General features: G+C 44.0%; 2 long non-coding RNA genes across 3 annotated transcripts; both read left to right on the forward strand.

Moving 5' to 3' along the window:
• The first annotated feature begins 44,425 nt into the window (after nucleotides 1–44,425).
• Nucleotides 44,426–107,429, forward strand: LOC114817015. Of its 2 annotated transcripts, XR_003764850.1 has the most exons (6): nucleotides 44,426–44,575; nucleotides 56,811–56,873; nucleotides 71,738–71,791; nucleotides 86,693–86,815; nucleotides 97,662–97,878; nucleotides 98,035–98,152. It is a non-coding gene; the product is annotated as an uncharacterized LOC114817015 (long non-coding RNA). The 2 variants fall into 2 exon arrangements; XR_003764851.2 differs by lacking the exons at nucleotides 97,662–97,878; nucleotides 98,035–98,152 and adding an exon at nucleotides 106,977–107,429.
• LOC120638837 lies at nucleotides 45,942–46,747 on the forward strand. Its single transcript, XR_005660821.1, has 2 exons — nucleotides 45,942–46,047; nucleotides 46,347–46,747. It is a non-coding gene; the product is annotated as an uncharacterized LOC120638837 (long non-coding RNA).
• Nucleotides 107,430–144,179: the final 36,750 nt, after the last annotated feature.

Raw genomic sequence — 144,179 nt, forward strand, 5'->3', positions numbered from 1 at the left:
TTTACTCCCCCGTCAGCCCCACGGCACTGCGGTCCCTGGCCGTCATTTATTTTAATGTCTGTCTCTCCCTCTAGACTCTCAGTTCCTTTATTGGCGGGACACGTGTCTACCAACTCTGTTGTCCTGCAGTCTCCCAAGCGCTTACTACGGGGTTTTCCATGCAGTGAGGACTCAATAAATACCCCTGACTGATTGATTATTAACACTCTGAGAAATGGGCACTGTCTCAGGAACTATTTTATACTCAAGTCAATTCATAGGTTTTTTGACAAATGAATTCAGTACGTAGAAGAATACATCTGTCCCTTTCTTAATACATTCCAGGGGTTGATGCTTCTGTTAAAATACCAGGCATTTTTAAGGATATTTTATCAGAACATGAGAATGTTGACACTTCAGAATCAAAAAAGCCTTCATATATTAAGTAGTGATCATGGTATGTGTTAAACACTTACTATATATCGAGCACTTTTCTAAGCAGTGGGGTATACACAAGGTAATCAGGTTGGACCCAGTCCAAGTCCCATGTGGGGCTCACAGTGTTAATCCCCATTTTACCGATGAGGTAACTGAGGTGATGAGAAGCCAAGTGACTTGCCCAAGATCATAGAGCAGACAAGTGGAGGAGCCAGGATAAGAACCGAGGTCCTCTGACTCCAAAGCCTGCACTCTTGCCCTTGGCCATGCTAATTCCCTTCTTGTCTGTTCACTCCTTGTGTCCAGGGATTACGTATGCTTACTCTGTACCTACTCTCATGTACCATATGCTCCCAAGCACTTGGTAAAGTGCTCTGTATACAGTAAACGCTCATTAAAAAAAAGTGACAATCACATCACATACTTGAATATAAAAGGTGAGAACAGGTCCCCAATTCTTATTTTTTATTTTTTTTTTAGAAAAAGCAGTTTGCTAGCTGGATCCTCTCTCTTTGTTGAATAATAATATAGGGCATAGTGTTGTTTTGGGGGTGTTTTTTTCCTAAAGCGTTCTCTATTCAAATTTATGCAGAGCGTTCCATTCATTGGATTGTCACTAATTAGAAAGTAATTTTTCTTCTCTTCAGAAACTAAAGCTTACTTTCCTTGGAGACATAAATAGATGGGCTATGACTCCATATGTAAATCAGTATTTTGCTCAAAACAAGGTTATAGTTTCTCAAAATAAAGTGTTCTTTGTTGAGCTAAAAAGTCTCCCTCCTTAGTTCTCCCTGTTGACTATTCTTCCCTGGCCTTGCCTTACAGCAGTTTAGCTTCCAGTAAGATGTTAGAAAAGACTTCAATTTTAGGGAGAGATTTGGCCCAATGAGATGAACAATCATTTGTCTAGAACAACTGAAGGCTTTTGGTCAGGCTGAATACAACAGTGTGGATTTAAGCTAGATGTTAGAAAAGACTTCCTTATTATTACATCTGGCAGACTCCAAAATGCCCGGTTGAGGGAGAAATTTTGACAAACGAAATGGGACGATAATTGTCTAGAACCACTTTAGGAGTTGCTAGCTCTGAAAGCTTGAAGTCAGGCTAAATATAACAGGATGGATTTAAGATAGATGTTAGAAAAGACTTCCTTACTAGATGTGGGAGACTCTGAAATGTCCATTTTAGGGAGAAACATTGGCAAGTGAGATGGGATGATCATTTGTCCAGAATCACTTAAGGAGTAGCTAGCTCTAAAGCTTAAAGTCAGGCTGAACGAGCCTGTCACGTCACTCCCTTCTAGGGTGAATTCTAAGGTTACAGCAGAGACCTATTTTACAGTTCTACTTTGCCCGTGAGAAGCAGTGTGGTCTAGTGGACAGCGCATGGGCCTGAAAGTCAAAGAGTTCTCACCCCAGCTCCGCCCCGTATCTGCTGGGTGAACTTGGACAAGTCGCTTCACTTCTCTATGCCTCAGTTCCCTCATCTGTAAAATGGGGATTAAGCCTGTGAGACTCGTGTGGGACATGGGCTGTGTCCAAACTGATTAGCTTCTATCTACCGCACCGTTTACAACAGTGCCCAGCACATAGAACGTGTTACACAAACACTAAAACAAAAAAAAAAGTTTTCTTGACAAGACTGATGCCTCTGGGAACCCAAACCAACACAAGTAACAAGCCACGGGAATCTGTCAGGGACCTACCTTCAAGACTCATAACCTGGAGGGGATAATCATCAGTGGTATTTATTGAGCACCTACAGTGACCAGAGCAGTGGACTAAGAGGTTGAGAAAGTACGCCAAATCCACGGTACCTCCTCCAGTGGGGAAGACAGGCCAACGGAAATACTTTCAGCAGCAGGAAGGAGCACCACCTAGTGGAAAGAGCACGGGCCTGGCAATCACAGGACCTGGGTTCTAATCCTGACTCTGCTATTTGCTGTGTGATCTTGGGCATGTCACAACTTCTCTGGGCCTCAGCTTCCATCCTGCTGAAACGTAAGATGGGGATCCAATTCCACTCCCTCCTGTTCAGACTGAGCCACAAGTGGGACAGAGACTGTGTCCAACCTGGTAAACTTGTATTTACCCCAGTGCTTAGAACAGTGCTTGGTATATAGTAAGTGCTTAACAAACCCCATAAAACAAACTAACTAAAAACAAGGAAGATAGGGTGCTATAGCTGGTAATGGTCAGACTATGGAGAGATATATAATGGGACTGGGTAATTCACACCGCTCTGCTCCTTGGTAGGTTGGGGGATAATGTATGTTGGAAATGTGGCTGGATCACATTACTGAAAATGGTGGTGTCGGGGGTACTGTAACGATGATAAATTAACATCTCTTCCAGAATTTCAGAAAAAAACAAACAAACCCAATATATGCAATACCTTTCCTTTACAAAGTTTATACTGTAATGCTAATTGTCAAATTCATATTAAAACTTTTTTAAATGGTGTGCTTAGTGTGCATCAAGGGCTGCTATAAGTGCTGGGGTAGAAACCAGTTAAACGGGTGGGACACAGTCCCTGTCCAACAGGGGCTCGCAGTCCAGCTAGAAGGGAGAACAGGTATTCAATCCCCATCTTACAGAGGAGACAACCGGGGCACTGAGAAGTTAAGTGACTTGCCCGAGTTCACCCAGCACATAAGCAACAGAGTGGGGATTAGAACCCAGGCCCCCCGACTCCCAGGCCCGTGCTTTTTCCACCAGGCTGAGCTGCTTCTTCCTGGCCATAATGTCACAATATCAAATAACCAAACAGCCAATCAACAGTATTGACTGATTACCATCTGTTTGCACAGAGCTGTTCTAAATGTTTGGGAGAAAACGATAAAATTAGTAGCCATAATCTTTGCCTTCTAGAAACTTACAATCAAGTAAGAACTAAAATAAGAGATGGAAAGCATTGGAGTATGAAGATCTATGTATAAGTACTGGGGGGGGTGTGGAGGGGAGGTGGAGGCGTGGGGTGTGTGTGTGTCTCCCAGTGTTTAGGTGGCATGGAAGTGCTGAAATGGCAGTAAAGGGAGATAGAGAGTGGGGAGATGAGAGATTAACCAAGGAAGGCCTCCTAGAGGTGGTGTGATTTCAAAAGGTCGTTGAAGATAGGGAAGAGCAGGGGTCGGTCAGATGTGAAAGGGCCTGGAGTTCCCAGGGCTAACTGGATTGTTTAAGATTTCCTCATCACATCACGTCTGATCCAGGAGAAAAATAGGAAACATTTGTTCAGAGGAAAATGATCGATATTCTGACCCTGGCAACCCTGAACGCTCCGAACCCTGCTCCTGGAATATTGACTTGGTTGAAAATCCTCTCCCCGGATGGGTTGACAGGCTGATGATCATGCTGGCATTTTCAGTGGATATTACTGTTTTCAGTAACCCTTTTGGAATATTTACTGTATTCCAGAAAAACTAACCATTTTTCCCCTTCCTCAAACACTTTAGTAATTTCCTATTTGTGATTCATGCTTGCTGGCGCTTTCATTTATGCATGCACAAGGGTTACCTTTCTTTCTCTTCCCTCTTATTTACGCATTTTTTATGATATTTATTATGTGGTTACTACATTCCAGCCACTGTACTAAGCAATGGGATAGATACAGGCTAATCGGGTTGGACACAGTCCCTGTGCCCCACAGCGCTTACTACAGTCAGAAGTTAGTTAATAGACACTATCCCAGTCCACGAGGATCATACAAACTTGGTTTACCTGGCACTACTAGAGACGTCGTTACTTGGACACACTAGTATATAGACACAACAAGACTGAAGGATCAGTCAAACAACGGCAGTTACTCTGCAGAGCGTGCAGAGCACTGGACGAAGCACTTGGGAGAGTACGACAGCAAAGAGGTGGCAGATACGGTTCCCGCCTGCCCACGAGGAGCTTTCAAAGCCACCAATGCTATTTTTTGAATAATGACTGTGGTCGGAGCACCGCACCCTTCTAGACCGTGAGCCCGTCATTGGGCAGGGATTGTCTCTAACTGTTGCCGAACTGTACATTCCAAGCACTTAGTTCAGTGCTCTGCGCACAGTAAGCGCTCCATAAATATGATTGAATGGATGAATGAAGGAATACTAAGAGCCTGATAGCATTCAGTACGACCGAGTTGGAAGACACATTCACCAAATAGAAAATACCAATCAGCAGAAAGACAGGCAGTTCGAAATGAGAAGAGCCGGCTACCCTTCAGGTGATGGAGGAAGATGCGCTAAGTAGCAGCCGCCACAAGACTATTTATTAAAGCCCTACTGGGTGCAAAGCTCCACACAAGGCACTGGAAAGGAAGAATGCGTGTGAGATCTAGACATCTCCTCTGGTTGTCAGGGCCATCTTAAGCTAAGACACGTAAAGCAAGATGAAAGAAAAATACCACACACAAAGTGTTCACGGGTTAGGCTCTGTATCGTTTAAACACCTGACGTTCACCCCACCCTCAGCAACACGGCACTTATGTCCATACCGTAATGTATTCTTTTTTATGTCTGCCTCCGCCTCTAGACTGTCAACTCCTCGTGGGCAGCGAACGTGCCTACCGACTGTTGTATTGTGCTCTGCACACAGTAAGTGCTAAATAAATATGATGGATTGAAGGACGAAGATAAATACAGTCGAAGCGGCAGGGTTTCTGGTTCCTCGCAGTGCCATGAAAATAATAATAATAATAATAATTGTGGTATTTCTTAAGTGCTTAACTATGCGCCCAGGTAAATGGCAATGGAAAGTTGAGCCATCGGACCCATGTACCCACACTGGGTCATTGTTTGACTTTACTTCCTTTCACTGTAGAGGCAGGAGAGACTATTTTCTACCTAATTTGAATGTGGATTTGCCAAGTAATATTCTGCAAGTCCACACCTGTAATATAAAATGAATGGAGTACAGATATCCTCAATATGCTAAATAACATAATTGTGTATGATGCATACGGCCTAACATGAAAAAGCATTTCAGGCAGAGAAATTGGCAGATTCAATCTCCCCATTCCCCTATGGCAAGCCACGATCAGACTTTTCAATTCACACTTTACTAGCTTCTTCTATTTTGTCCAAGCAAAAGTAAAGATAGAGCTCTCATGTTTTTATTTGGTTTTTTTTTTAAATCACAAAGTCGGTAAAACCACTTGTCTAAGTATGTCATTTATGTGGAGGAATCTGGGACTTGTGAAACATGTATTATATGTTGTCAAAGCATTAACAATCTCTCTCTAACTGATTCAGGGCAATCAAAGGACTGGTTTAGACCTGTCAGAGCAGAAAGGGGAGGAGGAAAAAAATATCAGTATTTGCAAGGGCCTAGTGGAGGTTTGTACAATAACAGAGTAGAGACAACTTGTTCAGTAGACAGCAAAAAAAAGCTCTGGTTAAATCATTGTGGGCAGGAAACATGTCTACTACATCTTACTCTCCCAAGCGCTTAGTACAGTACAGAGCAAAGAGTAAATGCTCAATAAATATGACCGACTGATTTAAAAAAAATTAGAGAGAGGCAGCGTGGCCTAGTGGATAGAGCCCGGGCCTTTGAGTCCGGGGAGGGGCAGGGCCGGGGCGTGCCGACCAAAAGCCCCATTAGCACCTCTTCTTATTTTCCCCACTAGAAACCCTTGGATTGGGGACAGTTGTGTTTACCAGAAATGCTGAGAAAAGACAGGTTTTCCTCACTCGACTTTCCCAGCAGAGGTGGAGGCAGAAAGTGGCTACAACTAAAAATCAAAGAATCCAGAAAACGGGGAGGATGAGTCTCTTGGCTGAAATGGAAACTCCACTCAAGCGCTTAGTACAGCACTCTGCACTTGGGCAGAGCTCAGTAAATATCAACGATTGATTACAAACACATTGTGGGCAGGGACCAGGTCTGCTAATTCTGTTGTATAGTGCTCTCCCAAGTGCTTAGTACAGTGCTCTGAACACAGTAAGCGTTCAATAAATACCACCGATTGATTGAGGATTGATTCTTCGGTGACTGAGATTTGTCCTGGATGAATCCAGGTGTCCACGGTGCTTCTTCCTCATTTCAACCAGAGGAGGGGTTTCCCACCAGATAAACCAACACGAAATGGCAAAAGTCATTCAAAACCCTCCACTGAAGCAAAACTTCGATGGATCAGCTACAGCACTGGCCGAACTGGGGGTGTCTTTTCTAGGGATCCTTCAGTCCTGAATTCTGACCTTGACCGGGACAAGTGATGCGCTTTTAAACAGCCGCAACTTTGTCCTCGTTGGGGAGCAATACTGGATCACAGGAATATGGGATTTTCGGATAAATAGGGGTCCAAAGTTCTCACGTCCACTACAGGGCTTAAAAAAAAGCCCTTCTATCTCTATTCTGGAAGGTAATTTCCATTAGGAGAGGCCATCTGTTTTCCCTGGAGAATATTACCTGTCCCGAGAGGCACGAATATTGTATCGATAGCCAAAATGCCCCTGAAATTAAAAATGTCAGGGCTTAAGGGCCTTTTCTGCTATTTATCAAAGTTATTATTAATGAAATGAATCGGGAGAACTGCTTCTAAAATGTTATTAATGAAGAAGGGTCATAATTACACAGCACACTCTGCGACGCTCCAAAGAGGTCAGGCTCTATTTTGCAGGATTGATTTTTCCTGACAGAATTTCAATTCTGATTTATAGGGAGAAAAACTGGAGAGTAAACACAAAGTACATTCCCTTAAAGAACAAAAAAGACAAGAGGTCACCACTTCCAAATCCTTCTACCGCTGAATTATAATTCCAAGATATGCTGATGGGAAAACCCAGAATTTTGCATTTTATTAATAAAGTTGGTATTTACTTGGTACTTTCGCCTTCGCCAACAGGCGGGGGTTGGAGTTGAAACAGGATAATCAGATCAGCTCAGCCAATTTCCCTGTCCCACATGGGGCTCAATATTACCCGCAGGGCTTATTTTGACTAGCGTTGACTACCTGACCTCACTCCCTGCAGTCTGGGGTCTATGAAGACCCAATGCTTTAAAAATGGGACTGTTGTGGGTTTTTTTTGGCTGGTATTGGGTCCACCTGACACTCTCGTAACAGCACACAAAGGGATGGATATGGTATCCCTGGTACTCACTGATCGGTACGTGACAGCAACTCAGTGGAAAGAGCATGGGCTTAGGAGGCAGAGGTCATGAGTTCGAATCCCAGCTCTGCCACGTGTCAGCTGTGTGACTGTGGGCAAGTCACTTAACTTCTCTGTGCCTCAGTTACCTCATCTGTCAAATAGGGATTAACTGTGAGCCTCACGTGGGACAACTTGATTACCCTGTATCTCCCCCAGCGCTTAGAACAGTGCTCTGCACATAGTAAGCACTTAACAAATACCAAATACCAAACTCTAACCTACCTTCACATAGTCTGGAACCGGACTGTGATCCTAGAAGGAGCTCACATCTCAAAACACTGCCACGCATTCATTCTGACACAAGCTAACAAGATCTTCCCTTTGTGTTTTTCTGAGCACCCTTTTCCTCCCCAGTTTTCTGTTTTTAATGGTATCTTTTAAGCACTTTACTATGTGCCAGGCACCGGACTGGGCACTGGGGCAGTTACGAGCTAATCAGGTTGGGCACAGTCCTTGTAGCACCGGAGGCTCACGGTCTTCATCCCCATTTTACAGATGAGGTAACTGAGGCCCAAAGAAGTGAAGCTACTAGCCCCAAGAGACACGGCGGACAAGTGGCAAAGCCGGGTTAGAATCCGGGTCCCTCTGACTCCCAGGCCCGGGCTCTAGCCACGCTGTTTCTCTGAACTGCTCATGACCTAAAAGTATCAACGAAAAATGGAGACACTAGAGAAGCAAAATGCCCCTGTGGAAGGGACACAGGACTTGGAGTGAGGAAACATGCGTTCGAATCCCGAATTGACCATTTACATGCTGTGAGACCTTGTATCAGTCAACTTCTCTGTGCCCCAATTTCCTCGCTCTTATATTGGAGATTAAAGGCCCATTCCCACAAAGACTGTGAGCCCCCCAGGTGAGATAAGGGACCGTGTCTGATATGACTGCTTTATACTGATCCCAGCACTTAGCAGAGTGTTTGGTACATGGTAAGCAGAGTAGGGAAGCAGCATGGTTTAGTGGACAGAGCACGGACCTGGGAGTCAGAAGGACCTGGGTTCTAATCCCGACTCTGCCACATGTCTGCTGTGTGACCGTAGGCAAGTCATTTAACTTCTCTGGGCCTCTGTGACCTCATCTGTAAAATGGGGATTAAGAGCTGAGCCCCACTTGGTCCAATCTGATTACCTTGTACCTACCCCAAGTCTTGACCGGTGCTTGGTACATAGTAAGAGCTTCAGAGCTACGTCAGCAGTATTATTATTGTGATTACTTAACAAAAACCGCCATGACTCCCGCCATCTTTCCCTTCGAGTATCCGCTGATGCTGCCCACCTCGAATATCAATTCCCTTGTTTTTCCAATTCCTAGGACATTCATAATTAATTGTTCATTATCCTCACAGAGAGAGAGAGAGCTTTGCTTACAGGACAATTAGCGAGTTTGTTAATAGCACTGAAAAGGACCCAGCTTGATGGTGGCAGTTTCTCAGTTTTGAAATCAAGGGCACTTTGATTGAATTGGGCAGATAATTAGTCGAAAATAAATGGCCCAGAATGGGAGATTGGAAAGTTGCCTTCATTAATAATAGATCTCATCCTAGACTCAGATGTCTTTTAGAATGTCAAGGTCTCTGTCCAGTTGCAAATATTTTGGCCTTGATCCCGTGCTAGCCCTTGTGAAAATTTGGGTCAGAGCCGTGCGCCATAAATACTGGGCTTACATCGACACCCTGAGACCCCTCTATGAAGAATCGATTAACTTGCGAAAACTGAGTGGTCTACTAGAAAGAGAACAGGCCTGGAAGCCAGAAGGCCTGGGTCCTAATCCAGATTTCGCCCCCTGCTTGCTGTGTGATCTCGGGCAAGTCAGTTAACTTCTCTGTGCCTCAGTTTTCTCATCTTAATCATGGGATTTACGACGGAGAGCTCCATGTAGGACAGGGACTGTGTCCAATCTGATTAGCTTGTATTTAGCCCAGCACTTACAATAATGCTTAGCCCATGGTAAGTGTTTAACAAATACCATAAAAAAAAAAAAAGGCTGTGAGCTTAAGGTAGGACGAAGTAACTGAGTCCCAGAGAGGTGAAGTGACTTGCCCAAGGTCAAAGCAGACAAGTGGAGGACCCGGGATTAGAACCTAGATCCTTCTACCACCCAGACCCATGCTCTATCCACTAGACCATCCTGCTTCTCACGCTTCTCGTTTCCCTCATCGTGAAATTCCGGGTGGTCTGTTCCAACCGGGGAGCATCCCACCTAGCCCCGGTGAGCCCATCGCTTGATTTTTATTCTTCTAGAAATTAGTGTCCACTCTCTGATATTTCCCCGCTTAGAATTAACGGGCTCCTTTTCTGTGCTTGCTTCCTGGGGTGATTTCTGCAGTGGATGCAATTTTTCAAATCAACTAAATCCATTATTATCCAACGTCTACGAGGCGGAATGGGAGGTGCCATTTCAGGAACGGAGGAAAGGAGGCGTGCGGCTACTGGTTCGGGAATGCAAGCCTCTTTCTGAATGGACAATCTTTGGGTTGGAGGAAACGCCTAAGATTGGGGGGTGGGGAGGAAGGGGAGGGCAATGGATTTGTATTCTCCTCCAGTAATAAATGATCTGTCATCATTAATAGCCACAGGAAAGGGTTGGCAGCTCAAGCAGAATAAGTAAGAGGAGTTCATGGCAACCTGTCACTACCTAATGCAGCTGAGAGATTAAAGGTATTCCATCATAGCATTTTCCCACCAAACCTGGATTCTCTTTATTAAAAAGGCATTTGTCTATTGATGCATTGCTAGGAATTACCGATAATTGGCGATAGCTCTTCTGATGGAAAGGGGATTGGAAAGGTACTATGGACAAATATTGCCAGATTGGAATAGAGCTCCCCTCCCTGCCCGCCCCCACCCCCCCTCAAAAAAATATTGATTCCCCAAAGAAAAACTATTGGTTTTTCATTTTGCCCGGCTCTGTCAAGGGTAGCGATGTTGCGGGGGATTTGCTTGTTTTCAAAATTTATAATGGAAACCGAGGATCAGAGTTATTAAGTTGACATTTTGGAAGTTAAATAGACTTTCGGACTACAACATAAAGCCAGTGACAAAATATTGAAAAGAAAAAGGTCAAGTAATTAGAAATATTGGGAAAACCACTCTCTATCAATAAATTTCACACCAGGCGATAGGAAGTTGGCTCTTGGCTTTTATCATAATCGGCACTATTCATGTGAGCAGGAAAAATATCAACAGATTATATTTAATAATAATAATAATAATAATGTTGGTATTTGTTAAGCGCTTACTATGTGCCGAGCACTGTTCTAAGCGCCGGGGTAGACACAGGGGAATCAGGTTGTCCCACGTGGGGCTCACAGTCTTCATCCCCATTTTACAGATGAGGGAACTGAGGCACAGAGAAGTTGGGTGACTTGCCCACAGTCACACAGCCGACAAGTGGCAGAGCTGGGATTCGAACTCATGAGCCCTGACTTCAAAGCCCGTGCTCTTTCCACTGAGCTAAGCAGAGCACTGTACTAAGCGCTTCGGAGAGTACAATAGAGTTGGTAGACCATGTTCCCTGCCCACAAGGAAAATGTCATTGATTGTAATTTTTTTTTCTTTTGGGCATTTAATGGGAGAAAAATTATACTCCACATACTATGCTCCTATTCTGAATGGGTTGCAAAAGGGAATCATTGTGTTTCTATTTGCCTCTAAGTAACAGAGACTCCAGACAAGTAGGAATAATATGATTCTCTTCGTGCTTATTCATGTGTTGAGTAACAGGAAAAAAAAAGTTTAGAAAAAGAAACCTAAACTTCTCAAAGTCAATTAACAGCTTTGAAATTATAATAATGTTTTTTTTTTTTTTAAAGGCTTTCTATGTGCCAAGCACTGTACTGACTGATGAGGTAGAAACAAGAGCATCAGGTTGGACACAGTCCCTGTTCCACATAGGGCTCCCGACCTACATGAGAGGGGGAAGAGGAATCCGATCCCCACTTTATAACTGAGGAAACTGAGACCCAAACAAGTTAAGTGACTTGTCCAAGGTCACTAGGTGGGCAAGCCCCAGAGCCACATCGTCCCTTGACTCGCGGGACCATGCTCTTTCCACTAGGCCGTGTTGTTTCTCAATTATGGGTTTATGATCGACTCTCATTAGTGATCCTAACTGGTTCCAAGAACATTGAGTGCTAAATGAAAATAGTTTATCCCAAACAATAAAAAAAAGCACATTTAAGAGTTCCCAAGATCTTTGGTACTGATCTAGGGAACAGAATTATGTTTAAAACATTTAAAGAGGAGATAACCCTTTAGTTTTCATTAAATTCATGATCCTTGTGGGCAGAGAATGTGTATATCAACTCTACTGTAGTGTACTTCCCCACGCGCTAGGTACAATGTGCTGCACACAGTAAGTGCTCAATAAGAACCACTGATCGATCGATTGATGGATGGAATAATGAAACAGCATGGCCTAGTGGAAAGTGTCCGGGCCTGGGAGTCAGGAGACCTGGGTTCTAATCCTCACTCTGCCAACTGCTTGTTGTGTGATCTTGAGCAAGTCACTCAACTTCTCTGAGCCTCAGCTTCCTCAACTGTAAAATGGGAACTTGATCCTACTCCTACTTGGACTGTGAGCCCCAAGTGAGACAGGGACTGTGTCCAACCTGATAAACTTGTATTTATCCCAGCGCTTAGAAAAGTGCTTGACCATATAGTAAGCAGTAAGCGCTCAATAAGTACCACTGATTGCTTGACCGATTGATGGGGTAATGAAGCAGCATGGCCTAGTGAAAAGAGCAAAGGGCTGGGAATCAGAGGAGCTGGGTTCTAACCCTGGCCCTGCCACTTGTCTCCTGTGTGACCCTGGGCAAGTCACTTCACTGTTTGATGCCTCAGTTTCCTCATCTGTAAAATGGGGCTCCAACACCTGCTCTCTCTCCTACTTAGACTGTGAGCCCCAGGTGGAAAAGAGACTGAGGCCAAACTAATTATCTTGCATCTACACCATACTTAGAACAGTCCTAGGCACATAGTAAGTGCTTAGCAAGTACCGTTGTTATTAATGGTAAACAGCAGCAGCAGCACCATCTTCAATGGTATTTATTGAGCTGTACGTGCAAAACAATGAACTAAGCACTTGGAAGAATACAACACAGTTAGCCAATGTGTTCCCCACCCACAATGAGCTTCTGGTCTAGAGGGGAAGACAGTTATATCAAGATTTTATGATATATATAATTTAAAGACGCATACATAATTGCTGTGCAGTTCAAGGTGGTATGAATATAATATAAATTACTCTAAAGGCTGAAATCGGGCCTGGTACATTGTGGATAAGGGAAGAAAGCTTATCATGGGTTCAAATCCCAGCTCTGTCACTTGTCAGCTGTGTGACTGTAGGCAAGTCACTTAACTTCTCTGTGCCTCAGTTACCTCATCTGTAAAATGGGGATTAAGACTGTGAGCCCCACGTGGGACAACCTGATTCTACCCTGTGTCTACCCCAGTGCTTAGAACAGTGCTCGGCACATAGTAAGCGCTTAACAAATACCAACATTATCATTATTATTATCTTTCTTTGCAGGGAATAACCAGAAAGAGATTTTGGCAACATTTTTTCCCCTTTACAAATGTTTGGATTGGTTTGGGCCACACAAACACACCTTCAGGATAGAGTTCCATTTGCCTGTCTCTCGAGTAATTAATTGGTCCCGTCAACACTATTCAGCAACATGCCTGGAAATCAAGAAATGTGATTCTTTTTCATGTCTCAATTCCTCTCCTTTGATCTCGCCTGCTTTAAATTCAGTCTGAAACCTTGTTCTTGCTATGAACATTACCCAGAAACATTTCTAATGAGCAAAATCTCGAAGACAGTCATGTAATGTGATGCTATTGGAGGCTGAAATACAAGCACGACTTGTGTTCCTTCTATCTCCTGCTTCCTCGGGTCCAACCTTTTAAAAGCTTTTTTGTAAAACGTTCTCTTCCGATTTAGTAAAAATGCCAACTTGAAATACTTATTAGTTACTGGCACCAAGAGAAGCAGCTTGGTCTAGTGGACAGAGCCCGGGTTTAAGACGCAGAAGGACCTGAGCCCTAAGAGAAATAGCGTGGCTCAGTGGAAAGACCCCGGGCTTGGGAGTCAGAAGTCATGGGTTCGAATCCCAGCTCTGCCACTTGTCAGCTGTGTGACTGTGGGCAAGTCACTTAACTTCTCTGGGCTTCAGTTCCCTCATCCGTAAAATGGGGATTGACTGTGAGCCTCACGTGGGACAACCTCATTACCCTGTACCTACCCCAGCGCTTAGAACAGCGCTCTGCACATAGTAAGCGCTTAACAAATACCAACATTATTAATCTCAGCTCTGCCACTTGTCTGTTCTGTGACCTTGGCCAAGTCCCTTCACTTCTCTGGGCCTCAGTTACCTCATCTGTAAAAGGAGGATAAAGACTGTGAGCACCACGTGGGATGTGTCCAACCTGAGTATCTTGTACATAACCCAGTGCTCGGTCCAGTGCCTGGCACTTAGTAGGTGCTTAACAAATAGCAGAGGAAAACAAACCAACAAAAAACCCCCCAAAACCAAGAGGATGGGCGCATTGTGTGTATGTGTTTGTGTATAAGAAAGTATAGAGTGTAATATTCTGGTGAGCAGAGAGTTATATTTTCCCATGCACTTAATAGAGCCCATTGCATCTAGTAAAACTCTGGTGCTGCTGCTTTCTTTTCAGAGGCAATGATACTGATGATGAGATCCTAACCACTCATGTGCAAGTATGGCCCGAAATGGCTGATACGTGATTGACAAAGCCTTCCAAATCACACACAGAAAAGGACAAATATCTCTTGCGACACACATCTGAGCAACGAATCTGGACACAGAGCTAAACCTGCCACGGACAGCGGAGAAACTAAACAGCACGGACAACTCTCCAGGATTCCACATTTGCAAGTCCCAGGTCGCTGAACACGAAACCCTAACCGTTCTCTTTCTCCGACTCACACCCTCCCCCCCGGTTAAAAAAGGGAGGTACTCTGCATTTTGATCTGGAATTCACAGGAACAATTCCATTTCTGGAAAGAACATTTGTTATTCTGAAGAAAGGAAGAGCCTCTAGAATCAAAGGAAAGAAGTATTCCCATCTTCCTCCAACCATGACAGGGTCGGGCCTGAGAATTTTTAAGAGCACAGCACATCCCTTTCTTTGTCAACTACCACAGAGGTGTCTTCTAGTTGGCCTTCAAAATTTTGTTTTGGGTAGGGGGTGGGTGCTGTCGGGCACGGACATCTAAAATGTAGTTGCTTGTAAATATTTAATAGCAAGCCGGGCTGCTCCACTGCATCAAAACCTCCTGAGTCAGATCCTGGCTGCAGGTCACTGTTTAAAAAAAAAGGCGTGAAATTAGAGGAAATTGGAGTCCGGTCATTTCCAATCTGCTGTTTTAATCATATTCTACACAGAGTGCCTATTCACACATCTGCCTGTATGGGATGTATATCGGAATCTTTCTGTAAAAATTGCCAGAACCGAAGGGAAGATTTGACAGATAAACTAGTTGGCTGAATTTTTTAAATTGTATTTTGTTAAGCACTTACTATGTGCCAGGCACAGGACTAAGCAGTGGAGTAGATACAAGCTAATCAAGTTAAACGCAGTTCGTGTCCCCACATAGGGCTCACGGTTTTAATCCCTATTTACAGATGAGGCAACTGAGGCCCAGATAAATGAAGTGACTTGCTCAAGGTCACACAGCAGACAAGTAGAGGAGCCAGGAATTAGAACCCGGGTCCTTCTGACTCCCAGGTCCAGGCTCTCTCCACTAGGCCCACTGCTTCTCAGTACTGAGCCACTGTCAACCATCTGTCTGGACTAGACACACACACAATCGTTCTTGGTTCTGCTGATATTTTTCAATTTGCTTGCTCTCCCCATCATCCCAAAGCTTCTGCTCAAAAGCAGCCCTCCATCCCTCTAGACTGTAAGCTTGCTTAGTACAATGCTCTGCACATAGTAAGCGCTCAATAAATACTCTTGAATGAATAAGCTTGTGTGGGCAGGGAAAATGTGTCTGTTTATTGTTATACTGTACTCTCCCATGTGCTTAGCACAGTGCTCTCGCATAGTAAGCGCTCAATAAATACAACTAAATTCCTCAGCGCATCACACCCCAGAGATCTGCTGCTCCCCATCTTTCCCACAAACCTTCTATGCCACTCGACATAAGGCAAATCAGGCCCAGCATTTTGCCATTCTCAGATTTATCAAAGGGTGGCCAAAAAAGGAATCCTCATGAAAAACCATCCAAGGGCCATCGGAACAACCTGCTTTTTTAATGATACTTAAGTGCTTCCTAGGTGTCAGGCACTGTACTGTTGGGGTAGATACAAGTTAATCAAGGTTGAATACAATCTTTGTCCCATGTAGGACTCTTAGTCTTCCTCTGCATTTTACAAATGAGGAACCAAAGGCCCAGAGAAGTGAAGTGACTTGCTCAAGGTCATAGAGTAGACAGACTGGTGGCAGAACTGGTATTAGAACGCAGGTCCTTCTGACTCCCAGGGTCTACACTCTATTCACTAGGCAATGCCGCTTTTGATTGGACCATCATCTTCTCATAGAGAAACTATCGAAAGAGAAGCCTCCTTGAGTTGGGACCGATCCTTGGACTGGTAGTCAAATAAAACACATGCCACGGTCCAAGACGCAGATGTTTAAAAAGCGTCAATTTCCCAGAGTAAACTTGTAAATAATTCAAAACAGGGAGGTATTCCTTTTCTCATCAGGCAATTATACACATACAGAGATGGCTCGGAATAGGCCGTCATAAAAACTTCCAGGGGGAATGATGGCTCACTTTAGCTATTACCTCTCCGGAGAGATTCAGCTGCACGGTTGCAATCGCCGACATTTGATGCGGAAGGCTGTATTTGCTTCAGCACCCGCTCTCGCGCTCTGCAATTTGCATGTTGAAAGTGTTCATCTTCACACAGGAATCCAAGCCATTTTTCACTGTCAGTCCCTCCACACCGGGCCTCTAACCGCAGCGAGCCTTTCCCCTCAGTCCAGCCCCAGCCCGACTCACGTTGTAATTACCTCAATGGCCCAACTCCCCGTGATTTATTGGCTTTATTCTGGCCGGGCTCAAATGTAAATCTGGATAATAGCTGTCATTTTCAGGTTCAGAGCAAGGGATGTAAGATCTAGATGGATTTCTAATTGGCCACTTCCTTAGCTTGGGACATTCTGCGGGGTTTTATTTCACCACAGAAGCTGCCCGTGGCCTAGTGGAAAGAGCCGGGCCTAAGAGTCAGAGGAACTTGGGCTCCTGGGCTCTCCACTTGTCTGCTGTGGGACCCTGGCCTAGTCACTTCACTTTTTCAGGCTTCAGTTCCTTCACCTGTAAGATGGGGGTTAAGTCCATGAGCTGCAGGTGAGACATGGACTGTGTCCAACTTGATTAGCTTGTATCTATACCAGCGATCAGTCCAGTACCTGGCACGGGGTAAGTGTGTAGCAAATACCAGAAATGACAACAAGAACAAAATGTCCGGTTGTCTATTTCTACTGCCACTTCAGCATCCGACCAAACCAAGGTGCCTAAAACTTTGGAAAATGGTTTGTGAGCCACCTTTTGGAGTTTTTCAGGCATTTTTCTTTTCTATGCCATTCAGGATTCTAGAGTCAGCTTCGGGGTTGCATTTCGAGTGTCTAATTTTCCCGGCCTCATTGAGAAATAAGAGGGGTGACTGTTAGGCAAATCACCTAATTATAGAGAAATGTTGAGAGGATGATGGCAGTTGCTCTTTCATCTCTCATCTCTATCTCCCTCCTGAGGGTCGGTGAAGCCCTTCCCGGCACTTGATTGCATATGAAAGAGACAGACTCTGCCACTGGCATTCGCTTAAAGTTTGAAAAATCCTTGTTGAACAGGGGAGGACTTGGCAGACATAGATTATTTCTTCCTTTTTTTTTTTTTGCAGTGACCTTATTTTAAAAGGATGTGGGGTGAAACGCCCAGCAACAAGATGAACAAAAAGAAAATGTCTGTGACGGTGCTTTCTTTCCCCCTGAAATCTCAGCTGGCACCTGGTGAACTTGCTCATGCTTTAGTTTAAGCTGGCTTTGCTTCTCCGGAGCACTGATCGCCAAGGGCAAAGATTTCAGCGAAAATGAATATGGAATCTACAAACAGCCTTCTTTCTGGTTACAGGAACCATTCACAAAAGCGGTTCAGGGTTACATCAAGTTTGTTGCAAGGTATATCTTTCAATGTTATATGCACAGATTTATATGCATAAAGATATGTGTTCATCTTTGTACTCTTCTGCTGCTTCTTAACTAGAATGACTGACTCCCTGGTTAGATTACAAGCTCTTCAAGGGGAGGGATCATGCCTCCTAATTCTCTTGTATTTTCTTTACTGGTATTTGTTCATTCAATCATATTTGACTGCTTACTGTGTGTGGAGCACTGTATTAAGCTAGGTGCCAAGGCTAAAGAATATCAAATATAACTAAATAATAGACAGTCCCTGTCCCAAAGAGGGTGTACAATCCAAAGAGCAAAGGGAATATGCATTTAAATCCCCATTTTATAGGTGAGGACACTGAGGCACAGAGAAGTGAAGTGACTTGTCCAAGATCACAGAGCAGACAAGTGGCAGATCTGGGATTAGAATCCAGGTCCTTCTGACTCCCGGGCCCATGCGCACTAGGCTAAGCTGCTTCTCCTTCTCTTTCTCCCCTCTTCTCCTCCTCTTCTACCTCCTAACCTCCTTGTGGGCAGGGAACACATCTACCAACTCTGTTCTACTATACTCTCCCAAATGCTTAAAATATTATGCTCTGCTCACAGCAAGCACTCAATAAATGCCACTGACTGGCTGATTTCATTTCCACATCTCTGGGGGGCTTGAATAATTTAGAAATACTTAGAAACCAGGCATGGCTTGATGATTCTCTGCATTCTACACATGTCTCATCGTTACCACTAAATTCAATTGCCACGATTCTCTGTACAAGTAACAAAATCTTCTTATTCAAACTTAAGGCCTATCGAAATCTTTCAATGCAGTTCAGTGAATTAACCTTTAAGTATACCTCATGGTGCTGTTCTGGATACCAATATTCCCCACAACCTGAAGGTAAAAATGCTCTGGAAACCAATGGGACAGAAGAACATTACAAAACAGAGGAAGATTATGGAAGACTGAAAATAGGGATTTTAGTAATTAGAAAGACTCAGCTCAATCCTTCTCTTTGATCCTGGGAGGGCCTAGGTAACTTTTCCTGATGTTTGAAGAAGAGTGTACCTCAGCCCTTCTGCATATCTGCCCTGCAAGCTGACTGAGAAATTGCATAAAGGGAAACTTAGAAAAGTTAAAAGAGTCTTCCCATTATAATTGCTGACATATTCAACGAGGGTGCATCATCAGCTTTTCAAATCTAGGTCATCTCATCCTTGGACCACACAAAGCCTATTTCTGGCTATTCTGATGCAAGGTAAGAACTCTCCCCTTTCAGTATTCTCCAATCAGGCAGAGTTATTAGAATAACAATATGATTCCTAATTTCCCTCCTTCCCTCAAACTGTGAACCCCAAGTGGGAGAGGGATTATGTCCAATCATCTTCAGTAGCATTTGAGTGCTTACTATATGCAGATGACTGAACTATGTGCTTGGGAGAGTACAAAAGAGTCAGCAGACCCATCCCCTGACTACAGCGAGCTGTGGCCTAATTAGTAATTAATCTAATTACTTGGTATCAACCCCAACTCCTGGCACGAGCCCTTGATTTATGTTGTCGGTGTTGTTATTACTATTATTATTGAAGATAGGGCACAATAAAACCTCCAATGTCCACCACTTTATAAACAAGCAAATACTAATCTCTCTCTTTAGAGATGGGGTGAAAACCTTTTCCTCTGGATTCCAAACCATTCTCCCTCCCAAGCAGAAAATTTGGTTGACAAGAAGTGTTGCCTCTGTATAAATCCCACATTTCCAGGATGGTTTTTTAATGGAGGAAAAATGGCGGCAAGACTTTTTCTGACACAGCAGAGTGCTAGGGGTAACCACGACCAAAAGAAGGTCAGAACAAGGGCAGGAAAGCAGTGAACGATACACCGGGTGGAGGCCATTTAAATCCCACTTGGCTGATACTCAAGTTGGACAAGTGAAGGAGATCGAATTCCTGGGACCAAGGCAGCAGCCGGCTGGCAGCTGGAAAATGAGGTTCTCTGATGAAAAGGTAGAAAATTAGACAAATACATCATTGAAGATACTGAAGAGAGTGAAGAGTGAGTAATGGGTTACAGTGGATGCTGAAGGGCTGATAAATTGGTTTACTGAAGCCAAGAATTGAAGGATGAGGGAAAATAGGCACCAGCTCTTGGGACGAAAGCAGCAGGAATCATTTTTACTACTCTAAATGAGTTAGAAATAATAATAATAATAATGATAATTAATAATAATAATAATGATGACATTTGTTAAGCGCTCACTATGTGCAAAGCACTATTCTAAGCACTGGGGGGATACAAGGTGATCGGGTTGTCCCACGTGTGGCTCACAGTTTTAATCCCCATTTTACAGATGAGGTAACAGACGCAGAGAAGTTAAGTGACTTGTCCAAAGTCACACGGCTGACTAGCGGCGGAGCAGGGATTAGAACCCATGACCTCTGACTCCCAAGCCCGGGCTCTTTCCACGGAGCCAGGCTGCTTCTCTAATGAACCCCATCTAACTCAGGTCAGATCTTTTTTTTGGTTTCTTGGACCCTTCTGCATCGACTGTCATTTTGTGACTTTGTTCCCAATTCTATGTTAAGGTGCTTTTGTTTGATTACAGTCACAAATAGGTCAGGCATAACAATCTGCCTGGACTCATTCTCTGGAACTATCCAGAGCAATCAATTCAGTGCTCTGCATATTGTGACCCCCAGGGACAAACTGGATGAAGCTGGGGTCCAGGTTGGACAGTTTTATGGTATTTAAGCGCTTGCTAGGTGCCAAGCGCTGATGGTGAAATGATGCACAGAGAGGCTGAGTGAGTTGCCGAAGGTCACACTGCAGGCCAGGGGTTGAGCTGGGACTAGAACTGAGATTTCCCAGTTCCCAGACTTCCCTTCTTTTGCCACAAAGCCGTGCCGTCTCCCTTTCTCAACAAGCGGGAAGCAGTGTGGCCTTGTGGAACTAACACGGACCTTGCAGTCTGAGAACCTGGGTTCTAATCCAGACTCTGCCACTCAATGGCTGTGTGTCCTCGGACAAGTCACCTCGCTTCTCTGGGCCTCGGTTCCCTCAACCGTAAAATGATTAAGACAAGGAGCCCCATGTGGGACATAGACTGTCTCCAACCTGATTATCTTTGTTTCCACCCCAGCGCTTAGTACAGTGCCTAGAATATAGTAAGTGAAGGATGAATACCATTAAAAAAAAAGGATCCCCATTTCTCTACTTAAAGCCCACCATTGTTTTAGTGATGACTTCAAGGGAAATATTCTCTTTCAGAAACTCTTCTCATGTAAATACAGCTTCTTATCTAGTCTTCAATTAGAAATGGCAAAAATAAGAATTAAGAATTCCCTGTGTAACCCTCGAGGCTCTTCTATTTGGAAATCGGAACTTCAAAAGAAACAAACACTTTTCCAGCCCTACAAGGTCTCACCTTGGAAAATGAAATTTGCTTTTCGTGTACCATACACTGTATCAATAATTACATCTTTCACAACCCCATTGTGTTTTTAATTAGAGCCAATTAATCTGCTGAATTATTTAGTAAAAAAAACCAGTCAGCCATATAGAGGAGACAAAAGAAATAGACCCCTACACTGCTGAAGGCCCTTTTTAACTTACATCCCCTTCCTCTCTGTGATCTTTGAATACTACAGGGCATATGATGTGCCGGGTATGGAATGCTATCATCAAGGTCAGAAGACAGCTGAAGAAATTTATCATGATTCTACAGAGCCGCTCCGAATCGTGGCGAGACATTTTTTTCTATCCTCCCCCCCACCCCACCATTGTCGAAAAACCAATTTGCATGCTTGAAACGTAATTCAGAAAAGATAATCCTGCCCCGGTGAAGTTTAAAAATGAGTGTGAGAAACCAGGAAAGAGACAAATGAGCAGCAGCCCAGAGAGGCACTTGACAACAAATTTACTTTCTTCCAAGAGCAAATAAAATCCTAAATGTCTTTCGGTGTGTTGGCTGGAGCCACTCAGGGTCATTCAAGACCCTCCAGTGGTTGCCCCCCACCTCCGCAACGAACAGAAACTCCTCACCATCAGCTTGAAAGCGCTCAATCAGCCTGCCCCTTCCTACCTCACTCATCTCCTACTCCAGCCCAGCCTGCACACTCCATTCCTCTACTACTCGCTTCTTCACTGGGCCATCTGGTCTCTCTCGTCACCGACCCCTTTCGGACATCCTTCTCCCAGCTTGGAATTTCCTCTCCTCCCATTACACCAGACCACCATTCTCTCCACCTTCAACACATTAATAAGGACATATCTCCTCCAAGAGGCCTTTCCCAATAAGGGCCTCTTTTCTGTGGCTCGCTCTCCCTCCTGTGTCATCTATGCACTTGGATCTGGGAACTTTGGACATTTGATATTCACCCTACCCCAAACCCCAGGGCACTTGTGTGCTTATTTGTCAATTATATATTGAAAATTACTTGTTCATTTATTCCATCCTATTTATTGAGTGCTTACTGTGTGCAGAGCACTGTACTAAGCGCTTAGCACTCTGTCTCCTTTAGACCGCAAGCTGGTTATGGGCAGGGAATGTGCTAATTCTGTTGCACTGGACTCTTCTAAGTACTTAGTAAAGTACTCTGCAAGTAATAAGTGCTCAGGAAACACCTTTGATTGATTGATTGATGGGGCTCACAGTCTAAGTAGGAGGGAGTAGAATGTAAACCCCATTTGACAGATGAGGAAACAGGCACAGAGAAGCTAAGGAACTTGCCCAAAGTTACAGAGCAGACAACAGGTGGAATTGGGAATAGAACCCCGGTCTTCTGACTCTCCGGCCTGTGCTCGATCCACTGGCCAATGCTTCCACCCTGCTAACAGAACCTATGAAGACTGAGCTCTCTAAATATTAAATATTATCTTCTGTCATGTGCCTTCTGAATACCTGCTTCTATGGCCTCTAATAAGGTTTCTCTAGTCAGAGAATTGGATTTTCCTTCCCAGCTAGTGGAAGTTTTACTGTCATTGAAACTACTGTTTTCTAGTGCATCGCCTATTCCGTTAACCTGCCCTAGACCTTAATGAGCTCAAAAAATGTCACCCTATGGCAAAAATGAAATTGAATTGCTTAAAGGGTACTGTCCATCTGCACTTTCGTCCACATATATGCCACACTGGCTATACTGTGATCTGCTTCAGAAAACTGAGAGATTGATGGTTCATACATAGAAGATCCACTTGGGACTTTATTACAGCAGATGGATAGAGAAAATGACCGTTATTGCAAAGGGTTTTTTTTTTTAACCATTTCATTATTTATAGTTTCATATTCAGATAACCTCCTTATTATTTTATATCATTTTGAATGAGACCCTGGTCATTTGTTAAGAGTGAGGTGCGTGACAGACTAAACTGATCGGTTTATTCAGCCGAAAGTGTACTATCATGTGTGGGTGTTTGACTTTTTAATAGCCAGGAGATTTTGCTGTCTCTCTGACGTGTCCCCCTTATCTTCTCCTTTTCACCCTCTCTTGCTATAGCTATTCTGCAAGCATTTGCATATTGAATCCCATTGTAATTTCCCCACACTATTGAAGATATGTATGGACTCTGTTATAGTGTACTCTCCCAAGCGCTTAGTACAGTGCTCTGCACACAGTAAGCATCCGATCAATACGATGGACTGATTGATCGGTGAGTACACCAGAGTGCATCTACAAGGTCAAAGGACAGGGGACATTAGATTCATGTGGGTGTGTTTGTGCATGTTTCTGTGTCGATAAATTTGCGCCGCTGCCACTCTTCGGTGGCAGAAATTTTTAGGAAGCAGCGTGGACTTCTGGGAAGAGCCTGGGCTTGGGAATCAGACAACCTGGGTTCTAATCCCAGATCTGCCACATCCCTGTTGTGTGACCTTGGGCAAGCAGCCTACCTTCTCTGTGCCTCGGTTCCCTCATCTGCAAAATGGAGATTCAATACCTGTTCTCCTTCCTATTTAGACTGTGCGCCCCATGTGGGACCTGAAGAACTTGTATCTAGCCCAGCACTTAGTATAGTGCTTGGCCCATATAAAGCTCTTAAATACCTCAATGACTATCATTATCTTTAAACACCACATTTTACCAGTTTTCTCTTTCTGGATTCATTCTGTTTGGTGACTTTTCCCCTGGGCAATATCTTCATCCTTATTAGAGCTCTCTATGGGTTCCACTGTTGATTCTGTGGTGTTTCCAGTGACGCTGTATGGATCCCAAAGCTGAACAGTGAAAAAGATGTTAGAAAGAGTACTGATTCTTTAAAAATGTGGTGTTGGAGAAGGCAGCTTTCGCAAGTACCATGGACTGCCCAAAAAACAGACACGAGTTCTGGAGGGAAATAAGCCAATGTGGTCTTTAGAAGGTCAAATGACTAGACAAATTAGCATATTTTGGACACAACCTCAGGAGGACCAATTCTCTGGAGAAGCTACTAATACTACAAAAAGTCCAAGGAAAACATCCAAGGCAGACCAGCAGCTAGGTGACTAGAAACCATAACAGTGATAACAGAAGAGCCGTTAGCAAGGATGAGAACTATGGCAGAAGAGAGGACGTTCTTGAGAAATATGTCCATAGAGTCACTATGAATCAGAAAAGACAAGAAGGCATTTGATAACAATGGGTTCTTATAATCATCCATGTCGGAATCAATGTCCAGGAATTGTTTTGGACTTGCTTTCAGACAATAATGATGTTATTCCTCAATTCCTGGGGTAGCTATAAACCAATTGTCCCTGTTCCACACAGGTCTTGCAGTTTATAAGGGAAGAAAAGCAGCTTGTTAATTTTTAAATTTCACAGTTAAGGAAATCGAGTCATAGGGAAGTTAGGTTTGTACCCTTTCCCATAGGCCACACTGACTTATTTTCTTTCTCTCTCCCACTCCATCTCCCCTGGCTCTCTATCTCTCAATCCACAACCCACCTCTCCTTCTCTCCCTCATAAGAGTTGGTCTTTGTTTGTTTGAAGAATATTATTAAAGAGGAATGAATTGCAACACTAGCTGGTTGTCATTTCTTTATAGTTATGCAATTTTATTGAACATGGGCAAAAGCGACTATTGTGAGGGATTTTTTTTCAGTTAATCCAAAAGAAATGTAATGAAATACAGGCTTTCATAAAAATACTAACTTTCCCACATTGAATTAATTTAGCTTTTCCAATTAGTGGCAAGGCTATTAAGCCGATACCTTTATATATGAAGTGTTAAATATGCCATAAAAGAGATTTACTATTGCTTTGAGAACCCTAACTTCTACAGTTCCTGACTTCTGTGTGTTTAAATTTGCAACCTTAATGTTTCATTAACATATTTTTCTCATCAAATTATTGAAATTGCCTAGATTCAAATTAAAAAATATACTCAGTTAAATATATTAGACAATCTCAAAAATCCACACCATGTCTGTTGTACATGGAATTTTATATTGACTAAGCACACGATGAAAAATAGGTACTTTATTGAAGGAAATGCTTTGGCTTATAGGCTGAGATATGAAAATAAATATCTAAATATAAATGATTTCAACGATATCTTAGATCCCTAAAATCTGATACATTTTCTTTTTCAGGTACAGTTTGGAATAAAGAAAACACAAGTTTCCACTTTCTCAGCTGGAAATCCCAGTGTGTGGTAAAGGGATATTGTCTTCTTTAACAAGCATGGAGGGTAGCAGGTATGGGGTGGGTGAGTGAGTGAAAAAGAGAGTGGGAGGATAATGACATAAAACTCTGTCTTTAATGGATGAGACTTTGAATTTAGACCTCCCTATGGATGAGACTTTGAATTTAGACCTCGCGACCCCGAAACTTGTCATCGCTGCAGCTAATGGGATCACCTTTAGCTGTTTTCGATGCACCTCCAAAAATCGCTTGTGTGCTAAATGCCTATTTACCAATCTGCCTCCCTTTGCTACCCCCCAAAGCCTAGAATTCTGAGCAGTCCAAGCAATTCACATTTACACTCCCATCTAGAAAATAATGTGAGACTGGAAGAGGAAGAAGAGAGAACTATGGGGTGGTTAAGGCCTGTGGGGGATAGTGGGGGAAGGCAAGTCCCGGGACTCACAGGTCCCGGGATCTGTCCACTAAGTCACGGTGCTTCCCATATGCACTTTCATCAGTCACCCTCTTGGCTCCCATTCGAGACCCAAGGGAGAGTCAGGATACGCAAGCTTACCAATCGATTTGGCTAACGTGTCGTCTGGCCACAGTGCACTATCCGCTAACCCTTCTGGACTCCCCCCGGGCCCAGGTTCAGCCCGAGGAGCTGCCAAGTCGCAGGCTGGGGCCCAGAAGGATCAACCGCCATCTTGACATCTAGTCCCCGGCCGGCTCTTGGGGTTGCGGTGGACCTGCCGTCCGTTCCGCTAAAAAGGCACGGAAGCAGAGCCAATGGCCTGACCTTCGGAGGGCTAGGTCCGGGGAGGGGCCGACCCTCCCGCTCACCCCCGGGGAAGCGGCACCAGGACCCGAGGTATGAGGTTGCTGCTGACGGGATCAATCGGGGACCTTGGCATCCTGGACTCAATCTCTCAGTTAACCACAGCTCAGTGTCACACCAACTCTCTGACCATCCCTCCTCACAACCTTCTTAGGTCATCTCTCACCCTTTCCTATCAATCATTCAAGGCTTTTATAGAGTACTTCCTACGTAGAGAGCACGGTGCAAAGCGCTTAGGAGAGGAGAATATGGTAGGGTTGGTGGACACCGTCCCTGCCTTCCAAGAGCTTACAGTCTAGCGGAGGAGGAATTTACCATCCAGTGGTGTTGTCCCCACCACAGCCTCCATCACCACTCTTCTTTCCCCTCCACCCTTTCGATCAACTGTGATTCCCATGCTGGAAAATCTCTAAGCAAACATCTCAAGTCCCAGGACTGTGCTGGACTCCCAGAGACATGGAAGAAGAGATCATCTAGAAATCCCTGGACTGGATCTCCCTCCTAAACTTGCTTTGCTAAGTGGAGTGTTCCGCCAACACAAAAGGGCTTACCTAAAAAATGGAGAAACTCTAACAAGGAATTCCTACAGCCCACTCATTGCCATAGGCCGCTGAGAGGCAGGTAGCTGGAATTCTCTTTTGGCCAGATGGCAGATGACGATCAACCGTCCACTACGTCAGTGACTCAAAATATGCACTCGTGCGGGTACTCCATCAGGACGATATGGAGTCTTCAACCTTGACAAGGCAAGAGGACACAGTTTTAAGTAGAAAAATAAATCTTGCCTGCCCTTGTTGGACCAAAAACTTAGTTTTGCATTATGATCATAAACATAACCGTCTGCCTATTTCATGAAATGGGAAAAGATATGCCTCCCATTAACGATACCTAGGCAAGGCAACCAATTATTCTAGAGGCCAAAATGACATCTTAACTACCTTCTCCACCAAAACTAATTTACCCCTTTGCAAGGCCTGTACAAACCTTCCTTAAGAAAATGCAGTGGCTTAGCCTGGAGTTCTGCATTCCCTTCAGGCAGCTGCTTTCCTTGAAATGTTTTTTTAATGGATGATTATGATGAGGGGCACAAGAAATTTCATAACGGTTACCAAAGAAGAATGCTTAATCGAGTAACTTATTAGGTTTTTAGCTTCAATCTGCGGGATAGTAAAGGACGCCTAAGGTAAATCGTTTCACTCAAACTCAAATTAAGGGTTTGCTATCAGCCAAGTGCTGCGGCAGATACAAGATAATCACGGTAGACACCGACTCTGTCCCGCATGGGGCTCACAGTCCTAATCAGAGGGAGAACTGGTAGTGATTCCCCATTTTACAGCTGAGAAAACGGAAGCACAGAGAAGTGAAGTGACTTGTCCAAGGACCCGCGGAAGGTAAGGGACAGAACCGAGATTAGTCCAAGGTCCTCTGATTCCCAGAGGAGTCAGACTCCTCCTCAAGAAGCTCAAAGTCTAGAGGGCTACCTTAGTGATATTTAAGCATGTCAGCATGTCGCATATGATATACTTGGTGAGTGCTTCCTGCTACAGGAAATCCTTCATTAGAGTCTTCTGTAACGGTGACCTTTTTGTAGAAAATAGAAAGGTTTTCCTTTCATACCTCAGAAAACAATGGGGGCTATTTTTCATAATCAATAAAAGTTAAATGTCTGGGTGAAACTGACTTCTTGCTCACGACAATTTACACTACATTTAAAATAAAGGCATAAATACAAAGTACATTACACTCTATCTCTTATGGATGGAATCATGTCACAGAGGCATGAAAATCAACAGAAATTCCCCTGAAATGAAGGCCATGAACTGTACTGCATTGAAACAAGCATGATAATTCTAGGCATTGATCTAAAAATACATTAGGCTCAATTTGGTCATAATGGGTGTTTTCACAATCCTCTCTGGCTGTGGTGCAACTGAAGACCCACGTATCTTTCTTCAAATGGTGCCCCTTTCTGGATGAAGTACAACACAATCACATCCTCTCTCCCACCTTGCAATCAATGCTCCCTGTTCCTTCATCACACTGGATTCCAGGTCTCCTTCCCTCCATGACTCCTGGGCCCGCATCCTTACACCCCACCAGGCTCCTTTCCTTCCCGACTCAGCTCGTGGCGGCCAGGGAACTTGTCTACCAACTTTTATATAAAGGTTGTGAAGCGCTTACTCTGCAACAGGCAGTTTTCTAAGCGCTGGGGTAGATACAAGGTAATCAGGTTAGACAGACCCCCTTCCACATGGGGCTCACAGTCTTAATCCCCATTTTACAGATGAGGAAACTGAGGCCCAGAAAAGTGAAGTGACTTCCCCAAGGTCACACCTCAGATAAGAGGCAGACCTGGAATTGGAGTCCAGGTCTTTCTGACACCCAGGCACGGGTTCTAGCCACTAGGCCACACTGCCGCTATAGCATACACTCCCAAGCACTTAGTACAGTGCTCTGCACACAGTAAGCGCTCAGCAAATATGACTGACTGATTGATATCACTTATCTATTTCCAGGTCACCCTCTTTCCTGACCTTCTAGCTCTACAACCTTTTCCTTCTATAGCTCCTGGGGCCAACTCTTCGCAACCAGGGCTCCCAGGAGGCTTAATTCCCATCTGCTGGAAGATTAATGTGCTGCCAATCAATTTTTCGTGCAAGAGTGGTTAGAGCCCAGGCCTGGGAGTCTGAAGGATATGGGTCCTAATCCCCATCTGCTCGGAGACCTTGGGCAAGTCGTTTCACTTCCCTGGGTCTGCTACCTCATCTGGAAAATGGAGAATAAGACTGTAAGCACCAAAAGGAACAAAGACTGTGTCTAACCTGAGTAGCGTGCATCTGCCCCCGATGCTTAGTACAGTGCTTGGCACAAAGTGAGCACTTAATACCATAGTAAAAAAAAACACCAACCAATCACTGGTATTTATTAAGCAATTTGTGCAGCACATTTTACCAGGCACTTGGGAGATAACAATCCCCCTGGATCAGGTTCTCCTCCCCGCCATCTTGGACGGACTATCAGCCCATCAATTTAGGCTGGTTCTGTTGGGCCTTAGTACCCCCTGAGTAATTCCTCAGCACAGGGGCATCTATGCCAATACGGCCCAACATCCCGTGCGTGGACTAACTTGCAGGTACCACCTCTCTCCTGCCGCTGGCTCCCACTTGCCAGTCTGACCCAGAAGCAGAGGTGCCAGAGGCAGAGCAAGAAGTAATAACCATCCCACTGAGGCGGCCCATCCTGCCGTCGGCCCCATCTTCACCGTGACCCAGAAATAGCCTCGCCGCGGCTGAATTTCGTTCGTAAATTATGGAAGGTGTCAAGCTTAAATTAACACCATTAAGAAAATGTTTTAAAAATCCCTTCTTAAATACGAACACTCATTTTCTTGTCAATATTGATTAATGTTCTCTAGTGGATAGCTTTTCACACACATAAGGTATTATATATTATATTTTGACAATAATTCTGACAAGCTTGGGCAGTGAAGTTTAAAGAATTTGCCATAGTGTATTTCGTACATTAGTCCATCACCCCTCTATGCCCAGAAGTGAAACAAACGCTTTGGGCCATATTGACAGCAGCAGAAGACATTTCCAGAGCGGTTCCTTTGACTCTAGAAATGATTGCATCATTAATGTTCAGCAAATGAATGAAATATGTGTTAAAACATAATTCAATATTTCATCTTGAACACTTAGTGAACTAGAGTACTCGTGAAGGAACTGGTTTGGCATTTTTTTTCCCCCCCAAAAATAATATACCTTCAGAACAGTTCTTTCAGTTCTGAGCTGGCTCTAACGCTAGGACGGTTGATAATTTCGTCATACTAATAACTGTACCTGTTAAGTACTGCCTATGTGTGAAACACTGTGCTAAGGGCTTAAGCAGATACAAGATAACCAGGTCTGAAACAATCCTTCTATCTTAGGGAACTGAAGAGTACAAGGGGGTTTCATCCTAATATAAAGATGAAGAAAATGAGGTACGGAGATGTTAAGCAACTTGCTCTAGGTCACCCAGCAGGCAAATGTCAAGGCTGAGATCAGAATCCAGGTCCTCTGACTTTGAGAGGGTTAACTCCTCCCACCCCCCAAACTAAGGAATAATTGGAATAAGGACGGTATTCTCTCACGCATCTAAAACTGAATCAAAGATAGGAAAAAAAAGGAAGGAGAAATGATCACTTTTCAAGTTGGAGAAGTGTAAATAGATCCTCCACAGATCTGTGCTAGAGTCAGTTTTGTTTCAATCTCCTCAAAACTGTACAGTGAAAATGTTTACAGGAAACAATAATTCAATTCTATAAGGGTTTCACTTCTGAGAACATAATATTACTATGAGGATAAAGTTTATCCACAGAAAGTTACGAAGAATCAGAAAAATCCAGGCACTCAAGTCTTCTTCCTTGGATTCCAGCATAAAACATTTCCCTTCAACAACCATTTCCCAAGTTAAACCTTGGCATTTCTAAACAACTGGCCGGGGCCACCACTTGCCCGGACCCAGCGATGTCAGACAGGCTCCCAAAAGGTTTGAAAAATCCCTTCCCTTTCTCTGAGGAACACCAACTCGGATCAAATAATCTTACTCAATCTCCCCGAGGATCGGGCGGGCGGCTGAAGTGACCTGACGGCTCAGCGGAGATCTCAGTGGGATTCCTCTTCTGGAACTCTGGGAGAACGCAGCCCATCTGTCACTTTCTCTGGCTCAGCACGGGGGGTCATTTCTACTGCCCTGCGGGCTGCCTCTTGTTTTTTATCAGTGCTCCCTCTGAATAATACTCTCCTAGAGAAAAGAAATGGTGGCTCCTCCCCACAGGCTACCCCTAATAGAGCTAGTCCTCTCAGAACGTACAATTGTTTTAGGAAGGGTTACAGTGTCCTTGGTAAAAATCTATCCATTGACCAATGGTATTCATGGAGCGCACACTGTGTGCAGAGAACTGTTTCAAGCACTTGGGGGAAGTAGCTCTTTGTGGGCAGGGAATATGTCTGTTTATTGTTGTATTCTACTCTCCCAAGTGCTTAGTACGGTGCTTTGCACACAAGCGCTCAATAAATATGACTGAATTGAATATAACAGAGTTGGAAGACATGGTTCCATAAACAGGCAACTGCCCAGTGCTCCTCCAGAAGTTTGTGAAAACCTCCTTGCGACCATCCAAGCTGACCACATGACACAGTCAATCAATCAGTGGCATTTATCGAGTGCTGGCCATGTGCAGAGCACTGTACTAAGCATTTGGGAAAGCACAACTCAAGAGTCGGTAGATGTGCTCCCAGCCCATGAGGATCTAACGGTCTACTGGAGCTAAGAGTCTACCGTGTCCAATCTGATTACCTCGTGCCAGCTCTCAGAACAGTTCCTGGCACACTGGAAGCGCTTAACAAATACCACAATTATTATTCACCGGTTTCCTTTACTTTCAGGATTCACCTATTTGAAGCAGCATCTGAAGCAGCGTGGCGCAGTGGAAAGAGCACGGGCTTTGGAGTCAGGGCTCATGAGTTCGAATCCCAGCTCTGCCATCCTTGACTCGTCCCTCTCGTTCACCCCACACATCCTATCCGTTACCAAGACCTGCCGGTTTCACCTCTACAATATCGCCAAGATCCGCCCTTTCCCCTCCACCCAAACGGCTACCTTACTGTTACGGGCTCTCGTTATATCCTGGCTAGACTACTGTGTCAGCCTTCTCTCTGACCTCCCTTCCTCCTCTCTCGCCCCGCTCCGGTCTATTCTTCACTCCGCTGCCCGGCTCATCTTCCCGCAGAAACGATCTGGGCATGTCACTCCCCTTCTTAAACAACTCCAGTGGTTGCCTATCGACCTCCGCTCCAAACAGAAACTCCTCACTCTAGGCTTCAAGGCTCTACATCACCTCGCCCCTTCCTACCTCTCCTCCCTTCTCTCTTTCTACCGCCCACCCCGCACGCTCCGCTCCTCCGCCGCCCACCTCCTCACCGTCCCTCGGTCTCGCCTGTCCCGCCGTCGACCGCCGGGTCACGTCCTCCCGCGGTCCCGGAACGCCCTCCCTCCTCACCTCCGCCAAACTGATTCTCTTTCCCTCTTCAAAACCCTACTTAAAACTCACCTCCTCCAAGAGGCATTCCCAGACTGAGCTCCTCTTCCCCCTCTACTCCCTCTGCCATTCCCCCTTTACCTCTCCGCAGCTAAAGCCTCATTTTCCCCTTTTTCCCTCTGCTCCTCCACCTCTCCCTTCCCATCCCCACGGCACTGTACTCGTCCGCTCAACTGTATATATTTTCGTTACCCTATTTATTTTGTTAATGAATTGTACATCGCCTCGATTCTATTTAGTTGCCATCGGTTTTTACGAGATGTTCTTCCCCTTGACTCTGTTTATTGCCATTGTTCTCGTCTGTCCGTCTCCCCCGATTAGACCGTAAGCCCGTCAAACGGCAGGGACTATCTCTCTCTGTTGCCGACTTGTTCATCCCAAGCGCTTAGTACAGTGCTCTGCACATAGTAAGCGCTCAATAAATACTATTGAATGAATGAATGAACTTGTCAGCTGTGTGACTGTGGGCAAGTCACTTAACTTCTCTGTGCCTCAGTTCCCTCATCTGTAAAATGGGGATTAAGACTGTGAGCCCCATGTGGGACAACCTGCTTCCCCTGTGTCTACCCCAGCGCTTAGAACAGTGCTGTGCACATAGTAAGCGCTTAACAAATACCAACATTATTATTATTATTACCTATTTCTAATAATAATTGTAGCGCTGGAGAACTGGAGGTTCAGGGTAAAGAGATCAGACACAGTCCCCATCCTACAAGGGGCTCACGGTCTAAGCGGGAAGGAGACCATGTACTGAATCCCCATTTTATAGATGAGGAAGCTGAGGCCCAGAGACACTAAATAACTTGCCCAAGGTCATCCAGCGTGGGGCAGAAGCCAGGTTTCATGATTCCCAGCCCTGTGCTTTTATCACTGGCTTAAGTGAATGGCTCCCAGAAGTTTCCTAACTTTGGACTCGTCGCACTAACTGGCCTCCGAGACCCACTGGGCGTCACAAGGCAGTGAGCCAATGGTCTCAGTCCACCCTCCGTCTCCCTCCGACCCCGACTTCCTCTGCTCCCTAATTCAGCCTCTAGGATTCTTGAAGAGCCTGGTTTTAGGAAACTTTCCAATGACGAAGAGTTAAGGCATACAAAATGTCAAAAGGCAAGCCTGACAGGGAACGAACACAAAAATCTAATGGTTTTGCTCTCCTAGACTTTCATCTCCTTGTGGTCAGGGTATGTGTCTACCAACTCGGTCATACTGTATACCTTCCCAAACGCTTAAAACTGTCCTCTGCACACAGTAAGCACTCAATAAATACCATTGATTGATTTCGTCTTCAGGGGATTTTTTTTCCATTCCTCATAATGATGATGATGCTAATACAATTACGTCACACAAAATCCCTGTCCTACATGGGGCTCACAGTCTAAAGAAGAAAAATAGATATTTAATTCCCCTTTTCACAGATGAGGAAACCGAGGCACAGAGAAGTGAAGTGAGTTGCCCAAGGTCACACACTTTTCTAATCGGCTTATTTTGGTTGCCTCTCCTTCTCCCAAACCCCAACTCGCGCCCAGCCATGTCCCACCTTTATGACAGATGCTCACAAGAGAAAAATATGAGCGAGAACATTTTGAATCTATATTCTGGTCTTTCTACTTTTTGAACCTAGTGTTCTACATTCCCTAAAATCATGATCTGATCTATCTGTGTCTAAACTAAAGTGAATGTTGCTAGGTTAATAGTGAATCTGGAGAGAAGATTTACGAAAGGAAAGATCTATCTTCATTCTATGCCCTGGAGATTTCGTTTTGAAATTAGCTTTCTCAGTGCAGGGTTATAAATAAAATGTACTGCGCTGAATCACACACTACCCCAGAAATGTGTTTCTTGAAGAGTAAAATAAGTGATGAAGAGGTTGTGCTAAAGAGAAAGTAAATGCAGGAGATAGAGGGTGACTCTCAATGGTCAATGTACATCTTTCTTATTGACCACGTAAGCCCACGTCAAGTCAGGAGAAAAATTTTCTTCGGCCCCATAAATAACCCATTATAGAAATTTTCACAGATGAGGAACAAAAAAGAGTGTCAAAATAAATATCTTCATGATTAATGGCCAAGACCAGATCTGAGACTCAGCAGCAGCTGTGAAAGATGAACTGGGGGAATTTTGATGTGATGTTTTCCAGCTTTAGCTGAAGGATTTAGATTCACCACAGAGAGACGTGAATGAAACTGAATCCACGTAGTAAAAACTACATACAGATTGATGGTTTTGGTTCCAGAGATGTATAGTCTATTGAGAATTTATAGGACACTCCAATGTCATTGCTCTCGAGATTATTCAAGCACTGCACAGAATTAGAGATGATAATCAAGGTTTCAAGTCGGTGCACAGTGTCTGTGGCGTTTGGTAGCTGTACATGACAAATCACCAAAAATTGGCTAAAATCAAATAGATGAAAATCAAATTGTAGAATTAGCTAAGGGTACTGGAAAAAGCACTTGAAATAAAATATCTCACCATGACTTTCTGCTTTTATTTTGTCTAGCGGATTTAATAATAATGTTGGTATTTGTTGAGCGCTTACTATGTGCAGAGCACTGTTCTAAGCGCTGGGGTAAACATAGGGGAATCAGGTTGTCCCACGTGGGGCTCACAGTCTTAATCCCCATTTTACAGATGAGGGAACTGAGGCACAGAGAAGTTAAGTGACTTGCCCATAGTCACACAGCTGACAAGTGGCAGAGCTGGGATTCAAACTCATGAGCCCTGACTCCAAAGCCCATGCTCTTTCCACTGCGCCACGCTACTTGGAGACTTCAGTTTTCAGTGGATTTAATTTGACTAGCCCCAACTTCCTGCTCATGTCATTCCACTGGCAACTTTAGGACTTCCCTAACCCTAGCCCTACTCCTAACCCTATTGCTTACTCTAGCCCCAATCCTAACCATAACCTTAACTCCAATCCTAACCCTAGTGCCAATCCTAACGCTAATTATGACTAAAGCTGGGTTTATTGCATTATTAATTTAATCACTGAACTGCCTATCAGCTATTTTTAAGTCTAGGTTCTTACTAATTCGTCTACTAGATAGTGAACAATTGGACAATTTATCCCTGCCCTTCCGAATGAAGCTGCAACTTCCCTGAAGGAGGGTCCTTTTTCAGCTCTACACCAGCACAAGAACAGGGATGGCAGGGGGTCCTGCACAAACTCCCATCACTGATTTTCATCTACTAAATCCACTGGAGTCTCCCAATGCCTAAGTAAAGTGCTTTACCTAGGGTCTGCTCTCAATAAATACTATAGATTAAGGGAAAGAAACACCTTCTTTGCTTCTCATACTCCACTGCTTGCCCCGACTGGCAATTAATTTTAGGGTCTGTCTCCCCCACTACACTGTAAGTTCCTTCACGACAGGGAACCATATCTACTATCTACACTGTACTTTCGTAAGGGCTCTGCATAGGGTAATTGATCAATAAATGATATCGATTGGCTTCTTCGGTACCACCCCTTAGCCTTAACATAGTACTCAGTGTTCAGTACGTGGTCAATCGATATCACCGATTGACCGATTACTAAAACAAGCCAAGGAGGTGGGCCCTGTCTTCATACGATTGTCATTCTAATGACGGTGACCCGTTGGCATAAATTATAGATCTGAGCTGTGGGAGCGGGAGGAAGAACAAGGAAACGATAACCAGAATATGGAAAATGAAAACGATAAGTAAAGATTCATAAATACCACCAGTTTATAGATCGATCTACGCATTCCCCACTGGGGAAGGGAGTGAGTAAATGTTCACGGTGAGTGTTGTGAGGACACAACTTGTGATGGTGGAAATATTAAGGAAAACTCCCTGACAGAGGTACTACTTTAGATGGGTTTCGAAGACGAGGAGAACAGTGGTTTGCATGATTTCATGGGGCCCAAATATAGCTTACAGTGCAGATGTTACGTCTGAGAAAGATACAGGAAGGAATGTTTAATCTTTACAATCATTAGTGCTGTAAAATTTAACTGTCCTTTCAAGTAACAGAATACTTCTCTAAATCACCAGCATCTCTGCACCCTTTTTGAAAATTCTGACAGCTTGAGCTCTACTATATTTAATTGGCATGTAAAATTCAGGCTTTTATAATTATGTCTTTAAATTCCCTCTCAGTTTTACATTTTCTAAACTTGATAAACATAAATGTTTTATTTTTATTTCAGAGAAAAATTTTTCTTGGAGTAATTAAAATCGTGTGTCCCATGAGATCTATGTAAGAACTGACTAGAATAGTTACAGATATAAATATTAAACAGGAGCACTCAGGCCCATACTCTGATTTTCAGAAATCTGATGGACACAAGCTAGTAATTGTATTGGACACAAGCTTTCAATCAACATTTCCTACAAGCTGTGCTCTAAAGAGTCTTCCCATATTGAGATAATTAATCACTGGCAAGCATATAAATATGTGCAAGATAATATGGATTATCTTGTATTTACCCCTTAGAACACTGTTTGACACATAGTAAGTGCTTAACAAACACCAGGAGAACAAACAATAACCATAATAAAATCATAAAAGATGACTTCACGTACACACGTGTTACTTGAGAAGCACAAATGATTTGTGAAGTTAAAAGTTATAATTAAAGTCTTCTTGAAATGTAGGGCCTGTTGGCCACCCTGAAAGAAATCCTCAAAGACACTTTCTCGCTCAGGAAACAGCATGATGCGATTCTGAGTCTCAACTAATTTACACCATCCTGGGATCTGGGAGAGGAGAGTGTATTTAAACCCACACCCCAAATATTTACAGAAGTAGCATGACCTAGTGCGTACAACACGGAGTTAGAAGGACCTGGGTTCTAATCCCGGGTAGAGGTTCTTGTATGCTGTGTGACCTTGAGCAAGTCACTAAACTTCTCTGTGCCCCAGTTTCCTCATATGTAAAATGTGGATTAAGACTTTGACCCCCATACAGGAGTTGGACCGTGTCCAACCTGATTATCTTGTATCTACCCCAGTTCTTAGAACAGTACCTGGCACAAAAGTAGCATCATAATGTATTTATATTAATGCCTGTTTACTTGTTTTGATGTCTGTCCCCCTCCCTTCTACACTGTAAGCCCGATGAGGGCAGGGATTGTCTCTCTCTATTGCTGAATTGTACTTTCCAAGCTCTTGGCATAGTGCTCTGCACACAGTAAGCGCTCAATAAATACGACTGAATGAATGAATGAGAGCACTTAAATACCATATCACAGTTAATAAACACCAGCCAAGACATTAAATTTTCATAGATTTTGTCTTTTTTTGGACAGTTTTTACAACGTCCACCCTGTCTTCTTTACTTGCCTATGCAAAAAAGAAATTAGCATCCTTAGTCCAAAACCACAGAACAGTCACGCTCAGATCTACATTTCTTTAATAGAATCTTGAAAGGGGTTTAATGTTTATATTCCCTTCAAGTTTGACACTTTATGGGAATAAGGATTTTTAGTTTCATCCATCAATGCCCCCTTTGCTGTTCTTTCAGATGGGTAATTTGGAGAGGTGGTGTTTAGAGGCTGCTCTTTAGAGCATTTAGAGAAATTGCTAGCATTAAGCTTTATCTTTTCACCTCTACCCACGGAACTGGTTCTGTTTATAAACAGCAGGGTTGGCGAAGGCCAAGAATGATTTTTACAACGGCGTGAAAAAAAGAGAATAAACTTTCGAACTTGTACCCCGACGGGTCAAAAGCAGCGGAGAACAGGCCTTGGGGGAGGTGTGTGGGGAAACTACTAAGACAGGAGCCATTGGCAGGATTCACGACTAACTGCGCAAAAATCCTTGTCGGCAGCTTGTAATGCCCTTGGGGACGTGGGTGAGGGAGAACCGGGAGCTCCATTGGGAAATTCTGGGCCACAAGAGGGGCACGCTGGGGGACAGAACCTGGACTGGCTGGAGGACACTGTCCACAAAAGAACTCTTCCTCTTCCCCTGTGTCCTATTGTGGGGAGTCTGCTATGACCTCCAGTATTTCCATGGCTTTTAGCCATCAAGATGAGAGCGGGTCTCACTGTGGAGAGCACAGAGCGGGGAAAAATTTCCAAAGTTCTGGGTCGGGGTGGGAGAGTGGGTCTAAGAAGTGGAAAACCTCTGTCGGGGGAGAAGATTGGTGCCTTGATCTCTCCCTACTCAGAAATGAACTGTGAGGCACTGGTCAATCATCAATCGATGGTCTTTATTGAGCGCTTACTGTGTGCAGAGCACTATAGTAAGTGCCTGGGAAAGGACAAAAGAATCAGCAGATACATCCCCTGGCCAATGTTGATTCCAAAAGACTTCCACCTGACCAAGGAGCTATTCTGCTCTCACAGATGGGGAGCAAGTATCCCTGGGGGACAGACTCTCAATCAATCGATAGCATCTATCAAGTATTTACCTCACTCAGAGAACAGTACTAAGTGCCTGGGAAAATACCACAGAGTTGGTGGACACGATCTCTGCCCTTGACGAGTTTGCAGTCTAGAGAAGAAGTTTACATCTATGGACTCCAAACTGTAAGCTCTTTGTGGGCAGAGTACCTGTCTACCAAATCTGTTCTACTCTCCCAAGCGCTCAGGAGAGTGTTCCGCACCCAGCAAGCGCTCAATAAATACCACTGATCGACCAACTCACTGACACCATCCCAGGTATGAAAGGGAAAAATGGCCCAATCCAACTGCTGCACCTCTCCAGGTCTGGATTGACTCCATTTGGGGGACATTTTTACACCATCCTCTGATTCCAAGATGCCAGGGATTGAGTCTTTCGGCTGTTATACGTACCAGTGACGAGAAGAGAGATGAGGACCCAGATCCTGCTTTTGTGATAATTATTGTACTGACTATATGTTTTCTTTCTTTGAGGGAAAAAAAGTCTTTCCATTGAATAAAGGAGATAATGACAAAAACCAGCTCTTCTTCTGAAGCCTACTTTGAAAGTGGTTACCTGAACTACAGGTAATGCGATAATTTAAAGAAAGACATCTTGTCTCTAACTCGTAAAAACAGACAAGGGTGCCCAACATACCTTTCAGCGTATGTTTTAAATCCTTTGACTAAAATACAGAATCCTTTTACTTGCTCAGAACACTGATCGTAATTCTATAACTGCTGCAGTAGCCATCTCTTTCTAATTCTCTAGACACAATTACGGTGTACCATGCTGGGTGAATACAAATTAACGGATAAAAAAGATGCCATGAAAATGTTAAATTAAGTTGCTTCTAAAATGTTCCTGCAGGGGATGCTCTTACACTCTCCTGCATAATCAAACAGCTTATAAAGCAGTAAGAAAAGGGGGAAAATACAATTTTTACTTCTGCCCTTGGTAATGCAGACAGAAACAATTAAAAGTTTAATTAATGCTATTATCTGGAACACTTTTTCATGTTATGCATCTGTTTATTATTTTCAAATAATCAGGCTTTAACGAGAAAAGGTCTTTTTCTGGGTTTTTAATTCATTAAATATTTCCAGATAAAATATGTGGAAAATGATTTTAAATTGATAAATACAATGGTACTTTATAATGGAAAAATTTACTCATGTGCTCTCTTGCAAGTTTCTGAATTTGTGACAACAAAAATCATACTTTACCACTAACTTGCTAACTGAAAGCCTGCAATGGGCTTATTCTCTTTAAAACGGAGGCTGCAGAGGGGTAAATGAAGAGAATACACTGGAAGACTAGCCTCAAAGGTCATACAGATTCAGTTGATGCAAGTCAGATGACTTTCAGGGTGACTCAGAGATACAGCCCAGACTTGGGAGTCAGAAGGACCTGGTTGCTAACTCTGGCTTTGCCACCTGTCTGCTGTGTAACTTTGGACAAGTCACTTCCTTCCTGGGGCCTCAGTTCCCTCATCTGTCAAATGGGGATTAAGACCGTGAGGCGTACGTGGGACTGGGACCGTGTCCAACCTGATTAGAGTGTACATCACCTGCACTCAGTACAGTGCCTGGCACAGAGTAAGCTTTTAAATACCATAAAACAAATATATATGTTTTATATACATATATATGTGTATATATAGGAGGATTCACAGCTGGAAAAAGATGTACAGGATGTATATATCCTTAATAAGTTGGTGTTATATCCAACTTTAAAATGTTAGCTTACCTTTCAAAGCCATATTAAAATTGCATCTCCTCCAAGGGGCCTTCCCTGACTAAACCCTCATTTTCCCTATGCAAGCAGATCCTTTCAATCACTTGATATTCAACCCATATTCATCACCATTGATGTATGTATATATATATATATATATATATAAATATATTCCTATTATTGTCTACCTCTCCATCTAGCCTGTAAGCTCCCGGCGGGCAGAGAATGAGTCTACCAACTCTATTATATTGTCCTTTCCCAAGTGCTTAGTACACTGGTCTGCATGCAATAAGTACTCAATAAATACCGCTGATTGACTGGTTGGAGGATTCTTATTCAGGTAAAGCTGAAGGCAAGTAAAAACTAGATGGAACATGATGAAATAGCTCAATAAATAAAAGCAACCAAGAAGACTTGCTATACATTACTAGCCCCCCCCCAAAAATCAGGTGATCCTCACTCCCTTACCTGTCGCAGAGATGTCCAAATTGTCTCTTCCCATGATGTCACATGTGATACATGTCTTCCTCTTGGCTCTTTTCTTCCTAGTATCATGACCTTCTGGAAGTCTTGGCTGAAAAGGGAATAGCAGCAGTTCTTATTGCTGTTGGACATGCTGGTTTGCCTTCTGCGAGGCCCCACGTCTGGCCTGGAACATCGGACAATGACTCTCTCCATTGCTAAAGCCATACTGACGGCCCACCTCCTCCAAGAGGCCTTCTCTGACTATGCTCCCTTTTCCTCTCTCCCACTCCCTTCTGCGTCGCCCTCCTTCTTGGATTTGCTCCCTTTTTTCACCCCCTCCAACCCCACAGCGTTTACAGACATACCCCTAATTTATTTATATTAATATCTATCTCCCCAACTAGACTATAAGCTTGTTTTGGGCAGGAAACGTGTCTACCGACTTTGTTCAATTGTACAGCTTTGTTACCCGAAAAAGAATCCTCCAACTCATCCTTCAGTGGTATTTATTGAGCGCTTACCGCACGCGGAGCAAAGAACGTGTCTCCCAAGTACTTACCACAGTACAGTTCTCTGCACACAGTAAATGCTCAACAGATACGATGAATTGATTCTGCAGACATGTCCCAACTCCAAAATGACATGACCCGAGCACTCATATCACTGAGCTTTTGCTCTCCCTGCCTGTGGTTTTCCCACCTCCTCATCGAACATCTACTTAGGTTATTTTCCTCCTATTGCTTTGATGCTGGGGAACTGATTGCAATCCACGACGGACACCACCTTGACATTTATCGTGAAATACGGTATTTAAACCTTTACCTGCCCCACTGATTAACCGAGTGCTTGGCTCATAAGGAAGCACTTGAAAAATTCCCCAAGTAAAAATTGAAAATACGCATACATGCTCAAGTGCTAAAGCCTGGAACTGTACTTAGGGCTTGGGAGAGTACAATTCAACAGAGTTGCTAGACTGTTCTTTGACCATGAGCTTATCAATAATAATTATCTAAGTCTATAATAATATTTATGGTAATTATCATTAGATTTATTGATGACTACTTACTAACAATTATTACCATTAATGCTAAGGGTGCTATCCTCTTGTTGAAAAGGACAAGATGCTTAAGAAAAGGTTGAATAAAATTCATGGATAAATGATCCATAATGGCTATTTCCTTCAATCTCATTTATTGAGCACTTACTGCAGGAGAAGCAGCGTGGCTCAGTGGAAAGAGCATGGGCTTTGGAGTCAGGGCTCATGAGTTCGAATCCCAGCTCTGCCACTTGTTGGCTGTGTGACTGTGGGCAAGTCACTTAACTTCTCTGTGCCTCAGTTCCCTCATCTGTAAAATGGGGATTAAGACTGTGAGCCCCACGTGGGACAACCTGATTCCCCTATGTCTACCCCAGCGCTTAGAACAGTGCTCGGCACATAGTAAGCGCTTAGCAAATACCAACAAATACCAACATTATTACATGCAGAGCACAGTACTACTGCGAAGGAAAGCGAAGGTTATAGAGGGAAAAACTTAAGCATGCTAAATAATCCATTCTTATCCCACTGAAAAGTGCTATTTATTGAGCACTCCCTCAGGTGTACTATTCTCAGGGTGGCTTCCTGGCAAAGGCAGGGGTTTGGGAGTCACAGGTGATGGGTTCTAATCCCAGCTCTGCCATTTGGCAGCCGTGTGACTTCGGGCAAGGCACTTGACTTCTCTGGGCCTCAGTGACCTCACCTGTAAAATGGGGACTAAGACCATGAGCCCCAGGTGGCACAGCCTCATTAATTACCTTCTATTCAGCGTGGCTCAGTGGAAAAAGCCCAGGCTTGGGAGTCAGGGGTCATGGGTTCGAATCCCCACCCTGCCACTTGTCAGCTGCGTGACTGTGGGCAATTAACTTCACTTCTCTGTGCCTCAGTTCCCTTATCTGTAAAATGGGGATTAAGACTGTGAGCTTCATGTGGGACAACCTGATGACCCTGTAACTACCTCAGTGCTTAGAACAGTGCTCTGCCCATAGTAAGCGCTTAACAAATACCAACATTATATTCATTCAATCTGCACTTACTGAGCGCTTACTGTGTGCAGAACACTGTACTAAGCGCTTGGAATGGACAATTTGGCAACAGACAGAGACAGGCTCACAGTCTACCTCAGGGCTTAGAACAGTGCTTGGCACATAGTAAGTGCTTAATAAATATCATTATCACCATCAATTTCTATGGCCCAAAAGGTGCTAAGCAGGGAAAAAGATTAAAATGCATTTAATGGTATTTATTGAGTGCTGTGTGCAGAGCACTGTACTAAGCACTTGGAATGTACAATTTGGCAACACATAGAGACAATCCCTGCCCAACAACAGGTTCATGGTCTACCCCAGGGCTTAAAACAGTGCCTGGCACATAATAAGCGCTTAATAAATACCATTATCACCATCATTCTTTTCCTCCCAAATAGTGCTAAGCAGGGAAAAAGATTAAAATGCATTTAATGGTATTTATTGAGCGCTTACTGTGTGCAGAGTACTGTGCTAAGCGCTTAGAAAGTACAATTTGGCAACAGATAGAGACAATCTAGAAGTGGGGAGAGAGAAAACAAGGAGGCCACCAATAGGCTTTGGCTATTTACTGAGCTCCTCCTTGGGTGTACTGAGCATTCAGGAGCGAACAATGGGGTTGGTCGGGCTTATCTGCTGTGTGACTGTGGGCAAGTCACTTGACTTCTCTGTGCCTCGGTGACCTCATCTGTAAAATGGGGATGAAGACTGTGAGCCCCACGTGGGACAACCTGATTCCCCTGTGTCTACCCCAGCGCTTAGAACAGTGCTCTGCACAAAGTAAGCGCTTCATAAATACCAACATTATTATTATCATCATCATCACCCTGGCCTTCCCCAGGCTCCACTCTGTTCCTTTATTCATTCAGTTGTATTTATTGAGTCCTGACCAGGTGCAGAGCACTGTACTAAGCGTTGGGGAGAGGCCCACCTAGCAATGTTGTCTTGTTTTTGTGCAACGGTTTAGACTGCGAGCCCGCCATTGGGCAGGGCTGCTCTCTGCTGCCCACTTGTCCATCCCAAGCGCTTAGCACAGTGCTCTGCACATAGCAGGAGCTCAATAAGTAGTTTTGCATAACTGAAGGGGCAAATCTGTGCCCCGGATAATAATAAAGAGAGCGGTGTTTGCTAAACACTTACCGTGTGCCACGCATTGCACCAAGCGCTGCGCGGGGTGCAGGTCTGGCCAAGCAGGCTGGGGCGAGAGACCCGGATGTTAGGCCGCAGGACGGCCGCCCCGCCCCCCAGCGCCACGTGCTCCAGGCTCGCGACCCGCGGCACGCGCCGGGGAGCGGCGGCGACCGTTAGAGGCGGGACCCAGGGCGGCCGGCGGCGCCCATTGGAGCACGGGGGAGACCGCCGGCCCGCGCCGCGGCCAATGAGGAGCCGCGGGGCCCGACTGACAGCGCGGCGACCAATGACGGCTCTCGTCGCCGGGCGCTGCTGAGGGAGGGGGCGGGGTTATGCAAATGAGGGCGGCAGAAATGCTTCGTCATGGGGGCCTCGGGCGACGTCGTGCGTCGCCGGGGGGGGGGGGGGGCAGGCCTCGGCGGGATGACGTCACTCGAGGCCTGCTCTTGGTCTCCATCTTTGCTTGTGAGGTGACCAACCCCTTCATCCCCATGCACTTCCCAGTCCAGTAGAGGAGACGGACATTAAAAGAGCGATATAAAGATGATAATAATCATAATAATAATTTGGTAAGTCTTTCCTATGTGCCCAGCACTGCCCTAAGCGCTGGGTAGATATAAGGTCCTGGGGTTGTCCCACGGGCGGCTCCCAGTCTTCAGCCCCATTTTACAGCGGAGGTAACTGAGGCACAGAGAAGTGAAGTGACTTGCCCACAGTCCCACAGCTGACAAGTGGCAGAGCTGCAATTCGAACTCATGACCTCTGACTCCCAAGCCCGTGCTCTTTCCACTGAGCCACTCTGCTTCCCCTAAGGAAGTGACTTGCCCACAGTCCCACAGCTGACAAGTGGCAGAGCTGGGATTCGAACCCACTCCCCAGCCCGGCGCTCTTTCCACTGAACCACGCTGCTTCTCTAAGATGTGAAAATAAGGGTAATAATACTAATAATGATGGTATTTGTTAAGCGCTTACTATGTGCAGAGAACTGTTCTAAGCGCTGGGGGAGAGACAGGGTCATCAGATGGTCCCACGTGGGGCTCCCAGTCTTTAGCCCCATTTTACAGATGAGGGAACTGAAGCACAGAGAAGGGAAGTGACTTGCCCAAAGTCACACCGCTGCTAAGTGGCAGATTGGAATCCATGACCTCTTACTCCTCTCTTTCTAATAATGTTGGTATTTAAGTGCTTCTTTTGTGCCGAGCACTGTTCTAAGCGCTGGCGTAGATATAGGGTCATCAGGTTGTCTCACGTGAGGCTCCCCACCTTCATCCCCATTTTCCAGATGAGGTCACTGAGGCCCAGAGAAGCGAAGTGACTTGCCCACAGTCACACAGCTGACAAGAGGCGGAGCCGGGATTCGAATCCATGATCTCTGACTCCCAAGATCTTTCCACGGAGCCACGCTGTTTCTCTAAGACGTGAAAATAAGTGCAGTAATAATAATGGTGGTATTTAAGTGCTTACTATGTGCCAAGCACTGTACTAAGCGCTGGAGGGGGTGTTACAGGGTGATCAGATGGTCCCACGAGGGGCTCACCGTCTTCATCCCCATTTTACAGATGAGGTCACTGAGGCACAGAGAAGGGAAGTGGCTTGCCCAAAGTCACACCACTGCTAAGTGGCAGATTAGAATCCATGAGCTCTTATTCCCCTCTTGGAATGCTTGGAGAACACACCAGCACTTGCCTAGATTCTTGTGTTTCTATATGGGAGAAGCAGTGTGGCTCAGTGGAAAGATCCCGGGCTTGGGAATCAGAGGGCGTGGGTTCGAATTCCGGCTCTGCCACTTATCAGCTGGGTGACTGTGGGCAAGTCACTTCACTTCTCTGTGCTCTGCACATAGTAAGCGCTTAACAAATACCAACGTTATTATTATATAACTCGTTAACTTTCATACTCAATCCTCACATCATAATCACCTCTCTTCCAGGAAGCCCTACCTGATTATTCTTTCAATTCCCCATCCTGTTTCCCCCTTTTTCTGGATCGTCGCCTAGGAATGGGAATCCTCCCTCTGCCCTCTCCCCCACAAAGCACTCAGGTACATAATCTTTCAAACGCCATCTATGTCCTATAGAAAATATAGTACGATTTTTGAAATCTCTGGAGAAGAGGGATTTTTTTTTTCCCTTGAAATAAAGTTCCAAGTGAGGGCCACTAGCAGAAGTTGGATTTTGACTTCAAAGTCGAAATTCAGCAAGTTGTTTTCTGTTGGATGGGCATTTCTGGCATAAAGAAGAATCTAAAAGAGGGAGCGGAAGGGGAGTAGAGAAATAGGGCATAATTGTAGTATCAGGAAGCCTCTGGATTGAAAGAAGCAGTGATTTTATATGTTGGCAGGTCAAGGTGATCACAAGTTTACAGGGGAAGAGTTGGACTTTTCTCTGGAGCAGATCCTCTGTTGGAATCTTTATGAATGGAAATAGTCGAGCTTAAAATCGCAATCCAGGGATGCAACCGATCACACCCCTAGAACAATTGCTTCCGCGAGCATTTGTCTTCCAATCTGCCAAGCTCTTGGAGGATGGAATTACCATACTCATTCACTCCAGCTTCACTCCATCGGTCCTCTTCTGAGGCACTCACAGGGATGATTGAGGCAGAAAATTCCTCAGGGACTGTTGGATAAGCTTCTGGAAAATACGTGATTTCATGCCTAGAAAACCCCCAGAAATTTCACAGCACTCCCAAATATGAATTCGAGTTGTCTATTTAAAGGAAGTAATACAATCTGGAGACTTGTGTGTGTCTTTTTTTGGCAAAAATCAAGTGAGGTGAGCCGTGTCCGAGTTTTCGTCTAACAAGATCCATGTTTCATTTCAAAATGGTACCATTGAAATAGAAGACCTTCTATTCTCTTCTTTCTCTGTCATGGACCGTGATCTTCGCTTCAGATATTAGTTCCAGATCTCCAGTTTGGGCTGAGAGAATTGGGTTGCTTCCTGCTCATTTAGGGATCTTTTTCCTGACTGTCACACAGGAGGGGCTGCTGGTTGGTAGGTGAAGAAGGAAAAAGAGGGAGCCATAGGGATCTCTGAGAAGTGTAAATTTTACTTGTGTTTTCACAAGCATGAGCATTTGTGCGTCTCTTCTTCACCATCCACACACCAGAAACACCCAGAGGGATATGAACCCCTCCTGAGGGCCTTTTTTTCTTTTATTTACTATTTTAATGGTATTTGTTAATAATAATGTTGGTATTTGTTAAGCGCATACTAGGTGCCGAGCACTGTTCTAAGCGCTGGGGTAGACACAGGGGAATCAGGTTGTCCCACGTGAGGCTCACAGTCTTCATCCCCACTTTCCAGATGAGGTCACTGAGGCCCAGAGAAGCTAAGTGACTTGCCCAAAGTCACACAGCTGATAAGTGGCAGAGCCGGGATTAGAATCCATGACCTCTGACTCCTAAACCCAGGCTCTTTCCACTGAGCCACGCTGCTTCTCTAAGCACTTAGATTGTGCCAAGGCACTGTACTGAGCCCTGGGATAGTTGTAAGCTAATAAGGTTATTCACAGCCTTAATCTCTATTTTGCATATGAGGGGACTGAGGCACGGAGAAGTGGAGCGATTTGCCCAACGTCGCACAGCCGTTAAGTGGCAGAGCTGGGATTAGAATCCAGGTCCTTCCGATGCCCAGGCCGGTGCCCTATCCATTAGGCAATATTACTTCCCCTGAGTCTATTCTTATAGACTTCCCTAAAGATGCCCCATTAAGATGATTGGAGCTGTCCCAATTAACTGAATAAATAGAACATTGTGGGTATTTCTGGCTTTTCCTCTCGTCGCCCCACCCCCACCCCCCGACCGCCCTCCTTTCAGCAAGATTATAATGAAATATAGCTCAGGACTGGGGGTTTTTATGCAAAATTTTATTCAAACTTCAATTTCCATTTTGTTTATCCGTTTCACCTGCTTAATGTCTTCCGTCATATTCTTGTGAATGACAGAACTTCGCCATGACTCATAAAAATCACACTGACAGTGTGGAGAATTGCTGGAGCCATCAGGTGAATAAATTGTCTGTACCTGGAAGATCAAATATCTTCTTAGCCTGGGCAAAATGCGACAATCCAGAAAGCTAATGCCACAGTGCAATTCTGAACTGCAAGGAGGAGTTATTTTTAGATTTGTCTAAGCATAAGTAAACCCAAATGAATTCACTTGATAGAATAAGTCATTGTTAAAAATGAGCAGTGAACTGCATACAAATCCCGAGAGGCTGTCAACTGGAATAATACGCCTGTCTTTACAACACGAGGTGCAATTCTAGGACTAAATAAAAAGGACTACCAAGATAGAAATTATGAAGACAGACATCAATGTATGCGTGCATAACAAGCAGGTGGGAAAGAGCAAATGCAGAAAGTAGCAAATTAGCTCATTCAGTGAGGCACCCAGAACGAAGGGCACCAAAAATGCGTTTTCTGTGGTGCACATCTTAATACTATGGAACTGTGGCCTCTTAACCGGTACCCAGGCTCTTCACGGGCCTGGGAATCAGAAGGTCCTGGGTTCTAATCCCGACTCCGCCACTTGTCTGCTTTGTGACCTTGGGCCAATCCCTTCACTTCTCTGGGCTTCAGTTATCTCATCTGTGAAATGGAGATTGAGACAGTGAGCCCCATGTGGGACAGGGACCGTGTCGAACCCGATTAGCTTGTATCCACCCCTGTGCTTACTACAGTGCCTGGCACACATTAAGCGCTTAACAAATATCACAATTATTTATTCTGATTATAATAATAGCGATGGTATTTGTTAAGCCCTTACAACCCTTATTATTGAAGGATTGTCAGTCCTACCCCAGCACTTAGTATTGCACTTGGCACATAGTAAATGCTTAACTGGTACCACTATTATTATTATCCTTAGTAGAGAAGCAGCGTGGCTCAGTGGAAAGAGCACGGGCTTGGGAGTCAGAGGTCATGAGTTTGAATCCCGGCTCTGCCACTTGTCAGCTGTGTGACTGTGGGCAAGTCACTTAACTTCTCTGTGCTTCAGTTACCTCATCTGTAAAATGGGGATGAAGACTGTGAGCCCCACGTGGGACAACCTGATTACCCTGTATCTACCCCAGCGCTTAGAACAGTGCTCTGTACATAGTAAGCGCTTAACAAATTCCAACATTATTATTAGTAGTATAAGGTATAAGTATCTTTTAGAGTTAGCAATTCAGCATCAGAAAGGAAGTTCTGGGGTAGAGATGAGAACAAGGAACAGCAACAGAAGTGGTTGCATAATGGAAAAAGAGTTTGTCGGAGAGTGAGGATTCTGCTGTGGAACCGCTCTGTGCCTTAGTTTCCTTCCTCATCTGTAAAATGGGAAGAACAGACCTGCCGTCCCTCTCCTCTTACATTGGAAGCTGCGGGCAGGACAGGGACTGTGTCCGAAACGATATCTGTCTTCTACCCCTGTGGTAGCAAACAGGAGTTGACCGCTGCTGAGCGTATAAACCCAGTGTGAGGGGATGTAGGAGCAACTATTCACTAGTTAAAAAATTTAAATGAAACATTCCCTTTGAAAGGGTTAGGGGGGAAAAATGCTTGGAACTCTCCTGTTTAGAAATGAAAAGTTGATAATCACATCAGGTTGCCACAGAAGGGAACACAGTGATCTATCCCTGTAGTGCCTGTTGCATGAAGATGGATTTCAGAAGCTTCAGCGGATAGAGGCTGATACTCTTAAGAGCTCTTGCAAAATGGAAAGAGAGGATCAAACAACAGATCTGTTGTGATGGGAGACACTCCAGTTGAAGAGTCTAATAAAGCCAGGACTTATTATTGGAGAAGGGAGAGCTGGACATTCAATTTAGGCCCATCCAGGCTGCCTCTGACATTTAACCAATCATCTTGGAGCCGCCACTTGAATAGCTTAGGTTTCTGAGAGGTTCACTTGTTAAGGGGGAGGAAGAAAAAAAGAAAATAGGCCCTCAATGTCATAGTGACATGGCAGGATTTTCTCTTGTTCCAGAAACATGTTTATTGCTTTTTCCATAGTGAAGTGATACACAAACACATTTTCATCTTGCCATATACCCTATTGCTTTTTAATTCCGGAAGAAAATAGCGGAAGGCAATGTCTTCTGCCCCGATTGGTCCAGTAAGGTGGCTAATAGGGATCGGCTTCTTCCCGGCAAAACTGAGATGACCTGAAAGGCATTTCAGGGAAAAGCCCTGTCTCAACCGATCTGCTTCCCCGCAGTGGATCTTGTCTGTTTGCAGTCGCCGAAGCCTGAAGGAGGTAGGTCCAAGTCAAACACAAGGAAACGTGTCTTCACACAGTAGGCTGTGAGGGAATGCAGTTTTGTTTGTCATAGAAATCTCTGTTGCCTGAAAGTATCAGCAGCATCAAGAGAACTTTTGTTCAGTTATTGGACAAGCAGGCCATAATGGGTTGCCAGAAGGAAAGGTTGGAATGCAGAAGAGACAGATGAGGATATTAGATGCAGCATCTCATAGATTGTCAACTTCTTGTATTGCACTCTCCCAGGTGCCTAGTACAGTGCTCTGCGCGTAGTAAGCTCCCAATAAATGACATCGGTGATGATGAACTAGAGTAGGACATCTTTCTAGGCCCCTTCCAATTAGAAGGTGCATTGAATTATTACTGTAGGAGGCTTGAGGGGGCTTTGAGGTTCGGAAGTGAGATAGTTCCGTGGAGCTGAGAGAGAAATGAATTTGCAAATGGGAAGAAAGGCATAAGTAGTGAGTTAGAGAGGAACAATCCTCTTTTAACTGCATGACATACCTTTTGATTGTCTAATCTTACCCTTCAAGGATCTAATGTCATTTTTTTTCTGTTTGTGTGTGTTTCCCACCTACGGTTCTGCATGCAGTAGATGCTGCTGCTACTGTTGGTGGTGAAGATAATAATAATAATGTTGGTATTTGTTAAGTGCTTACTATGTGCCGAGCACTGTTCTCAGCGCTGGGGTAGACACAAGGGAATCAGGTTGTCCCACATGGGGCTCACAGTCTTAATCCCCATTTTACAGATGAGGTAACTGAGGCACAGAGAAGTTAAGTGACTTGCCCAAAGTCACACAGCTGACAAGTGGCCGAGCCGGGATTCGAACCCATGAACTCTGACTCCAAAGCCCATGCTCTTTCCACTGAGCCACGCTACTTCTCTGATGATGATGCACAGTGCTTTGCACAGAGTGAGCATGCAATGAATGCTATTGATGATGATGCTCAACATACCTTGAGCACTCAGTTTATACCACTGATTGGTAAATCCTCTGAGCACTCCAGTCAGGTTGCTTGGTCATGAATTCCAACTCTGGTCCCTACAGGGCATGTAGTTACTAGGCTCTTTGAATGAAGTAAGGCAAAGATATTACTGAGAAAACATAGTTTCACTACTCTCCTTACTAGTCCTCATTGTTGAAGTGCATTTGCATTCAAATTTTGATGCTAATCAAAAAGGTTTTGTTTCTATGAAAGTGCTTTAGTTAAAACAATGGTTAAACAGTGTATAGTGGTAAACTGGAAGTTTCTGAATACAGATGACTACATTTCATGGGTAGGGAGGTGTTGGAAATGGATAATTCATTGAATTTATGAGAAAAATATGGCTGAGGAGAAAGCAGGCTCATTAATTTCAGCAAAGGATGAAGGAGTGTGAAATCACTGTCATTTCCTTTGCCCAAGACGTAATACCATCTTTGAACGTAAGACGGAAAGGCCATAAATAAGTCACTTCCTCCTACACCTTATTTTTTGATTACTTTCCCGTGCAGTCGGAATCATCAGGTATGGATGCGTCTGTGAAGGTGGTCCCATTTAGTTCTTTGCAGCAGTTATTTACTAACCTGCTTTGATTGCCCCTCAAAACATTTCCCAAAATTGCACTGGGAGATTTGTGACCAAGGGGATCTTGGCTTGATAGTAATAATAATGGTGGTATTTGTTAAGCGCTTACTATTTGCAAAGCAGTGTTCTAAGCGCTGGGGGGATACGGGGTGATCAGATTGTCCCACATGGGGCTCACAGTTTAAATCCCCATTTTACAGATGAGGTAACTGAGGCACAGAGAAGTTAAGTGACTTGCTCAAAGTCACACAACTGCTATGATGGCTCTCTCCCCATCTGGCAAGATTCAAATCCTAATTCTAAATCCAGGTCTTTTGTTTTTCTTGGGTAGCTTTTCTTTATTTTTTTAATGGTATGTATTTCTTTCTATGTGCCAGGCACCGTTTCGAGTGCTGCTGTAAATACAATGTAATCGAGTTGAAGTCAGTCCATGTCCCACAGGGGGCTGACAGTTGTAATCCCCATTTTACAGATGAGGTAACTGAGGCCCAGAGAAGTGAAGTGACTTGCCCAAGATCACACAACAGAGAAGTGGCAGGTCTGGGATTAGAACCCAGGTCCTTCTGACTCTCAGGCTCGTGCCTATCCACTAGGCCATACTGTTCCCATTAGACTGACTCTCCTTCCCATCTCATTCAGACCGAATAGTAATAATTGTGATATTTATGCATGTATCATATGCCAAGTATTGGAAAAGCACCGGGGGTAATACGAAGTAATCGGATCGGACACAGTGCCTGTCTCAATTTTACAGATGAGGAATACCAGGTATAGAAAACCTAAACAACTGCCGTGTTGTAGTGGATAGAGCACAGGCCTGGGAGTCGGAAGGACCTGGGTTCTAATCCCGGCTCTGCCCCTTGTCTTCTGGGTAACCTTGGGCAAGTTACTTCTCTTTGCCTGTTCCTCACCTGCAAAATGGGGATTAAGATGGTGAGCCCTATGTGGGAAAGGGACTGCGTCCAACCCGATTGCTTAACAAATGCAATTATGATGATTATTATTACTCCAGCGCTTATTGCAGTGCCTGGCTCAGGGTAAGCACTTAAGAAATGCCATCAAAAAATATTGCCCAAAGTAATGCAGCAAGTGGAGGAGCCAGAATCCGAGCTCTTGTCTCCTGACTCCACGGTCCCATCCTCTTCCCAGTGGGGCAAGCCATTTCTCCAAGTCTTCAGCCTAAGAGGATCACATTTTCCTAAAAAGTAGACAGCCAATATCTCTTCCCTGGTTGTGAGTTCCACCTGTTCCACTAGAAAGAGTAATTCATTCATAAACACGTTTAAAGCTAAATTTACCCTTCAGTAGGTCCTCTGGCTTCATTTATTTGACTGAGCAATTGGAGCAGTCAGGAGGCAGATCACATTAGTGACAAAATCCGATTGGAGCAGTTGCTGATACTCAACCTCTGAAGGAGGCGGCTGACTTCATAAATTAGATGGTTTTGGGTAACACATTTCTTCAGGAATATTTAGAGCAGAGAAGAACTGAACATCCAAGGCAGGATGCAATCACTCTGGTTCTGCCTCTAATTCCGAAGGGGGGGAATATTGGTTCAAATGGGTGTGTGTGTTGGGTTGTGTGGGGTTGTGGGGTAGAGGGTGTTGGTGACCCCTGGCCCCTCTTTAAGAGTTGGATGTGGCCCTCCAGGTGAGACACCCCACTTAGTCGATGCTATTTATTGAGCCCTTATTTTGTGCAGAGTACTGTACTAAGCGCTTGGGACAGTAAAATGCAACAGAGTCGGAAGACACAACCCCCGTTACCAAGGAGCTTCCATTCAGTGGGCCGACTCAGCTCAGTGGGGCCATGCAGTGATTTATTCCTTAGAGATTTCTGAACATTTAATTAGAATGATAATAATAATAATTGCAGTATTTGTTACTGTTCTAAGCACTGGGGTAGATAAGAAGCTAGTTAGATTGGAGACGGTCCCCATCCCACATGGGGCTTTCAATCTTAATCCCCATTTTACAGATGAGGTAACTGAGGCACAGAGAAGTTAAGTGACTTGCCCACAGTCACACAGCTGACAAGTGGCAGAGCCGTGATTTGAATCCATGACCTCTGACTCCCAGGCCCGGGCTCTTTCCACTGAGCCACGCTGCTTCTCTAATGTGCTAAATGCTTGGGAAGGTTTAATACAACAGTACGCAGACATGTTCCCTGCCCACAACAAGTTTACTGCCTGGAGGGGAGAAGTTGGGCAAGTCACACAGAATAGTGGATAGAACACAGGCCTGGAAGTCAGAAGGTCATGGGTTCTAATCCTGGGTCCCCCATTGGTCTGCTGTGTGACCTTGGGCAAATCACTTGACCTCTCTTGGTGCCTCATCAGTTACCAGCTATCTCATCTGTAAAATGGAGATGAAGACTGTGAGCCCCGAGGGACAGGGACCGTGTCCAACCCGATTATCTTGTATCTACCCCAGAACTTAATACAGTGCCTGGCACGTAGTCACAGCTAGAGACATTTCACACATGAATTTCCCTGGGTCCAGACATCAGGATGGCTGTAACTTATTTATACAAACCTGAAGATAGGTTCAGTTTATTTTTGTTTCCGTCATTTCCTGGGACCAACCAGCTGTGCTGTTAATATATCTACACAAGTTGGTTCTCTTTTTAAGTGTCTTAACTTGACATGGTAGGAAGAAATCAAAGGTTTTGTTGGTGAGATCCTTGCTAAATAATGCATCAAAGAAAAATTTAAAGAGATGCAGCCTTTAAAATATCAGCTTGCCTGAATATCAAAGAGTGGTGACTATGTTTTGAGGAGTTAGATTTTTATAATAGATTAAGCAAAAATGTCTAGCAAAGGGAACCTAAATATTTTCAGAGGTGAACCTGATACCTCAGTACTTTGAGAGATTCAGTCCTCTGAGGCAACACACAACCATTATATTTTTAGTATTTGGCAAACCAACTGTGGATGAGAATCCTCTTTTCTACACTCTGTATTCGATAAAAGCAGTGATATGCCAGAAGTGGAATGGAGAGAAATGATGTTTTAGGAGGATGACCTCCATGACATAATGTAGTAGAAGCTTCTTGAAATTCATCTTTCAGTAGCTTCGAGCTTCAGAACGAACCCTCTATCAACCTAAGGCCCCGGACAATCTTTGGAAAGAATGTATTGGGGTAGCCGTGAGTCTGTTGGCTTTTGGGATTGATTTAGAGACTTGTACTGTGATGCTAGAAGAGTGTCCTAGGATAGAGGGTTGTTGGATAGGCATGGTGAGCTTCAATCAACCAATCAGTGGTGTTTACTGAGTGCGTACTGTGTGCAGAGCGCTGTCCTAAGTTCATTCATTGTCGTATTCGGTGCTTACTGTGTGCAGAGCACTGTACTAAGTGTTTGGGAGAGTACCATAAAGAGAATTGGTAGACACGATCCCTGCCCACAAGGAGTTTACAGCCCAGAGGGGGAGGCAGACAGTAGGATACATTATAGATATGTAATTATAGGTTGGGGTGACTATCAAGTGCTTCAGAGGCAGAGATCCGATTGCATAGGTGATGCGGAAGGGAATGGGAGTAGGGGAAATGAAAGCTTATTCAGGGAAGACCTCTTAGAGGAGATGTGATTTTTAATGAGACTTTGAAGGTGGAGAGTGTGGTGTTCAGTCGACTATGAAAGGGGAATGGGTTCCAGGTCAGAGGGAGGGTGTGGGCTATATGTCGGTCTCAAAATAGACTGATTCAAGTACCGTCAGAAGATTGGCCCAATAATGTAACCAGTCAGTGGCATTGAGTGCTCACTGTGTTCAGAGCACTGTACTAAGCGCTTGGGAGAGCACAATGTTGTAGTTACCTGTCTACAACAGCCTTACTCTCCAGTGAGTTGGATTGGTATGGACTCTAGATTCTAGTCAATTCCTCATGGGACCTCGGTATCCCGATTGATAACCCAACCCTGATTGTGTGTACCCTGAAATACAGATCCACTTCTGACCAACTATTAGTCATCTGTATTAATTTTTTTTTCCCTCACTATCAGATACATCCAACTGGTGGTTGTTTACGCTTTGATACTCTTTCTTCAATAAATATTGTCGAAGAGCACCTTACATTAACCCCTTCATCTAATACACCAATAGTTTTATTAAGCCTTGTTCAATAGAAAACTTTATCGAGCTTGTCGGAGCAAATAGCAGGATCCATTAACAAAGGAGTCATTTGCTATAAACACCAGTGAAATGGAGTATGCTACATTAACTTAATGAGAGCCGCAAAAAAAAAAAAAAATCAACCCTACTGTCAAAAAAAAGTAAGGGTCCATCAATTGAGGCTTAAGCCTTACGGCCAAGGGATTTTAAAGAGCCTCCCCCTTTAAACTAACAGTATTCAATTTGAGGTCATCTTTTCCTCTAAGGTCACTTTTTCCACAGAAGCGATTAGTACCTTGGCCAGAAATAACAGTCTTTGATTTTAATATTTAACTATTTAGCAGAGCGATCAAATGGAAAGAGTGTGGCCTAGGAATCGGAGGACCTGGGTTTCTCGGAAGACCTATATTAAGGCTGTGCCTCTTGCCTGCTGGTGATCTCAGGCAAATCGCTAAACGTCTCTGTGCCTCATTGCCCTCATATGTAAAATATGGATTCAGTACCTCATCTCCTTCCCCTTTAGAACGTGAACCCTCATATGTCACAGGGACTGTCCAACCTTCTATCGTTATTTTTATTATTATATTAAGTGATACCTATGTGTCAAGCACCAGTGTAAGTGCTGGGGTAGATACTGATTGGTCAAGTTGGACGCAGTCCCTGTGTCCAACAAAGAGTTGGTATATAGGCTTCCTGCCCACAACAAGCTTGCAGTCTCTTATATCTGCATACATAACTAAAAAATCTAGAAATTCATTATGAATTAGTCATGAACCTATCCATGCACTTCTCCCTTTCCCCAGATACAACTCACATACCTTTATGGAATAATTCAAATCTTTGACTCAAAACTGTTTTCTCATGTATTGCTTTTTTGCAGGGCAACACTTAACAGACATACAAGTGTGAGGAGCAGCTTCACCCTGGGTAGAAAACCTCCCTTGTAAGTATAAAGGCAGAGACCTAGCCATTAACTATAGTAAATACACAAGCCAGCAAAATAGATGCAATTCCATTCTTCCTTAGGAAAGATAAACAACCAAATGAGTTTATCTAAGTGGTTTAGGTTCAAGGGAATTGCTTGTAGCAGCTTTACCTTAAGTGTTTTTGCTCAGAATCTTGGGGAGGCTGAATAGAATCCTTAAACGTTCTGATTCCAATGTGTTCTTTTTTAATGGTTTTTGTTAAGCGTTTGCCACGTGCCAGACACTGTGCTAAGCCGTGGGTTAGACCCAGGATAATCAGGTTGGATCCAGGCCCTGTGCCCCATAGGTCTCACAATCTGAATCCTCATTTTACAGATGAGGTAACTGAGGCACAAAGAAATGACTTTCCCCAGGTCACCCAACAGACAAGTAGCAGAGCCAGGATTAGGACCCACGTCATTCTGATTGCCAGGCCCGTGCTCTTTCCACTAGGCAACATTGCTTCTCAGGGACTGTCACATCGCTGGAACGAGGAAGTTAGAGATGTCTTGTCTCCCAGATGCTGATTTAGGAAATAAAGGATTTTGGTCAACAGCATGAGCCTCTAAAGGGAATATTCCCAACCTGATTTTCTTTTATCCACTCCAGCGCTTAGTGCAGTTCCTGGCACACAATAAGCACTCAACAGATACCACAATTATTATTATTATTATTATTATTATTATTATTATCTTTCCAAAGATTTAGGGTGGTGATGGCCCTAGTTGAGCAGCCACAAAGCTGGTTCTGCTCATTTAGGGAAAAGCAAACAAACAAAAGACATGTTTTCATTTGCATATTAAGATTCCTGAGGATAGATCTCTGTGGGATACTGGGATGAATCAGGGTCCTGAGCTAATTAGATTATTCATGATGTGGTCCCAGACTAAAAGGACTTTTTAATGAAAGTCCTTCACTTCTGACCTAAAAAAATGTATCATTTTGGGACATCTTCTGCAGGGAGGTGGGAATTGGTCCATTTCAGGACTGGATAGCAGCAGTGCTGGCTAGAAATGACCAAGTTACGTATAATTAGTTCAGGCTCATCTGTAAAATGGTGATTAAGACTGTGAGGTCCATGTGGGACAGGAACCATGTCCAACCTGATGTGCTTGTGTCCACCCCAGCACTTAGTACAGTATCTGGCACTAAGTGCTTAACAAATGTTGTTGTTATTGTTGTTGTTATTATCCTGCCCAGGGGAAATGCCCATGCTTTTAAGGGTAAACAGCCCCTGGAAAAACAAAAGTAGCAAAGTTCCAGGGATTAGCTACAGTTATTAATAAAAATCATAATTATTATGGTATATGTTAAGCGCTTACTTTGTGCCAGGCACTATTCTAAGCATTGGGGTAGATACATGGTAGTCAGGTAGTCCCATGTGGGGCAAACAGTCTTAATCCCCATTTTATAGATGAGGTTACTGAGGCCCAGATAAGTGAAGTGATTTCCCCAAGGTCACAGAGCAGACAAGTGGCGGAGTCAGGATTAGAACCCATGACCTTCTGACTCCCAGGCCCGGCCTCTTCCCACTAAGCCATGCTGCTTCACTGAACATTTTTTTTCCCTTAACTCTTGTATAAAATGAGTGACTGAAAGGTAGTGCTTCCTATTTTGTTTTCTACATATCGTCCAGTGGGAATTACTCTCTGAAAAGTCTGAGCAAGGCTGCCCACCTGTATATCATGGTAAAGCCCTAGAACTGTTCCTTGGGATTTATGAACTAGCAAAAGAGGTTGATTTCAGGTTGACCTTGGACTATAGATGTTGAGAGGAAGGGAAATATAATAAAGTAACACATAAAATGATTGGATCATTGACTCTTGCCCAAAACCTAAACTACCCAACTTTCGCTTGCCTTCATTATGTTAACTGTTTTTACTGAATGTTGTAGCACTCTACCTAGACTTTTCAAACTGTTTCCACAGAATGTTGGCAAATGGATTTTATGTAACCTAAGTTGTTCCAGTGGAACTGAATGGGAAATGATGAAGGAAATTGAGTATGAAATATATTGTTTCACTGCCACGCTCTTAAATGAAGAGCATTTATAGAGTGCCCAAGTCTGTGCCGAGCCCTGTACTAAGCACTTGGAAGAGGACAATATAACAGATTTGGTAGACATGTTCCCTGCCCAGAACAAGCTTACAGTCTTCCAACGGTAGCCTGGAAGACCATTTTAGCCAGATAGGGACCATCTTATTTCTCTAACAACACTGGGGGCAAGGTGGTTAACTAGTCTATTCAAAGTATACGTTTGGCGGGGAGGTGGGGGAGATAACTTTGGAATTTGAACTCAGATCGACTACCACTGAACACCTAATGTCCAAACCTGTAGCTATTTTTTCTTCCCTGCCTGGAACTCTCCGTTGGCTTCATCTCAGCCCTTTTGCACCCCTTTCACTTTTTGTTTGTTTTACTTCTCTTTGCACCTTTCTTTTATTTATTCTACTGTTTGACCCCTTCTTTACCCTATAGCTAAGTTACTTTTTGCCTGCATTCCCCACTTTATGTCTGTCTTCCTCACTAGATTTCAGGCTTGCTCTGGACACACTGGGGGAGCATAACTTCAGGGAGTGTAACATTCCATATGCTTTACCACGTCATGAGGAGAAGTGCTTTTGTTTGCTGTAAATCTACCGTAATCAATCTGTCCCTTTCAGTTGTTTCTAAGTGCTATCTCTGTGTGAGCACTGTACTAAGCTCTTGGAAGAGTATAATACAGTTGATTCCTGCCCTCAGTGGAGTTTACAGTTTAATCAGTCAATTGATCAGTAGTATCAATTGTACACTTGCCGAGCTAAACATTTGGAAGAGTATAATCAGTACAACAGAGTTGGTAGACATGTTCCCTCCTCACAGTAAACTTACAGTTTAGAGGGGGAGACAAACATTAACATAAATGATTTTATAATACATAATTCATAGATATGTACATAAGCACTATGGGGCTAAGGGTGAGTTTAACCCCTCAACTTTGAACATTTGAGCTTCATTCTACCCATTTGAGATTGGTGAACAATTTCATGTCCCTCCCACATATATCATTCATGATTTTTTTTCCTCTTTGTTTACTTGTGTGTCTTCAAAGACATGAATATAACCGTGGAAACCTAGTATTGTTCAAGCAGAACATGACACTTCACTAAAAGTATGATTTAAGAATGACTAGAACCTTTGAAGTGTTTAAATACAGCAGTAAACAACTGTTCTCCCCTCGAGATAATTTTCAGAATCGCTATTGAGAACTAGGGAAGGAATGAAGAGGAAATTGAATGAGACTGATATTCATACCAAGACTGTTCATTCAATAGTATTTATTCAATAGTATTTAGTGAGCGCTTACTATGTGCAGAGCACTGTACTAAGTGCTTGGAATGAACAAGTCGTCAACAGATAGAGACAGTCCCTGCCGTTTGACGGGCTTACGGTCTAATCGGGGGAGACGGACAGACGAGAACGATGGCAATAAATAGAGTCGAGGGGAAGAACATCTCTTAAAAACAATGGCAACTAAATAGAATCAAGGGCAACTAAATAGAATCAAGGGCAACTAAATAGAATCAAGACTGTGTCACCTTTAACTTTGGTGAAATGAAAACATGAAATTCAGAAAAATTTGAGACGACTGTTCTTAGAGAAATCAATCCCAAGAAAAAAAAATGCACACATAGACTACAGATAAGTGTCAATTAGGTAAATTTATCAGAGATAAGTAGGTTGTGATAAGCTGTCGAGCACACTGCCACAATGTTCTTTCAAAATTGAACATTTCAAGCCGTATGTGCTAAACTGTTGTTCAGCATACTTTTGCGAAGAAACAAAGCTGATTCGCCTTGCATTTCATACTGGTAAATACAGTATCACAATACAAAGTTTGCTTTAATGAACTCTCAAGTTGATCATGGTTCAGGATCTTTGGAACATGGATTACAGTTGAACTCAAAAAACAAATGTTGAAAAACAATTCCCTTTTTCCCCCATCTTAGTTGTTGGTTAATATGTGAGGATTTCATATCGGTGAATGTGGAGTTTAATTAACAAAAGAAGCCACATTTCTCTATTTTAAATTTAATTCTAAAGAATAAAACTTCTTAATTCCCATAAGGGAGTGAAAGAAAAACTCAACTGTAGCTTAAGTGCCCAGAAAAAGTAAAATTCCTTTTTATAACACATTCAAAGAGAAATCACCCCATGCATGAGCTTATAATAATCATTTACATAATGAAACAAGTATGTTGAAACTTTCCTACATAATTATGAACACATAATACAACCTAAAACCTTTGAGCTGTATCCAACGAGATAAAGCCAGATGGAACGTGCATTACCTAACAGATGGCTACTTTTTATTTTAAGTCGGGATGGGCCTTGTGGGTGGGGGGAGAAAGTTGGGGATGAGGGGAACCCTCGAAGGGATAAAGAGTTCAAAAGACCTGATTTGGGCCTTTTCTGACTAAGTTCTCGACTCATTTCAGCCAAGGAGGAACACTCAGATCTTGTTAGAGGTCTGAGACGAGCAAGCTGGAGAGTTCAGCCCACAGAGCTGTGGCAGTGGGTCATAATAATGGTCCTTGTTAAGCATTACTTCCTTCTCCTTTAGGAAACATATGATGATGGAGACATTTTAGGTTCTCTAAGCCCGTTCCTTTTATTTATTTTTAATGGTGTTTAAGCGCTTCATAAGTGCCTGGCACTGTGCTCAGTGTTGGGGCTAGATGCGAGGTAGTCACAATGGACACAGTTCATATCCCACATGGAACTCAGTCTTAATTCCTATTTTACAGTTGAGGGAACTGAGGCCCAGAGAATTGAAGTGACTTGTCCCAGGTCACACAGCAGACAAGTGCCAAAGGCAGGATTAGAACCCAGGTCTTCCTGATTCCCAGGCCTATGCTCTGTTCACTAGGCCAGACTGTGTACACTGGATCATTCTCACCCCAAGATGTGATCACCCTCTTTGTATCCAGGTACTTAGTAGAAAGAGCTCAGGCCTGGAAATCAGGAGTCTTTGTATCTTGATTCTGCCCCTTGCCTGCTCTGTGACCTTGGGCAAGTCACTTATCTTCTCAGTGACTATTTCCTTGTCCATAAAGTACATTTCTCCTTTCCCCTTAGACTGTGACTCCCAGAGGAGACAGGCCCTGGGTCAAATATGTTTCTCATATATCTCCTCCGGTGCTTAACGTAATACTTGACACATAGTAAGCACTTAAATACTACAATTATTATTATTATCATCCTTTGTAGCATTATTATTCAGCTGGGTCACTGGTCTGCTTTCATTTGCTCCCCTGGTAGCTCAGTCATGAGCTTGTTTGTGACAACAAACTGAGTGGACAAGGTTATTTAAGACTTTTGAATTAATCATCATCAGTTGCATGCATGTGTTCTTTTTTTTAACAAAATTTGTAAGCCCTTCTTATCGCTGGGCACTCTCTTCCCTTTCAGATCTGGCCCATAATTGCCTGTGGGTTCAAATACTATTGAGGGGAATGTATACCCCAAGACTAAGGATGAGTGATACTCTGGTTGTCTATGCAAAGAAGGTTACATAAACAGATCCAGAGACAAGCAGCAGAACCTCTGCATTATATATCAGCAACGTACAGTAAGATTTGTGTTAAGGCCAAGAAAGCATCTGTGGGTGAAATATAAATTGTAACATAAGATGGTATCAGTTTTTAATAGAAATTCTTCATTTTACAAATGGGAACAAGGTTCATTCTTTATCATTTTACAAATGGGAACAAGGTTCATTCTTTAAAAGCTTGGTCCTATAAGCAATTATCAAAGGAAATGAAGCAGCATGGCTTAGTGGATAGAACACAGGTCTGGGATTCAAAAGGACATGGGTCTGCCACTTGTTTGCCATGTGACCTTGGGTAAGTCACTTCACTTCTCTGTGCCTCCGTTTCCTCATCTGTAAAATGGGCATTGAGACCTTGAGCCCCACGTGGGACAGGTACTGTGTCCAACCTGATTTGCTTGTATCCACCCCAACGCCTAGTAGAGTGCCTGGCACATAGTAAGCACTTAAATACCATAATTATTATTATAATTATTATGAAATGACCGTCTCAAACAGAAAATGGTTACTAGCACAATGAGCCCCATGAAATAGAAGACATTTCATTTATCTCATTCTTGCAAAACTGACGCTGATGTACTCATGACATCCAGCTCTGTGCATTTACACACAAGCCATTTTTTTTTCTTCTTCCCCCACTGTGACAGATTTTGTCAAGACTGACCCCAGTGTTGGATGACAGTCATTCTAATCCAGATGCATAGTGAAATCACTCTTGGCAGAACTGGTTGTGGCTGATTGAAGGGCACCTGAGGGAAGTCAACCCTGGGGGCCAGGAAGTCAGAGAATGCTGGGGACACAGAAGGGAGAAGGGATCAGTTGGGGAAGGCTTTTTGGAGCCCATGTGCTTTTAGTAACATCTCCCAACTTTAAAGTTCGTCTCTGAACCAAGTGAAACTTGCAGTACAGTTTGCAGGGCATTCTAGTTATTTTTGAAGATTCACCATAGCCAGCATTTAATCAATCAGAGCTATTAAGTGTTTATTGCATGCAGTAAACTGTACTAAGAGCACTTGGGAAAGGTCAAAAGAAAAGGTAGACATGATCCCTGCCCTCGTGGAATTTATAGTCTAGGCAATCCCGATTTTGAATGGAAACCCGTTTTGATTCCGTTCCACTGTCCCCTGTGTACACAAAATGGTCAAGTAAATGAACTTGTTCTTGAATCTGCCATTCCACTCACTGAGTTTTGTTTGGAATTCTAAAAAGTGAGATCCAGGGAAGGATTACAATGAAAAGTAATTTCTTTTGAGGGAGAGATTGGTGTCAGAATCTGTTAAAAAAAGAAAGTCTGTTCCTGTATCCATGAGTACCAAAGTCCCCTTAAAATGTCTCGGATGATTTTTACGGATAGTCAAAAAGGAAGGTAAACCATTTACAGCAGTCCCTGTGCTTCCCTAGATCTTTAAGAGATTTATTCTGTCCTCATTGCTCTGCGCATACTCCATTTCAAGTCGTTATGTTATCCTCTTGGGAATTCTGTTGCCTCTTTCTTTCTCACAAGCTACACCCAGTGAAATTATGCAGCTGTGAGCACTGCTGGGGAGTAGAAAGTGGAATCTGCAATCAGAAGTCAGAATACATTTCTGAAAGTGGACAATAGTATCCAGATGAACAATTAAGCTTTTGAATAGAAAGTTATGCCATAATTATACCGTTTGACCTTAGGCTACTGATACAATTAAATACGATTTCTTATAACTACCATACCAAATGTAACCTTAATGATGTGTACCAGTTTTGCAATGCAAATGATAATCTGTTTATGATCCCTGATTGTGCAAATTAAGTCTAATGAAGTCTTTTCTATTCCAGGAAAGATTACACTTTCTTAGAAAATTTCTTCTTGGAAAAGCAAGGTCAATACAAACAATTAAAAAGAATTTGTAGCTGAGCAGGCTGAAAATACGATTTCAATTGCTGTTTATAGATTTCAATTTAGAAGAGTCCCTACTGGTTAATTTTTGAAGCACACACACAAGAACTTCAAGCTTCTTAGTAGGAGACTATTTCTTCCTTAAAATAGGGCAGGTAAGAAATTATCTGCTTTTCATTCTCTATTCTATGACCTATGTGTGCTCTTCTGCTTCCTGTGAGTTTTTGGCAGCCAACAAGATAGTTTAATACATAATCTTTTTATTTCAAAATGAATTTCCTAAATATATCTTTACAATAGAGAGATAATCTTGCCTCGCTGAACTGCTTTAGTCTGCTAGTTGGAGAAAGACTAATTAAATAAACTCATTATGGGCAGGGAATTCATCTGCTAATTCTGTTGTATTGTCATCTCCCAAGTGCTTAGTCAAGTGCTCTCCACATAGTAAGTACTCAATAAATACCATTGATTATTTGATTAAAGAATTTCTGGGGAAAACTTTAACTTGCCTTTTGGCCAAGAGATGGGAAATTTTATAGAAAAAGTTCATCTATTGAAGTTTACAGAGACAGTAAGCTCATTGTAGGCAGGGAACAGGTCTCTGAGCTCTATTGTATTATACTCTCCCAAGGGCTTAGTACAGTGTTCTGCATATAGTAAACGCTTGATAAATACCATTGAAGATGCTGCTATTCAGAGGAAGGGCTGCAGGGTCATTGCCCACATAGCCTTTCCCTGCCATCTGGGCCAGAAATACTTCAATGATCTACCCCTCTGGAAAGGAAGAAGTATTTTTAGGAAACATTTCGTTGGGGAATTCAGTTTGCTTAATCTGCCCTCCTCCACCAACTTCAATCAGTCGGTGGTATTGAGTGCTTACCTTGTGCAGAGCACTGTTCCAAGTGCTTAGGAGAGAATAATACAACAGACATATTCCCTGCCCACAGTGAGCTTATCTCCTTGTTTCAGTATCCTAGTTGATTGGAGAGGCACCAGGGTCTAATGGAAGGAACCTTGTACTAGGAGTCAAAAAACCCAGCTTCTGATCCCAGCTCCACCACTGGTTTAGTAGTAGTGGTTTGCTGTGTGACCTGTGTGACCTTGCTGTGCCTCAGTATCCTCATCTGTAAAATGCTTATAAGAAATCTTTTCTCTCTCTTCTGGGAGCTCTGTATGAGACGGGGCTGTGTGGGATTCAGTGACCTTGCATCCACCCCAGTATTTATCCCAGTACTTTGACATAGTGTAAGCAAATACTAATCGTTAGTATTTACTTTTCTTGACAGATTTTAAGTGTCTAATAAATAATTTCTAGGAGGGGGTAAAAAATGTATAAACTAGCCAAAAACAGCATGGGCCAGATAATATGGTCCAGATAGAAAATGGTTCCTTAGGCTAATCACACATAACCTATTGTAATCCTATGTAATTGCTGTTAGGGCCAGGTTTGCAAAGCCTACTTTCCACTGCATTCTGCATCCCTTATGGGTCATCCCTTACAGGCCAACAGGTCCGAATCTGTGCTTACAGGAGAGCGCGTAGTTAATAGAATGATAGAGGTTGAAAGATTAATGGTATTTATTGAGTGCTTATTTTGTGCAGAGCCCTAATCTAAGCACTTGGGAGAGGACAAGCAAACAGATTTCTAAACTGATGCTTCTGGGAAAGCACACAGGTAGTAAAAGTAATGATAATGGCATTTAAGCACTTATTAGGTATCAAGCACTATACTAAGTACGGGGGTATACACAAGTTAATCAAGTTGGCACACCCCCTATTCCACATGGGGCTCACAGTCTTAATTTCCATTTTACAAATGAAGTAACTCTGGCATAGACAAGTGAGATAGCTTGCCCAAGGTCACATAGCGGACAAGTGGAAGAGCTGGGATTAGAATCCAGGTCCTTCTGACTCCCAAACCCGGGTTCTCTCCGCCAGGCCATGCTGATTCCTCAGAAGCTTGGTAATAGAATTGTGCGAGTTCAAAGGTGAGTCAGTGGTATTTATTGAGCATTTACGGTGCTCAGTGCACGACAGTACAACAGAGTGGGCAGACAACGAGCTTACAGTGTAGGTGACTGATGTGATGGTGGGACTTGAACGGTGTGCGAGGTTGTGACTCTAAAGGTGGATGTGCAACTGGCCAGAGTTCCTCCATCCTGCCTAGGTGGGGATAGGCAAATATTCGTTACTGCACCGTGGCATTGATTCTGGTTTTATATTGGAAGCAGAGTGGCCTAGTGGAAAAAGCACAGGCCTGGCAGCCGTTGGAGTGAATTCTAACTCGGTCATCCCCGCTTGTCTGCTGTGTGACCTTGGGCAAGCCATTGAACTACTCGGTGCCTCAGTATCCTCTTCTGTAAAATGGAGATACAATATCTGTTCTCCCTCCTACTTTGATTGAGAGCCCCGTGTGGGATGTTGACTGTGTCCTACATGATGACCTTATATCTATCGATCAGTAGCGTGTGAGTGCCTCCTCCAGTGCTTAGCACCATGCCTGGCACATAGTAAGTGCTTGACAATACCCCGATTATTTCTGTCGACTCCCCTCTACGCAACGAGAATCCCGTGGCTTTTGAAGTTTTACATTTCAGTCATTTATGCTGTTATTCTCAATCCTTTATTGTTCTTTCCGAGGCTTCTCCTCCTCACCCTTTTTTTCCCAGTTTCCATCAGTTCAAACTAGATTATATTTCCCCCTGGTTCTGCTGTTAATTCTTCTTCTAGTATCATCCTTAATTTATTCTCGAAGGCATTGTTTTTCAAATTCAGCTCAATTGAAAGTTTAATAAATTGTTAGTCTTTTTGACTTACTGAAGAATACTTTATTGATTTTACTTTTCTGTGGTCTACCTTGGCATTTTAGATTAAATCACAGTGGACTGTTCAAAAAATGCAAGTTGCATTCCTTTTCCTCTCTTATGCTTCTCTCCTTCTCTGGAGTGTTAATTGCCCCATTAAAAATTCACAAGAATACCCCTTTCTTTCATTTTTATTTGACAATGTGCCTGTAATACTCATCATGTATTTTCATAAACATTTGATGCATATTAGAGGGATTAAATAGATGTTTCCACATACTCTAGTTGTAATGCATACATGGGAGCACTGTTAATATTTGAGTAAGTCACTGAGAGAGATTTTCTCATTTACAGTAGAATTTAATAACAGTGATTTTCTCTGGGGTCAAAATACTCTGAGGACTAAATTGAACTTTAAAAAAAAATCATTGCAAAGTTACTTCATGACTCGTGAGACCTCTTTGCATAATTCCAAAAAGTCACCTCAAATACAAATATTGTTTTTCTACTACTAACCCCTGCCCCTTATTTCACATAGAAATCCTGTACATATTTATAATAATAATAATAACAATAATGTTGGAATTTGTTAAGCGCTTACTATGTGCAGAGCACTGTTCTAAGCATTGGGGTAGATACAGGGTAATCAGGTTGTTCCACGTGAGGCTCACAGTCTTAATCCCCATTTTACAGATGAGGTAAATGAGGCGCCGAGAAGTGAAGTGAGTTGCCCACAGTCACACAGCTGACAAGTGACAGAGCTGGGATTCGAACCCATGACCTCTGACTCCCAAGCCCGGGCTCTTTCCACTGAGCCACGCTGCTTCTTATATACACACACACATGCATATATAGATATAGATATTTATATACACACACTGGTTTAATAAGTGAAAATTCCAACCAATTTGTTCCATTAGCTCCTATTATTTAGAAAACTGTTAGGATGGAATCACATTTTAATGAACATATCTTTTTCTCATAAAAATAATAGCCATTCACTTCTGAAAGTTTTAACTAATGATACTCTGTGGGGTACAAATGAAAAGCATGGTAAATGTTTAGAACAGAGAGAAAACGAATAAAAAATAAAAATATTGAAAGAATAAAGTTTCTGTAAACTCTCACCAGTTCTAATTTTCCTCTTCCCCACATCATTCGACTCCTCAGCTAGCTGTTACATAGCCTATCGACGGTCAAGAAGCCCAAATAGAATCCACGTCATTCCTTGCTGGCGAGTCCCCCTCTCCCGTCCCACCCCCTCAGCACTGTACTCGTCCTCTCAACTGTATATATCTTCATCACCCTATTTATTTTGTTTAATGAGATGTGCATCACCCTGATTCTATTTATTTGCCATTGTTTTTATGAGATGTTCTTCCCCTTGACCCTATTTATTGCCATTGTTTTTGTCTGCCTGTCTCCCCCGATTAGACTGTAAGCCCGTCAAAGGGCAGGGACTGTCTCTAATCTGTTGCAGATTTGTACATTCCAAACGCTTAGTACAGTGCTCTGCATATAGTAAGCGCTCAATAAATACTATTGAATGAATGAATATCCGATGGCTGTTATTAAAAAAATTAAGTACACGTCCTAGAAAACGTCTTGAGGCAGAAAAGGTATAATGGGGTTTCAATACCTGTTCTTCCTCCTACTTAGACTGTGAGCCCCACTGGGGCAAGGCCTGTGTCCAAGCTGATTAAGGTGTGGCTACTAAGGGACTTACAAAAGTAAGTTGTAAGTTAAGAAATACCATAATCATGATGATGATGATAAGGGTCCTAGAAGAGCGGGCTGGCCATTAAGGGATATAAAATGGCAAGATTGAAGATCACTAAGCGGCAGCCTCCTGGAGGGGGCTTTGAAGATGGGGAAAGCTGTGACTTTTAGGAGGCTCTTTGAATAGTGGTTTTGCATGAAATGCTACTTATGTGGAGATTTTTAAAAGGGTATTTGTTAAGCATTTACTATGTCCCAGGCACTGTACTAAGAGCTGGGGTAGATACAAGGCAATCAGGTTGGACAGAGTCCATGTCCCTCGTGGGGCTCACAGTCTTAATCCCCATTTTACAGATGAGGGAACAGAGTCACAGAGGACTTCCACAAATGGGAGTGAACGAATGAGGAAGGAGAGAGTTGGAAGATGGCAGGAATCAAAATGGAGTGGGGCCAAAGAGCCACGCAAAGTCCTAGTCTGCTTCCACCCAGACTCTACTGATCTAGTTCCCTTTCAGCAAAACATCAATCTGCTCACTAACTCGCGTCATTCCTTTCCTCTCTTCCTTACCTATCTAGAAAGGTCAGAGATGAAAAGTCAGCAACCTCTTTTGGGGAACGTATTTCAGAATTTAATCACCTATCCAGTCAGGAATGTCTTCCTCACGTCAAATTCAAACCTCTCTTTCTGCCTCTCTGACCACCACTATCTGTTTCAGTCCACTTTGAAGACAGAGAATGGCTAGCCAAAACCTACCTTAAGACCCTTGATCCACAGTGTCTTGTGAGAGATATTAAGTTGCCCTCAGCAGCCTTTTCCATTGCATTAAAAGGTACCAGCTCCTTTAGTCTTGGCTTCAGATTCCCATATTGTGAAGCCTTAATTACTTGTCACTCTTGCCTCCACATCTTCTGTTTCTCTTTCTGTAATGAGATTTGCTAGTTTTCATCTGCACAGCTATTTTGCTGGCAGGTGTGGGTTTGTCTACTTGTCTCCAAGTAGGAGCTGGTGGTAGGAGAGGAGGGTAGTTCCCAGTGTGTGTGATAATAATAATAATCGTGGTCTTTGTTAAGTGCTTACTGTGTGCTAAACTCTACTAAATGCTGGGGTGGATATGAGCAAATGGGGTTGGACTGTGTAGGTGACTCACATGGCTTTTGAGGAGAGGGTGTTATTTCTTAATACTAATAATAATTATGGTACTTAAGTGCTCACTATGTGCCAAGCTTTAGGGTAGATACAAGTTTAATCAGGTTGGACACAGTCCCTGTTCCACATGGGGCTCACACTCTTAATCCCCACTTTACAGATGGGGTAACTGAGGCCCAGAGAAGGTAAGTGACTTGCCCGAGGTCACACAGATGTGTGGCGGAGCTGGGATTGGAAGCCAGATCCTTCTGACTCCCAGTCCCGTTATGACTGGTATGTCACAGAGATGGTTTGTTAAACATCAGGAGCGGCATAAACTCCTCAAAGCAGCCTGGTCTGGGATATAGAGCACTGGCTAGAAAGTCAAAAGCCCGGCTTCTAATCTCAGCTCTAAGATTTGCCTGCTGTGTGGCCTTAGGCAAGTTACTTACCTTCTCTGTTGCTCAGATTCCTCATCTGTAGAAGAGAGATTAAAACCTACCTGTTCTCCCTCCCTTAGGCTGTGAGATGGAGAATATGACCAATCTGATTATAATGTATCTATCCCAGTGCATGGCATAGAGCGCTTAACAATGTCACTTTTATTTTTAATATGCAGCTCTCCATAAGATAGACCAATAAAAAGATTAGAAACAGGAGACCACCAAGCGGCTGATCAGTAATTCAGCCAAGAGGGGATTTAGGGCTTGCTGGAAATACATTTTAATTTGGGATTTTTGTCCAAGCAGCCATTAGTTTTGTTCCAAGCAGACTTGACCGCAGCCTCTCTCTCCATATACCAAACGATTGATAAGGATGTCATTAGCCATCTTTCTCTAACTAGATGCCAGCTCATTTCAATCCAAAAATATAAATAAGAGTGGCACTAGAACCATCCTATGATTTAGCATTTTCAAAAGTATCCACCAGTCAAGGGCAGGTGTGGGTCAGAAGAGGGAATGATAATAATTTTGGTATTTGCTAGGCACTTTGTATGTGCTAAGCACCAGGGTTGATATAGGGTAATCTAGTTGAACACAGTCCCTGACATACAGGACCAAGAAGGAGGAAGATCAGGTATTAAACCCCCATCTTACAGATGAGGAACTGAAGAACAGAGAAGTGAAGCGACTTGCCCAAGGTGACACGGCAACAAGTAGCAGAGCCGGGATTACTATCCAGGTCCTCTGCCCCCAAGGCCCATACTCCATCCGCTACGACATTAGGCACTTGTTCCATTTGTGGTGTTGAGTGCGTGCATGTGGGCACGCAGGCCCTTGATTTCTAGGTGGGCCCCAAGGAAAATCGTTTTCCTCTGCTACGATCACAGGATATACATGGAACATCCACCTGACCAGTCTCATTTCTCCCCCATTTCCCCAGGCTGGCCGTATTTATACACAAACAACAAAAAAACCTAAAACCACCCCCAAACCTTTTGATTTTCTGGCATCTCACAGCAAATTTATTTAAAACAATTAACCAAGAGAAAATAAGCGAGGGACTTGTGCATGGTAGGAGTCGGTTCTGAAACTGTAAGGAACAAGCACTGGAAAAAAACAAAACGATCAGTGACCAACGGACATTCTTTTTCTATTTGTGATTTCCTTTGACTCCCTGAATTTCACTGTTTCTTGACTTTCATTAAAAATTCATCCACTTTTTGATTAGTTTATCACAATGTGGAACCAAACAAAGGAGTATGACAGAATTTAATTTTCTTGCAGATGAGCCGTTCCCTTGATACGGCGCTTGGGATCATCCAATCAAAGTCTGAACAGGTAAAGAAATATGTCAGTGCACGTGTGTCAGGAGGCATCCGATGGAAATGCGAATAACCTTATCCTTTCTGAGACTTGGAAAATGGGAAAACCAGATATGGAAAAGGGGACTTTGTTCCAAGCATCAGAGCTACTGCCGACAAAAAAACTTGCGGTATTTTTATGGGTTGACGTTTCTCCATTAGGCACCTTTTTAATGGGTGCAAACTTGTCAAAAGAGATTTAGTTCAGGTCGAGTCTTTTGAACTGGTTGGGCTCAATTCTGTCTGTGGGAACCCAATAGGCACCAGAGGTGCAGAGAAGAAAGCTGAGGTCCCCCTAGTTCTCCACCTAATAATAATAATAATTGAGGTATATGTTGAGTGCTTACTATGTGACAAGCACAATGCTAAGCACTGGCATAGATGCAAGTGAATCTGACAGCGTCCCTGTCTCACGTGGGGCTCGCATTCTCAGGGGAAGAGCAGGTATTCACATTTTATAGATGAGGAAACGGAGATGTAGAGAAATTACGGACAGTTAAGGGATTTGTTCTCGTGATAGTGTCGCTTCGGAACTGCCTATGGCGGCGGGTCCAGCTCTTTGTCCCCGATCCCAGCCTCAGAGTCAGGACCGCGGCCTCACATGGCAGCATGTCTGCCACGTTCCTAGGTGATAGGCTGTGGACGTGAGGGATGTGGCAGAAAAGTGGAAAAGAGATGCCTTACCCCCAAAAGATGATGATGAGGATAGTGTGGATGATGACAGTTAAGCGCTTGCTCCGTATGGGTCCATCACTGTTCTGAGCACGGGGATGGATACAAGGAAAGCAGATTGGACGCAGTCCCTGTCCCACCTGAGACTCAGTGTGAGGAAGAGGGTATAGGATTTAATCTCCATTTTACAGATGATGTATCTGAGACCCAGAGAAGTGAAGTGACCTGCCCAAGGTCACACAGCAGACAAGTGGCGGAGCCGGAATTAGAACCCAGGTCTTCTGGCTCCCTGGCAGTGCTCTAACCGCTAAGCCACACTGCTCCTTGCACGATTGCCTGTGGTAACAAGCCTCACGTTTTTTCTTGAACCTCCTACCTTCAACTTTCATTGTTTGCGGAGCACTGTACTGTGCACTTGGGAGAATACACAAAGATACTTTTGGTAGAAACGATCCCTGCCCTCAAGCTGCTTATGGTCTAGCACCTCAGGCCAATATTAAAGTCAGTTGTAGGGAAATGCAAAGGAGTATTAGGATGTACGCATAAGTGTTTGGAGGATGGAGGTGAGTACTTTGGTGACTTGGATCTGTACTATATATTCACTCCCCGCATAACCGCCACAGTGCTTATGTACATAGCCATGATTTATTTATTTGTATTAATATCCGTTTCCTCCACTAGTCCTTGTGGCAGGGAACACACCTATCTATTGCATTGAATTCTCCCAAGTGTTTAGCACAGCTCTGCACCCAATAAGTGCTCAATAAATACCACTGATTGATAATACCACTTGTGGAACTTGAGTGCTTACTTTGTGCCAGGCACTATACTAAGCGCTGGGGTGGATACGAATAAATAGGATTGGACCCGATCCCGTCCCACAAGGGCATAGGTGACGCAGGAGGGGGGACGTAAGGTGGGGAGTTGAGAGATTACTTAGGGCAGGCTTCCTCCAGGAAATGTGATTTTAGTGGGGTTGAAATGAGCCGTGGTTTTCTGTAATGGCAGAACCGTGCCATAAAATGTTTTGTTTTTTATTTTAAATCCCCCTCCTGAGGGTGCCCACCATTATGTTGACTTAGTCCACAAAGGGTTTCCTCCCCGGTCCATTCTCTTTAGACTTTGGAAAGAATCAGCTCATCGTAAAGCCCAGCCTGGATTAGGCATCATCTTTAGTCTAGCTCGGAATATTTTTATGCCCATGTCTAGTCAAATCTGTAAAGGTACATGACAAGGTACATAAGAAACAGTGTGGCCTACTAGTTAGGACCTTGGAGTCAGAAGGACTTGGATTCTATTCCCAGCTCTGCTACTTGTCAACTGTGTGACTGTGGGCAAGTCACTCAACTTCTCGGTGCCTCAATTACCTCATCTGTAAAATGAGGATTAAGACTGTGAGCCCCATGTGGGACAAGGGACTGTGTCCAACCTGATTACTTTCCATCTACCGCAGCGCTTAGAACAGTGCTTGACACACAGTGCTTAACAAATGCCATCATTATTATTATTATTCTTAACCGAACCAGCCAACACTTTACATTTATCAACAGCCTTCTCTATGTCTGGCTCTGTCGGAAACCCAGTTGGATCAGGAACATTTATTGAAAAAGAAGCTTGGCTGACTTTCTAGACTGGAGATGCCAGTTGTTTTCTTTAGGAGTGCCAGGAATACTATTCAACGAGAAGACCATGAATAATGGAAGAGTTTTGATTTAACACCCAGATTATTTCTGGCATTTAGTGTCTGTGAATAGCATATTAATAGCATGTTCTATTTTGCGATGATTGAGTGACAAAAATAATGAACTGGCATTGAGCCTTTGTGATTCCTGGACGTAACAGGATCTATGTAAATTGAATGCTTTCTATGAGATGAAAGAAATGAAGTGACCTGTTCTGTAAAATTCTGGCTTCCGTCTTTCTGTGTGGGTGGCTTCAGATCTAAATAGGGTACACTGATGACGATTGGGCAATATTTCTTCTACCTACTTACCTCTTCTAGACTCTTGGAAAAAAAAGACTGCGTCTTGTAGCTCCCTGTCCCTAATTATCCCCACTTTCAGAGCTTAGTTTCACACCAGTGGGATAAATATTTCCCACTGGGAATCTGAGAACTCAGGCATCATATCGGCAAGGTTGTTAGCTAAAGTTTAAAGTCACACTCTGATGTACTTCATCATCATCAATGGTATTTATTGAGCACTTGCAATGTCCAGGGCACTGTATTCCTGAATTAAGGACTTGGGAATGAACAGTAGAACAGAGTTGGCAGGCACATTTCCTGCCCACAAAGAGCTTCTATTCCAATCCTTCTTTCCTGTGGAAAGAAGAGGGAAAACTGCCACTCATCAAGCTAATCTGACTGCTTACTCGTGGAAGTAAAGATGCTTAAAATCAATTAACTCTCTTTGAAGAGGAGCTGCTATGGGACCTTAGTGAAGTCACTTACCTTCTGTATGCTTCAGTCTCCCCAGATGTGAAATGGGGTTTAAGATTGTGAATCCCGTGTGGGGCATGGGCTGTGTCCAACTCCATTAGCTTCTATCCACCCCACACTTAGTACAGTGCCTGGAACAAATATGAGCATATGTGAATCATCATTCCAAAGTCAGTCATATTTACTGAGTGCATACCGCGTGCAGAGCACTGAACTAACTGAGTGCTTGGGAGAGTACGATACAACCATTCGTTGTCAATCGGAGAAACATGGACCACTAGGGGCTACACTCAAACATTCAATATTACAGGAAAAAACACCCTTAGCCCAAACCCAACAGATGACAATCATCCCGTGGAACTTAGGATCCAAACCAGTGGCCCCATATTCCTTTCTCATTAGGTTGAGACATCAGCGTCGCTAGGAAATATGGGGATTCCGTATTGTTCATCGTGTATTCAGTTGTTCCCATAAAGACAAGATCACTGATCAAAAGCGTCTGTTAAAACTGGATGACTTCTTTGCATTTGCATCTACTCCTCTAAAATAATTCTCTGTCGACTACCCTAGAAGGAAGTTTTGATATATTTTTCAAACACATTCCCTGCCTTTTCACCTTTAACCCTGCCCTAAAGTGGAACGTACGGTAGGAGGAAGCAAGACACTTGTTTTCTGACAATAGGAAATGGCCGTGTTCACTTAACTGACTGAATCCCAGCTGGTTACAACTGGAACTTTATTTATTTGTATTTATATATAATTCATTCCTGCACCGACTCTATCTTTCCCTTGACAGATCTTGCCGAAGCAAGCCCTAATTTTGAAATGTCATCGATAACTTTGTTTTCCCTCTTTCTACCGTTTCTCCTCCTGAGTTTGGGGCCATTGGCACTCTGAGTTATTCCCTCTTTATTGCTTTTATTATTGGCTGCCCTTACAGATACCACAATCCCTTGCCCTTAATAGACACCCAGCAATCTTCCAGAGGAATAAGAACTCTGTGGTTTATATTGGAATGAAACAATAATGCCATCTTGAGAAATGTGTTCTGGCCCAAATAATCCCTATTTGAAAAGCAGCTGTATCTATGATATATGGTTGCTTGGTCGGTAGATTAATTCATAAAGGAGAAAACAGAGTTGCAGGGAAGAGGTTTACGCAAGGCTTCAAATCTTTGGTTCCCAGCCTCCTGCAGCCGATTCTTCTGTCCTCTTTAGAGATCGAATTTAGCCTGCCTAATGGCCAATAGCGATGGGTGTCATTCACTTAGCTTCTTTCCTTCGGTCCCCTAATTCTGATTTCTGAAAGGGCTTTTATGGCCAAGCCATAAATCAGCAAAAATAACGGCAGAAATGATGATAATGGGAACATACTCACCATCGCAGCCCTATTTTGAATCATTCTTCCCCTTAATCCAACCATGATCTCATCTGAATCCTGGTTCCCCTTCATTTCAGGGAGAGTTATGGATTCTGATGAACTGCCTGGAAAGACTGGCAAGAGGCAAATCTGTTTGTTTTTTTTAAAAGAAGAATTGTAATTTTAAAAAACTATTAGCCATCAGAAAATTCTGATTTAGGAAGTGGCAGTAACTAAGACGTAGAACCATTCTGAAGTCAAATGTTCTTGAAGAGAACTTTAGAAGCAGCATTGGTTTAGTGGCTAAAGCACGGGCCTGGAAGTTAGGAGGACCTGGGTTCTAATCCCGCCTCTGTCACTTGTCCGCTGTGTGACCTTGGGCAATTGGCCTCACTTCTCTGTGCCTCAGTTACCCCATCTGTGAAATGGGAATTAAGACTGCGAGTCCCATGTGGGACATGGCCTGTATCCAACCCGATTAGCTTGTGTCACTCCCGTGCTTAGTACAGTGTCTTGCCCATAGTAAGCGCTTAACAAAATGCATGAAAAAATGACAAAGTAGCCTTTAAAAATGTGGAAAAATTAATGTCTCCTGGGTGCTTGCTTCTAGGATAGGCAGTTGAGTTGCTGATTAAAGCTAGGTGTATGGCGAATCACCTTTCCAAACCGGAAATCCAATCATGTTCTGGTAGCTTCATAAGGCTATTAAGCAGACAGCGTGGACATTGAAAGCCATGGTGCTGGACTGCACTCAGCCCCAAACCATAATGTTCTGAGTGCATTTCAATCAGCCTTCATACACGATGGGTTGTCCCAGTAAAAGCAGCTTGGCCATGTGACTTGTGAAAGCTCTAATAATAATAATTAATACTATATGCTAAGTGCTTACTAGGTGCTAAGAATGGATTGCATTTACTATAACGTTTGGCACACACCCATAATTACCATGGGTGGATTGATTGGGTAGATATAAGGCGATTCCACATAAGGCTCACAATCTATTGTATCCCCGTGCTTTTGAGGATACGAAAGAGAGGCTGTAAGCTCCTTGTTGACAAGGAATATGTCTACCCACTGTTTATATTGTACTATCCCAAGCGCTTAGTACAGTGCCCTGCGTTCAGTGAGTGCTCAATAAATACCATTGACGGATCAAATAGTGTTGTAGAAAAACGATCCCAGTGGGAGAGTGAAGTGCGGACTGGACGCGGAGAAGTCAGTGAGGAGACAAAGGGGATAGGCGAGTCGGGATTTGTCAGGATTTTCAACTGCCTGGTGGTAGTTGAGACGATGATGGCACATGAAAGAGTTCCTGAGGGTCATTAATCCTTTGATTACCCCAGTATGAAAGAAAACACTTCAAAGCGTGTCAAAGCACTTATTAAACACCCAACCTTATTCTTGCGTTGGTCAAGATCAGAAATGACTTTTTAACGTAATGAAATGTATTTTTAACTGTCTGTTTCTCTTTCCTGATTTACTTTTGTAATCACAGGTGTGGCTTTCAGTATCTTTGCGACTAATTATCCTTTAGTACACTCTCTCCTGTTTAGATCAGTTTTCGGTGGCTCCCTCATTGAATTAAAAATAAAATAGTGGAGATTCAGTAATTGCTTCAATGGCCCATCCGTTTACCTTACTTTAAAGAGACTTTGGAAATGAGTAGAATATTTAGGAGACTGGCTTTGCACGAAATGTGCGTAGATAATGAGGAATTTTCAGGGTATTTTTGCTCGTGATCTGAAATGATGGTGACCTGAACGAGCGGCTATTTAAGCGGTTTCAGTAAATCACACTACACTGGAAGCACAGGCAAAAGCAAATTGAAATTGCTGCAGTCCATTCACCCTGAGTCATCCCTTTAGCCGTGGATGTGAATAATGCTAATATTAACTGGTTCTCACAAAGAACAATTAGATGTCTTCATTCATATTAATGCCTGTCTCCCCCTCTAAACTGTAGGGTCTTTGTGGGCAGGGAATGTGTCTACCAATTCTGTCGTACGCTCCCGAGTGTTTAGTCCAGTGCTCTGTACACAGTAAGCACTCTGATTATCATTGATTGATTAGTAGATGGATGTTTTTCAAGGAAAAACAAAACAGCAGCCACAGTCACACTACCGTAAATAGTTTCAGGGAGAGAAGCAGCCACTCATCCTTCCTCCGTTATCATCCACTGATGGGGAAATCCAAAGAGCAGAGTTTCCATATTGGGTTGTTGAGGTACTTTATAAGTAGTCAGTACTGGCTTTTGGTAGTTATCTACTTGCTCATCTCTCCTTTCCTTGGCTTGGATTTGAAACAATTTGTAGGCCGGCGTTAATTTCTTCTAAGCCTACTTAATGTGTCAAGATGGGTGCCTGTGTGATCTATCTATTGAATGATGATGGTGGTTATCGTAGTGGTAAATACGATCAATTAATCAGTGACAGTTATTCAGCACTTACTCTGTACTGAACGCTAATTATAGTAACGCTAATACAACTGAGATGGTAGATGCAATCCCTGGCCCCAGAGAATTTATAGTCTACTGTGGGGGAGACAGACGTTAAAGTAGATTGGGATAGGGGAAATAATAGAATAACATAGCAATCTAGAAATCCGAATGGGGGGTATATACTTGCACACCTCGTAGTTGCTAATTTTAACATCCTCCTGTCAATTCTGGAGAATACATCTAGTCTCTGCCACTTGAGAGCTGTCACATCTCTTCACTATTTGTGAGATCCTTTCTGCCAGTAATTCTTTTTGCCCCATCCCTATTCAGCATCTCTAAATCCCCTTTTCTTCTCTTTACCATCTTTTGTTGGCATTATCTCATCCGATTTCTTTGCTCTCCTTATCTCTTCCTTGCTAGCGCTAACAGGCAAAATATTATCTTTTTTCACACTCCCTTTCTTCATTGCCATAACTACTAAGAGATATCATCACAGTCCCCTAACGCAGCTTTTTCCATTACAGAGATTTTAGGGCTTCACGAAATTGAATTTTATCTCCCTCTTTGCCTGCTATGTTTTAATTAGGCCTCACCTGAATTATGTGTCTTTTAATTGTTCCCTCTTAGGACGTCCCACGTATCCACCTAGATCTAATTTCCCCATAACTTTATTTTATCATTCTTTCCCAAATGTTTCTTTTGGACATTAGTTGCGCTTGTGATCCTATTTCTTAGTCTTCGGCCTCTTAGAATCATAGCCAGCGGGAGCCAGTTTGCTTATTAGTTTTATCTTCTAAAACAATCGCTCCCTGTCAGGAAGCAGGGCCTCTAAGAGAATATAGCTCCTCTTCTCCGCTCTTTTCCATCAGAGTACCAGGAACTGCAAGCACTCTCCACTGAGCCTGCCTGCTACATTTGGCTGGGATGCTCTTGGTGATGAAAAAAGAATCGGTGAGCAGCCTGGTATGTGCTTGCGTTGGTAATCCTGAGTAAACTAGAGAAAGAAAAGAAGCGGGTGCTGTTCTACTTTCTTGTGGTACCGCAGCGATATTTATTCACCTGCAGAAAGGACGATGGTAATAGAAATACTGTTAATAAATATGATTTTTAACAATAACAATAATAGTAAAAAAGGTGGCATTTGTTCAGCACTTACCATGAGTCAAACACTGAGAATGTCATCGGGCAGGGATCGTCTCTAGCTGTTGCCAAATTGTACATTCCAAGCGCTTAGTACAGTGCTCTGCACCTAGTAAGCGCTCAGTAAATACTATTGAATGAATGAATGAATGGTGTTGTTACAATACAATCCGAGCAGACAGCCCCTGTCCCACATGGGGGAGGTAAAAATGGTACTTAATCCTCATTTTACATATGGAGAAAGTGAGGCACGGAATCCATTTATTCAGCCTTACGTATTGAGCACTTCTGTGTGGAGCGCTATCCTGAGCACTTAGGAGAATACAGTGCAATAAACAAACACAGTCCCTGCCCAAAATGAGCTCGTGGTCTTGAGGGAGAGAAAATTCAAGTGACATATTGAAGGTCACACAACAGTTAAGTGGCAGAGCCGGGATTAGAACGAAGATTCCCTCCCTCTTGATCGTGAACCCTTTCCACTGGGCCACGCTGACCGTGGTGTGATATCACCTGGTTAAGGTGGAACTATATGGAATCAGAAGCTTACAGTGTGGTGTGTGCGCTCAACTTTGATTCCAGTGATTAGAGATAAAGTAGCCTAGGGATTTCCTGGATGGATCAACTCTCAGAATCGTGGCCTAGTGGAAAGAGCCCAGGCCTGGGAGACCGAGGATGTGGGTTCTAATGCCAACTCCGCCACATATCTGCTGTTTGACCTGGGCAAATCTCTTCACTTCTCTGGGCCTCTGTTACCGCATCTGTAGGTTGGGGATTAAGACTGAGAGCCGCAGGAGGGACAGGGGCTGTTTGCAACCCGACGATCTTGTATCTGCCCCAGCATTTAGAAAGTTAAATCTTGCTTGGCACAAAGGAATCCCTTTACAGATACGACTAGTATTATTGTTATGTATTTCGATTGCTCAGTGGAAGCTGCTGCTGAAAGTGTAGGGGTGTGTGTGTGTAACGTGGATGTATCTATACTTTTAGCTCTATCTATCTATAGATAGATTACGATAGATTAGGTATAGGTTTGGGTTTGAAGAGGTCAGAGCGGGCGCTACTTGTGGCTGCCAGCATAGTGTTTTAGACCAGCGCGTGTCAATCCCTTCCACGTCACGTGGACGTGAACGAGGGCCCGCACTGGACTGCTGCATCCGGTCCCAAAGGTCCCGACTCTTCCAGATAATCGGGACAGGATACCGGTGCAAGCGCAGTTCAGGAAGAGAGGAGGAAGGGGGAGAAAAAGCAGATCCGAGCAGAATGTCAGAACGAGCCCGGAAAAAGCTCCACAAGCTTCGAAATTTTCCTGCCTGCCAATGCCATAGACAAGTTAGCATTTTACTGGAAGAAAGCTGTCATTCCCCAAAATTAGACACCACGCGAACAAACAGAAGAGGCAGGATCGCTATTTATAATGGGAAGTGCATTAGCTGCCGTCAATCCAGTATTAAGAATCCTCTTCAAACCACACGTTTTTAACCTGTGGTTGAATTCCCGTTCATTAAGAAACCAGACAATAAATTATAAGCCGGCCCTGCCCGATTTAAACCCGGTATGAGATTAGCCACAAACAAAAGAAATATTTCTCTATTGGGTTTCGTTCCGCTTCATTTACTCCCTGCAGTTGAGTGCAGATTAATGTGTTCAGAGACTGATTGCGGTAATTACTCTGTCCTGCTGCTCTACTATATTATGCAAACAAATACACACGATGGAACAACTGAGAACCCCGAACAGTCTGCTGCCAGATTTCCAATTTAGAACACCCCAAAGAAGGAGACTGGTATGTGAATCCGGCCAGATGATGCGAGCTGCTGATTTCCTTGCCTGCATTCTTCCTCCACCTTCACTCCTCCCAATCAGGACTGAGTTTGGCCTAATAATAATAAGTACGGTACCTGTGAAGCGCGTACTATGTGCCAAGCACTGTTCGAAGTGATGAGGTACGTACAAGCCCCCGTCCCACATGTGATCCCATTTCTTAGTCTTCGGCCTCTTAGAATCATAGCCATTGGGAGCCAGTTTGCTTTTTAGTTTTATCTTCTAAATCGATCGCTCCCTGCCAGGAAGCAGAGCTTCTAAGAGAACAGCTCCTCTTCTCTGCTGTTTTCCATCGGTTCACGGTTTTTCTCAGCCCCATTTCACAGATGAGGAAACTGAGGCCCTGAGTCATCAAGTGAGTTGCCCAAGGCCTCTCAGCAGGCAGTGGCAGAGCTGGGCTTAGAGACTAGGGTCACCTCAATTCCAGGCCCAGCTCTTTCCACTCATGGCCTAGTGGATAGAGCACAGGCCTGGGAGTCAGAAGGACCTGGTTCTTCTCCCGGCTCTGCCATTTGTCTGCTGTGTGACTTTGGTCAAATCACTTCACTTCTCTATGCCTCAGTTGCCTCATTTGTAAAATAATAATAATAATGTTGGTATTTGTTAAGCGCTTACTACGTGCAAAGCACTGTTCTAAGCGCTGGGGGGATACAAGCTAATCAGATAAGCACTGTGTGTCAAGCACTGTTCTAAGCGCTGCGGTAGATGGAAAGTAATCAGGTTGGACACAGTCCCTTGTCCCACATGGGGCTCACAGTCTTAATCCCCATTTTACAGACAAGGTAACTGAGGCACAGAGAAGTTAAGTGACTTGCCCACAGTCACACAGCTGACAAGTGACAGAGTTGGGATTCGAACCCAAGACCGCTGACTCCCGAGCCCGGGCTCTTTCCACTGAGCCACACTGAGACCCAGCACCCCATGTGAGACAGGGACTGTGTCCATCCTGATTACCTTATATCTACCCCAGCACGTAGTACAGTGCTTGGCACGTAGTAAGCACTTAATAAGTACCATTAAAAAAAGAAAAAACAACTTACCTCAGAATTTAGAGCAGTCGCTGACACATAGTATAGCCCTTTAAAATATTTCCCAAGTCCTTTCAGATCTGTCCTCTCATTTTATTCTTACAGTGACCCTGTGAGGTTAGGAGAGGTATTATCCTACCACTCTTACAAGTGGACAAACTGAGGTTCAGAGACCAAGTGAAGTGCTCGTGGTCACCTGACAGGTCGGGGGCAGAGCTGGGGCTCGAGCCTCGGGCTCTTGACTCCCAGCGTATGCTCTTTCCCCCAGATCCCTCCGCCTCCTGGAGGCTGTGAAGCCGCAGGTTGGGGAAAGCAAAAAAACACCTTTCGATCCCAGTGTGTGCTAGGCTCCAGACTGCACTCGGAAATCGGGTTCACTCCGATTAAGGCCTACATTCAAGTCGCTAATTGGGTCCCGCGTTGGGCCAGCTACACAAAAACAGGATAGACGAATTTAACGACGCAACTAATAATAATGTTGGTATTTGTTAAGCGCTTACTATGTGCCGAGCACTGTTCTAAGCACTGGGGTAAACACAGGGGAATCAGGTTGTCCCACGTGGGGCTCACAGTCTTAATCCCCATTTTACAGATGAGGGAACTGAGGCACCGAGAAGTTAAGTGACTTGCCCACAGTCACACAGCTGACAAGTGGCAGAGCTGGGATTCGAACTCATGAGCCCTGACTCCAAAGCCCGTGCTCTTTCCACTGCGCCACGCTGCTTCTCTGATACAGTTTGATTCAATTTAAAATACTATATGTCATTCGACCTCTTTAATAATTTTCTCGTGAAACAGGGTTTAGCAACAAAAAGATGCAAAATCTACGGTAATTCATGATTCATTCTTTCTGGCAAGGAGGCATATCAACACATTTATAAGATAAAATGTAACTCTGAATTTCGTCGTGTGATTGATCAGTGAAAGCTCAGGGAGCATTACTCCAACTGTTTGGACCATCGAATAACCCATCTGGAAGAATAGCTTTCCCTCATTTTGTTGTATATGTCAGATTTTCATCAAAACTGGAAACATTTTCTTGAAGTTACAGAATGGTGAAGAGAATAATAGCCCCCCGCCCTCACCCTCCCATTTTAGGAATCTGATGCTGTTCTTGGAAACATAAATGTTCATCTTTAACCTTCATTCCATTTTCCAACAACTGCGAATCTTGACATTTGCTAACCTACTGAACACCACTGTGAAAATAAAAGTAGGTTGGTTTTTTTTTGGTGGAACAGAAAAGGAGGTGCATTCTCTATGCCATTGATTTAAGCCTAGTCTCTGGTCTTCAGCTTGAGCAGCATAGAGGCCCTGTTGCTGTCTTCATCAGAGGTACTGTTTCTAGGCCAGAGATTTTTGATTTCTTTTGTTGTTTTTTTTAAAGGTATTTGTTAAGCACTTTGTATGTATCAAGCATTGTTCTAAGCATGATGGTAGATACGAGGTAATCAGGTTGGGCATAATCCATGTCCCACATGGAGCTCAGAGTCTTAATACCCATTTTACAGATGAGGAAATTGAGGCACCGAGCAATGAAGTGACATACCCAAGGTCCCAGAGCAGACAAGTGCTGGAGCTGGGATTTAGAACCCAGGTCCTTCTGACTCCCAGGCCTGTGCTTTGTCCACTAGGCCATGGTGTTTCTGAGAGCTGTGGACCACTGTTCTAAGCACCCAGTTTGTAAATAAGCACCGTTCTTTCTACCTCGTTGAGTAGCAGGTTCTAGGGCTTCTTGCTGTTGTCTTCCGTAATCGAGTTAGAACCCCCTTTCAGTCGAAATGTTCTTCCTGTTCTTGAACAGAGTTCCCTTTTGCTGCAGGTGAAGTACATTTCCATTCCGTTTGGACTTTTGGGAGAAAGGGGATACTTTAGCTGCTCGTTGCGGGCAGGGAACGTGACTCCTAACTCTGACGTACTGGAGAGCGCAGTAAGTGTGCGATACATTCAGTCTATTGAGCTTCTTCCTAGACACCCTATTTCACGCTAAATTACGGTCTTTGCCTTCTCTTCTCCAGGCTAAACCGCCATAGCACCTCAAAACCATCTGAGAGGACTTATTTTTCCACTCCTTTGCTTGTTAATGAAGTGTGATTTCTTAGTACACTTTAAATATCTGAAGGACTCAGAGTCAAGGAGAAGACATTGTCAAAGTTCCAAAGCAGACTGACCATGGTAAAATAGAAATGTGGAAAATGATCCCCTCAGCATTTTGCCATTGTGCTTAGAACAACTGAATTGTGAAAGTCCATTTTCAATTAATCAAATTGCAGCCTGTATCCCCCATCTTAGTCTTCTGTCCAAGCAAATCGAAACGATATAAGTCTTTAGATAAAGAAGGCACAAAGCGACTGCGAAGGGAAGGACACAGACCGCAGGTTTGGGCAGTAAACACTGAGAGCATAATCAAGCGAGAGATAAGACGGCGATGTAACTGATGGAAGTCACAGAGAAAGTAAAAAAAGGAGGACTTTGGGTAGAAAGGTGAACAAAGGATCTAATGAAATGGATAGAAGAGAGAAGATGGATGAAATCACACAGCAACAGGAAAGTAATAAAGCAAGAAGGGGCTTTGAAAACTCAGAGGGAAAGAATAACAGCTTGTATTAAGAACCGGTTCTAGTGAATTTTGCAGGGCATAAAAATTCCTTGGGATAATGGAGTCAGTCATTGGCAGTTTCTTACATTGTAAGAGATGTTGAAAAAGTAAATGCAATTGCGTGATGTTCATCAATGGGTCATTCGTCATCTGTGGTATTTATTGAGCGCGTACTATGTTCAGCGCACTGTACTAAGTGCTTGAGAGAGTGCAGTAATTCAGAGTCGGTAGACACGTTCCCTGCCAGAACGAACTTAGAGTCTAGAGGAGGAGACAGACATTAGCATTCATTAATGATTTATAATATATAACTTTTAGTTCAGTGAGTTTATAAGAAGAAGGAATAAACGATCCTAGTATCTTCTCCCTTCCCCAGCTAAAAATTCCTTTTGTTTCTCTTTCCCTCTATCAAATGATGGCGTCACCCATTATAAATGATGGATAAGCCTTTGACGTGTCAGGAAGACCTTCAGGGCCAAAAATCTCTGTGATGGAATTGGATGCTGGGACAGTAATACCGATAGGAAGAAGAAAATAATAATTGTGGTATTTAAGTGTGCCAGGTGTAGAAATAGCCCTAACACTTCTAAATAATTTTCAGAGACCCTATGAAAGTGACTGACATCACCCGAAGATCTGGATTCTGGAAGTCACTTAGTAAATTAGTAAATCTGACTGTTCCATCCCTATCCGTGGTATGATGGAAAACACACCATCAGAACCCCAAACACCCCTCTCAGAGGATATTGCTTCTGGGTTCAGTTTCTTCCGTAATTGTGAGGCTTGGGGAGATAACATGGATCAGAATGGGGTTTCTCTCCCTCGTTCCATAAATTCTGTACTTTCATTCATTCAAATCAATCCTATTTATTGAGCGCTTACTGTGGGCAGAGCACTGTACTAAATGCTTGGAAAGTACAATTCAGCAATAGAGACAGTCCCTGCCCAGACTGGGCCTAGTCTAGAAGAGAGGAGACAGACATCAAGACTAGTAAACAGGCATCAATATAAATAAACAGATTTATAGGTATATACACCTCAAAAGAAGAAGAATGTTTGTAGATTATTCTCATTTGAGTTTATGGAGTTGCTGGTTAGGTAGGCAATAATGATAATAATTACAGTATCTGTTACGCACTTAAAATTTGTCAAGCACTGCTCTAAGCACTGGGGTAGATAGAAGTTAATCAGATTCGACACTGTCCCTGTCCCACTTAGATCTCCTAGGGAAGTGGGAAGGAGAATGTATTTAATCTGCCTTTCACAGATGAGGGAGCTGAGGCACAGAGGAGTAAAGTGAGTTGCCCCAGCTCACACAGCGGCTGGTTGGCAAACCCAGGATTAGAACGCAGGTTTTCTCACTGAGGTCTGTGTTCTTTTCACTAGGCCATGCTGCTTCTCTAGGTTTCCTTTCTGGTACAAGAGCTTCTGGGACTTTACAGGAACCGAAACATCCCTCACCTCACTGAAGTGCTGGATTTCTGAAGGAGTTGGGTCAGCTCCTTGAGGGTGAGGAATGTGTGTCTTGTTTCTATTGTCTTTTCCCAAGTTCATCGTACATAGCAGGCACTCAATAAATAATTACAGTAGCTATGGCATTCATTAAGCGCTTACTCTGCCACTAGGCCATGTTACTTCTAAAAATAAATCCCATTACAGCTCCCCAAACTTTGCTTCAAGCTTGGTATCTCCTGTGTGGTATTTTGCCAACACTTCTCATCAACGTACCTCAAGAATGGACGGTCTTGTACGCTTGGATTTTCCCACTCAGAGCAGAACGTATGGTCACCCATTTTCTAAGCGTGGACTGGAATTATTCTTCCACCTGTTTTCTTGCCCAAAGGAGCAATAAACTGCTCTCTTTGAGAACCAGACAAAAGAGTGAAAAATAATTGCACCACCCCAGCATTCACAGCACTTCTGTCCCCTTATTTTGTTAAGAGGTGACCTGCATTTATGTCAGAGCCGCTCTACATGTGTGAGACGGGCTATGTACCTCAGAATAATAGATGGGATTAAGAACAGTCTATTTAAAAAGCTGGTCTCTATTCCTGTTGGATAACACTCTTATCTCCTACTCCCCTGGTCTCTATTTCTTAGATAATTAAAATTCTCCAAGGGAAGGTGATATTTCCACTTTTCAGGGGTTTTTTTTCTGTGCACTGCTAATGGGATGGTGCAGGAGAGTAACGGTGATAATGCGGAACGCTTAAAGCACATATTTGAGGGCAGAAAACTTTCTTAATGAGTTTGTTTCAGTTTCAAGCCTCTGTATTAATTTTCCTTGAAAAATTATCCTTGACATATATGTGTTGGACACAAAGAATATTGATTGATTAAATGACAACCCAGATTGCCCAGGTGATTCTCCGTGGTGCGGGACATGGTGAGAATCAGAAAATTGACTTAAGGCTGCTTCTCCCTCTGTGCCCACCCTCTGCCGTTTGGTGAGATGCCTAACACAGCATGACTTAGTGGGAAAAGCACGGGCTTGGAAGTCGGAGGTCATGAGTTCTAATCCCGGCTCCGCCGTTTGTCAGCTGTGTGACTTGGACAAGTCACTTAACTTCTCTGTGCCTTACTTACCTCATCTCATAAAATGGGGAGTAAGACTGAACCTCACGTGGGACAACCTGATGAGGTCTTATCTATCCCGGTGCATAGAACAGTGCTTGGCACTTAGTAAGCACTTAAGAAATACCTTGATTATTATTATTGGTATTATTATCTGCACATCTGGAGTTCCACAATTGACCTGCTTTCATCAAAACATCCACCTACCCGATTGAGCCTCCTGCTCAAGAATGACATCCTGTCTCCAGCCATTTTTCCTCTCCCTGTCTCCCTTTTGACTGGCTTTCATTCCCACTAGTGTCATGTATTTTGCTGGGCTGGCGGGTGACCAGCTGTTCTCCTCTTTCACTGTGCAGAGACAAGAGGGAATCGGTTTAAATCGCATCAAGGAAGATGTAGACATAAGGGAGAAGTTCCTGACAGCCCAGGATATTAAACCCTGGAATGTACACTTAAGAGGTTAGAGAATCGCCCTCTGGAGAGTTCAGAGTCGAGGGTATACAATCATCTGCCATGCCTGGTTTAGGTAGAGTACCGGGTGGAGGCAGGATACTCTTGAAGATCTTTTCCAGCCCAAGCGATTGACTTCAACCTGATTTCTGGGAAAGTGAAATTACAGCTTTAGTTCTGCATTCAAGACGTACAAAGTTCTTCTTATAATAAACAGATGCTGTACATGTTTTATCAGCATCCAAATTGGCATTATTTGTAATAGGCTTATGGTGCTTATTAAGGATTTACTATGTGCCAAGCACTGTTCTAAGCACTAGGGTAGATACAAGTTAATGAGGTTGGACACAGTCCCTGCCCTAAGTGAGGTTCACAGTCTGGAAGCATGCGGTGTACACGACACTGTGTGAATTGCTAGAATGGTAGCAAGATAATCAAATTCGGGCAAAGTCTCTGGCCTAGTGCATACACTGGTATCTACTGAGCACTTACTGTGAGCAGAACACTGTACTAAGCACTAGAGAGAGTGCAATATCACAGATTGGGTAGATGCATTCCCTGGTTACAATCTCAAAAAGGAAGGAAGGACAGATAACAAAATAATAGAATGCAGACCAAATGAAAACAAGTTAAAATGATCATCAGGGGAAATTGTATCATCTAAACTGGGCTCCGTTTGGATCTTTCAGTGTTCCAGAAAAGTGGGCATTAATTACAAACCGTCACAGCCTTCTCAGTATTCCAAAGCTTGGAAACATAGAAATGGCTTCCAAGGATTTCCCCAATAACTCTTTTGCTTTTGGGGAGATTCCTGAAGTTATTTTGAAGAGTAGGGGTGATCTTATTGGTGCAGGGATTTCGAGGAGCCCCGAGTAGGATACCCCTAAGTATGGCTTGGACATCTGAGATTAGAACCTGGGGCCTGTGTCCAAGGACCATGATACCACTAGTATCCCCCCCCCCCAACCCCACTGACATATGAAAAAAAGTAAATGTATAGATTCTTAAATGTATAGACAAGCACACCGTGACACTAAAATAGACATACCCAGACACACGCATGCACACACATACGGACAAATCCACACGCTCTACCCTGACACAAAGGCACGATGGCACTTGCGGGGTTTAGAAGCAAAAGGAGGTCTTACAAAAAAAAAAGGGCAAATGTACCAATTGAAATGACTAAAAATCCCTACTTGGACAAAGATGATGTACACAAATACAATTTACAACATATTTTCCTTAAATGAAATCCTAAAAACTGGAGCTGGAGAAAATCTCCATTCCCCATCTCAGCCAGGGAATGATTTTCTTATGTATGGGTAATAAGTTTCTCCAAAACTGTTTTCTTTGGTACAGTATTTTGGAGTGGAAATTGTTTCTTCAGATGATCTAGTCATCTGAAGAATTCTTAGTCCTAAAATGTCTTGCTAAATCAATATTCCCTTAAGCAGTGTCCCAAAGGATAGCTATACTGTAGCCAAACCAGAAAACCTTCATGATCTATTAGGAAGATGTCAGCCCATGTTGGTCCTCATCATCATCAGAAAGGGGTGTGTATGCCCCTTCAACCAAAGTCTGATTGCCCTTCGGTAGATGTGCTCTTAAAATAATCCAACTCAGATCTAAAACACCCCAAGTTAGGCAATGTGAGCTTTTAGCCCCGGGCTCGCTGAAGAAGAATGTCTCATGTGAACCCTGCAAGGAAGAAAATCCAGTGTCCCCATTTTGAATTGCCCACATGAGTCTCTCCCAGTGGTTCAGGAATAAGACAGAGAGCCATTTTCTCACTTTTCAACTCTCCAACAGGAGAATACTGGGAGATTACTTGTTTGGCTTTCCTCTCCAAACTGTTCAGTAGGACAGCATCACCTCGTATACAGTAAATCTAAAGTATTTCCTGGCTACCTACTGAATTGGTGGAGCACCGGACTGAATCCTTGGAACAGGGCATTAGAAGTCATACACTTGGTCTCTGCCCTTTAGTTTGCAACTGAGTGAAGGAGGCCGACGCTAAAACAGATTACAGATAGGAGAAAGTAATAGAATAAAAAGGCATGCCCAGAAGCGTTCCATGGTGTGGTACCGAGGTGGATAGAAGTGCTCAAGTGGCAGGAGGGCAGATGGTCGTCGATTGTATTCATTTTTTAATGACATTGTTAAATGCTTACTGTGTGCCAGTCCACCGTTCTAAGCGCCGGAGTAGATGTAGGCTAATAAGGTTGGTCCCAATCCTTGTCCTTCCTGGGGCTCCCAGTCTTTGTCCCCATTTTACAGATGAAGGAACTGAGGCCCAGAGAAGTTAAGTGACTTGCTTAAGGTCACACGGCAGACAAGTGGCCAAACAGGGATTAGAACTCAGGTCCTTCTGACGCACAGGCCTATGCTCTGTCTGATAGGCCACACACCTGTATGCGCAGAGCATTGTACTAAGTGCTTGGGAAGGTACGGAACAACAGAATTGGTAGACACATTATCCAAAATGAGCTTCAGTCTAGAGAGCAGGTCCTGGAAATGTGGTGGTTACAGATTGAAATTTGGCAGGGTTGAAAGAGTTGGATGAGTGAAGGATGATGCCTAAGTTAAGGGCGCGAGAGATGGGGAGGCTGGTGGGGGAGGCTGGTGGGTGTGTTAACTTTGATAGTTGGGGACAAATTGTTAGCAGGCTTGGATCATATTGGAGAAGTTAATCTTTGAACCTTACAGGGAGAATATCCCCATCTAATTTTGTTTTGCCCTGAGATAGTTCAACCTAGAGATAGTTAACGTTTCTTCAGTCACTGGCTAGTTACAATTCAGAAAGCTCCCCACTTTATGGCTGCTGGTCCCTCTGACATATATTACTAACTCGAAGTCTGCACAAAATGATTAAATTCCCCGCCTTTTGTTTTTTCGGGTAACCCAGAGAAGTAGAAAGTTGGAGCCATTATTAAAAGATAGCCCAGGTTGATGCCATCAAGCATATGAAAGCAGTGTCACCTCCAAACTGAAGAAACCACCTTCTTCCCCTAAGTGAAGCATCAGGCGTCGATGCGCCGAACTTCACAGGGTGATCATTTTGCTAAATTTTTTCTTTTTTTCCCAAGTTCTCTGGCTTGTGTCTCAGATGAATAATGTGCTTCAGAATCTGCTTGTGCTTTAAGAGCATCCCTCATGTCTTTCATTAACTTTCCTTGATGCATAAAGGGAACCTTCATCACCTCTACTAGTTCTCTGAGCAAATGGATACTGCTCTCTCTAGCTAGGTGGTTAATTTCTTCTACTTAAGCAGTAAAGTTGACAGGGCGCTGTAACTCCTGATTAATTTTTGAAGAAAAATCTGTCCGGTGCTAACTAATGGGCCAGGAAGGGGGAGGTAAAAATGGTTAGGAATGCTTTAAATTAGTCAGGCAATCTATGGTACTTATCGAGTGCTTTCTGTGCTCAGAGCACTGTACTAAACACTTGAGAGATTAGACGTAATCCCCGTTCCCGTGGAGCTCTCGCTTTGGTTAAAAGCCGCTATGGAAATCTGAAGGTTTTGCTAGCGCTCACTCCCATGGTTGCTGATCTCTAAATAAGCTAATTGCAAGCAGGAACTGTGTCTATTATCTTGTACTTTCCCAAGCGCTTAGTACAGTGCTCTGCTCACGGTAAGCGCTTGATAAATATGATGGACTGACTGATTAAGCAGGACAGTCATGACACCTCAACCCCGTTATTGATCTTCTTCCTCTCCAACTCCACACTTAAACTCATGTCGAATAATCCGAAAAGGCCTGTACCTTTTTGAAGGCTTCACTCCTGTGCAATCAGTCCATCGTTGTCCGGTACAATAGACCGTAAGCTAGCTGTGGGCAGGGAAGGTCAGGTATCTTATTATATCGCACTCTCCCAAGTGCGTAGTACAGTGCTCTGCACACAGTAATTGCTCAATAAATATGATGGATTGACAGAACAAAGTTGGTAGACATGTTCCCTGCCCACGACGTACTTACAGTGAACCGTATCGATCGAGTCCTTACTCATTGCAGAGCCCTGAAGTATTTAGCTCTTGCGAGAATACAATGATGCTGAGACAAGATCTCTGCTGATATGATTCATTATTACATTAAGCGCTTACTATGTGTCAAGCGCTATTCTAAGCACTCAGGGAGATACTAGCTAATCGGGTCGGACACAGTCCCTGTCCCACATGGGGTTCACAGTCTACGTAGGAGGGAGAACAGGGGCACAGGTAAGTGAAGTGACTTGCCCAAGGTTACACAGCAAACATCCAGCAGACCTGGGATTAGAACTCAGGTCTTCTGACTCTCAGGACCATGCTCTTTCCACTCATACAAGCTGATGGCTGAATCCCTTATGGCCCAATGAGCGTGGCTCGGTGGATGGAGCACAGGCCTGGGAGTCAGAAGCACCTGGGTTCTAATCCCAGCTCTGTCACTTGTCTGCTTTATGTCCTTGGGCGAATCATTTCATTTATCTGGGCCTCAGTTACCTCATCTGTAAATTGGGGACTAAGACTGTGAGCCTCATGTGGGACAGGAACTGTCCAAACTGATTAACTCGTATCTACCCCAATGCTTAGAAGGGCGGTGGGCACACAGTAAGCACTCAACAAGTACTGTAATTATAATGATCATTATTGAGATAGTAAAGGGAGCCGGGATTTTGTACGAACAAAGTTCACTCAGTTCATTCAGTCGTAGTTACTGAGTGCTTACTGTGTGCAGAACATTATTTTGAGCAGTTAGCAGAGTACAGTGTAACAATAAATAGACACATTCCCTGCCCACACAATGAGCAATATCATAAAAATATATTGTACATGTTTAGATTTAGCCTCAGCAAGGCCCCTGTGCGATAGAGAGCTCTTATTTGGAGCAGATCGCTGTCTCGTTCAGGGCGAGGCTAGTGCCTGACACAGCCGTTCGCGGTTGCCACGGCTCTCCGTGTCAAATCACATCGCATCATGCCCCTGACCGTGCTCCACTCAGATTAACCAGCCTAGATCCAGAGAAGCAGTGCGATTGAAGTTACACGCTTCCAGGGGGAAAATGGATGGAATCAGAATTTCAGGCTACACTGATTCTGAACAGAGTACATATTGCCTAAGTAGATAAACACTGGGCCCTGAAAACCACTCACTGTCCATCAAAACACATCTATGTAAAAATCGAGGAATCGAGAGGAACATCTAAGGAATTTAAGACTAGCGTTCTGTCAAGACGTCAATTATTGATGTTTTGTTTCGAGGAGAGGGATTTCTTAAGGGGATATAACTCACTCTAAAGTCTAGAAATCCAAATGCTAAAATAGTTCGTCTAAAGGGTTTAATGTCTCCATTGATGAATGATTTTGGTTTCACCAATTAAACAAGAGACACGTTTGTTCATTTGTCATCCTTTGCCTCAGAAACTCCCCGGTATAGCCATCGCTGGGAGAGGGCAGTGCGGATTAAGTCTTTTTGGTGATGCCCTATATATAGAAGCAGCGTGGCTCAGTGGAAAGAGCACGGGCTTTGGAGTCAGAGGTCATGAGTTCGAATCCCAGCTCTGCCACTTGTCTGCTGTGTGACCTTGGGCAAGTCACTTCACTTCTCTGGGCCTCAGTTCCCTCATCTGTAAAATGGGGATGAAGACTGTGAGCCCCACGTGGGACAACCTGATTCCCCTGTGTCTGTCTACCCCAGCGCTTAGAACAGTGCTCTGCACATAGTAAGCGCTTAACAAATACCAACATTATTATTATTATTATTATTACTCCTGTTATCTCCTCCTCCTTCAAGTATAAGATTGGTTCCAGGGATTGGATTTGTCCTAATCAGGTTCTGGCCACCAGAGAAATTTTCCCCTAGAAAAATCCTCTCCCCAAAGCCATCTCCTCTCACAGATTCACATTCGTGGCTGAGTGATGGATGAGTCTTAAACTCTCCACAATTTCCTGCTCTGGCCCCAAGAAATCTTTTAATGCCCAGCATTTGAGAGCAGATTTCTCTGTTGTTGTTGTTTAAACAAATGCTGCACCTCCGTCTTTCTGGCCTAGCGGGAGCAGGATGTGGACTTCTAGTTGCTCGCAGGAAAGCTGGCTTTCAGTCAATCAACAAATCGTATGTATCGAGCATTTACCTTGTGCGGAGCCCTGAACTAAGAGCTTGGGAGAGTACAGTTTAACAGAGTCGGTAGGCATGGTCCCCGCAGCCCGGATCTGGGCGGGCGGGTCCAGACCAGGGAATCCCATTGGGTTTAAGATGCCTCGTCCAAGCTCCGTACTACCCTTTTCACCCTCCTCCCCTCGATCAGATCTGGCCCACCCAGTGAGCGTGAATTGGACACAGCTTCTTCAGCCAAAATCTTAATGACATCACAAGTCAGAGACAAACTTAAGCGTTACAAGGCCACCAGATTATGGGCCACCAGGAAGCATAATCATGGTATTTATCAATCAATTAATGGTATTTAGAGCACTTATAATGTTCAAAACACTGTACTAGGTGCTTGGGAGAGTACAATACAAAATAATTTGCAGACACATTCCCTGCTCATAATAATCATAGTGATGGTGTTCACTTACTGTGTGCCAAGCACTGTTCTAAACTCTGAGCTCAGAGTATTTGTCAAGTTCTTTCTGTCAGTCAATCCTATTTATTGAACACGGATTGAGTGCAGAGCACTGTACTGAGTACTTGGGAGAGTACAGTGGAATTGGTAGGCACAATTCCTGGCCCACAAGGAGCTTACGATCTGGAGGGGGAGACAGGCATTAATAGAAATAAACTAGAGGCATGTACATAAATGACATGGGACTGTTGGAGGGGTGAGTAAAGGGAAGAAATCCAAGTGCAAGGGTGGCACAGAAGGGAGTCGGGGAGGGGGAAATGAAGGCCTTGTCGGAGAAGACCTCTTGGAGGAGATGGGCTTTTAATAAGACTTTGAAGTTGGTGGGGGGGTGGGTGGCGAAGGTCTGTCAGGAAGGGAGAGGGCGTTCCAGGCCAGAGGCAGGACAGGGGCGAGAGGGCAGTGGCGAGAGAGAGAAGATCGAGGTAGAGTGTGTAGGTTGGCATTAGAGGAGCAAAGTATGTGGGCTGGGTTGTTGTAGGAAATCGGGGAGGTGTAAGGTCGAGGTTGAGTAGGTGTGAAGTACTGTGGTAGATGCAGTACTACCAGATCAGACCCAGCCCCTGTCCCCCATGGGGCTCCCAGTCTAAGGGAGAACAGTTATTGACTCTCCCTTTTAGAGATGTGGAAGGCTTTGCCGAGAACGTTGGATGATTTGTGATCCTGCAAAAATTCCAACCACGATCCGGCCACTTCCCTCTGTATATCTAAAACAAACTGAGAAGCGGCATGGCGTAGTGGATAGAGTGCAGGCCTGGCAGTGAAAAGGACCTGGGTTCTAATTCCGGCTCCTCCACCGGTCTGCTGGATGACCTCTGGCAAGTCGCTTCACCTCTCTGTGCCTCAGTACCCTCATCTGTAAAATGGAGATTAAGACTATGAGTCCCATGGGGACGTGGACCGTGTCCAATCTGATGAGCGTGCTTCTACTCCAGCTCTTAGTACAGTGCCGGATATGTAGTGAGTGCTTAACAAATACCATTAAAACCCCCCAAAAAACTAGGGAGAGGAGGCTATTTTACCCATGTAAGCATTCATTTTGGCAAATAAAATCGCTCAGTTTAATTCCAGCTGTCAAATCGGCACCAGCAAGAATGAAGCACACCGCACTGAAATGAAATTTCTAGGATGATGCTGAAACAACAGCAAAGGTTGTTATTTTCTCCGCTTAGTGTTCAGTTTTTCTTGATTGAGGTTTCAACAGCTATCTTGAGTGGGTACAGTTGATTGGTCATGTAGACCAATTTAAGAAGATGCATATTGGCCAGATGTTTTCGTGAAGGATGAGAACTCTCATAGGCCTAGATGACATAAGGAAAGGCAATCAGAATGCACTTCAGGATTCATTAATTCTGAGTGCCATTACGTCCGTGGTCATTCAGTGCTGAATCACCAATGAACTTTCCTTTCCACCTAAGCAAAGCACTAGGGTGTGAAAGTCAAACACAGTTTAGTAGAGAAATACAATGGGTTTCTATAAGTCTACAAAAGCCAGCAAGAGCATTTTCCTCTAGCAGCTTCTGGGCTTCAGTTTCCTCCAACTGCTTCCTTGTCAGTCCTGAGGTGGAAGCAGCCTGGCCTATTGGATAGAGCCTGGGACTCAGAAGGACCTGGGTTCTAATCCTAACTCTGCCGCCTGCCTGCTGGGTGACCTTGGGCAAGTTATTTCACTTCCCTGGGCCTCTCTTGCTGTCTGTAAAATGGGGATTAAGATTGGGACAGGGACTGCGTCCGACCCGTTTAGCTTGTACATATGCCATGCCTAGTATAGTGCCTGGCACATAGTAAGTGCCTAAGAAATGCTATTTTTTTAAAAAAGCCTTGTGGTTGTGGGAGAGTGGACTCTCTGAGTGGGCCTACTGAAAAGAGTGAGGGTCAGGGAGTCAGTGGATCTAGGTTCCAGTCCCAGTTCTGCCACTTGCCTACCAGTGACCTTGAGCAAGTCACTTCACTTCTCTGGGTCTCAACTTCTTTCCTGAGACTTCCCCCAGTCCCTGGCGGGATGAGGGAACCCCAAACCTCGGCAGCCTTTAGGCTGGGCCGCCGCACTCCCTAGAAGTAGCTGCAGTGTTAAGGTGAAGAGTGAAGTGCAGTGAGAATTCAAGGAGGGAGGACAGTCGATCTCTATCTCCCCTGCCACCCCCCCCCCCCCCCGACACACACCCTACAGCTTCAGGAGGCTGAGAGGGACCCTCCCCACACTGTCCCTCTGAGATTGACTTTGTGTGAATTGGGCTGAATCTTCAGAGTAAAACAGTTGCTTTTCAGGGGCCTGATAATCATGTATAGGACCGTACATTAAAATAACGAAAAGATTAATTCTCCTGGAGCAAACCTGTGAGTTCTTCATGCTAGTACTTCTATCGAGTATTGCCGCCTTGGGAATCTCTTTTCTTCTCCTCCTTAGTGGTATTTATTGAGTGTTTGCTGGGTGCAGGATTCTGTTTTAGCAGCTTGGGAAGATAAAAATGGAGGAAAAGACACAGGCTCTGCCCTACAAGAGCTCATAGTCTCTCAACATTGGTCCATACAAAGACAGGAAAGAGGCAGAGACAGTCTGTTTCCCGTATCCATTCCAGATGCGTCATACATAAGTGCTGCAGGACCGAGGGAGGAGCGAATAAGGGTACATATCCAAGCGCCAGGGAGATGCAGAAGGGAGTGGGAGAAGAGGAGAAGGGCTGAGGGCCTAACCGGGGAGTAAACGATCCTATTTTGACATCCACTTTCAGATTCCACGTTGTGATTTTAAGCTTTGCTGTGTAGACGAGGTCGAACAGAACTGGCCCCAAGTCACACCTCCCTTCACCTCCGCGGGGAAAAAAGAAAGGACCAGACAAGTAGATGACGCCCTGCAATTCTAATATAAACTCCTCAAGGCAGCAAAACTTTCAGTTGTCCCAAGAACCCAGATCTACTCCTGGTGTCCAGTTCAGCTGGAACATACTGGTAAATAATCAACCGTATCTCAACTTCATCTAGTCAGAGCCGCGGATATAAATGTAAAAAAGCATCTATCTGTTCATAATGGAAAATTAGAATGTAGTACCCAGTAGAATAACATTCATGCTCAAACAGAGGCATTTTTTTTTTGTTTATTTGTAGGTACCCTTCAGTCAAATCAGGATAATGATAAACTTAATCAGGTGAATTATCATGGGCTCACCAGCCCATGACTTGAAATAAATTATTCTCAGCCTGAAAGAAATCAGCTTGCAGAGAAATATGGGTTCGTTGAAAATTTTCTCCTTCAGTAACGATGCACCTTTTCAGTTTCCCAACTTCGATAGCTAGCTTACCAACTTTACTGACTTCAGTTTAATATGCTTGCATTATACCGCTGTTTTTTCATCTTGCCCAGACATTAGACGATTTAGGCTTCACAACCGCTCTGAACTCAGTTATCCGGGTAGTTGAATTAATGTTGTTTTAGGCTGAAATATGCAAGATTATTTGTCCAAACGGTATTGTGAAGGCTCATTTAATTTAAGCGATTAGAGATATGATTGGACACTGGTAAATGTGGAGAGGATTGAGCATTTTGATCACAGATCTGAAATTGTCCTGAAACACTCTCCGATTTAGGTTCAGCGTGTGAGCCGATGCTGCTATTTTAATTTTGCATCGAAAGCATTCGTGTCCAAAACGGAGAAGGTTAAATGGCTAGTCGCATAAAGGTCCACCCAGTGGTTAGTCACAGCACAATTTCACTCCTATGGGGTTCATGCTCTGTAATAGGAAAATACTCCACTACTACTCAGATTAATATTTAGCAGTTACTGAATAAGAAAAAAAAGAAAAAGCTATTCACAGTATAGATGAAACCGGATTCGTATCACACTCGTTTGGCATCGCTCAGCTTATTAACAGATGTTGGCTCCTATACGGTAGAGATATTCCCTTTCTTCCTCCACCTTCCCTCTCTCTACATCTCGCCCAGCAACATGGCACAGTGGCCTGGAAGTCACAAGATTGTGGCTGCTCATCCCAGTTCTGCCACTTGTCTGCTCTGTCACCTTGGGCGAGTCACTTCACTTCTCTGGGCCTCAGTTCCCTCTTCTTTAAAATGGGGATTGAGTCTGTGAGCCCTTCTTGGGACGGGGACTGTGTCCAACCCAATTTGCTTGTATCCACCCCAGCATTTGGTGTAGTGCCCGGCGCATAATGAGCACTTAACGATTCCCACAATTATTCTCATTATTATTTGATCTCAGACGGGTACACAACAGGGGTGGTAATTGCTTATGGCACATATGATTGGATCACGGGCTTTCCTGGGCATTCCCGCTGAGCATCCTCCATCCCGGATGAAGGAGTGGGTTTATGAGCCGCTACTGAGCCGCGTACTCCGGTTGCTTCTCGGAGACAGACGCCGACTCATTCGGACCATCCGCCCATCAGATGTCCCGAGGGCTGGGGGGAATCAAGGCAGTTTCCCCACGAGCTTCCCAGCACTGCATCCTGTCTCTTCGGGGGATGGTGGCATCCGGTCATACGTATTGAGTGCTTACCGTGTGCACAGCACTGTCGGGAGCACTTGGGAGAGTACAGTATAACAACAAATAGACACTTTCCCTGCCCGCAGCGAGCTTACAGTGTCAAGACTTCCTCACAACCCCCGGCCTCCTGCAGCCCCCACCTCTTGGGAGGACCGAGGAGGTGCCGGGGGGGGGGCTCCTTCAGGGAATAAGGAAGAGTTGAGCTGAGCGGGCAGGTGTGGAGGAGAAGTCCAAGCAAGGCAGGAGCAGGGCTCACAGAATGTCCACTCCCTTCTTCCCCGCTCCGCACCCTCTCCGTTTGGCTGGCCCTTGTGTCGTTTGGATTCCCTGTGGGCGGGGAGCCGGTCTGGCGACTCTGACATATTGTGCTCTCCCAAGCGCTTAGGACGGTACTCTGCGCACAGTGAATGTTCAGTAATGAACATTGGTTGAGAGAGAACGGTCGAGGTGCTGAGCTAAGGAAACTTTGCCTGATAAGTGAGCCGTAGTTCAAAGTGTCCCCGATATTTCATGGAACCTTTGGGCGAGTCACTGAACTCCTCTGTGCCCCCATTTAGTCATCTGTAAAATGCTAATTGAATACCTGTCCTCCTTCCCTCTTAGAATGTGAGTCCTAAGGAGGCAGGAGCTCTCTCTGGCCCCATCGTCTCTTTTCTACCCCTGTTATTAATACAGTGCTTGACGCATGGTGAATGCTTAACGAATGCCGTGATTATTGTAAATGAATCCCTCCTTATACAGAAGCAAGGTCTCACATATTTAGTATTCAAAACCCCCCGACTTTGGAGAGGTTTTAGCGGAGGCTGGAGCAGCCCATTTTTGAAGACCAGACGCCGAGACTGAAAAATCTAACACCAAGTCTGCAAAGCTTAGGGATGCCATCTTCGTGAAGCTCTAAAGGCCTCAGCGCCGAGAGGCATGAGGCCTTTTTTTCCCCAGCAGAATTAAAGCTCTGCTAAATCGATCTGCTTACAGTTAACGAAATCAAGGGAAGGAACGCTGTTATCACATTTTGAAAGGCCATTCCCACCTAAATGTATGTGAGCCCAGAGGCCCTGCACTTTAGCTGGGGAATCTGCCCATTTCCTGCTTGGAGGAAAACAGTCTTTTTTCACTAGCCAAGTAAGGATCACAATGCTGCTGTTTGCAACTGTGATTGTGACCAAAACCAGAGCAACCCACTCGATTCGTCCCATTGCTTTTACAGCAAAGAGAAACAGGGTGGCCTTGTGGATAGAGAATTCTGGGAACCAGGGGAGATCTACTCCCTGCTCTGTCACTTGCTTGCTGGGTGCCCTGGGGCAAGTCACTTGACTTTTCTGAGCCTCGATTTCCTTAGTGGTATTTATTGAGCATTTACCGTGTCCTCCTCTTTAAAGTGGAGGTTAAATACCTGTTTTTTCTTCCCCTTGGACTGTGAGTCCACCTTGGGAATGGGACTGGAGCTCACCGAATTATCGTTTATCTACTCCAGCCCTGAATTCGGCACTCGGCTGGTTGGAGAAGCAGCATGCCTAGTGGAAAGAGCCCGGACCTGGGAGTCAGAGGACTTGGGTTCTAATCCTGCCTAGCTGCACAGAGACCAGCGCTGAGGGAACGGAGAAATCATTGTCTTGAACACAAATTAATTTGAATCGAAGAGATCCGAAGAAGTCGGAGATTGGTTGTATCTTATGGCGATTGAAACACAGCCAGGTCTACAAGGGTTATACCTTTACTCATAGCATTTTAGGTATCGGTGCATTCATTCATTCATTCAATAGTATTTATTGAGCGCTTACTATGTGCAGAGCACTATACTAAGCGCTTGGAATGTACAATTCGGCAACAGATAGAGATAATCCCTGCCCACTGACAGGTTTACAGTCATTCGTGAGTACCTTACAATATTAGTTGGCTAGTTCAAATAAAGAGCGTATATTAAAATAAGGTATTAATACCGGGAGCATTTCTGTTTTGCTTGTACCTCACTCCACTTGAGTGTGTTAAATTATCGTAATAGTTTTTCAGACTTAAACTGCGATAGAGCCATTAAAAAGAGTAATTTTAATATCAAACATCTTCCATTTAAATTATTCACCCAAACACTTGATGGTTTATAACTTAGAATATGAGAAAGCAATTCAGTCAACCCGAGAATCATAATGATGGTGCTTTATAGCGGCACAATTTTTCATTTCTAAAGAAAGGAGGGAAGAAGTAACGTTTCACATTAAAGTTGAACGTTTCTAATTTTAGAACGACGTGCACCTGAATTCTCGCCGGAGCGTAGCAGAGGTCAAGACTTCCTGGAGCAAGCATAAGGATAGCTTAAAAATAGTCCATCGGAAGAAAGGCTGGATTAAGCCCCCTGTGGGCTCCAAACTGATGGAGTCTGGGCCCCCCGCCAGATGACTCGTTACATCATTTCACCACCCTGAATTCGGGATGGCGTGGTGAAGCCTTTATGTCATGCCAGTTGTTGGCTCCCTACAGAGATGAAACCCAGAACTGGGTTTCATTCCAGCAGACTCTGAATCCCGTGTGGGAGCGACCTGATTGCCTTGTATCGACTCCAGCCTTTAGCGAGCTACTTGATATAGCACTTAAGAAATACACAGTTATCATTGTTAAGTAGCTGGGAAGGGGTCATCTTGTAAACTTCCCCTTTGCACGTTGAAGTCTAAAACATATATCCGTGTTCTTTGAAGATGTGGCTAGCGTATTTAGATCATGTGGGATTTTGGATTGGCTAGTTTGAGCAAGAATGGGTCTCTCCGTGTTCCAGGTAGACAGCAAAATAGCTGTTGAAATAGTCATTGTGTTCCACATTGTCCTAACTTGGATCACTGAGCCACAGCGAGCATCGGTGTCATAAATCTGAATTCATTTTGACTGTGGACTGTTACAAACGAGGTGACAAATCAAGCCTTGTGTCATTTACACATCGTTTTGACATCTAACCAGTGAATCGAAGTGCCGTGGCTTTTGTTGTAGCCTGATCTACGTGCACCTCAGGTACCCGGAACAAATACAGTGATCGTCCTCGACAAACGATACGCTTATAGATGATTGCCTTCTAGGTTTATGAGAAAAGGAATGATTGCTTGGAAAAGACTCCTCCTAAGAGGAGGCTCAGAGACGTGAAGTGACTTGCCCATTTTACAGACGAGGTAAGTGAGGGACAGAGAAGTGAAGTCATTTGCCCAAGGTCGCACAGCAGGCAAGAGGCAGAGCTGGGCTTAGAACCCAGACCCTCTGACTCCCAGGCCTGGGCTCTCTCCACTAGGCAAGAGCTTAGTACAGTGCTCTGCACACAGTAAGCGCTCAATAAATATGATCGATTGATTAATTGATCCCCCACAGTGCGTTTTTCTCGTAAATTCCTACGCAAGTCCATGATCCTGTCTACAAGTCCGGGAACGGAGGAGGTGAGTCTGTACGCGATTACTACTATAAAATGAATTCTGCTTATTCCATCCTCTAGGTGTTGCATGCTTTTCCTCTTCTAGAAGGCAAAAATAACGTAGTGGGGATTTCTTGTTTTTTTAATTCTAAGTCATTTACTATAGGCTGTATCATAGAATGCGTTCTCAGGCAGAAAGAGACTTTTCACTTTCACAGCTATGCTATACTAAAGTCAGTTTCTTCTTAGGTAATTTTTACACCCCCCCCCCCCCGGTTTTATCTTCCCTTTCTCTGTGTACTCTATTTGCCTCACCTTCCTAAGTCAGTCAACTATTTTGGAACTAACTTATATGCAGCAGAAGTTGTATTAGGTTGCCAGTTATGTGGATAGTTGCTAAATAAGTGAATAAATCAAGCCCTCTTTTTTCCCCTGGCTTGCTCTCCCTCCTTGTACTTCCTCCTTGTGCTTCCTCTGTGCACTTGGATATTTGATATTCATCTGGCACCCAACTCCACAGGACTTATCTATGTACCTTTAAGTTATATAATATATATTACTTATTCATATTAATGCCTTTCCCCACCTCTAGACTGTAAGCTCATCATGGACAGGGAAGGTGCTTGCTAATTCTGCTGTATTGTACTCTCCCAAGGGCTTAGTACAACGCTCGGCACGTAGGTGCCCAATATATACCATTGACTGATTGGGCAGTTGATAAAATAGTCCCTGGTGACAACAGCTTTTTCCTGGCACGTTCCAAGAGGAAATAGAGATAACTATAGATTTCCATTCTAGCCAACAATATCAAGAGCCCTAATATTGTGAATGTGACACTTTTACTGGATTAACGATTCATATTCTTGAAGAATATTCTTGTCTGCCCTGAACCTCCTCTTCTCTTGGAAATAACCCAAACTCAATCACTTTCCTTAGAGACCTCCCCTTCGGAGTTCTGTGACTTTTCCACTTCTCCCCCTTCATCTGCAATTGTGAGGCTCAGCTATGGACATAATAATACCAGACAGGCCAGGCACTAAGGAATCAAAGGTATTTTCAGAGCTCACTTAACTTTTCCTACCTGTGAGATCTAAGAATAATTAAAGAAAAAACCAAACCTTTTCTTTTAATCATTCAATGAATGGTATTTATTGCATGCTTACTGTTTGCCGAGCACTGTACTAGCTTGGGAGAGGACCATAGAATAGAGCCTTCCCTGACTAAGTTCTCCTTTCCTCTTCTCCCACTCCCTTTGGCATCGCCCTGACCAGCTCCCTTTATTCATCCCCACTCCCAGCCCCACAGGGCATATGGGCATATCTGTCATTTATTTATTTCTGTTAATATCTATCCCCCTCTAGACTTGAAAGCTGGTCGTGGGCAGGGAACGTGTCTGTTAATTGTTGTACTCTCTTCTCCCAAGCACTTAGTAAAGTGTTCTGCACACATTAATCGCTCAATAAATGTGACTGACATTTCCTGTCCATAGCAAACTTATAGGGTAGAGGTGGATGCAGATAGGAATATAGATAAGTAAATTACAGGTATATACATAAGTGCTGTGGGCTGAAGGAGGGGTGAATAAAGGGTTCAAATCCATGTGCCATGGATGAATACCTTTACGCGTATAAAAATAGAAGGAATTATAGGAATTTTGGAATTACAGGCCCAACTTTATAAATGATGCTGCAGTTTGGGAAGTGATTTGAGAGTTGGGAGAGTTGGGGGGAATGGCAGAAACTTGGCCTAGGTTTGCAGTTGGTAGTTTTCCAAGTCTTTTCCCACCTGCCCCTCATCCTGAAACAGTTCAATACTTCATGGAAAAGTGGCTTCTGAGAGGCAGAAACATTCATACTTCATGTAGGAGGCTGTACTGTTGTGTTTTGATCAACAAGTTGCATATCACAGTGATCAGGAAACAGTATAATGCCACAGAGAATTATTTATCTGTATAGGCACCGTATGGACAACACTCCCGGTTCTACAGAGACACACAGATTTGAGAGGAAAAATGGTACAAGTGGGAAAAATAAGAGCGGGGAGTTGGATCGAGTTTGTTGTCCCCAAAATTATAGGTCACCTGTTTAGGTAAAATTATAGCTTTGAAAGAAGAGCAATATACTTTTTAAAACAGTTTAGCATAACAAATTTCCTTGCAGCCGAGCAATGGAAAGATGTTTCTCCTTTGAACTTTCAGCATTTCTCACTGTTGGTTTGCTCAGAATTTCCCCAGGAGAAATAGCATTCTCTGCGTTACTTTTTTTTGGTTTTTGTTTTGTTTTAATCCTCTGGTATCTTATCTCTTTTTTGATCTCCCTCTGAGGTGGAAATCATGATTTCCAACTACTGCAAACCACTGACTCAACAGTGACAATGAGAATAGGTCAGGAATTGCATGAGAGTGGTTTCGTACCTCTGCAAAAGAAAAATAACTTTAATGGGTGAGACTTCTTTGGTCAAAAAAGAAATATATTTTGGGGGGAATTCAAACTTCCCATTAAGAAACATTCAGCCAGATACGTTCTTCAGATCTATGAGAAGATCAGCTTCTTTCTTTTGTGTGAGAAGCAGCATGGCATAGTGGCAAGAGCATGGGCTTGGGAGTCAGAGGACATGGGTTCCAATCCTGGCTCCGCCACTTGTCTGCTGTGTGACCTTGGGCAAGTCACTTAACTTCTCTGTGCCTCAGTTCCTTCATCTGTAAAATGGGAATAGGACCGTGAGCCCCATGTGGGACAGGGACTGTGTCCAACCTTATAAGCTTGTATCTACCCCTGTGCTTCGTACAAAAACTGAAAGCAGCATGGCCTAGTGGATAGAGCCCGGGCCTGGGAGCTAGAAGGTTCTGGGGTCTAGTCTCGGCTCTCCACTCGTCTGTTGCGTGACTTTGGGCGAATCATTTAACTTCTCTGCGCTCAGTTCCCTCATCTGTAAAGTGGGGATTAAGACTGAGAGCTTCATGTGGGACAGGGACTGTGTCCAACCTGATTAGCCTCTGTCTACCTCAGTGCTTAGAGCAGAGCCTGACACGTAGTACATACAATTATTATTATTATTATTGTTAAAATCTTGTGCTTTACAACTGGAGCAGGTAAATCTCTTTGACTCTCACCAAATTTTAACTGCACAGATGAGGAACAGTTTATAATTCATCTGCAGCGAAACCCCTCCTTTTGAAAATCTCAAAGTGACCACCCTGTTGCTGCTGTTGGTATAGGGGTCGTTTAGCCCCCGTCATGTCACATACAATGTTGGTATTTGTTAAGTGCTTACTATGTGCAGAGCACTGTTCTAAGCGCTGGGGTAGACATAGGGGAATCCGGTTGTCCCACGTGGGGCTCACAGTCTTAATCCCCATTTTACAGATGAGGGAACTGAGGCCCAGAGAAGTTAAGTGACTTGCCCACAGTCACACAGCTGACAAGTGGCAGAGCTGGGATTCGAACTCATGAGCCCTGACTCCAAAGCCCGTGCTCTTTCCACTGCGCCACGCTGCTTCTCATACAGGGACATACAGTCCCTGTCCCACACAGAGCTCATAGTCTAAAGGAGAGGAGAAAATAGTTATTTCAACCTTGTTTTGCAGATGAGGAAACTGAGGCACAGAGTGGATGAGTGACTTGCCCAAGGTCACCTGGCAGGCACGTGACCTAGCCAGGATTAGAACCCAGGGCCTCTAAATTCCTGTGCTCTTTTCACTAGGCCACGGTGGTCTTCAAAGCCTTTCTTTGTTTTGTTTCAACATCCCCCACACAAAGGACATCTGAGTGAGAGGTGGTACCTCCATTTTAAGCACGAGGACTTTGAGCGACAGAGATGTCGATTGACTTGGCCCCAGTCACGCAGCGGGAGGTCGGCAAAGTTGGGACTGGAATCCAGGTTGGCCGTCACCCCCTCCCACGTCCTTTCCAGTGCTTTCCTGCGGTAGATGGGATGGCTTTCAGATGAAAACTCACTTGGACCGGGTGGCCACGAGAACACAGCCCGATGTTTTCCTCTCTGCTCTCCGCTTAGGAGACCACTGGGATCCTAATGTAGCGCGATCATTTTTAGGTGATTTCAACGGGAATCCAATCAGTCAGTATTCTGGATATTGTGGCTAAGGTGAGCGCTCTCAGTACTTTTAACTAAATCACCCTCATTTTCCTTCATTCTTCATTTAGGCAACACATTATCAGTGCCATCTGGAAATCCTTGAAAACGGAAACTCAGCCACCCTCCTCCACCTCTTCTGTTTCATTTCCCATTAAATATTAAGTGTGTTCAAATTAAATGTACTTCAGTTTCCAAATGAAGAGTTTGCAAAGGCCGGGCCTTTCTTGAAAATGAGGCAGAAGTCTTTCTCGAAGAATTCTGAAAATAGAATGCAACTCACTTGCCTTCTGCGTGGTATTTCTTCCAGAACGTCAGTGTCCATCATCATTATTACGGGCTCTGTCCCTGCTCTGTATTGCAAGGGGGAAGAAACATAGAAAACATTTGGTTAGTGAATGCTAAAACCATGCAGCCAAGTGTGAAATTATTTCATGTTCCCTTTCATTACCGAATGGACAGTTAATGATTTGACCGGTGTCTACCCTTACAGAGTTCTGCCTATAAACCGTTCCCAAAGAGAATTCTTTTCCAGTACTCTCTTATTGTCTCTGCAACAACTGATTCTGTTATCGCAATCGAGATCGCATTTTTATATCCATTCTTTTCAGGAGATGTCGGCGTTTAAAACATTTTTGCGGCTAGGTTCTAAAATTTCATCATCTTGGCTATCGTTTATTGCCCTCCAAGAGCCGAGGATGTCGAGCACTACTTTATGGTGACCCTCCTCGACCTCTCGGCTACCTTCGACCCTTCAAACCACTCCCTTCTCCTGGAAGCATTCGTTAACCCTGATTCGACTGACCCAGGTCTCTTCTGATTCACCTCGTTTTCCATCCTGGCCATTCCTTCTCAATCTGCTTAATAATAATGTTGGTATTTGTTAAGCGCTTACTATGTGCCGAGCACTGTTCTAAGCGCTGGGGTAGACATAGGGGAATCAGGTTGTCCCACGTGGGGCTCACCGTCTTAATCCCCATTTTACAGATGAGGGAACTGAGGCACAGAGAGGTTAAGTGACTTGCCCACAGTCACACAGCCGACAAGTGGCAGAGCTGGGATTCGAACTCATGAGCCCTGACTCCAAAGCCCGTGCTCTTTTCGCTGAGCCATGCTGCTTCTCTTCATCTGCTTCTTCCTCAGCCTTTCCCCCCAGCTTGTGGGAGCAGGGGAGTGATTTGGGTTAGGAAGGAGGAGATGAGGCTACATCCCTGGTGAATTTGCCAAAGTACTCAGTCCAGTGCTCTGCACATAGTAAGAGCTAATTTAAGAACATTGATTGATTCACCAGAGATGAAACAGCGGTCAGTCGAGGAAAAAAAAATGGTGTTCTCTGGGCTGAGGTGGAAGACAGGCATAAATTGTATACATACAGGGAAAGCAGGAGGAAACACATAGATACATCTGGTAATAGCAATAGCAGAGAAGCAGTGGGACCAAGTGGAAAGAGCACGGCCCTGGGAGGCAGAGGACCTGGGTTTTTATTCCGGCTCTGCCACGTGCTTTCCGTGTGATCTCGGGCAAGTAATTTAACCTATCTGAGCCTCAGTTTCCTTATCTGTAAAATGAGCCCCGTAAAATGAGCTTTAACATACCCCAGTGCTTAGTACAGTGCCTGCCACATAGTAAACGCTTAACAAACACCATCGATTAAAAAAATAAAAATGCAAGACTATGGGAAAGGAATGAATGATTGTGAAGTATGTCAAATTTGTATGTACCCAAATGCTAAAGGTGGCTGAGTAGGCACATGCGGAAATATGGATAATGTTTAATAGCTTTAAACGTGAAACAGATTAGAAATAAAAATGATGTTTCCTTCAGAAAAATAGCCTCCAAAATACATGCTTGCCCCATGCAGGCACACCCAGAAGTCTTATTTTCGAGAAAAAAGATGTCCTTATATCTTTCCTATGTTCCAGATAAATAGCACGAGTCATAACAAGAGGTGGCCTTCTTTGAAGATTTTAAGAAGGTTGACCAGGAAAAAGAAAGGGAGGGCCTTTTAGTTTAAAAAAAGACTAAATCATGATTTTGCAAACCGAACCATCTGGACCTCACTGGTCGGGACCCTGTGAAAAAGGAAAATTAGCAGTGTGCGTTGGGTGAGATACATCACATTTCTTTTATAATATGGCAGAGTGTCACCTGCCAAATCGGCAGAAGAATGAGGTTTCCTTCAGACGTAGTGCAAGGCTCTCGCGCATTCGCTCGTCCATGGGAAGATATGAGATGTTGATGGATTGAACAAATGCCATGCTTTATTGACAAGTCCTCCCCGCTTTACATTTCCTTAATTTAACCTAGCCCAGAGGGAGAAGGAAACGCGATATCAGATGCAAAGGAGAGACCAGATTCCCCAGTCCAAAGGCTGACACTAAGTTTTCATGTTTTTCTTATCTGGAACGGCAGCCTTCAAAAATTGAATTTTGAAATCAATAGGAAGTGAGATATGTGTAGTTTAGTTTTGAAGCATTTGCCGTATAGATTGGGCTACCACTTGGGTTATTAAACAGAAGAACAGCTACACTGGTTGACATTTAGAACTGGAATCCATCACGTTTTTGCAATGGAACGACTCACTGCTGGAAAGCAATTGCATTCATGAAAGTGCAGAGCTGATTGATTTTCACCACATTTCAGTTTACTGACATCCAGAACAAATGGGGAACGTGTGTGTGTGTGTGTGTGTGTGTGTGTGTGTGTGTTTTGGGCTAATACACTACAAATTTTTAAATGTAAACTACACAACCATCTACCTGTCGTACTGCTACCTATCGGCCGACCAACGGAGATAATATTCTGGTTAAGTATTGTGTCCAAACCCACTCTTCCATTGGCCCAGATTTAATGAATGGTGGTAATTCAGTAAATATTATGTGAATTATTTCAAGGTTGCATTTAGGTTTTTCCGTTCTCACCGATAGTATGTGAATTGAAAATGCTGGTACAAGAGCTGAATGAATAGGAACTTTTCCGATGCCAGGTACACCGATCCCGATCACCACCTTGGACCCTATTATTAGCATAATCACTGCTGGAAATTTCATTTTCCTCTGCATGTATCTCCATGGCCCAGGCATCAGAGAGTCGATTCAGCCGATCTAAATCCTCCTCAATTTGAATGATTCTGTTCCTCAAAAATCTTGAGCTATTTTTTAGCCTGAATTATCTTGATAATAACCTTGCCCTCCGCTTGATTTGTCCATTTAGAGAAAGAGCAGGGTACCTTCACTCGTATCTACCCCAGCACTTAGAACAGTGTTTGACGCGTAGTAAACTCTTAAAGGAGGCCGTTATAATAAAAATAAGAAGAAATTAAATGAAGGATTTGACAGCAAGGAATGGCACGGGTGGAACAACAGGGTATGTCCCTTTCATACCTATCTATCAGAATATAAAAATTCAAATTTTCAAAGTTTTGTAAGTTTATTCATAATAAAGAGTGTGAGCTCCTTAATACCTGGCAGTAGGGTTCTTGTCTCGTCTTATGCTGTCGAGTCGTTTCCGACTCCTAGCGACCCCATGGACACATCTCTCCCAGAACGCCCCACCTCCGTCCGCAATTGTTCCGGTAGTGTACCCGTAGAGTTTTCTTGGTCTAAATATGGAAGAGGTTTACCACTGCTTTCTTCTGCACGGTCTCCAACCCTCGACTCTCTCCCGTGCCTCTGCTGCCCCGCACAGGGTGAGTTTCGACCTGTAGTGGATTGTCTTCCACTCTCTAGACACTGCCCAAGGTAGGAATGGAATGGGTGGATTTCTGCTTGACTCTCCCTCCCCTAGCCAAGACTGGTAGAGGACTGGAAACTCTCCAGGTGCCCTCTTGAGAGGGGATTAGTGTTCTAGCAACCACTTAATATTTTTTCTCCGAGCTCATTTCCCCTACTGCCTCTCCCTTTGGCATCACCTTTGCATGTCTAGCCTTTATTCACCCCACCCTCAGCCCCAGAGAAGTTATGTCCATAGCTGAAATATATTTTAATGTCTGTCTTCCCCTCTAGGATCTAAACTCCTTGTGGTCAGGGTACACGTCTGCCAACACTGTTGTAGTGTAACTTAGCTCAGCTAAGCGCTCGGTACAGAGCTGTGCTCACAGTAAGTGCTCAATAAATGCCATCGATCGATGGTAAGACAGCCCCGATGGAATCTCTTGCCATAAAAGACTGACGAGCCTCAGGTCAGTGCCAGAGACTTCGGAACCGAGACCCCGTGGAGAGGCGTTGATTATGCTAGTGGTTTGCCCAGTGCCATTCACATGCTTTTTGTCCTCGTCGAGACACATTCCGGTTGGGACGTGGTCAGCAGGAAGGAAGTAGACAGGTAATGCTGCAGCACGCTGTGATCTTCACACCATGTTTTCACACACGGCCACAGAAACATTTAAAAAGCAAACCCGAGTGATGTTTATTTCCAAAACAACAGTGGTTTGGTTTTTCATTTGCGGGACTCAATAGGATATAAATGTCTGAATTGCCTTTTTTAAGACAGATCACATGGATAAGAGGGATCTGTAGTATTTTCCTTGTTGTGAGAGGAATTTACACAAATCCATTACTTTCACGGCACCTCGACTGAGGGGTGAATGGTTGTGTATTTGCATGTTGTTTCCGCTCGGAGTTGTGTGATTAAAATCGGGGGTCAAGGCTTCTCATTATTTAGGGAAGGAGGAAGTTTGGATATTGCAGATTGAATCGAAGGAGGATATGTCGTAGTCTAGCTCACTTAAAACCAAAGACAACGCTTTACTTTTGTCAGTTCTGTGCAACTAAAATTATTTTGCAGACGCAAAGATCCGTAACCTCTGCTCGTGTTATTCGTATTTTTGAGGAAATAGCAGCCTAGTCCCAGAATCCTTCAGGTTGGGTATTTATACTGCAACCTCTCTTAACCAAGAGAATTAGGCTCAATAACTTTTTTAATTAATAAGAAATGGCAAGGTGAATATGAGAAATGACGTGGTAAATGGGAAATCTATTAGCCTGCAAAAGAGTCTTGCAGGAGAATAGTAAATGACTTGCTATAAATTACCCCACAATCAAGTCTTAGAGGATTTCTTTAGTGCAGAACTCTGCCCAGAGTAGTTTTTATATTTTAAAGGATTATGTTTTGAGAATGATCCCGTCTTTATCTCATTGAACCTTACCAAACCAGTTATTAATTAGTCTATTTCATTTCTTTAATCACTGAACCCACTTGTAAGAAAGGGAAAATGGCAAGTAATTGGAGTGCTGCATCTTGCATTTTCTCTTTTCAAATGTAATAAAATACCAAATGCCAGATGCACCACTCAATCACTTGCCATTTTCCCTTTTTTTACAAGTGGGTGAATATTCTTTTTTATAGAAAATATAAGCTGAGTGATTATTTTGAATTCTGTATTACAATTATTATATTTTCCAATTTTTTGGGATGTAGATAAGGTTTTTTCTTTTTGAGATGCAGTCAATCATTGCAGGATCTTGACCTGTTAATAAGCACTCAAGGCAGGAAGCTTCGCCACAGGGAATCTACATGCGTCTAGCCTGAAAAGAAGCAGCACGACCTAGTGGAGAGACCATAGGCCTGGGTTTTTTTTAAATTTGTATTAATGTCTATGCCCCCCTCTAGGCTGTAATCTTCTGGGCAGGAATGCGTCTGTTTATTGTTATATCGTGCTCTCCCAAGTGCTTAGTACAGTGCTTTACACACAGTAAGCGCTCAATAAATGTGATTGACTGAATGACTGACAAATGATTCGGCATCTAATCTGGCTCCACCCTTTGTCTGCTGCGGGACCCTGGCCAAGTCATTTCACTTGTTTCTGACTCAGTTTTCTCACCTGTAAAATGGGGGGATAAAACCTGTCTATGAGAATAGCACTCTCTACATATTAGACAGTCAGAATAGTGTGCCCTGCACTATTTTTCATCCATTAAGTTCATCTGGTCAGTAGTCACGAAGGGACAAGAATTTCAGGGAAGAGAATGAATGACTCCTTGTGGATGCCCCGCTTTCGATTCCAAATATTTTTCAAATGAATTTTGTCTTTCAGAGTGCCACTTTTCTCGAGTGGCCTAATAGGAATGATAGTGATAGTGGTATCGATAAGTTCTCAGTTTGTGCCAAGCCCCGTGGTAGAAGATAGCGATATCAGACACAGCCCTCGAACCGTGTGGGACTTAGAGTCTAAGGGGGAGGGAGAACGGGTGTATGAAGAAACCGAGCCACACGGTGACTGTACCTTTTGAGCACTTGCTATTTACCCCTCCCTCAGCCCCACAGCCCCTATGTACATTCTGTGATTTATTTCTGTTCATGTCCATCTCCCCCTCTAGACTGTAAGCTCCTTCTGGGCAATAGAACCAACTCTGTTGTACTCTCCCAAGTGCTTAGTACAGAGTAAGCACTCGGCATATACCATAGATTGTTTGACTTGTCCATGGTCACCCAGCAGGGAAATGGCAGAGTTGGGTTTAGAACCCAGGTTCTCTGGCTGCCAGGTACATGCTCTTTCCATTAGGTCACACCACTTCTCAAACCCCATTCAGCTTCGCTGCCTAGCAGAAGATTATCGTCCCCACCCGTCGAGATCTGTAGCCCAAAGAGTTCAATTTACATTTGTTCCTTTTAGATTTAGATTATCCATTTCCTCAGATAGGGCTCATTAGAGGCAACTTGAACCTGAGATATATGTCTAATGGTTTCTAAAGAACGTTTAAATTGTTCACCAGAAGATTAAATCCAACTGTCTAGGAAGTGAAAACACAGTTTTAGAACATAGAAAGCGAAGGGTCAACACTCATTCAATAGTGATGATGATGGTATTTATTAAGCACTTAACTCTGTACCAAGCAGCGTGCTAAACGGCGGGGTAGATTCAGGGTCATCAGATCAGATGCAGTCTCTGTCCCACATGGGGCTCAGAGTCTAAGAGAAAGAGAAAACCAATATTTTATCTCTGTTCTACAGAGGAGGACACTAAGGCACAGAGAAGTTAAATTGCTTGTCCAAGGATACACAGCAGACCAGGGGCTAAAGCAAGATTAGAACCCGGATCTCCAGATCTCTCAAGAAATTCCATTGATGATTGACGCCCAAGTACCATGTTCTGGCCACTAGACCACACTGCCCACATGTTCTACTTAAGAGAGTGATGTGCAGATCGAGAGGGGGCATATATTATACATATATATATATATATATATATATGCAAAGCTCTACTTCCCAAGTGCCGAGTACAGTGCTCTGCACACAGTAAGCGCCCAATAAATACGACTGAATGAATGAAATCAGGAGCTTCCTGGAACCCCCAGTGATGTGTAGGGTCCCCCAGTAGGGACAACAAGGACCCCTTTTGCAGCTGACTAACGTGTCCGAGTCGGATAAGATGTTCTTATTCAACCAGATGAAGCTCCGCAGATTATGTGTGGAGCGTCCTCGGATTCCACTCCTGGTTTATCCAACGGCCAGTGGATGTTTCGTCCTTTGTAGGCGAAGGGGAAGATTATGCCGTGATCTTGTCGATCTCTGTTTTTAGAGTTCCTATGTGAAGATAGGAGGGAAATCTCCAAACTTTAGTCATCCAGCTATAAGACTGACCAGGCGTTATAGCCTGCGTACATACAAAGCATGGTGTGTATACAATCACAGAATCCGGTGTGGCCTGGTGGAAAGAGCACGAGGCTGGGAGTCAGAGGACCTGGGTTCAAATCCCGGCTCTGCAGTCGTCTGCTGCGTGACCTTGGGCAGTGGAGTATTGCGTAGAGAATGGGCCTGGGAGTGAAGAAGGTCATGAGTTCTAATCCAACATCTTCCACTTATCTGTTGTGTGACTTTGGGCAAGTTACTTCACTTCTCTGGGCCTCAGTTACTTCATCTGTAAAATAGGGATTGAGACTATGAGCCCCATGGGGGATAGGGACTGTGTGCACCCTGATATGCTTGTACCCACCCCAGAGTTTAGTACGGTGCCTGGCACATAGTAAGTGCTGCACAAATAGCATGCATTATTATTATTATTATCATTATTGTTACTTAACTTCTCTGTGCCTCAGTTGCCTCATCTGCAAAATGGGAGTCAATCCTTGTTCTCCTTCTTGTTTAGACTGTGAGCCCTAGGTGGGACCTGATGATTTTGTACCTACCCCAGTGCTTACTTGGCCATACCACAATTATTATTATTATCTTTGAGAAATCTAAAAAGGTAGTTTTATGAAGAAAACTGAAGTATAGTGACATTTTTGCCTGCTTAGCACCTTGCTGTTTCCTTGAGAATATCCTTTAGATAAATCTTGCCAACTTCTTCAGTTCCTAGTTGGAGATGATAGAAAGTATTAGCCCTAAAGCCAGCATAAAATAAAGTGAATATTTTATGAATACAGAGTTGGGATTTTGAAGTTCTAAGAATACATAATATTTCCATCTGTGTCTTCTGAGGTTTCTGAACTCCTTGTACAAATGGCCCCTATATAAAGATAATCCCCTGAAAAACGTAGAAATTGGTGTTTTGAGAGACTAGAAAAGTTTCCACATGAATCGATCCATTTTAAATGAAAGTGTCTCTTTGAAAGTCGAAAGAGGCAGTTGTTTCATTTCTCTGCTGCTAGGGTTTAAGCTCCTTGTGGGCCAGGAATGGTTCACTTGATTACTTGAGAGGCAGCGTGGCCTAGTTGATAGCGCAAAGGCCCGGGAGTTAGGAGGACCAGGGTTCTAATTCCGGCCCTGTCACTTGCCTGCTGTGTGACCCCGGGCAAATCACTTTGCTTTTCTGTTCCTCAATTCTCTCATCTGCAAAATGGGGATTCAATGCCTGCCCTCCCTCCTACTTGGACTCTGAGCCCAACGTGGAACCTGATCATCCTGTATCGACCCCAGCGCTTACTACAGTGCTTGGCACATAGCATTCGACCAAAGACACAACGTCATTTTTTTTTTAATTCTGATCGAACACTGAGTACAGTGCTTCATACTATGTGGGAGCTCAATAATATGGAAAGTATTACACTGTACTTGCCCAACTACTTAGTACAGTTCTTTGAGCACAGTAAGGACTCAGTAAATACCACGGATTGATGAACCGATCAATTGCTTGATTACATACACATTGGACATGTATAAGTGTGTGTGTGGAGTTAGTGTGGTGCACTGGAAACAGAAATGGGCTAGGACTCATGAGAAACCTTGCCCAGCCACCTCACCCCTCTCTGCACCTCGGTTTCCTCATCTGTCGAATGGGGATAGTGATACGTGCATTTTTCCTCCAACCCCATGGTTCCATTCCTACTCATCTCTGTGTTTTCCCAAGATTGGAGTCTGTAAATAATAGTTTCATTGTGGGAAATGAGGGTCGATGAGGCAAACAGTGAATCAATCAATGGTGCTTATTCAGTGCTTACTGTGTGCAGAGCACTGTTGCATTATACTTTCCCCTTCATTTAGTACAGTGCCCTGCTCAGAGTAAGTGCTCAATAAATACGATCAAAAGAATGAAATAAACTCCTGGGAGAGTAGAATTCCAGAGAGTGGGTAGTCATCATCTCTCCTCTCCAGGAGTTTATAAAGTAGGTAACCTCTGAGAAAGCTCAGTGGGAAAATAAAAGTTATTTATAAATACCAGAAATAAAATGTGTGTGTGTATGTGTGTTTGAGAGATTGATAACCTAAAGAAATTCAACAGTCAAGAGAGGAGACAGGATAAGAAATAAAGAGAAGTCACTTAATAGTAACTGTGGTATTTGGTAAGTGCTTCCGACGTGCCTGCCAAGAACTGAACCAAGCATTTGAGTAGATACAGAAGGAACAGGTGGTTTGGGGGGTAAAACCCAGGCCTGGGAGCCAGTGGACCTAGGTTCTACTTTGGGCTCCGCCACTTGCTTGCTGGGTGACCTTGGGCAAGTCGTTTGACTTCTCTGTGCCTCAGTATCCTCAACTGCAAAATGGGGATTCAGTGCCTGTGTCCCTCCTACTTAAACTGTGAGCCCCATGTGGGACAGGTACCGTGTCCAACCTAGTTAACTTAAAATGATAATAATAATAATCGTGTTATCTGTTAAGCACTTACTATGTCACAGGCCTAATACTGAGTGCTGGTATAGATTTGTTCAGTCAATAGTATTTATAGAGCGCTTCCTGTGTGCAGAGCAATGTACTAAGCGCTTGGAATGTACAATTCGGCAACAGATAGGGACAATCCCCACCCCATGACGGGCTCACAGTCTAAACAATATACCGCACGCTGAGTGGACTCAATTCTTGACCCATGTGGGGCTCACAGTCTTGGGCCATCTTTTTTCTGCTGTGTGACTTTCATCACCGTAATTATCAGTTATAACGATAATAAATATTTTGAGTTCTCCTTAACTGGGGTGCCCCTTTGAATATGCGATATTTTTTCCTCAGGCTAGGCCAAAGCCTCTAATGGGGAAAGCTCTTTGCAGAACTCTTTATCTGTTTGATGCTTTTATGTGGCAATTCCCATTGTATAATATCCCAGAATTCTTCCTACCTGTGAAGTCAAATGCAGTAAGTCACATCACAGGGATACCTTTGCGGAGAAATAATAATGGCTTTCGTTAAGCACTTACTATGTGTCAAGCGCTGTTCTGAGTGCTGGGAGAAAGTCGGGTCCCCCCCCACCCCCAGCAAAGGGTTTTGACTCACCGGTTCCCACTCCCGCACACTCATTCTTCATCGGTGTTCTTTCCGTAGAAAGAAGGGTAGATCCAACAGTCATTTCTACGGTTGAGATCAGTGCCGAGAGTTATCCGAAACGTGGTTCGGAAATGTCAGAAAGAAGTTCGAATGACCTTCCGATGGAAATAAATTATCTTTTAAAAAATAGCAGGACGGTTACTTGAACAGAAGTACTCCTGGAGCAGGGCTCTCAATTTTTGACACTAACTACCAAGGGTAGCATAAAAAAGATTTGCAACCTTTTTGACTAGAGAACGTTTTCAGTGTAAATGTTCTTAGATCCTTTTTGTTAAGTGCAGTTATATCCATTTCCAGTATTTTTCGGTGTTCCCTTTGCCTGCAAGATCTCATCTCCGTAGGTTTGTTTCTTGGGTATAGTCCTGCAAGCAGAGAGCTTTGCGTTCTCAGTTCTTTCCTCCTGATCCCAAATGCCTTTGAGAGTTTCAGTCCTGTGATTAATTTTCTGTCCCCATTCTCTTTCCCCCGGGGAAAGGAGGGGAATGAAATTCATTTACAAGGTGAAATCTAGAACGTGTGAAGCCTTCAGGAACCTCTAAAAGATTCAGCTGAAGAGTTAAGTGGGGATACATAAAGTTCTAGCCGAAAACCGAAGGAAACTCTACTGGCTCGGTTCCCCGGCCTCTAGGCTTGGGGTGGGAATCTGGTTTCGATGCAGGCTTGTACCCCGGGAGAACTCGCTTAAAGATACATCCGTCCTTTACAGTAATGCCGAGTTCCCAACCTCTCCTTCCCACTCCCCACCTCCCATCCCCGGCGTTTTATCCAGATGGCAGGCTGCAGTCATTGGTTTTTTAGAGAAGCCGTGTGACTCGGTGGAAAGAGCCCGGCCTTGGGAGTCAGAGGTCATGGGTTTGAATCCCGGCCCTGCCTCTTGTCAGCTGGGTGACTGTGGGCAAGTCACGTCATTTCTCGGTGCCTCATCTGTAAAATGGGGATGAAGACTGTGGGCCTCATGTGGGACAACCTGATTACCCTGTATGCCACTTGTCAGCTGTGTGACTATGAGTAAGTCACTTAACTTCTCTGTGCCTCAGTTACCTCATCTGTAAAATGAGGATTAAGACTGCGAGCCTCACGTGGGACAACCTGATTACCCTGTATCTACCCCAGCGCTTAGAACAGTGCTCGGCACATAGTAAGCGCTTAACAAATACCAACCTCATTATTACCTAGCGCTTGGAACAGTGCTCTGCACATAGTAAGCGCTTAACGAATACCAACATTGTTATTATTATTATTGTTAGATCAGAGCAAGACTCGTTTAGCCTAGCTGTCAGTCATTCAAACTGACTAGATGTTACCTCTTTCATCTTCAGACCGCCCCCCACCCATACACACCCCATTTTAAAATACAGTCTCTCACTTGGGACAAAGTGTGTAATTTGTAATTTGTGTAATTAATGTGTAATTGTGTGTGTAATTTGTAATCGTCTCTCGCCCCGCTCCAGTCTATTCTTCACTCCGCTGCCCGGCTCATCTTCCTGCAGAAACGATCTGGGCATGTCACTCCCCTTCTTAAACAACTCCAGTGGTTGCCTATCGACCTCCGCTCCAAACAAAAACTCCTCACTCTAGGCTTCAAGGCTCTCCATCACCTTGCCCCTTCCTACCTCTCCTCCCTTCTCTCTTTCTACCGCCCACCCCGCACGCTCCGCTCCTCTGCCGCCCACCTCCTCGCCGTCCCTCGGTCTCGCCCATCCCGCCGTCGACCCCCGGGCCACGTCCTCCCGCGGTCCCGGAACGCCCTCCCTCCTCACCTCCGCCAAACTGATTCTCTTCCCCTCTTCAAAACCCTACTTAAAACTCACCTCCTCCAAGAGGCCTTCCCAGACTGAGCTCCTCTTCTCCCTCTACTCCCTCTACCATCCCCCCCTTCACCTCTCCGCAGCTTAACCCTCTTTTCCCCCCATTTCCCTCTGCTCCTCCCCCTCTCCCTTCCCATCCCCTCAGCACCGTACTCGTCTGCTCAACTGTATATATATTCATTCCCCTATTTATTTTGTTAATGAAATGTACATTGCCTCGATTCTATTTAGTTCCCATTGTTTTTACGAGATGTTCTTCCCCTTGACTCTATTTATTGCCATCGTTCTTGTCTGTCCGTCTCCCCCGATTAGACCGTAAACCCGTCAAACGGCAGGGACTGTCTCTATCTGTTGCCGACTTGTTCATTCCAAGCGCTTAGTACAGTGCTCTGCACATAGTAAGCGCTCAATAAATACTATTGAATGAATGAATGAATGAATAATTTCTGTGCTGCATCAGATTGTTTACACGGGGATTTTAAAGTTCAAGGTCTTAGGGCTGATAAATGGGGAGACTCGACTGTCATCTCTCTCCGATTCACAGTACGACACTCGGGATAAAACATCGTCCCCAGAAGGATGGTCTTGGGTTCAGAGTGAGTTCTTCCTGCAAAACGGGGAATGAAAGGAGAGGACAGAAAGGATTCGGGATATGTGGCGGGAAAGGACTGTTTTCCCCCTGAGTTTTAAAGCTCCTTTTCCCACTTTTCCATTTTCACGAATTCCTGCTTTATTAGCTTTCATTCATCTTCACGACACGACTGGTGCCCGAGTTCTGCTTCCCCGGATGGAACTGCTTCTCTTAGCTACCTGCCGTAGTCTGACCCGTGGCCTCTGTCCTGAACCTTGGGAGGCCTGTGGATTTTAAGAAATAAAACACATTGTAGGAAATCAATTCTTCATGTGGGCAGAGCTCAATGCAAGTTCAGGAGGGAAGGTACCCGACTTGATTCTAAAGAACGAGGCTTAATTTGGGGAGCCTGAGGTCAAACGAGGAGAGAAAACTTATGTGCTTACAGAAACCGTATTTTTCTAGTTCAAGGTTTTTTCTCGCCGCGTTTAAAGCCCTCGAGAATAGCCAGGGATTTTCACCATGGTACATGGGGGTTCGTATTAATTTATACCAGTTGATCTCTAATCAGCTGAATTGAAGCACTTGTGGTTTTTCCACAGTTCACATCTTTATCCACTGTCTTATTATTTTTATTGATCCATCAATCAATCATATAAGCTTCTTGTGGGCAGGGAACATGTTTACCAACTCTCTTAGATTGTATTCTCCCAAGTACTTCGTGCGGTGCCCTGCACTCAGTAGGCACTCCATAAATTCCACTGATGATAGACATATTCCAGATCATTGTAATTGCACCAGTTCTGTAATTTTATTTTTCTCCGACTCCGTAGAGAATTTTTAAAGCCAAGTTAGTAGTCAGGAGAGGTACTTCGTTCAGTCAATTGTATTTACTGAGCACTTACTGTGTGCAGAGCACTGTACTGAGCACTGGGGAGTACGATTAGACTGTAAGCCCATCCATGGGCAGGGATTGTCTCTATCTGTTGCCGAATTGTACATTCCAAGCACTTAGTACGGTGTTCTGCACATAGTAAGCGCTCAATAAATACTGTTGAATGAATGAATGAATACAATACTCTCCGCCACTCATCCGGTGCGTGATCTTGGGCATGGCACTTGACTTCTCTGTGCCTCAGTTACTTCACCTAGAACACGGGGATGAAGTCTGTGAGCCCTGTTTGGAACAGGGACTGTGTTCACCTGATTATCTTGTGCCTACCCCAGCACTTAGCACAGTGCTTGGCACATAGTAAGCATTTAACAACTACGGTTTATTTATTGAGCACGTACTGGGTAGAGAGCACTGTACTAAGCGCTGGGGAGAGTACAGTATAACGGACACATTCCCTGCCCACAACGAGCTTTAGTCTGGAGGGGAGACAGACATGAGTAAGTAGATTACAGCTCCGTGGGGCCGAGGAGGACAGGGCATAAGGGGAACAGACCAGGGCGTCACAGGAGGGAGTGGGAGAAAAGGAAGGGAGGCTTTAGTCAAGGAAGGCCTCTTGGAGGAGATGGGCCTTCAAGTAAGGCGCTGAAGGTGGCGAGAGCAATCATCTCTTGGTTAGGAAGAGGGGAGGGCGCGAGTAGGTCGGCATTAGAGGAGCGAAGTGCGCAGGCAGGGATTCAGTGGGAGAGCAGCGAGGTGAGGTAGGAGGGGGAAGGTGATTGAGGGCTTTAAAGCCCATCCTGAGAAGGAGCGATTGAAGGCCAATGGTAAGGATGCCGAAACATCAAACAGTTAAGTTTGAAGTTAGTAAGCTAGTAAGAACTTAACGAATATAATAATAATAACAAGAATAATAGCCATCAGGACTGGGCACCCGCACAATGGAAAAGTCAGTGTAGCCAGAGGTAATCTCTGTGTGCTCACCACGGGAACGGGGTCATCGGCCCCACATTGATCTTATCGGCCATATTCATAAACACATTCTTACCTTCAGTGGTATTGTCTTTACTGTGTTTATATGCTATTTATCCATTATAGGATCAGACAGCCTCGGTGCGGAGTACAGAGTTTCAACGTGCCCTGTTCATAGCAGAGATTTAAGAACAGTTCTAAAAGCAGCTCTGGCAACAAAGACCAGCTGAATGGGAGAAGATAATTTGCACATTAATGGTTTGCCTACTTTTATACCAGCGAACCATTTACAATGCACGCCACCACAGTCCAGTGCTATCCTTGAAAGCTAATTATTTGGAGAAGTTGCGTGCCCTTTATGTCCTTGTAAGTTAAGGTTATGTCAGCATTTCCATCTTGCGTTGTTATTTTCTGGGCCATAAAAATCTCCTCGTGGTTGAAATAAGATATCATCTGGGCCAAAGAGAACATGTATACCACGGGCGGTTTCAAAAAAATATCGTCGGACAGAAGAAAAGGAATTTAAAAGACAATAGGAAAATCACACAGGTTCTCTCACCAAACTTTCTTATCAAATATTCTGTTGCTATTAAATAAAATAAACAGGCATGTTGGCAGAACCCCAGTGAACTCCAGGTAGTGAGATTAGTCTCCGAGAAGATCAAGTTTAGTAGTCTGTTTAATTGGTTGGGAAACGTTGCTGATTTAGTAAGTTGCCTTAACTTATCCCACACAGGCACTCAACTCTGTTGTCTCGTGCTCTCTCAAGCACTTAGTGCAGTGCTCTGCACACAATGAGGACTCAATAAATATCACTGATGGATTAATATTTTTTTTAATCCACTTCCTCAGCACCTGTGAATTTATGAAGGTCCAGTTGGGCATTCGATGATTTATGCCGATAACTCAATTTCAATATCTCCCTCCATCTCGCCTCTGTTAGAATGTTAGCTCTTTTTTTTGTTGTACTTCCACAAACATTTAGATGAGCGGCTTAGTAGAGAGAGCCCGGGCTTGGGAGTCAGAGGTCGTGAGTTCTAATTCTGGCTCTGCCACTTGTCAGCTGTGTGACTTTGGGTAAGTCACTTCACTTCTCTGTGCCTCAGTTGCCTCATCTGTAAAATGGGAATTAAAACTGCAAGCCCCACGCGGGATAGCCCGATAACCTTGTATCTATCCCAGCACTTAGAACAGTGCTTGGCACAAAGTAAGTGCTTAACAAATATCATCATCATTATTATCATTATTATTATTATTATTATTGTTCCCAGCGGGTGCTCAATGACATACAAGTTCCCTCATCTGTCAAATGGGGATGAAGACTGTGAGCCCCACGTGGGACAACCTGATCACCTTGTCTCTTCTAAAGTGTTTAGAACAGTGCTTTGCACATAGTAAGTGCTTAACAAATGATATCATTATTATTATTATCGCTACTGTTATGATGTTTAATCGTTACCGCCTGCAGCCGTTTTCAAATCTCCCCTCTACGAAGCACTAGCCAGTGGATTTCCTGCTTTTTCGCACGCGGGGGTTTGTCAAAGAGGATGCTGGAGACTTACTCGTTGTCAGACCTAGTCCTTTTTAGACATCCTGAGAGAGCCAGTGTGGCCTAGTAGAAGGAACATGGGCCTGGGCATCAGAAGAGCTGAGTTCTAATTCTGGCTCCACCAGTTAGCTGCTGTATGATCTGGGCAAGTCACTTCACAGCTCTGTGCCTCAGTTTGCTCATCTATAAAATGGGGATTAAGACTGTGAGCCCCTCGAGGGACTCGGACACTGTTCTACCTGGTTCTACCTGTTTCTACCATCGCACGTAGGACTGCGTCTGGCACATAGTAAGCAGTTAGCAAATATTTGGACCGTGAGCCTTAAGTGGGACGAGGACAGTGTCCGACCTGATTATCTTGTATCTACCCCAGGGCTTCGGACGATGCTTGGCACGTAGTAAGCGCTTAACTTAAATCACAGTTATTGGTAAGATATATCGTTCAAGCCGCCTCATGCCTTTTTGCTCTGGCACTAAATAGTTCCTACCGCCCGGTAGGTGAAATTGCTGCTCTCTGCCAGACTGGTCCCCGGGTGTCTGCAGAAAGCATAGTAATGAAAACTCCAATAGCAAGAACGGAGTCCATATTGCTATCATAGAACCACTTGTAATTGGGTATAGGATGGAGCTTGAATCCAGATTTCCCGAAGGACCCACCGTAGATGACGTCTATTTTACTTCCCCTTTTGTAACGGTTGAAGATTTTAATTACAACAGATGATTTGGGGGTTTTAGTAGTCATCACTCGGTATTTCGAAGAGGAAGGAGGAGAGCCAGTAGGTAGAAGTGGCCCTTGGAAAATCGGTGAAAGAGAACTGCAGTCGCCTGCTCTTTAAAATTATTCTCAGCCAGCCGAGTAGGATCTCTTCAGATCAATAAATAATGAATTTTGCATCTGTGGAGAAACAGCCATAATAACAATCGCCTGTGTTCTTTCTAGCCAGGGGCTGGAACGAATATCCAGCCAATTCATTTTTTCCCCTATTACCATCAAAAGTTAACTCTATAATGAAAAACAAATCTGGGTGTTTCCTGAAATCCAAATTAAATTATGGAAAATAACTATCAATCCTCATAGCTTTCTTTTCTTTTTTTTTCTTATCGTGATATTGAAATGTCCTTTAACAGCCATTACACATCCTGCTCATGATTTACAGAATGTGGTTGGCCCCCCACAGTGGCAATGACTTGATGGAAACAAATGAAAGTTCATTTTACTTAGGAGAAAGTGCAGGTTGGCCTGTGACTTCTTGCCTATAAGTGACCATTTTCACTCATTTGAATAATTTATTGTAACTTGGGAACAATTAAGGGAAGTTTCTCTAAGTGTTTTCCATTTTTTTCTTCAGCTGTTTTTCTTAAAAATATCTCCCTCGGCTGCCAGCTCATCGTGGGCAGGGATTGTGTCGTCTGTTGTTATACTGTCTTCTCCCAAGGGCTTAGTGCAGTGCTCCGCATACAGTGAGTGCTCAGTCAATACGAATGACTGACTAAAAATATAAGTTAATTTGATCAGAGCTAGAAAACCCCAAGCCAGAGCACTTGTCCTGTTTGAATGGCTGGGGGATCTGTGCCCGGAGTGTGGGGTGAATGACAGTGTACCCCAGTTCATCACCCGATGATGCATGGATGATATTTTTCAGATACTGGCTCACTGTTTAGACCATCCTTCACCCAGCCTTCTCCATCTTATTGCCATGGAACCCAGAGAGGCCCGTTTGAATTTCAACAGTATAAGGTCACAGGAAGGGCCTTATCTTTTCTGTGCCTCAGTTACCTCATCTGTAAAATGGGGATTAAGACAGTGAGCCCCACATGGGATGTGGACTGTGTCCAACCTGTCGAACCTGTATCTACCCCAGTGCTTAGTACAGTGACTGGCGCATAGTAAGCACTTAACAAAAAACAAACAACAAAACAAAACCAGTGGCCAGGGAGAAGCCACCCAGTGAGTAGCATCATGGCCTACTTGGAAAGAGCCTGGCCCGAGAGTCAGAGGAACTGGGTTCTAAACCCAGCTCCACCACTTGCCTGCTGTGTGACCTTGGACAAGTCGCTTCATTTCTCTGTGCCTTAGTTACCTCATCTGTAAAAAAAAGGAAAACGTAAAACATTTCTAGAAGCAACAATTTTTCCTTAGCTGCAGATATTTCGGTCCTTGGGAACATCCTCCTTCTTAGCATCCAGTAGATTTTAGTCTCTCTGAGGGCAGAGATCATCACGTCTACCAACATCTTTGTTCTGTACTGTCCCAAGCGCTTAGTACAGTGCTCTGCACAGTGCAAGTGCTTAGTGATGTTGATTGGTCGTTCGTTCCCCTTCTCTGATCACACACAAAAACAATCACTTGAAAGGAAGGCTTAGAAGGATTTAAAATTGCTCACTCTTCATAGTTAAGCTAGATTCGCTCTATCTTCAGAGGCGCGCCATAATCTCCAGACCAGTAACTTCACGGGGAAATGTAAGTGTTTCGGAAAGGTTGGAGAAGCAAACGTTCAAATCGGGAGTCCCTCTCGAGAGACATCCCTTGGTCTTTTGTATCCGGGTTTGGGGAATCCAGACATGTGCTGAATACAGTGCTCTGCACACAGTAAGCACTCGTTAAATACCACTGATTTATAATGATGGGGTAATCAAGTGAAGGAGAGAAGAAACCACCCCCAAGAAATTCCAAGTAGGAATAATGCCAAAACTCATAATCGTTTGACTGTGAGAGACTGAAGCTCAGGCAAACAGTCCAGAAGTGATGAGTTTTTCAAAACTGCTCAACTGCTGCGTGGTAAAATGGGCTGTAAAATTTGCAACTGGACTTTTACATTTTCTGATAAGGTAATGATGGTGACTAACCATTTATTCCCCCTCCATATATTTAAATTTCATTTTACATAATGTTTTATAGATGAGACATCTGCTCACTCTTCTCAGTAAGATTCCCTCATCTTTACTGGCTGATATATTTTTGGGTGTGTGAGTCGAGCTGTCTAAGTAATTGTCAGTATCTACCTTGTTGGCTTAAGCCTTCTTGGAAAATTTTATACAGTTCAAATAGCTATTTTTCATTTTATTGGAGCCTCTCTGTCTAGCCTTCTATCCATCTATATTTCTAGTCAGCTTTCTAAATGGGGTATGGATTGAAGTTGTTCTTTTGACTGACCCGAAATAAGCTGTTTTTACTTAGCACGGGCTGCTGTCGACTAGAGACAAGAGAACCGATCGGTCAGTGGTATTTGTTGAGCGTTTCTTTTGTGCAGAGCCTTGCGCTAAGTGCTTGGGAGAGTGCAGTACAACAGAACTAACACACACGATCCCTGTCCGTAACGAGCTTACAGTCTAGAGGGGGAGACTGACATGAATATGAGTAAACGAGTCATTTGTAGCGTCCAATTTAAAGCTAAGCACGTAATTACTGTGGGGTTGGGGGTGGGACAGATAGCAAATGTCCACAATTCACAGATCCAAGAGCATAGACAAAGTGAATGAAAGCATCTCAGTAGAAGAGTTAAGTGACTTGCCCAGAGTCACAAAGTAAGCAGTTGGCGGAGTCAGGATTAGAACCCAGGTCCTCTGACTCCCAAGCTCGTGTTCTCTCTACTTGGCCACGCTGCTTTGTGCTCAGCCCTTGAGTGAATATAATTGAGTAGACACTATCTTTGCCCTGAAATTTGTACTCCAGCAGAGGAGGTGCAGAAAGCTCTAACATTTTGCCCCGACGTGACTGAGAAACCCTATTTTGAAACAAAGCACTCTCTGTGAACGGAGATGGAGACTAGACCAGAAGTCCTCAAGTATCCCTTGCCTGCCCAAGTCAGGTTCACCACAATATCTCAACTGATATTCCTTAACCTGGCAGTGCGGACCCAAATAAAAATCCACACCCTAAGCGCTTAGTATAGTGCTCTGCACCCAGTAAACACTCAGTAATAATAGTAATTATAGGATTTGTTAAGTGCTTACTATGCGCCAAGCATGAATACGGAAGACACGTAGAATCGGTAAAATGCCCCGAGGAAGGTCAGAACAATACATGTGTCTTAGATGGTGAATACCCTGAGGGACAGAGACCACTGTCTAATTCGCAGCCGTGGATTCTCTCTCAGAGATTAGTGCAGTGCTCTGCACCCGTTAAGGACTTCTTAAATACGTGGCATCTCACTTCTCTTTTCTGGTCTTAAAAAGGTCACCCAGCTCATCCTGGAAGGACCACTGCAGCCAGCCTCCTGGACTAGTAGATAGAGCACGGACCTGGGAGTCAGAGGAGCTGGCTTCTAAACCTGACTCTGCCACTGCTCTGCTGTGTGACCCTGGGAAAATTGCTTCACTTTTGTGTGCTTCAGTTACCTCACCTGGAAAATGGCATCTAAAAGCGTGAGTCCCATATTTGGGACGTGGACTGTGTCCAACCTGAATAGCTTGTCTCTACCCCAGCACTTAGTGTACAGAGCCCGGGACATAGTGCTTCAAAACCCCCACAAAAAAAAAAAAAGATGTCTGAAGAGTGTTCCTAAGCTGTGCAAAGTCTATAATACCATAAATAGATCTTGGCTCTGAAAAAAAACAAAACAACCCTAAAAATGTTTGGCCGCCCTGCTGACTTTTCGAAGCCCTGAGATTACTCCGTGATGATGTGTGTAAACACCTACCGAGATATGTCATGCATATGTCTCTTGCTAGGAATCTGAGTCAGTTTCTAAGTATTATGTGTTATTGTATTTGTATTCTTGTTCTATTGACAGATTCTCCAAATCGAATTTTCCCCTGAAGCAATGTTGTTGCTGTTTCTGTTCTGTCAGTAGCTTTGGTTGGAAAACCGAATTAGACAACTGGGAACTATAAAGCCCAAACACTAGACGTAATATCAGATGAGTTGCTTACACTAGTTCCCGACTTGTGTTAAAAAAAAGGGGGGGAGGGGGGAGGGGATTTGGAATTTTATTTTCTGCTGCCTGCAAAGTGTAAAATGCTTACTCTCAGCTCTACAGGCAAGCGAATGCTTGTTTTTATTCTAAAATTAGAAGGGAATAATTGGGCATGTCTTCACTAGAGGAATTTAGGCTGTTGGGCCACAGGTCCTCTTAATGGGCTAGACTTCAACTCTTTGGGTATTCAGCCTACTTTACTCCATCTGTGCTAGGGGGGAATCAGGAGAGTGTGCTCTATTGAAGTCCACAGAGAGTCCCCACTTTCTCAGTTTAGCCATTGGATTCCATCTCCGCCCCTAGAGACCCTTAGCAAAGTAGCCGTCGATGAGAAAATTGCCACAAAGTGTGGGCAGAATGCAGGCGAAACAGGTGCCTGGAAGAGACACGTATTGAGGTATCATCCTTTACAATTGAGGATTTGCTGTAGTGGGAAAACAAAAGATGTTGAGAGGTAATAGGTGGGAACTGAAATAGCCTCCTTATTACCCGGTTTTGCACAGATTCAAAAACATTAACCATAGCCGGTCGGCCGAACCCCCGGGCAATTATCATTATACAAATGACCCATGAAATTGTGAAAGGTGTAAGCCGCTTGTGGGCGGGGAACAGTTCTACCAGATTGGTTAGATTGTATTCTCCCAAAGCTTAGTTCGGTGCTCTACAAACACCTAAGCGTTCAATTAAATGTGATTGATTGAAAAGACATCTGTGGAGACAACTCACATGAGGAGGAAAAAATAGTCCTTCCTTTGTGAGAAGAATCAGAGCTAGGTCTATCCCCTGGGCTAGAGCATGATCTTTAATGCGAATTTAGACCTATAGAATGAGGAGAAGATGCATGGTTCACTACCGGTAGGAATGTCCTACTGACTATTATGTAGTGATGGTATGTGAGATACTAAAATTTGGCAAATAGAGATTAATATATAGGTATGTGCCACGCTGATCAGTACATTTTGGGCCATTTGGTCTATGGAGCATTGTCGAATCCTAACTCGATAAATCGATCAATGATCATCATCAGTGGTATTTATGGAGCGCTTCCCATGTGAAAACACTATATGCACAGTAAGCGCCCAATAAATATGACTGAATGAATAATAAGCCCTTGGGAGAGTACAACAGTGGTGGCAGCACATTCCCTGCCCATAACAGGCATTAATCAGTGGTGTTTAACTGCTTGTGACAGGCAGGGAACGTTTCGCTAATTCTATTGTACTCTCCCAAGAGCTCAATACAGTACTCTGCACAGGAGTGCTCAGTAAGTACCATCGATTGATTGGGCACTTACTATACGCAGAGCATGGTACTATAATGGAGAGAGTTCTTGTGGGAGCTCCCAGAATTTAGGCTTCTGTCCTGAATTAGTATCGACAATAGTAGAAATATTAATAACAGTAATAATTACGGTACGTGTGAAATGCTCGCTCTGTGCCAAGCACTGTACTACATGCTAGGGTAGATGCAGTAGATGCAGAATGGACACAGTCCTCGTCCCACAGACTAAGTAGGAGGGAGAATAGATATTAAATCCCCATTTTGCAGGTGAGGAAACTGAGGCCCAGAGAAGTGAAGTGACTTGCAGAGTTTGTAAATAAAGTTAATCACGATCAAGAGGTGAGAAGCAAAATGTCTTTGATAGACTACTCCTGTCAGGCCGGCAGATGGGTTCTAGTAATGAAAGTGTCAGTTTGCCCATGGCTTCCTTGTAATAAAATCCCATTTCCAGAGCCACTGTAGTCTCTGAGTTATTAAACCTGTGCAAGTGCATTTGGGCTGAAAATGGAAGATTTTTAATGATAATAACTTAGGAGTGGATTTAAGCTCAGCACCTATATTTGCACATTTCGGCAATTATATGGGATTCCATAACTCAGAATGAAAAAGTAAAGGTCAAAAAGGTTTTTCTCCCCCGCTGTAATAGAAAGAAATGTTTTAGTGCTTACTTTTAATTCCCGCTTAACTTCTCTCAAATTAAAAAAAGGAGTGAAGTCCAAATTAGTCTCTTATAGAGGTATCACTAGAGAAGTTCGGGGGTTTCAAAGGGTCTTTATACTCTAAACGTTCCCAAGCCAGCTTCCTGAAAACATTTCCCGAGGGATCCTAGTCAGTTGATTTTATCTAATAGCTTCCAGTGCCAAGAAGTTGGATGGAGAGTTATCGGTGAACTAGGAGCAAGCCGCTCCGTGTCACTCAGTTCACGACAGCGTCTTCCGTCATGAAAGTCGGACAGACTTTGGTGCGGTCAGAAAGATTTCAGGACTGTGGGAAATTATCGATGTCAGTACTGGGAATTCGGTCAGTGCCTCTCTTTCTCCTATCCGCCCTGCCGGTGATTTTACAGGAATGCCAGCGGCTGCCACGGGGAGTTGGTGAGAAGGGTTGCAGGGCGTAGGTTAATTTAAAAAAAAGAATATCCTACTTGCCAACCAAGTGACGGAATGGTGGGGTGACATGCCGTAGATGAGCGGGTGCTTGCCCGGGGTAGGAGGCCTCAGGAGGGCGCTCGGTCTTTGCCACCCGCTTGAGCCAGATATTTTCAAAATCTCAACTGGGTCTTCCCACCGTGTGGTCAACCTGTTGAGAAGCTGCGTGGCCTGGTGGATAGAGCACAGCCCCGGGTGTCGGGAGGACCTGAGTGCTAATCCCGGCTCCTCCACCTGTCTTTTGTGTGACCTTGGGCAAGTCACTTTGCTTCTCTGGGCCTCGGTTTACCTCCTCTGTAAAATGAGGATTAAGACTGTGAGACCATGTGGGACAGGGACTGTGGCTAACCCGATTATCTCGTATCTACCCCAGCACTTCGAACAGTGCCTGGCACTGAGTAAGTGCTCAACAAATTCATTCATTCATTCAATAGTATTTACTGAGTGCTTACTATGTGCAGAGCACCGTACTAAGCGCTTGGATTGTTCAATTCGGCAACAGATTGAGGCAGCCCTGCCCAATGAACAAATGCCACTATTATCATTATTATTATTAATAAAAATAGTATTATTAGTGGCACAACTGGAACATTGTAGGGATGATTCGGGAAATGTGTCTCCTCCTCTTTTCTTACCAGCGGAAAGGTCACAACTCTCTCCAAACCGGCAACCCCATTCCGCAAGGCCGCCGCTTCTCTCCCGGGGCGGGTGACCTTGGTAGCCGATAACAGAGTCATGTCAGGGGGCGGGGAGATGGGCGATGTTACCTTCCACGGATCAGACAGGTGCAGAGAACTGTGGTGGCCGTCATGCTTGCGAGTGGCTAATGGGAAAAACATAAGGTTAGGGAGAACACGCGCCTATTCAAAGGACCCAGCGCCGGTCATAAAAGGCAGGATGATGATCATAACGATAATGACCTCCAATTTTATTTCATCCAGAAGGGTCATAAAATGCCCAACAACTCGGCAGACTTCACATGAATATGGGTATCCTGCCACCCGCAACTCAGATGATGCCCTCTGCCTCCGTTTAATGGGACACAGCAGAATTCCAACAGTAACATAGGGCAGGAACCGAAAAAAGGCTGGAAGTGCGGCTCAGGAGAAGCAGCGTGGCCTAGCGGAAAGAGCACGAGCCTGGGAGTCAGAGATCCTGGGTTCTAATCCTGGTTCCGCCGCTTGCCTGCTGGGTGACCTTGGGCAAGTCACTTCTCTGGGGCTCAGTTTCCTCATCTATAAAATGGCGATTTAATCCCCCATCTCCCTCCTACTTGGACAGTGAGCCCCATGTGGGACAGGGACTGTGTCTGATCTGATTGTATTTTGGCACAAAGAGCTTAACAGTTAACACCGTTATCATCATCATCATCTTCATCATATCAACATTATTTTTATTATCATGGAGGGGGCTGCATTGGACACACGGGGAGTGTACAATCTAAAACTGATCCGGGGAGAAATGTGAGAACAGGCACTGAGCAGAGCGTCCTCGGCTTGGGCCCTGCCTCATGTAGTTACAGGAAATTATTGGATGAGCGTGGAGCCTTTGGGGAAAAAAAACGAAGGCTTTTGCCCACATCCTCTAGACTGTTAGCTCATCGTGGGCAGGGAGCCTACCTGCCAACTCTGGTGTTGTGTACTCTCCCAAGCATTTAGCTCAGTTCTCTGCTAACAAAAGATTCTCAATAAATACCATTGATGTCGCAGTTAATCAAATGATGGTATTTATGGAAAACTTTCTGTGTGCAGAGCACTGTACTAAGCTCTGGGGAAAGTACACTGCAGTCATGTTGGGAGTCTTGAGTTTACAGCACACTGAACCCCTACCCTCATATTCACTTGGACATTCCATCAGGCCCACAGCTGGAAGGGATGAGAGAGGGAGCCTAGTCCTGCACCGATCGAAACAGTTATTATTCTCATTACTACTACTACTACTACTATTAATGGTATCGAGTGTTTACTGTGTGCCAAGCACTAGATTAAGCGCTAGGTTAAATACGAGATAATCGGGCCCCACGTGGGACTCACATTTTAAGTAGGAGGGAGAAGAGGTAGTGAATCCCCATTTTGCAGATGAGGGAACTGAGGCCCAGAGAAGTGAAGTGACTTGCCCGGGGTCACGCAGCAGCCAAGTGGCCGAGCCAGGATCAGAACCCAGGTTCCCTGATTCCCAGCCTCGTGCTCTTTCAGAGAAGCAGCGTGGCTCAGTGGAAAGAGCCTGGGCTAGGGAGTCAGAGGTCATGGGTTCGAATGCAGACTCAGCCGCTTGCCAGCTGTGTGACCTCGGGCAAGTCACTTGGCTTCTCTGTGCCTCAGTTACTTCCTCTGTAAAATGGGAATTAAGGCTGTGAGCTCCACGTGGGACAACCTGATCACCTTGTATCTCTCCCAGCGCTCAGAACAGTGCTTGGCACATGGCAAGCGCTTAACAAATCCCAACGTTATTATTATTATTGTTTCCAGTAGGCTATACTGCTTCTTTTCCAGAGAAGAGCGGTGCTTAATAATGATCCAGTAATTGGGTGCAGAGACATGTGCCGTTCGGAGTAAAACGCTACCCACTTTCATGATTCTATTTATTCCCCTTGATTCTATTTATTGCTATTGTTCTTGTCTGTCCGTCTCCCCCGATTAGACCGTGAGCCCGTCCAAGGGCAGGGACTGTCTCTACCTGTTACCGATTTGTACATTCCAAGCGCTTAGTACAGTGTCCTGCACATAGTAAGCGCTCAATAAATGCTATTGAATGAATGAATGAATGAATTTCAGGGGGATGAACAGTCAGTCACCCGGAAAATGATCCTACTCGTAGTTTTCAGTGGTGGCAGTGCTCCCTGCTGGGCATGCCGGAAAACGTTTCCACAGCGACATTTTAATAATAAAAATGTTGGTGTTTAAGCGCTTACTATGAGCAGAGTACTGTTCTAAGTGCTGGGGTAGATACGGGGTAATCAGGTTATCCGTCGTGAGGCTCACAGTCTTCATCCCCATTTTACAGATGAGGTAACTGAGGCACAGAGAAGTGAAGTGACAGTCACACAGCTGACAAGCGGCAGAGTCGGGATTCGAACCTATGACCTCTGACTTCCAAGCCCGGACTCTTTCCACTGAGCCACGCTGCTTCTCGATTTTGCTTTGGGGAAGAAGGTTCTTAAACCCCCCTCCCACGGGGTCATATTGCCAATGTAATGAGAGGCTTCAGTGGCCCTTATGTTCCACGGGAATCTCTTAAGATATATCTGCTTCCATTTGAGAAGCAGAATGACCTCCTCTAAGCAACATCAGCCTGAAGTCACTGGGCTTGGGTTCTAATGCCGGCGCTGCCACCCTCCAGCTCCGTGACCTTAGTCGACTTCGACTTCCCGACTCCGCCCGTGTCTGCTGTATGACCGCGAGCAAGTCACTTCACTTCTCCGGGCCTCAGTTTCCTCAGCTGTAAAATGGAGATGAAGACTGTGAGCCTCATGTGAGACAGAGACTGTGTCCAGCCTGATTAAATGGCATCTGCCCCGGTGCTTAGATCAGCGCCTGGCACATAGTGAGCGCCTAACCAGTACCATTATCATTATAAATAACATCTCAGCGTCCCAGTTTCCTCATGTCTAGAATGGGGATTCGATACCTGTTCCACCTCCCTCTTAGACTGTGGGACGAGGACTGTGCCCAAGTCGACGATCTTCTATCTCAGTGCTTCGTACAGTGTTTGGCGCGTGGTACGTTCTCAACGAATGCCCTTATTTCGGTGTGTAGGGTTTGGATTGCTTGAGTATTCTGAGAATCGACTATAAGTATCCCCTGGTTTCAGCTGTTTATCTTGATATCCACTAGGAAAGGAGGGCTCGTGAGGGACAATCAGGGGGGATAAGCCAAAAAAAAAAAAGGTTTACAGGCAACAAGTTAAAGAAAATCTTTAATTCTGAGTTGGAGAATCTTGATCAGAGGGTGGGAAAGGGAAGGAGCAGAGGATGGAATTAAGGGCAAGACCTTTACTCGCTATTAATTGGGCAGAATTTATGGGTCACCTGGCCTCATTGGTTTAAGGCATTCACAGCCTAGAGAAGCAGCATGCATGGCCTAGAGGATAGAGCCCGGGCCCGGGCGTCAGAAGGACCTGAGTGCGAATCCAGGCTCTGCCATTTGTCTTTTGTGTGACCTAGGGCAAGCCATTTCACTTCTCTGTGCCTCATTCATTCATTCATTCATTCATTCAATAGTATTTATTGAGCGCTTACTATGTGCAGAGCACTGTACTAAGCGCTTGGGATGAACAATTCGGCAACAGATAGAGACAGCTTACCTCATTTGTAAAAGGGTATTTAGACTGTGAGCCCTATGTGGGACGGGGACTGTGTCCAACCTGATCATCTTGGATCTACCTCAGCGTTCAGTACACAGTGCCTGGCACATAGTAAGCACTTACCAAACACCATTATTAGTATTATTATTAATCCAAGGACTTGCATCAGGTACTCAATAATTACCGCTACTATTATCTCTGCTATTACTTGAATTCGGTTAGACCCCCTCAGAAATACTGCCCTCGTTTTGCCCATTTCATATTGTGAACGTTCTCTCATACCTCTCATAGCCTGCCCTATGCAATTTAAGCACAAGCTTCTGCTGTTGGGATCCTTTCCTAAATGATTTATGGGTAAATGTTAAGCTGCATTTTATCCGTTTAATCTGACAGGCGTTTGGGGAGTAGAGAGTGGCCATGTTTTCTAGGGGATTCCACCTCAGTGGATCTCAGAGTGTCTCAGATGTGTAGATGAGAATAAAACTGTGCTTCTTCCCGTCTGAACTAGCCTGGCAACTCAGTTGTCCTGTGTGCCTCTGCTTCAAGGGTAATCATAGGCCTGTCAGAAATTGATGCGACACACCGTGGACACAATCTTAATTAATGGTGTTTCAAATTGTACTTAAGTCAGTGGTCTAGATCGTATCAGTTGGGAAAGGAAAACCCTATGACTTTTTCCTTCACAACGCGATGGAGTCGACTTGCTGTAGATGACAGCTTCAGGCTCATGGAGGACGTGGAGTGGAGCATTTTCACTCTTCCTTCCAGCACTCTCAATTTTCTCAGAATGCCTCGTGAACAGCGATTCCGACTCCGTATCCTGGCAAAATAAATATCTGCGATGATGTGCCGAGCCAGGGCCCCTTCTTCCACTCCCTTCTGCGTCGCCCTGACTCTCTCCCTTGATTCATCTCCCTTCCCAGCCCCACGGCACCTAAGTCCATAGCTCTCATTGATTTCTTTCTGATAACATCCGTCACTCACCTCTGATAACAATCACGGTATTTGTTAAGCGCTTACTATGTGTCAGGCACTGTTCTAAGCGCTAGTCTGTAGGCTCGCCGTGGACAGGGAATGTATCTGTTTACTGTTATATTGAGAAGCAGCGTGGCTCACAGGAGAGATCCTGGGCTTGGGAGTCAGAGGTCATGGGTTCTAATGCCAGCTCTGCCACTTATCAGCTCTGTGACCTTGGGCAAGTCACTTAACTACCCAGTGCCTCAGTTACCCCATCTGTAAAATGGGGATTGAGACTGTGAGCCCCACGTGGGACAACCTGATGACCTTGTATCTCTCCAGTGCTTAGAAAAGTTCTCGGTACATAGTAAGCGCTTAACAAATACCAACATTATTATTATTATTATTCTCCCAAGTGCTTAGTACAGTGCTCTGCACACAGTAAGCAGTCAATAGACCTGAATGAATGAATGAACACTGTTGGAAGTGCATTGCGAAGAGATAGAAGATGATCAAAATTGAGCACAGTCCCTGCCTTACATGGGACTCACAGCCTAAATGAAAGGGAGAACAGGTCATTTGTCCCCGTTTTTCAGATGAGGAAACTGAGTCCCAGAGGAGTTGAGAGGCTTCCCCAGTGGACAAATGGGGAAGACAGGACTAGAAACCTTTCTGCTATTTTGTTCCCACCCCACCTCTTTGCAGCAATCCACTTTATTATGGACTCTGCATAAACAGCCTCACGAAAGGGGAAATGACCTGGAACAGATGACCAAGGGTGAGCAACTAGCGACAGTTCACCAGTCTCACCGATCGTCTCCTAAACAGACTGCACCACCCTGGGGGGATTGTCAGTGCACAGCAGCAGTGAAGGGAGAAGGGGGTTCTTTTGGGTGAGTACAACTGGACTTGGGAGCAGGATATCAGCAGTCTAGGCATCCCAGAAATAGGAGCATGCAGGAGCCAGCCACTAAACCTGAGATCAGGTAGGTAAGAAAAAGAGGGGATATCTAATAATAATTATGGTATTTGTGAAGTGCTTCCTATGTGCAAGGCACAGATGCCAGGGTTGAATGTGTCCTTCATCATTTGGACCTTAATAATAGTGTGCTATATTCCCCCAGTGTCTAGAGTCCTTGTTTCAGAAATAGTGATGGAATTGACTTTATGGAAGAGAGCATTTTATGTCCTCCCCACCCCCCAAAGAGAAAGCAACACAGTCTTTCTTCTGAAAAACTGCTTTTCTTTCAAAATAGCGTCATCACTGTCGACAGCCATATTTTTCTGGCCTTGGAATACCAGAAATGTGGCCCTATGTGAGAACAGTAGTTCCAGTTTTTCACCGACTAGTGAACAAAAGAAGACTTTAAGCCCGAACTCTATCCGAGAATTCAATTAAGGGAGGGATATGGAAGCCCTGAGGACGCTGTCGGAATTGTGGAAAAATATTCTCTTGGTAGAAAATAATGTCAGATTCTTGTAACGTAGTCTCTTCTCCCTTAGCTGGATATGCTTGGGAAGATGACTGACACCTTTGCCCGTAAATAACACCGCAACTCTGCCATTCATCTGAATTTTCTAGCGTTCTAAAACTCCAGTAACTAGCACGATGCACTAGGAAATGTGGATTTTTTGAGGGTGTCAAAGATCTTGCGAGCCACACAGTGACCCATTCCTTCTCAGTAGTAAATGGGCTGTAGGTGTCATCATCCCGCACCTAGCACTCCGGCAATTCGAGGGATTGGCTCCGTGCGATGACGTGACTTTGGACTGACTTGGGACAACTTGCCGTCTCGGCAGTTGCCCAGCCCCTGGGATAAGAGGAGGGATTCACTCTGCAGTACTTTACAACCACGTGGTGTTGGGATTGATATGCCATTGCCAGACTTGGTGTCATCAGCCGGTCCAGAACCGCACGAGTCCAGTATGATGCTCTCCTGAAATGTTCTTTTTTTCTCTTCTTCAATCCTCCCCGAGACAAAATAAATCAAAATTAGGGCTCGAACGTACGCTGCATGGGCGTTTTCACAGAGCATTTGCACCAAATGAGCTTCACTCTAAGAAAGCCAACTTGGACTTCGATAAATTGATTTATTTTCCTCTCCACTTATTTGAATTGGCTGGGCTGGGCGGGGGCCGTAGAAGTGCAGCCGAAGAGCCTGTAGCGGGGAACACGGCACGATGACCAGGCAGAGGGCTGGGTAGGTTGTGCTGCTGGGAGGGTTTTGTTCTAACTCAGGTTGCTTGTATCCACCCCGGAGCTCAGTACAGTGCCTGGCACATACCTGTGGTGAGCCACAGTGAGCTGTCTTACTACCTGGCTTAGAGGAAAGAGCACGGCTTGGCGAGTCAGAGGTCGTGGGTTCTAATGCCGGCTCCACCGCTTGTCTTCTGTGTGACCTTGGGCAAGCCACTTCACTTTTCTGGGCCTCAATTACCTCATCTGCAAAATGGGGATTAAGATGGTGAGCCTGACGTAGGACAACCTTCTCACCTTGTATCTACCCCGGTGCTTGGCACATAGTAAGCGCTTAACAAGAGGGGTAGGACACGGTTCCTATATTATCCCATGGGAAGTTTAAAACGGCCCCGACGTTCAGGGCCTTCTTCCCAGTTGACCCGGGAGCTTCAGGGCTGGGGTCGGGCTCGGGGGAGGACAAACCGGGGGAGAGGAGGCGGGAAATCTAGCCCCCTGTGAGCTGATTTCTGGATAAACCCAACACGAGTTGCAAAAACAACCCCCTAAAATAATTACAGAACCTAGGAGGTCCCAAGGACACTTTTCAAAAGGTTAATTGACACAGTGAAGCTGATCATTTAGTTTCATTTGAATCCCAATACAAATTCATAAGGTCAAGGATGCCCTGTACCGGAATCATTAATTAATCAAATTAAACTTTAGATGGGGTGGAAAACTGCCTGAAGTGAATTAAATATCAATTATGGATTACTTAAAAAAAAGCGCATGATTACAGAGGTTCAACCTAAACCTAACAATTCTTCCCGAAAACCCTTAATAAGTAACTAAAGAAGAGAGATATGGCCATTTCATTTTTATAAATAAGATCTATGTACCTCTGAAATGGAAACGAAAGAGGAAAAAACCTTCCGATTTGTGTCGTTAAAATTCCCGCTGTGTTGCCTGAAATACGTAATTTACATTTTAAGCACAATGTAGTCATGAAGTACAGCTGTAATGCAAATAAGCATAAAGAGAAAAATTCAGAAGATTTTGTTTCAAAGAAAGGGATCTGGAGGAAATATGTAAGAAATGTCACAATTGGGAAAAAAATCTGAAATTATTAAAAAGAAACATCTGGTCACCAGAACAGTATAAATTTGAAAAACCTAATTAAGGCTTTCATTTTATTCTTTAATAATAGTAATTGTGGCATTTGTTAAGCACTTACTGTGTGCCAGGCACTGTTCTAAGCACTGGGGTGGGTACAAGTAAATTGGCTTGGACGACTGCTTCTTGAAAGTCACGTGTGTCCGTTTATAAATGCATGGTTTATTTCAGTGGAAACTTTAAGAGACCTGTGAAGTTTCTCAGCCTAATGAGAATTTATTTTTGTCCCCTTAAGGAATGCCTCTCAGTTGTGGTCTTCGATGCCGTTACGAACCTTAGTTTACGGCAGTAAATGTTTACAGTACTCTTAAGTCTCGGTGACTCATACCAAGAATTGAAGGAAAAATGTGGGAAAATATCATTCCTTCCTTCAAATCTACACCAGCTGGCTATATGAAAGAGCACCGTTTCCCCTGCGTTTCCCTTCAGAAGTTAGCGCGTTTGACTTGGTGAAGACCAGTGGAAACCTAAAATGCTAATTCACTGGACCCCCAAATGGAATGATTTGAACTGAACTCCGAGGCTGTACTTCCAAAGACAAAGTGAAGTGAATAATTGAGCGATTATCCGGTGAACCCCATCATTGTTCACCAATAATCTCCATCATTCAGGCCAAATGGCAGTCTCTATTCCTGCTGTAGCTGGGTCTTTTAAATCAATTGCCAATTCTTATCTCTATATTCTTCCTCTATATTATTTCCCTGATTCATCTTTCTCCTCTCATATAGCTACTATATTTATTGACCATGCTTGACGAATAGTAAATGCTTAACAAATGCCATTAAAAACAGTAAGGTAAGAAATGTGTCTAGCATCTGATTGGCAAATAATCCATCTCTATTTTACCAATGAGGTAAATGAGTCTCAGAGAATGAAGTGACTTGCCCAGGGTCACTCAGGAGATAAGAGGCAGAGCCGGGATTAGAACCCATGACCCTTTGACTCCCAGACCCGTGCTGTACCCATTGTGCCACGCAGCTTACTCATCAGTGCTCTGCAAGGTAACGAGAAAGATGCCTATCCATATCCAGTGAAGGGTTTATCATAATGGCCTGTGTGCATGTAGGTCACTGTCCCTGTCCCTACTCATTTAGTTCTCACACTCAAGATCCCATCTCTCCATCAATCAATCAATCAATGGTACTGAGTGCTTCATATGTGCAGAGCACTGTTCTAAGTGCTTGGGAGAGTACACTACAAGAGAAATTACCAGTTGCATTCCCTGCCCATAATGAGCTTACAGTCTAGAGGGGGAGACAGACATTAATATGAATAAATAAGTCATTTACAAGAAATAATTTAAAGATATGTACTTAAGTGTTGTATACAAGCACTCTCTTAAGTAGGACCAAGTCACACGATTTCATATCCACAGAAGTGTCTGCTCTCACTGCCAAGCGAAAAAGCCATTCTGGGCTCAAGCGAGCATTGAAACTGCCTAAATTCTTTCCTATTTCAAGGCCTAGAAGACTAAATGTCCATCCCAGTCCTGCAGTATTTATTAGAGTGCATTTTGAAACCCTCTTAATAGTTTGGCTAGTTTCCTTTGAACTGTCATACGTAAAGCATCGGTGTTCGCTTGTATGAGGAGATATTTAAAATAAGCACATGCTGGCGGCCGTGCTGGGTAGAAATTGATCTGGCTGACCCCCTGAGTCTAAATTGCAGTCTGTCTGGACAGGACTTCCAAAATATGCAATGTTGAACTCAACAGTATGTCTTTCTCTGAGCGTTTTTCAGATTTTGGTATACAGAGTATTTGAAAAACGTTTGTACTTAGACTTGGTTAAAGACACCCCATCCTGATTTAGCACAGTGCTTTCATCAGCTGTCTTTTTTCATCTGGAATTTTATAAAAAAAAACAAAACATAGCCAGTTTTGAGGTTGAGGAGAGAGGTGATGTGGATTCAGAGGGTCCAGATTCAAAACCAGGACTCTGTTGGCTTCTCTGTACCGAACATCGCTTCACTGCACAGCTTCCCACCTCTCCCGGGCACTGGGGTCCTGATTAATTAGAAGTTCTCGATCAAGTCTCGGTGTCTCTAATGGACAGTCAGCATTGTTGTGGCATTCGTGAGATATTAAAACCGCCTTGTGAATCGCCTAACCGAAATGAAATTTGGGGATAGCTGAGATTCTAGGATTGATATTGTCTATTTCTGGCACGTTTTGAAGTCAGCACTTACACTGATCTCTGAAAACTGTACCATTTTCCATTTTAAACATCTGTTTAGCTTTTTTAGAATAATGAATAAAATTAACTTTGAGCAAAATCTGTCCTCTATCTCCACCGACTTTGCTGTCTTGACTCGACGGCACTTAATAATAATAATAATGATAATAATAATAACAATAAAGATCCATATTCCCTGTCCACAATGAGCTTTCAGTATAGAGGACACGCTTATTGGGTGCAGAGCATGGTAGTAAATCCTGGGGATAAAATTTCACAGCTGAGTGCTAGACAATTCCTGGAACCCCAGGGCCTCACAGACTTGGCTTTGGCTACAGACACAAAAGAGAAGGTGACTTAGGATAAATACAAAACGATATACAAGTCCAGAGCCTAGCATGTCCTCTAGTGTCGGGGGTGCGTGGCTGTAGACCTTGGGAACGGTCTGTCTCCCCCTCTGGACTTTAAGCTCGTTTTGGGCAGGTAATGTGTCTGTTTATTGTTATAATGTACTCTCCCAAGTGCTTATTACAGTGCTCTGCACATAGAAAGTGCTCAATAAATACAATGGAATGAATGAATAATTGAATGAATGACTGTAGTCCTCACATGGGGGCTGTAACTTAAAGCCTCTAGACTGTAAGAAACAGAGAGGAAGAGCTGTTTTGGGGGACCGTTTGTCACATCCTCCCACAGAAATCATCTGGCCGGAGTTTACAGACCTTCCTTGCCCTGCCGTGAAGTTATCGCTAGCCTGTAACCTTGCACTAACTTTTCTGTCTCTACTGTGAATTCAAAAATAGCAAGATAATACCGGGATCACGGGGATTAGATGGATCTTTTCATTTTTCGCCCATGAAAAATGTATTTTGATTTTTTCATTTTCAAGCTTCAGAGAGACCGGCATTCTAAAGCAGATTGGAAATCAGCTGCATTGATACTTCCCCCGTTATTTCAAGGATAAATTTTTCCCCACTGAGTCTCCATATAGTATTCATTTCCAAAGAGGAGCTGGGAAAGGTGAACACTTGACCTCAAATATTCAACGTTTCCCTCTTTTCAAAGAGATGTCTAATGGCATTTCTCCCTTACATCACACTGACTGGCAAATACGACCTCATTGAAATTGCATTCTTCTAAGGGCCAGAGATACAAAATACACATTAAATCAAGGGTCAACTTGGAAACAGTCCACAATAACGAGTCATGACAACACTCAAGACTTTAATGATGGTTTTCTTCTGATGCTGTAAGCATTTCTCGCTGATTATTTACTTAAATCTTGAAACGGTCTTGGTCGATGTATGTATCCTTTTTTTTTTAGATCATCTGCATCTGCTAATTACCCATGATGTCCTCTAGAAATCAATTCTACTAAAATGGAATCTCACCCATGTTTTTGGAAACGCTTCATTCAGTCCAACCTTTCGTTATTGCGGGGGAGATTTCATAATGTTTTGCGGTGCCTTTCGACTGCATTCTATTTTTGAACTCCAGTGAAGTCTGCGTTATCATATGTAGAAACGTGTGTGTGCGTAGCTGCCCGTCATTTTTGCTGAAAGCACCCTTCATTTATCTGAATGTTGCTGGAAACACCTGGTGCATCTTAGTGAAGCGTTTGCGAGCGAGGATAGGTTTGGGCTGTTTGAGGAGGCTCATCCCACATTACGCCTGTGTCTGTTTTCTAGCCTGCCATCTGTCATCCCAATTTTCATGAAACCTTTGCTCAGGGACAGAAACCCCTCTCGGGAATTTTCCCACCAGGAGGCCTTCCCAGACTGAGCCCATCTTTTCCTCCGCTCCTCCTCTCCTCCCCATCGCCCCGACTCCCTCCCTCTGCTCTGCTTCCCCTCCCCGCCCCACAGCACTTGTGTATATATGTACACGTTCACCACTATTTTATTAATGATATGTATATATAGTTCTATTTAGGTATATTGTTGCTATTTATTACTGACTACTTGTTTTGTTGTCTGTCTCCCCCCTTCTATGTGAGCCCATTGTTGGGTAGGGATCGTCTCTATTTGTGGCCACATTGTACTTTCCGAGCTCTTAGTACAGTGCTCTGCACACAGTAAGCGCTCAATCAATGCGATTGAATGAATGAATGAATCTATCCACTTCTGGATACTACCGCTATAGCATTATTAATATTACGGTATTACTGTCACGGTATTGCTGGTATCACATTTGCTTCCAGTGCCTTTAAAATGCTGCTTTTTATCATTAATGGTATCTGTTAGTGTTTACTGTGTGTCGAACACTGTTCTAAACCCTCTGGTAGGTACAAGGTAATTAGGTCGGACATCGTCCCTATCCCGCATGGGGCTCAGTGCCCTCTGGGCATTGTAGATATCCCCTTCCAGTGCCATATATAGCTGTTGCCTGGATGCCAGCCTGTCATCCATCCTCGAGCCACATTTATTATTATTACTATTATGATGATGATGATGATTAATAGTAGTACTCGTGAGGGAAAGAGTGACGAGAGAAGAGAGATTATTTGGGGCAATGATGAGGGAAGGCCTTCGAGAGGAGGTATGATTTTCAAAGGGCTTTAAATGTATTTAGTTTGGAAAATTGGGCTTAGTGATTTCTGTCATAAAAGCACACTGTCAAATGTGGGTTTAATGCAGTTCCTCTACTTCATGGTATAAGGATAA

Source organism: Ornithorhynchus anatinus, chromosome 15 (assembly GCF_004115215.2).
Source record: "Ornithorhynchus anatinus isolate Pmale09 chromosome 15, mOrnAna1.pri.v4, whole genome shotgun sequence".
In the NCBI taxonomy this organism is placed as follows: domain Eukaryota; kingdom Metazoa; phylum Chordata; class Mammalia; order Monotremata; family Ornithorhynchidae; genus Ornithorhynchus; species Ornithorhynchus anatinus.